We start from the raw sequence: 144179 nt of genomic DNA on the forward strand, positions 1-144179 counted from the left end.
ATAGTACTCACTCAGAACCTCAGCTAGTGCTTCCGCAGTACCTCAGAAAGTGATCCCTCAATACCTCAGAGTGTGCTCCCTCATTACCTCGGATAGTTCTCCCTCAGTCCCTCAGATAGCTCTCACCCTGTACATCAGAAAGTGCTCCCTAAATACCTCAGAAAATACTCCCTCACTATCTCAGATATTGCTCCCTCAATGCCTCAGATAGTGCTCCCTTAATACCTCAGAAAGCGCTCCCTTAGTACCTCAGATAGTTCTCCCTCAGTACCTCAGATAGTTCTCCCTCAGTACCTCAGAGAGTGCTTCCTGAATACCTCAGAACTTGTTCACTCATTACCTCAGATAGTGCTCCCTCAATACCTCAGAAAGTGCTCCCTCAGTACCTCAGAAAGTGCTTCCTCAATACTTCAGCAAGTGCTCCATCAAGACCACAGAAAGTGCTTCCTCAATACCTCAGAAAGTGCTCACTCAGTATCTCAGATAGTGCTCCCTCAATACCTCAGAAAGTGCTCCATCAATACCTCAGATAGTTCTCCCTCAGTACCTCAGAGTGTGCTTCCTCAATACCTCAGAACTTGCACCCTCAGTACCTCAGATAGTGCTGTCTCAATACCTCAGAAAGTGCTCGCTCAATACCTCAGATAGTTCTCCCTCAATACCTCAGATAGTGGTCCTCAATACCTCAGATAGTTCTCACTCAATAGCTCAGCTAGTGCTCCCTCAATACCTCAGATATTTCTCCTTCAATACATCAGAAAGTGCTCCCTCAATACCTCAGAAAGTGCACCATCAATACCTGAAATACTTCTCCATCGGTACCTCTGATAGTCCTTCCTCAGTACGTCAGATAGTGCTCCCTCAATACCTCAGAGAGTCCTACCTCAATACCTCAGAAAGTGATCCATGAATACCTCAGAGAGGGCTCCCTCAATACCTCAGATAGTTCTCCCTCAGTCCCTCAGAAAGTGCTCCCTCAAAATCTCAGAAAGTGCTCCCTCAGTACCTCAGATAGTACTCACTCAGAACCTCAGCTAGTGCTTCCTCAGTACCTCAGAAAGTGCTCCCTCAATACCTCAGAGAGTGCTTCCTGAATACCTCAGAACTTGTTCCCTCATTACCTCAGATAGTGCTCCCTCAATACCTCAGAAAGTGCTCCCTCAGTACCTCAGAAAGTGCTTCCTCAATACCTCAGCAAGTGCTCCATCAATACCACAGAAAGTGCTTCCTCAATACATCAGATTGTGTTCTCTCAATACCTCAGAAAGTGCTTCCTCAATACCTCAGAAAGTGCTCACTCAGTATCTCAGATAGTGCTCCCTCAATACCTCAGAAAGTGCTCCATCAATACCTCAGATAGTTCTCCCTCAGTACCTCAGAGTGTGCTTCCTCAATACCTCAGAACTTGCTCCCTCAGTACCTCAGATAGTGCTCTCTCAATACCTCAGAAAGTGCTCCCTCAATACCTCAGCAAGTGCTCCATCAATACCACAGAAAGTGCTCCCTCAATACCTCAGAAAATGCTCCCTCAGTACCTCAGAAAGTGCTTCCTCAATACCTCAGCAAGTGCTCCATCAATACCACAGATAGTTCTGCCTCAGTACCTCAGATAATGCTCCCTCAATACCTCAGAATGTGCTCCCTCAATACCTCAGAAAGTGCTTCCTCAATACATCAGTTTGTGTTCTCTCAATACCTCAGAAAGTGCTTCCTCAATACCTCAGAAAGTGCTCACACAGTAACTCAGATAGTGCTCCCTCATTACCTCAGAAAGTGCTCCATCAATACCTCAGATAGTTCTCCCTCAGTACCTCAGAGTGTGCATCCTCAATACCTCAGAACCTGCTCCCACAGTACCTCAGATAGTGCTCCCTCAATACTCAGAAAGTGTTCCTTAGTACCTCAGAAAGTGTTTCCTCAATACCTGAGAAAGTGCTTCTTCAATACCTCAGATAGTGCTCCCTCAAAACCTCAGAAAGTGTTTCCTTAATACCTGAGAAAGTGCTCCCTCAATACCTCAGAAAGTGCTCCCTCAATACCTCAGAAAGTGCTCCCACAATACCTCAGAAAGTGCTTCCTCAATACCTCAGATAGTGGTCCCTCAATACCTCAGAAAGTGCTCCATCAATACCTCAGATAGTTCTCTCTCAGTACCTCAGAGTGTGCTTCCTCAATACCTCAGAACTTGCTCCCTCAGTACCTCAGATAGTGCTCTCTCAATACCTCAGAAAGTGCTCCCTCAATACCTCAGCAAGTGCTCCATCAATACCACAGAAAGTGCTTCCTCAATACATCAGAATGTGTTCTCTCAATACCTCAGAAAGTGCTTCCTCAATACGTCAGAAAGTGCTCACTCAGTATCTCAGATAGTGTTCCCTCAATACCTCAGAAAGTGCTCCATCAATACCTCAGATAGTTCTCCCTCAGTACCTCAGAGTGTGCTTCCTCAATACCTCAGAAAGTGCTTCCCAAATACCTCAGCAAGTGCTCCATCCATACCACAGATAGTTCTGCCTCAGTACCTCAGATCGTACTCCCTCAGTATCTCAGAAAGTGCTCACTCAATACCTCAGAAAGTGCTTCCTTAATACATCAGATTGTGTTCCCTCAAGACCTCAGAAAGTGCTCACTCAGTACCTCAGATAGTGTTCCCTTCGTTCCTCAGATAGTTCTCCCTCAGTACCTCAGAGAGTGCTTTCTGAATACCTCAGAACTTGCTCCCTCAGTACCTCAGATAGTGCTCCCACAATATCTCAGAAAGTGCTTCCTCAATACCTCAGAAATTGCTTCCTCAATACCTCAGAAAGTGCTTCCTCAATACCTCAGATAGTGCTCCCTCAATACCTCAGAAAGTGCTTCCTCAATGCCTCAGAAAGTGCTTACTCAATACCTCAGGTAGTGCTTCCTCAATACCTCAGAATGCGCTCCCTCAATACCTCAGAAAGTGCTCCCTCAGTACCTCAGAAGTTGCTCCCTCAATACCTCAGATAGTGCTCCCTCAGTGCCTCAGAAAGTGCTCCCTCAATACCTCAGATAGTGCTCCCTCAATACCTCAGAAAGCGCTTCCTCAATACCTCAGAAAGTGCTCCCTCAGTACCTCAGAAAGTGCTTCCTCAATGCCTGAGAAAGTGCTTTCTCAATACCTCAGATAGTGCTCCCTCAATACCTCAGAATGTGCTCCCTCAATACCTCAGAAAGTGCTCCCTCAGTACCTCAGAAGTTGCTCCCTCAATACCTCAGATAGTGCTCCCTCAGTACCTCAGAAAGTGCTCCCCTAATACCTCAGAAAGTGCTTCCTTAATACCTCAGAAAGTGCTTCGTCAATACCTCAGATAGTGGTCCCTCAATACCTCAGATAGTGCTCCCTCAATACCTCAGAAAGTGCTTCCTTAATGCCTCAGAAAGTTTTTTCTCAATACCTCAGAAAGTGCTCCCTCAGTACCTCAGAACGTTCTCCCTCAGTACCTCAGAAAGTGCTTCCTCAATACCTCAGATAGTGCTCCCTCAGTACCTCAGAAAGTGCTCCCCCAATACCTCAGAAAGTGCTTCCTCAATACCTCAGAAAGTGCTTCCTCAATACCTCAGATAGTGGTCTCTCAATACCTCAGAAAGTGCTCCCTCAATACTTCAGAAAGTGCTCCCTCAGTACCTCACATAGTTCTCCATCAGTACCGCTGATAGTGCTTCCTCAATATGTCAGATACTGCTCCCTGAATATCTCAGAAAGTGTCTCCTCAGTACCTCAGAAAGTGCTACCTCAATACCTCAGAAAATGATCCAACAATACCTCAGAGAGGGCTCCCTCACTATCTAAGATAGTTCTCCGTCAATACCTCAGATAGTTCTCCCTCAAAATCTCTGAAAGTGCTCGCTCAATACCTCAGATAGTTCTCCCTCAATACCTCAGATAGTGGTCCTCATACCTCAGATAGTTCTCACTCAATAGCTCAGCTAATGCTCCCTCAATACCTCAGATATTTCTCCCACAGTACTTCAGAAAGTGCTCCCTCAATACCTCAGAAAGTGCACCATCAATACCTGAAATAGTTCTCCATCGGTACCTCTGATAGTCCTTCCTCAGTACGTCAGATAGTGCTCCCTCAATACCTCAGAAAGTCCTACCTCAATACCTCAGAAAGTGATCCATGAATACCTCAGAGAGGGCTCCCTCAATACCTCAGATAGTTCTCCCTCAGTCCCTCAGAAAGTGCTCCCTCAGAACCTCAGAAAGTGCTCCCTCAGTACCTCAGATAGTACTCACTCAGAACCTCAGCTAGTGCTTCCTCAGTACCTCAGACGTTGCTCCCTCAATACCTCAGATAGTGCTCCCTCAGTACCTCAGAACGTTCTCCCTCAGTACCTCAGAAAGTGCTTCCTCAATACCTCAGAAAGTGCTCCCTCAGTACCTCAGAAAGTGCTCTCTCTGTACCTCAAAAAGTGCTCCCTCAATACCTCAGAAAGTGCTTCCTCAATACCTCAGATAGTGGTCCCTCAATACCTCAGAATGTGCTCCCTTCAAACCTCAGAAAGTGCTTCCTCAATACATCAGTTTGTGTTCTCTCAATACCTCAGAAGGTGCTTCCTCAATACCTCAGAAAGTGCTCACACAGTAACTCAGATAGTGCTCCCTCAATACCCCAGAAAGTGCTCCATCAATACCTCAGATAGTTCTCCCTCAGTACCTCAGAGTGTGCGTCCTCAATACCTCAGAACCTGCTCCCCCAGTACCTCAGATAGTGCTCCCTCAATACTCAGAAAGTGTTCCTTAGTACCTCAGAAAGTGTTTCCTCAATACCTGAGAAAGTGCTTCTTCAATAACTCAGATAGTGCTCCCTCAAAACCTCAGAAAGTGTTCCCTCAATACCTCAGAACGTGCTCCCACAATACCTCAGAAAGTGCTTCCTCAATACCTCAGATAGTGGTCCCTCAATACCTCAGAATGTGCTCCCTCAATACTTCAGAAAGTGCACCCTCAGTACCTCAGAATGTGCTCCCTCAATACTTCAGAAAGTGCTCTCTCAGTACCTCAGATAATTCTACCTCAGTACCTCAGAAAGTGCTCCCTCAGTATCTCAGATCGTGCTTCCTCAGTACCTCAGAAGGTGCTCGCTCAATACCTCAGTGCTTCCTCAGTACCTCAGAAAGTGCTCCCTCAATACCTCAGAAAGTGCACCATCAATACCTGAGATAGTTCTCCATCAGTACCTCTGATAGTGCTTCCTCAGTACGTCAGACAGTGCTCCCTTAAGACCTCAGAAAGTGCTACCTCAATACCTCAGAAAGTGATCCATGAATACCTCAGAGAGGGCTCCCGCAATACCTCAGATAGTTCTCCCTCAGTACCTCAGAACGTGCTCCCTCAATACCTCAGAAAATGCTCCCTCAGTACCTCAGATAGTACTCACTCAGAACCTCAGCTAGTGCTTCCGCAGTACCTCAGAAAGTGCTCCCTCAATACCTCAGAGTGTGCTCCCTCAGTACCTCGGATAGTTCTCCCTCAGTACCTCAGATAGTTCTCACTCAGTACATCAGAAAGTGCTCCCTAAATATCTCAGAAAATGCTCCCTCACTATCTCAGATATTGCTCCCTCAATGCCTCAGATAGTGCTCCCTTAGTACCTCACATAGTTCTCCCTCAGTACCTCAGATAGTTCTCCCTCAGTACCTCAGCGATTGCTTCCTGAATACCTCAGAACTTGTTCACTCATTACCTCAGATAGTGCTCCCTCAATACCTCAGAAATTGCTCCCTCAGTACCTCAGAAAGTGCTTCCTCAATACTTCAGCAAGTGCTCCATCAATACCACAGAAAGTGCTTCCTCAATACCTCAGAAAGTGCTCACTCAGTATCTCAGATAGTGCTCCCTCAATACCTCAGAAAGTGCTCCATCAATACCTCAGATAGTTCTCCCTCAGTACCTCAGAGTGTGCTTCGTCAATACCTCAGAACTTGCACCCTCAGTACCTCAGATAGTGCTCTCTCAATACCTCAGAAAGTGCTCGCTCAATACCTCAGATAGTTCTCCCTCAATACCTCAGATAGTGGTCCTCAATACCTCAGATAGTTCTCACTCAATAGCTCAGCTAGTGCTCCCTCAATACCTCAGATATTTCTCCTTCAATATATCAGAAAGTGCTCCCTCAATACCTCAGAAAGTGCACCATCAATACCTGAAATACTTCTCCATCGGTACCTCTGATCGTCCTTCCTCAGTACGTCAGATAGTGCTCCCTCAATACCTCAGAGAGTCCTACCTCAATACCTCAGAAAGTGATCCATGAATACCTCAGAGAGGGCTCCCTCAATACCTCAGATAGTTCTCACTCAGTCCCTCAGAAAGTGCTCCCTCAAAATCTCAGAAAGTGCTCCCTCAGTACCTCAGATAGTACTCACTCAGAACCTCAGCTAGTGCTTCCTCAGTACCTCAGAAAGTGCTCCCTCAATACCTCAGAGAGTGCTTCCTGAATACCTCAGAACTTGTTCCCTCATTACCTCAGATAGTGCTCCCTCAATACCTCAGAAAGTGCTCCCTCAGTACCTCAGAAAGTGCTTCCTCAATACCTCAGCAAGTGCTCAATCAATACCACAGAAAGTGCTTCCTCAATACATCAGATTGTGTTCTCTCAATACCTCAGAAAGTGCTTCCTCAATACCTCAGAAAGTGCTCACTCAGTATCTCAGAAAGTGCTCCCTCAATACCTCAGAAAGTGCTCCATCAATACCTCAGATAGTTCTCCCTCAGTACCTCAGAGTGTGCTTCCTCAATACCTCTGAACTTGCTCCCTCAGTGCCTCAGATAGTGCTCTCTCAATACATCAGAAAGTGCTCCCTCAATACCTCAGCAAGTGCTCCATCAATACCACAGAAAGTGCTTCCTCAATACATCAGAATGTGTTATCTCAATACCTCAGAAAGTGCTTCCTCAATACCTCAGAAAGTGCTCACTCAGTATCTCAGATAGTGCTCCCTCAATACCTCAGAAAGTGCTCCATCAATACCTCAGATAGTTCTCCCTCAGTACCTCATAGTGTGCTTCCTCAATACCTCAGAACTTGCTCCCTCAGTACCTCAGATAGTGCTCTCTCAATACCTCAGAAAGTGCTCCATCAATACCTCAGATAGTTCTCCCTCAGTACCTCAGAGTGTGCTTCCTCAATACCTCAGAACTTGCTCCCTCAGTACCTCAGATAGTGCTCTCTCAGTATCTCAGAAAGTGCTCCCTCAATACCTCAGAAAGTGCTTCCTCAATACATCAGATTGTGTTCCCTCAAGACCTCAGAAAGTGCTCACTCAGTACCTCAGATAGTGTTCCCTTCGTTCCTCAGATAGTTCTCCCTCAGTACCTCAGAGAGTGCTTACTGAATACCTCAGAACTTGCTCCCTCAGTACCTCAGATAGTGCTCCCACAATATCTCAGAAAGTGCTTCCTCAATACCTCAGAAAGTGCTTCCTCAATACCTCAGAAAGTGCTTACTCAATACCTCAGATAGTGCTCCCTCAATACCTCAGAAAGTGCTTCCTATCTGAGGTATTGAGGGAGCAACTTCTGAGGTACTGAGGGAGCACTTTCTGAGGTATTGAGGGAGCACATTCTGAGGTATTGAGGGAGCACTTTCTGAGGTACTGAGGGAGCACTATCTGAGGTAATGAGGGAGCAACGTCTGAGGTACTGAGGGAGCACTTTCTGAGGTATTGAGGGAGCACATTCTGAGGTATTGAGGGACGTTGCTCCCTCAATACCTCAGATAGTGCTCCCTCAGTGCCTCAGAAAGTGCTCCCTCAATACCTCAGATAGTGCTCCCTCAATACCTCAGAAAGTGCTTCCTCAATACCTCAGAAAGTGCTCCCTCAGTACCTCAGAAAGTGCTTCCTCAATGCCTGAGAAAGTGCTTTCTCAATACCTCAGATAGTGCTCCCTCAATACCTCAGAATGTGCTCCCTCAATACCTCAGAAAGTGCTCCCTCAGTACCTCAGAAGTTGCTCCCTCAATACCTCTGATAGTGCTCCCTCAGTACCTCAGAAAGTGCTCCCTCAATACCTCAGAAAGTGCTTCCTCAATACCTCAGATAGTGGTCCCTCAATACCTCAGATAGTGCTCCCTCAATACCTCAGAAAGTGCTTCCTCAATGCCTCAGAAAGTTTTTTCTCAATACCTCAGAAAGTGCTCCCTCAGTACCTCAGAAAGTTCTCCCTCAGTACCTCAGAAAGTGCTTCCTCAATACCTCAGAAAGTGCTTCCTCAATACCTCAGATAGTGGTCTCTCAATACCTCAGAAAGTGCTCCCTCAATACTTCAGAAAGTGCTCCCTCAGTACCTCACATAGTTCTCCATCAGTACCGCTGATACTGCTCCCTCAATATCTCAGAAAGTGTCTCCTCAGTACCTCAGAAAGTGCTACCTCAATACCTCAGACAATGATCCAACAATACCTCAGAGAGGGCTCCCTCACTATCTAAGATAGTTCTCCGTCAATACCTCAGATAGTTCTCCCTCAAAATCTCTGAAAGTGCTCGCTCAGTACCTCAGATAGTTCTCCCTCAATACCTCAGATAGTGGTCCTCATACCTCAGATAGTTCTCACTCAATAGCTCAGCTAATGCTCCCTCAATACCTCAGATATTTCTCCCTCAGTACTTCAGAAAGTGCTCCCTCAATACCTCAAAAAGTGCACCATCAGTACCTGAAATAGTTCTCCATCGGTACCTCTGATAGTCCTTCCTCAGTACGTCAGATCGTGCTCCCTCAATACCTCAGAAAGTCCTACCTCAATACCTCAGAAAGTGATCCATGAATACCTCAGAGAGGGCTCCCTCAATACCTCAGATAGTTCTCCCTCAGTCCCTCAGAAAGTGCTCCCTCAGAACCTCAGAAAGTGCTCCCTCAGTACCTCAGATAGTACTCACTCAGAACCTCAGCTAGTGCTTCCTCAGTACCTCAGAAAGTGCTCCCTCAATACCTCAGAAACAGCTCCCTCAGTACCTCAGATATGTCTCCCTCAGTACCTCAGATAGTTCTCACTCAGTACATCAGAAAGTGCTCCCTAAATACCTCAGAAAGTGCTCCCTCACTATCTCAGATATTGCTCCCTCAATGCCTCAGATAGTGCTCCCTTAATACCTCAGAAAGCGCCCCCTCCGTACCTCAGATAGTTCTCCCTCAGTACCTAAGATAGTTCTCCCTCAGTACCTCAGTGAGTGCTTCCTGAATACCTCAGAACTTGTTCCCTCATTACCTCAGAAAGTGCTCCCTCAATACCTCAGAAAGTGCTCCCTCAGTACCTCAGAAAGTGCTTCCTCAATACCTCAGAAAGTGCTCACTCAGTACCTCAGATAGTGCTCCCTCAATACCTCAGAAAGTGCTCCATCAATACCTCAGATAGTTCTCCCTCAGTACCTCAGAGTGTGCTTCCTCAATACCTCAGAACTTGCTCCCTCAGTACCTCAGATTGTGCTCCCTCAATACCTCAGGAAGTGCTCCCTCAAAACCTCAGAAAGTGCTTCCTGAATACCTCAGCAAGTGCTCCATCAATACCACAGATAGTTCTGCCTCAGTACCTCAGATCGTGCTCCCTCAATATCTCATAAAGTGCCCCCTCAATACCTCCGAAAGTGCTTCCTCAATACATCAGATAGTGTTATCTCAAGACCTCAGAAAGTGCTCACTCAGTACCTCAGATAGTGTTCCCTTAGTTCCTCAGATAGTTCTCACTCAGTACCTCAGAGAGTGCTTTCTGAAAACCTCAGAACTTGCTCCCTCAGTACCTCAGATAGTGCTCCCTCAATACCTCAGAAAGTGCTCCATCAGTACCTCAGATAATTCTCCCTCAGTACCTCAGATAGTTCTCCCTGAGTACCTCAGTGAGTGCTTCCTGAATACCTCAGAACTTGTTCCCTCATTACCTCAGAATGTGCTCCCTCAGTACCTCAGAAAGTGCTTCCTCAATACATCAACAAGTGCTCCATCAATACCACAGAAAGTGATTCCTCAATACATCAGATTGTGTTCTCTCAATACCTCAGAAAGTGCTTCCTCAATACCTCAGAAAGTGCTCACTCAGTACCTCAGATAGTGCTCCCACAATACCTCAGAAAGTGCTCCATGAATACCTCAGATAGTTCTCCCTCAGTACCTCTGAGTGTGCTTCCTCAATACCTCAGAACTTGCTCCCTCAGTACCTCAGTTAGTGCTCCCTCAATACCTCCGGAAGTGCTCCCTCAATACCTCAGAAAGTGCTTCCTGAATACCTCAGCAAGTGCTCCATCAATACCACAGATAGTTCTGCCTCAGTACCTCAGATCGTGCTACCTCAATATCTCAGAAAGTGCCCCCTCAATACCACAGAAAGTGCTTCCTCAATACATCAGATTGTGTTCCCTCAAGACCTCAGAAAGTGCTCACTCAGTACTTCAGATAGTGTTCCCTTAGTTCCTCAGATAGTTCTCCCTCAGTACCTCAGAGAGTGCTTTCTGAATACCTCAGAACTTGCTCCCTCAGAACCTCAGATAGTGCTCCCTCAATACCTCAGAAAGTGCTCCCTCAGTACCTCAGAAAGTGCTTCCTCAATACCTCAGAAAGTGCTTCCTCAATACCTCAGACAGTGCTTCCTCAATACCTCAGATAGTGCTCCCTCAATACCTCAGATAGTGCTCCCTAAATACCTCAGAAAGTGCTCCCTCAATACCTCAGAAAGTGCTCCCTCAGTACCTCAGAAGTTGCTCCCTCAATACCTCAGATAGTGCTCCCTCAGTACCTCAGAATGTGCTCCCTCAATACCTCAGATAGTGCTCCCTCAATAGCTCAGAAAGTGCTCCCTCAATACCTCAGAAAGTGCTCCCTCAGTACCTCAGAAGTTGCTCCCTCAATACCTCAGTTAGTGCTCCCTCAGTACCTCAGGAAGTGCTCCCCCAATACCTCAGAAAGTGCTTCCTCAATACCTCAGATACTGGTCCCACAATATCTCAGATAGTGCTTCCTCAATGCCTCAGAAAGTGCTTTCTCAATACCTCAGCAAGTGCTCCCTCAGTATCTCAGAAAGTGCTCTCTCAGTACCTCAGAAAGTGATCCCTCAATACCTCACAAAGTGCTTCCTCAATACCTCAGATAGTGGTCTCTCAATACCTCAGAAAGTGCTCCCTCAATACTTCAGAAAGTGCTCCCTCAGTACCTCAGACAGTACTCAATCAGTAGCGCTGATAGTGCTTCCTCAATACGTCAGATACTGCTCCTTCAATATCTCAGAAAGTGTCTCCTCAGTGCCTCAGAAATTGCTACCTCAATACCTCAGAAAATGATCCATCAATACCTCAGAGAGGGCTCCCTCACTACCTAAGATAGTTCTCCTTCAATACCTCAGATAGCTCTCCATCAAAATCTCTGAAAGTGCTCGCTCAATACCTCAGATAGTTCTCCCTCAAAACCTCAGATAGTGCTCCTCAATACCTCAGATAGTTCTCCCTCAATAGCTCAAATAGTGCTCCCTCAATACCTCAGATAGTTCTCCCTCAATACCTCTGACAGTGCTCCCTCAATACCTCAGATAGTGCTCCCGCAGTACCTCAGAAAGTGCTCACTCAGTACCTCAGATAGTACTCACTCAGAACCTCAGCTAGTGCTTCGTCAGTACATCAGAAAGTGCTCCCTCAATACCTCAGAAACTGCTCCCTCAGTATCTCAGATAGTTATCCCTCAGTACCTCAGATAGTTCTCACTCAGTACCTCCGAAAGTGCTCCCTAAATACCTCAGAAAATGCTCCCTCAGTACCTCAGATAGTTATCCCTCAGTACCTGAGATAGTTCTCCCTCAGTACCTCAGATAGTGCTCCCTCAATACCTCAGAAAGTGCTCCCTCAGTACCTCAGAAAGTGCTTCCTCAATACCTCAGAAAGAGCACCCTCAGTACTTCAGAAAGTGCTCCCTCAATACCTCAGAAAGTGCTTCCACAATACCTCAGAAAGTGCTCCCTCAGTACCTCAGAAAGTGCTCCCTCAATACCTCACAAAGTGCTTCCTCAATACCTCAGAAAGTGCCCCCTCAATTCCTCAGAAAGTGCTTCCTCAATACCTCAGATAGTGCTCCCTCAATACCTCAGAAAATGCTGCCTCTGTACCTCAGAAAGAGCTCCCTCACTACCTCAGATATTGCTCCCTCAATACCTCAGACAGTGCTCCCTTAATACCTCAGAAAGTGCTCCCTCAGTACCTCAGATAGTTCTCCCTCAGTAACTCAGATAGTTCTCCCTCAGTACCTCAGACAGTTCTCCCTCAATACCTCAGATAGTTCTCCCTCAGTACCACAGAAAGTGCTTCCTCAATATCTCAGAAAGTGCTCCCTCACTACCTCAGATAGTTCGTCCTCAATACCTCAGAAACTGCTCCCTCAGTACCTCAGATAGTTCTCCCTCAGTACCTCAGATAGTTCTCACTCAGTACCTCAGAAAGCACTCCCTCAGTACCTCAGATATTGCTCCCTCAATAGCTCAGATAGTGCTCCTTTAATACCTCAGAAAGTGCTCCCTCAGTACCTCAGATAGTTCTCCTTCAGTACCTCAGATAGTTCTCCCTCAGGACCTCAGATAGAGCTTCCTCAGTTCGTCAGAAAGTGCTCCCTCAATACCTCAGAAACTGCTCCCTCAGAACCTCAGATAGTTCTCACTCAGTACCTCAGATAGTTCTTCCTCAGTATCTCAGATAGTTCTCACTCAGTACCTCAGAATGTGCTCCCTAAATACCTCAGAAAGTGCTCTATCAGTACCTCAGACATTGCTCACTCAATGCCTCAGATAGTGCTCCCGAAATACCTCAGAAAATGCTCCCTCAGTACCTCAGATAGACCTCCCTAAATACATCAGTTAGTTCTCCCTCAGTACCTCAGATAGTTCTAGATCAGAACCTCAGCAAGTGCTCCCTAAATACCTCAGAAAGTGGTCGCTCAGTACCTCAGATATTGCTCCCTCAATGCCTCAGTTAGTGCTCCCTTAATACCTCAGAAAGAGCTCACTCAGTACCTCAGATAGTTCTCCCTCAGTACCTCAGAAAGTGCTCCCTCAGTACCTCAGATAGTGCTCCCTCAGTACTTCAGAAAGTGCTCCATCAATACCACAGATTGTTCTCCCTCAGTACCTCAGAGAGTGCTTCCTCAATACCTCAGATAGTGCTCCCTCAGTACTTCAGATAGTGCTCCCTCAATACCTCTAAAAGTGCTCCCTCAGTACCTCAGATAGTGTTCCCTCAATACGTCAGATATTTCTCCATCCGTACATCAGATAGTGCATTCTCAATACCTCAGAACTTGCTCCCTCAGAACCTCAGATAGTTCGTCCTCAATACCACAGAAAGTGCTTCCTCAATACCTCAGAAAGTGCTCCGTCACTACCTCAGATAGTTCGTCCTCAATACCTCAGAAAGTGCTCCCTTAGTACCTCAGATAGTTCTCCCTCAGTACCTCAGAGAGTGCTTCCTGAATACCTCAGAACTTGTTCCCTCAGTACCTCAGATAGTGCTCCCTCAATACCTCAGAAAGTGCTCCCTCAGTACCTCAGAAAGTGCTTCCTCAGTACCTCAGAAAGTGCTCGATCAATACCACAGATAGTTCTCCCTCAGTATCTCAGAGGTTGCTTCCCCAATACCTCAGAAAGAGCTCCCTCAGTACTTCAGATAGTGCTCCCTCAATACCTCAGAAAGTGCTCCCTCAGTACCTCAGAAAGTGCTCCCTCAATACCTCAGAAAGTGCTTCCTCAATACCTCAGAAAGTGCTCCCACAGTACCTCAGAACGTGCTCCCTCAATACCTCACAAAGTGCTTCCTCAATACCTCAGAAAGTGCTCCCTCAATACCTCAGAAAGTGCTTAATCATTACCTCAGATAGTGCTCCTCAATACCTCAGAAAGTGCTTCCTCTGTACCTCAGAAAGTGCTCCCTCAGTACCGCAGATATTGCTCCCTCAATACCTCAGATAATGCTCACTTAATACCTCAGAAAGTGCTCCCTCATTAGCTCAGATAGTTCTCCCTCAGTACCTCAGATAGTTCTCCCTCAGTACCTCAGATAGTTCTCCCTCAATAACTCAGAGAGTGCTCCCGCAGTACCTCAGATAATACTCACTCAGAACCTCAGCTAGTGCTTCCTCAGTACGTCAGAAAGTGCTCCCTCAATACCTCAGAAACTGCTCCCTCAGTACCTCAGATAGTTCTCCCTCAGTACCTCAGATAGTTCTCACTTAATATCTCAGGAAATGCTACCTCACTACCTCAGATAGTTCGTCCTCAATACCTCTGAAAGTGCTTCCTCAATACCTCAGACATTTCTCCCTCAATGCCTCAGATAGTGCTCCCTCAATACCTCAGAAACTGCTCCCTCAGTACCTCAGATAGTTCTCCCTCAGTAACTCAGATAGTTCTCCCTCAGTACCTCAGATAGTTCTCCCTGAGTACCTCAGATAGTTCTCCCTCAATACCTCAGAGAGTGCTCCCGCAGTACCTCAGATAATACTCACTCAGAACCACAGCTAGTGCTTCCTCAGTACGTCAGAAAGTGCTCCCTCAATACCTCAGAAACTGCTCCCTCAGTACCTCAGATAGTTCTCCCTCAGTACCTCAGATAGTTCTCACTTAATATCTCAGGAAATGCTACCTCACTACCTCAGATAGTTCGTCCTCAATACCTCTGAAAGTGCTTCCTCAATACCTCAGACATTTCTCCCTCAATGCCTCAGATAGTGCTCCCTCAATACCTCAGAAACTGCTCCCTCAGTACCTCAGATAGTTCTCCCTCAGTAACTCAGATAGTTCTCCCTCAGTACCTCAGATTGTTCTCACTCAGTACCTCAGAAAGTGCTCCCTAAATACCTCAGAAAGTGCTCCCTCAGTACCTCAGATATTGCTCCCTCAATGCCTCAGATAGTGCTCCCTCAGTACCTCAGAGAGTGCTTCCTCAATACCTCAGAACTTGTTCCCACTGTACTTCAGATAGTGCTCCCTCAATACCTCAGAAGGTGCTCCCTCAGTACCTCAGATAGTTCTCAATCAGTACCTCAGAAAGTGCTCCCTCAATACCTCAGAAAGTGCTCCCTCAGTACCTCAGAAAGTGCTTTCTCAATACCTCAGAAAGTGCTCCATCAATACCACAGATAGTTCTCCCTCAGTACCTCAGAAAGTGCTCCCTCAGTACCTCAGAAAGTGCACCCTCAATACCTCAACAACTGCTCCCTCAGTACCTCAGATATTTCTCCCTCAGTACCTCAGATAGTTCTCACTCAGTACCTCAGAAAGTGCTCCCGAAATACCTCAGAAAGTGCTCACTTAATACCTCAGAAAGTGCTCCCTCAGTACCTCAGATAGTTCTCCCTCACTACCTCAGAGAGTGCTTCTTCAATACCTCAGAACGTGTTCCCTCATTACCTCAGATAGTGCTCCCTCAATACATCAGAAAGATCTCCCTCAGTACCTCAGAAAGTGCCCCTAAATACCTCAGAATGTGCTCCCTCAGGACCTCAGATAGTTCTCCCTCAGTACCTCAGATAGTTCTCCCTCAGTACCGCAAAAAGTGCTCCCTCAATACCTCAGAACTTGTTCCCTCAGGACCTCAGATAGTGCTCCCTCAATACCTCAGAAAGTGCTCCCTCAAAATCTCTGAAAGTGTTCGCTCAATACCTCAGATAGTGCTCCATCAATACCACAAATAGTTCTCCCTCAGTACCTCAGAGAGTGCTTCACCAATACTTCAGAAAGAGCTCCCTCAGTACTTCAGATCGTGCTTCCTCAATACCTCAGAAAGTGCTCCCTCAATAGCTCAGAAAGTGCTTCCTCGATACCTCAGATAGTGCTCCCTCAAGACCTCAGAAAGTGCTTCCTCTGTACCTCAGGAAGTGCTCCCTCAGTACCTCAGATATTGCTCCCTCAATACCTCAGATAGTGCTCCCTTAATACCTCAGAAAGTGCTACCTCAGTACCTCAGATAGTTCTCCCTCACTACCTCAGATAGTTCTCCCTCAGGTCCTCAGATAGTTCTCACTCAGAACCTCAGCTAGTGCTCCCTAAACACCTCAGAAATTGCTCCCTCAGTCCCTCAGATATTGCTCCCTCAATACCTCAGATAGTGCTCCCTTAATACCTCAGAAAGTGCTCCCTCAGGACCTCAGATAGTCCTCCCTAAATACCTCAGATAGTTCTCCCTCAGTACCTCACATAGTTCTCATTCAGAACCTCAGCTAGTGCTCCCTAAACACCTCAGAAAATGCTCCCTCAGTACCTCAGATATTGCTCCCTCAATGCCTCAGTTAGTGCTCCCTTAATACCTCAGAAAGAGCTCCCTCAGTACCTCAGCTAATTCTCCCTCAGTACCTCAGAAAGTGCTTCCTCAATACCTCAGAAAGTGCTCCATCAATACCACAGATTGTTCTCCGTCAGTACCTCAGAAAGTGCTTCCTCAATACCTCAGAAAGTGCTCCCTCAGTACATCAGAAAGTGCTCCCGTAATACCTCAGAAATTGCTTCCTAAATACCTCAGCAAGTGCATCCTCAATACCTCAGAAAGTGCTCCCTCAGTACCTCAGATAGTGCTCCCTCAGTACCTCAGAAAATGCTCCCTCAGTACCTAAGAAGGTGCTCCCTCAATACCACAGAAAGTGTTTCCTCAATACCTCTGAAAGTGCTCCCTCAGTACCTGAGATAGTGTTCCCTCAATACCTCAGATATTTCTACATCAGTACATCAGATAGTGCACCCTCAATACCTCAGAACTTGCTCCCTCAGAACCTCAGATAGTTCTCCCTCAGTACCGCAGAAAGTGCTTCCTCAATACCTCAGACAGTGCTCCCTCAATACCTCAGAAAGTGCTCCCTCAGTACCTCAGAAAGTGCTTCCCCAATACCTCAAAAAGAGCTCCCTCAGTACTTCACATAGTGCTCCCTCAATACCTCAGAAAATGCTCTCTCAGTACCTCAGAAAGTGCTTCCTCAATAGCTCAGAAAGTGCTCCCACAGTACCTCAGAACGTGCTCTCTCAATACCTCACAAAGTGCTTCCTCAATACCTCAGAAAGTGCTCCCTCAATACCTCAGAAAGTGCTTACTCATTACCTCAGATAGTGCTCCCTCAATACCTCAGAAAGTGCTTCCTCTGTACCTCAGGAAGTGCTCCCTCAGTACCCCAGAAATTGCTGCCTCAATGCCTCAGATAGTGCTCCCTTAATATCTCAGAAAATGCTCCCTCAGTACCTCAGATAGTACTCCCTCAGTACCTCAGATAGTTCTCCCTCAGTACCTCAGAGAGTGCTTCCTGAATACCTCAGAACTTGTTCCCTCAATACCTCAGATAGTTCTCCCTCAGTACCTCAGAAACTTCTCCCTCAGTACCTCAGATAGTTCTCCCTCAGTACCTCAGATAGTTCTCACTCAGTACATCAGATAGTGCTCACTAAATACTTCAGAAAGTGCTCCCTCAGAACCTCAGATATTGCTCCCTCAATGCCTCAGATAGTGCTCCCTTAATACCTCAGAGAGTTCTCCCTCAGTACCTCAGAAAGTGCTCCCTAAATACCTCAGATAGTTCTACCTCAGTACCTCAGATAGTTCTCACTCAGAACCTCAGCTCGTGCTCCCTAAATACCTCAGAAAGTGCTCCCTCAGTACCTCAGATATTGCTCCCTCAATGCCTCAGGTAGTGCGCCCTTAATACCTCAGAAAGTGCTCCCTCAGTACCTCAGATAGTTCTCCCTCAGTACCGCAAAAAGTGCTCCCTCAATACCTCAGAAAGTGCTCCATCAATACCACAGATTGTTCTCCCTCAGTACCTCAGAGAGTGCTTCCTCAATACCACAGATAGTGCTCCCTCAGTACTTCCGATAGTGCTCCCGCAATACCTCAGAAAGTGCTCCCTCAGTACCTCAGATAGTGCTCCCTCAATACCTCAGATAGTTCTCCCTCAGTACATCAGATAGTGCACCCTCAATACCTCAGAACTTGCTCCCTCAGTACCTCAGATAGTTCTCCTGCAGTCCCGCAGAATGTGCATCTTCAAAACCTCAGAAAGAGCTCCCTCACTACCTCAGATAGTTCGTCCTCAATACCTCTGAAAGTGGTTCCTCAATACCTCAGACAGTTCTCCCTCAATGCCTCAGATAGTGCTCCCACAATACCTCTGATAATTCTCCCTCAGTACCTCAGATAGTTCTCACTCAGTACCTCAGATAGTACTCACTCAGAACCTCAGCTAGTGCTTCCTCAGTACGTTAGAAAGTGCTCCCTCAATACATCAGAAACTGCTCCCTCAGTACCTCAGATATTTCTCCCTCAGTAACTCAGATACTTCTCCCTCAGTACATCAGATAGTTCCCACTCAGTACCTCAGAAAGTGCTCCCTAAATACCTCAGAATGTGCTCCCTCAGTACCTCAGATATTGCTCCCTCAATGCCTCAGATAGTGCTCCCTCAGTACCTCAGAGAGTGCTTCCTCAATACCTCAGAACTTGTTCCCACAGTACTTCAGATAGTGCTCCCTCAATACCTCAGAAGGTGCTTCCTCAGTACCTCAGATAGTTCTCAATCAGTACCTCAGAAAGTGCTCCCTCAATACCTCAGAAAGTGCTCCCTCATTATCTCAGATAGTGCTCCCTCAATACCTCAGAAAGTGCTCCATCAATACCTCAGATAGTTCTCCCTCAGTACCTCAGATAGTGCCTCCTCAATACCTCAGATAGTTCTCCCTCAGTACCTCAGATAGTGCTCCCTCAATACCTCAGATAGTTCTCCCTCTATGCCACAGATAGTACTCCCACAATACCTCATAAAGTGCTCCCTCAATACCTCAGAAAGTGCTTCCTCAATACCTCAGATAGTGCTCACTCAATACCTCAGAAAGTGCTTCCTCAATACCTCAGAAAGTGCTTTCTCAATACCTCAGAAAGTGCTCCCTCAGTACCTCAGATAGTGCTCCCTCAATACCTCAGAAACTGATCCCTCAATTCCTCAGAAAGTCCTTCCTCAATTCCTCAGATAGTGGTCCCTCAATTCCTCAGATAGTTCTCCCTCTATACTTCAGTAAGTGGTCCCTCAGTACCTCAGATAGTTCTCCGTCAGTACCTCAGAAGGTGCTCCCTCAGTACCTCAGATAGTGCTTCCTCAGTACCTCAGAAGGTGCTCCCTCAATACCTCAGATAGTACCTCCTCAGTACCTCAGAAAGTGCTCCCTCAATACCTCAGGTAGTTCTCCCTCAATACCTCGAAAGTGCTCCCTCAATACCTCAGAGAGTGTTCCATCAGTACCTCTGAAAGTGCTCCCTAAATACCTCAGAAAGTGCTCCCTCAATACCTGAGAAAATGTCCCATCAGTACCTCAGAAAGTGCTACCTCAATACCTCAGAAAGTGCTCCATCAATACCTCAGAGAGTGCTCCCTCAATACCTAAGATAGTTCTCCTTCAATACCTCACGTAGTTCTCCCTCAAAACCTCTGAAAGTGCTCCCTCAATACCTCAGATAGTTCTCCCGCAATGCATCAGATAGTGCTCCTGAAATACCTCAGATAGTTCTCCCTCAATACCTCAGATAGTGCTCCCGCAGTACGTCAGAAAGTGCTCCCTCAATACTTCAGAAAGTGCTCCCTCAGTACCTCAGATAGTACTCACTCAGAAACTCAGCTAGTGCTTCCTCAGTACGTCAGAAAGTGCTCCCTCAATACCTCAGAAAGTGCTCCATCAATACCTCAGATAGTTCTCCCTCAATACCTCTGAATGTGCTCCCTCCATACCTCAGTTAGTTCTCCCTCTATGCCTCAGATAGTACTCCCACAATACCTCAGAAAGTGCTCCCTCAATACCTCAGATAGTTCACCCTCAATACCTCAGTTAGTTCTCCCTCTATGCCTCAGATAGTACTCCCACAATACCTCAGATAGTGCTCCCACAATACCTCAGATAGTTCTCCCTCAATACCTCAGATAGTTCTCCCTCAGTACCTCAGAAAATGGTCCTTCAAGACCTCAGAAAATGCTCCCTCAGTACCTCAGATAGCACTCACTCAGAACCTCAGCTAGTACTTCCTCAGTACGTCAGAAAATGCTCCCTCAATACCTCTGAAAGTGCTCCATCAATACCTCAGATAGTTCTCCCTCAGTACCTCAGATAGTTCTCACTCAGTACCTCTGAAAGTGCTCCCTCAGTACCTCAGATAGTTCTCCCTCAGTACCTCAGAAAGTGCTTCCTCAACCCCTCAGAAAGTGCTTCCTCAATACCTCAGATAGTTCTCCCTCAATGCCTCAGATAGTGCACCCACAATACCTCAGATAGTTCTCCCTCAATACCTAAGATAGTTCTCCCTCAGAACCTCAGAAAATGGTCCTTCAAGACCTCAGAAAATGCACCCTCAGTACCTCAGATAGTACTCTCTCAGAACCTCAGCTAGTGCTTCCTCAGTACGTCAGAAAATGCTCCCTCAATACCTCAGAAACTGCTCCGTCAATACCTCAGATAGTTCTCCCTCAGTACCTCACATAGTTCTCACTCAGTACCTCAGAAAGTGCTTCCTCAACCGCTCAGAATGTGCTCCCTCAATACCTCAGATAGTGCTCCCTCAATACCTCTGAAAGTGCTCCCTCAATACCTCAGGAAGTTCTCCCTCAATACCTCAGATAGTTCTCCCACAATTCCTCAGATAGTTCTCCCTCAATACCTCAGATAGTTCTCCCGCAGTACCTCAGAAAGTGCTCCCTCAATACCTCAGAAACTGCTCGCTCAGTAACTCAGATAGTACTCACTCAGAACCTCAGTTCGTGCTTCCTCAGTACGTCACAAAGTGCTCCCTCAATACCTCAGAAACTGCTCCCTCAGTACCTCAGATACTTTTCCCTCAGTACATATGAAAGTGCTCCCTCAATACCTCAGAAAGTGCTTCCTCAATACCTCAGAAAGTGCACCCTCATTACCTCAGATAGTGCTCCCTCAATACCTCAGAAAGTGCCCCTCAATACCTCATAAAGTGCTTCCTCAATACATCAGATTGTGTTTCCTCAATACCTCAGAAAGTGCTTCCTCAATACCTCAGATAGTGCTCCCTCATTTCCTCAGATAGTGCTCCCAGAATACCTCAGAGTGTGCTTCATCAATACCTCAGAAAGTGCTCCCTCAGTACCTCAGAAAGTGCACCCACATTACCTCAGATAGTGCTTCCTCAAAACCCAGATAGTGCTCCCTCAAACCTCAGTTAGTACTCCCTCAATACCTCAGATAGTGCTCCCTCAGTACCTCAGAAAGTGCTCCCTCAGTACCTCAGAAAGTGCTCACTCAATACCTCAGATAGTGTTTCCTCATTACATCAGATAGTACTCCCTCTCTACCTCAGATAGTGCTCCCTCAGTACCTCAGACAGTGCTCACTCAATAGCTCAGAAAGTGGTCTCTCATGTACCTCAGAAAGTACTCCCTCAGTACCATCGAACGTGTTCCCTGAGTACCTCAGAAAGTGCTCCCTCAATAGCTCAGATAGTGCTCCCTCAATACCTCAGAAAGTGCTCCATCTTTACCTCAGAAATTGCTCCCTCAATACTTCAGATAGTGCTCCCACAATACCTCAGATATTGCTTCCACAGTACAACAGATAGTGCTTTCTCAGTACCTCAGATAGTTCTCCCTCAATGCCTCACATAGTGCTTCCTCAATACCTCAGAAAGTGCTCCCTCAATATGTCAAAAAGTGCTTCCTCAGTACCTCACTTAGATCTCCCTGAGTTCCTCAGATAGTGCTCCCTCAGTACCTCAGAATGTGCTCCCCCAATATCTCAAACAGTGTTTCCTCAGTACCTCAGATAATGCTCCCTCAGTAACTCAGAAGATGCTCCCTCAATATCTCAAAACGTGCTCCCTCAGTACCTCAGATAGTGGTCCCTCAATACCTCAGATAGTGCTTCCTCAGTACCTCACATATTTCTCCCTGAGTTCCTCAGATAGTACTCCCTTAATATCTCAGAAAGTGCTCCATCAATACCTCAGATAGTGGTCCCTCAGTACCTCAGAAAATGCTCCCTCAATATCTCAAAAAGTGCTCTCTCAGCCCCTCAGATAGAGCTCCCTCAATACTTCAGAAAGTGCTCCCTCTGTACCCCAGAAAGTGCTCCAATAATACCACAGATAGTGTTTCCTCAAAACACAGAAAGTGCTCCCTCAAGACCTCACTAAGTACTCCCTCAATACCTCAGATAGTGCTTCCTCAGTGCATCAGATTGTGCACCCTCAATAGCTCAGGTAGTGCTCCCTCAGTACCTCAGATAGTACTCCCTTAATACCTCAGGTAGTGCTCCCTCAATACCTCAGATAGTGCTTCCTCATTACATCAGATAGTGCACCCTCAATACCTCTGAAAGTGCTCCCTCAGTAACTCAGAAAGTGCTCCCTCTGTACCTCAGAAAGTGCTCCATCAGTACCTCAGAAAGTGCTCCCTCAATGCCTCTGAAAGTGCTCTCTCAATACCTCAGAAATTGCTCCCTCAATACCTCAGATATTTCTCCCTCCATACCTCAGAAAGTGCTCCCTCAATACGTCAGATCGTTCTCCCTCAATATCTCAGATAGTTCTCCCTCAATACCTCAGAAAGTGCTCCCTCAATACCACGGAATGTGCTCCCATAATACCTTAGAATGTGCTCATTCAATAGATCAGATATTTCTCCCTCAGTACATCAGATAATGTGCTCTCAATTCCTCAGATAGTTTTCCCTCAATACCTCAGAAAGTGCTCCCTCAGTACCTCAGATAGTGTTTCCACAGTACATCTGATAGTGCTCCCTCAATAACTCAGATAGTGCTCCCTCAGTCCCTCAGATAGTTCTCACTCAATGCCTCAGGTAGTGCTTCCTCAATACCTCTGAAAGTGCTCCCTCAATATCTCAAAAAGTGCTCTCTCAGTACCTCAGATAGTGCTCTCTCAATACCTCTGAATGTGCTCCCTCAGTACTTCAGAAAGTGCTCCCTCAATACCTAAGATAGTGCTTCCTCAGTGCATCAGATAGTGCTCCCTCAATAACTCAGATAGTGCTCCCTCAGTACCTCAGATAGTTCTCCCTCAGTACCTCAGATGGTACTCTCTTAATACCTCGGAAAGTGCTCCCTCAATGCCTCAGATAGTGCTCCCGCAGTACCTCAGAAAGTGCTCCCTCAATATCTCAAAAAGTGCTCCCTCAGTACATCAGATAGTGATCACTCAGTACCTCGGGAAATGCTCCCACAATACCTAAGAAAGTGCTCCCTCAATATCTCAAACTGTGCTCCCTCAATACCTCAGATAGTGCTCCCACTATACCATCGAAAGTGCTCCCTCTGTACCTCAGAAAGTGCTTCCTCAATATCTCAGATAGTGCTCCCTCAATACCTCAGATCGTGCTCCCTCAATACCTCAGATAGTGCTTCCTCAGTACATCAGATAGTGCTCCCTCAATAACTCAGATAGTGCTCACTCAATACCTCAGATAGTGCTCCCGCAGTACCTCAGAAAGTACTCCCTCAGTACCATCGAACGTGTTCCCTGAGTACCTCAGAAAGTGCTCCCTCAATAGCTCAGATGGTGCTCCCTCAATACCTCAGAAAGTGCTCCATCTTTACCTCAGAAATTGCTCCCTCAATACTTCAGAAAGTGCTCCCACAATACCTCAGATATTGCTTCCACAGTACAACAGATAGTGCTTTCTCAGTACCTCAGATAGTTCTCCCTCAATGCCTCACATAATGCTTCCTCAATACCTCAGAAAGTGCTCCCTCAATATGTCAAAAAGTTCTTCCTCAGTACCTCACTTAGTTCTCCCTGAGTTCCTCAGATAGTGCTCCCTCAGTACCTCAGAATGTTCTCCCCCAATATCTCAAACAGTGTTTCCTCAGTACCTCAGATAGTGCTCCCTCAGTACCTCAGAAAATGCTCCCTCAATATCTCGAAAAGTGCTCCCTCAGTACGTCAGATAGTGGTCCCTCAATACCTCAGATAGTGCTTCCTCAGTACCTCACATATTTCTCCCTGAGTTCCTCAGATAGTGCTCCCTTAATACCGCAGAAAGTGCTCCCTCAATACCTCAGATAGTGGTCCCTCAGTACCTCAGAAAATGCTCCCTCAATATCTCAAAAAGTGCTCCCTCTGGACCTCAGATAGTGCTCCCTCAATACCTCAGAAAGTGCTCCCTCAATATATCAAAAAGTGCTCTCTCAACCCCTCAGATAGTGCTCCCTCAATACTTCAGAAAGTGCTCCCTCTGTACCTCAGAAAGTGCTCCAATAATACCACAGATAGTGTTTCCTCAAAACACAGAAAGTGCTCCCTCAAGACCTCACTTAGTACTCCCTCAATACCTCAGATAGTGCTTCCTCAGTGCATCAGATTGTACACCCTCAAAAGCTCAGGTAGTGCTCCCTCAGTACCTCAGATAATACTCCCTTAATACCTCAGATTGTGCTCCCGCAGTACCTCAGAATGTGCTCCCTCAATATCTCAAAAAGTGCTCCCTCAGTACCTCAGATAGTGATCACTCAGTACCTCGGGAAATGCTCCCTCAATACCTCAGAAAGTGGTCCCTCAATATCTCAAAATGTGCTCCCTCAGTACCTCAGATAGTGATCACTCAGTACCTCGGAAAATGCTCCCTCAATATCTCAAAAAGCGCTCCCTCAGCACCTCAGATAGTGGTCCCTCAATACCTCAGAAAGTGCTCCCTCAGTACCTCAGAAAGTGCTCCCTCAATACCTCAGAAAGTGCTTTCTAAAACCCAGAAAGTGCCCCCTCAAGACCTCACTTAGTACTCCCTCAATACCTCAGATAGTGCTTCCTCATTACTTCAGATAGTATTCACTCAATACCTCAGATAGTGCTCCCTCAGTACCTCAGAAAGTGTCCCTCAGTACCTCAGGTATTTCTCCCTCATTACCTCAGATAGTGCTCCCGCAGTACCTCAGAAAGTACTCCCTCAGTACCATCGAACGTGTTCCTTGAGTACCTCAGAAAGTGCTCCCTCAATAGCTCAGATGGTGCTCCCTCAATACCTCAGAAAGTGCTCCATCATTACCTCAGAAATTGCTCCCTCAATACTTCAGAAAGTGCTCCCACAATACCTCAGATATTGCTTCCACAGTACAACAGATAGTGCTTTCTCAGTACCTCAGATAGTTCTCCCTCAATGCCTCACATAGTGCTTCCTCAATACCTCAGAAAGTGCTCCCTCAATATGTCAAAAGGTTCTTCCTCAGTACCTCACTTAGTTCTCCCTGAGTTCCTCAGATAGTGCTCCCTCAGTACCTCAGAATGTGCTCCCCCAATATCTCAAACAGTGTTTCCTCAGTACCTCAGATAGTGCTCCCTCAGTACCTCAGAAAATGCTCCCTCAATATCTCGAAAAGTGCTCCCTCAGTACGTCAGATAGTGGTCCCTCAATACCTCAGATAGTGCTTCCTCAGTACCTCACATATTTCTCCCTGAGTTCCTCACTTAGTACTCCCTCAATACCTCAGATAGTGCTTCCTCATTACTTCAGATAGTATTCACTCAATACCTCAGATAGTGCTCCCTCAATACCTCAGATAGTGGTCCCTCAGTACCTCAGAAAATGCTCCCTCAATATCTCAAAAAGTGCTCCCTCTGGACCTCAGATAGTGCTCCCTCCATACCTCAGGAAGTGCTCCCTCAATATATCAAAAAGTGCTCTCTCAGCCCCTCAGATAGTGCTCCCTCAATACTTCAGAAAGTGCTCCCTCTGTACCTCAGAAAGTGCTCCAATAATACCACAGATAGTGTTTCCTCAAAACACAGAAAGTGCTCCCTCAAGACCTCACTTAGTACTCCCTCAATACCTCAGATAGTGCTTCCTCAGTGCATCAGATTGTACACCCTCAATAGCTCAGGTAGTGCTCCCTCAGTACCTCAGAAAGTGTCCCTCAGTACCTCAGGTATTTCTCCCTCAATACCTCAGATAGTGCTCCCTCAATACCTCAGATAGTGCTTCCTCAGTACCTCAGAAAGTGCTCCCTCAATAGCTCAGATAGTGCTTCCTCAATGCCTCAGATAGTGCTTCCTGAGTACCTCAGATAGTGCTCCCTCAATACCTCAGATAGTGCATCCTCAGTACCTCAGATAGTTCTCCATCAGTACCTCTGATAGTGCTTCCTCAGTACGTCAGATAGTGCTCCCTCAATACCCCAGACAGTGCTTCCTCAGTACCTCAGATAGTGCTCACTCAGTACCTCAGATAGTGCTCCCTCAATACCTCAGATACTGCTTCCTCAGTACCTCAGATAGTGCTCCCTCAGTACCTCAGACAGTGCTCCCTCAGTACCTCAGACAGTGCTCCCTCAATACCTCAGATAGTGCTTCCTCAGTACCTCAGATAGTGCTCCCTCAGTACCTCAGACAGTGCTCCCTCAATACCTCAGATTGTGCTTCCTCAGTACCTCAGATAGTGCTCCCTCAGTACATCAGACAGTGCTCCCTCAATACCTCAGACAGTGCTTCCTCAGTATCTCAGATAGTGCTTCCTCAGTACCTCAGACAGTGCTCCCTCAATACCGCAGATAGAGCTTCCTCAGTGCCTCAGATAGTGCTTCCTCAGTACCTCACATAGTTCTCCTTGAGTTCCTCAGATAGTATTCCCTTAATACCTCAGAAAGTGCTCCCTCAATACTTCAGATAGTGCTTCCTCAGTACATCAGATAGTGCTCCCTCAATAACTCAGACAGTGCTTCCGCAGTACCTCAGATAGTGCTTCGTCAGTACCTCAGATAGTGCTCCCTCAGTACCTCAGGAAGTGCTCCCTCAGTACCTCAGAAAGTGCTCCCTCAATACCTCAGATAGTGCTTCCTCATTACATCAGATAGTACTCCCTCAATACCTCAGATAGTGCACCCTCAGTACCTCAGAAACTGCTGCCTCAGTACCTCAGAAAGTGCTCCCTCAATGCCTTTAATAGTGCTCCCTCAATACCTCAGATATTTCTCCCTCAATTCCTCAGAAATTGCTCCCTCAATACGTCAGATCGTTCTTCCTCAATATCTCAGATAGTGCTCCCTCAATGCCTCTGATAGTGCTTCCTCAGTACCTCAGAAAGTGCTCCCTCAATTCCTCAGATAGTGCTTCCTCAGTACATCAGATAGTGTTCCCTCAATAACTCAGATAGTGCTTCCTCAGTACCTCAGATAATTCTCCCTCAGTACCTCAGATAGTACTCTCTTAATACCTCGGAAAGTGCTCCCTCAATACCTCAGATAGCGCTCCCTTCGTACCTCAGAAAGTGCTTCCTCAATATCTAAAAATGTGCTCCCTCAGTACCTCAGATAGTGATCACTCCGTACCTTGGAAAATGCTCCTCCAATATCTCAAAAAGTGCTCCCTCAGCACCTCAGATAGTGCTCCCTCAATACCTCAGAAAGTGCTCCCTCAGTACCTCAGAAAGTGCTCCCTCAATACCTCAGACAGTGCTTTCTCAAACCCAGAAAGTGCCCCCTCAACACCTCACTTAGTACTCCCTCAATACCTCAGATAGTGCTTCCTCATTACATCAGATAGTATTCCCTCAATACCTCAGATAGTGCTCCCTCAGTACCTCAGAAAGTGCTCCCTCAGTACCTCAGGTATTGCTCCCTCAATACCTCAGACAGTGCTCCCTCAATACCTCAGATAGTGCTTCCTCAGTACCTCAGAAAGTGCTCCCTCAATAGCTCAGATAGTGCTTCCTCAATGCCTCAGATAGTGCTTCCTGAGTACCTCAGATAGTGTTCTCTCAATACCTCAGAAAGTGCTCCTTCAGTACCTCAGAAAATGTTTCCTCAATACCTCAGATAGTGCTTCCTCAGTACCTCAGATAGTGCTCCCTCAATACCTCAGATAGTGATTCCTCAGTTCATCAGATAGTGCACCCTCAATAACTCAAATAGTGCTCCCACAGTACCTCAGATACTACTCCCTTAATACCTCAGAAAGTGCCCACTCAATACCTCAGATAGTACTCCCTCAGTACCTCAGAAAATGCTCCCTCAATATCTCCAAAAGTGCTCCCTCAGCACATCAGATAGTGCTCCCTCAATACCTCACATATTTCTCACTGAGTTACTCAGATAGTACTCCCTTAATACCTCAGAAAATGCTCCCTCAATACCTCAGATAGCGCTCCCTCAGTACCTCAGAAAATGCTACCTCAATATCTCTAAAAGTGCTCCCTCAGTACCACAGATAGTGCTCCCTTAATACCACAGAAAGCGCTCCCTCACTACCTCAGATAGTGGTCCCTCAGTACCTCAGAAAGTGCACCCACAATACCTCAGATGGTGCTTCCTCAAAACCCAGAAAGTTCTCCCTCAATACCTCAGTGAGTACTCCCTCAATACCTCAGATAGTGCTCCCTCAGTACCTCAGAAAGTGCAGCACTCGCTCCGTACAGACCGTCTGGCAGTGCAGCACTCCCTCAGTACTGACCCTCTGACAGTGTCTTGCTCCCTCAGTGCTGACCCATCTGACAGTGCAGCACTCCCTCAGTACTGACTCTCTGACAGTGCAGCACTCCCTCAGTACTGACCCTCTGACAGTGCAGCAATCCCTCAGTACTGACCCTCTGACAGTGCAGCACTCCCTCAGTACTACTCTCTGACAGTGCAGCACTCCCTCAGTACTGACCCTCTGACATTGCAGCATTCTCTCAGTACTGACCCTCTCACAGAACAGCATTCCCTCAGTACTGACCATCTGACAGTGCAGCACTCCCTCAGTACTGACCCTCTGACAGTGCAGCACTCCCTCAGTACTGACCATCTGACAGTGCAGCACTCTCTCAGTACTGTCCCTCTGACAGTGCAGCACTCCCTCATTAGTGACCCTCTGACAGTGCATCACTCCCTCAGTACAGACCCTCTGACAGTGCAGCATTCCCTCAGTACTGACCATCTGACAGTGCAGCACTCCCTCAGTACTGACTCTCTGACAGTGCAGCATTCCCTCAGTAGTGACCCTCTGACAGAACAGCATTCCCTCAGTACTGACCCTCTGACTCTGCAGCTCTCTTTTTGTACTGACATTTCTACAGTGCAGCATTCCCTCAGTACTGATACTCATACAGTGCGGCATTCCCTCAGAACTGCCCCTTCGACAATGTGGCACTTCCTCAATCCAGATGCTCTCACAGTGCATCACTCCATCGGTACCGACCCTCCGATAACGTGGAATTTTCTCAGTACTCACCCACCGACATTGCAGAACTCCCTCAGTACTGACCCTCTGAAACAACACTCCCTCAGAACTGACACACTGACCGTGCAGCACTCCCTCAGAATGACCCTTTGAGTGTGCATCACTCTCTCAGTACTGACCCTCTGGCAATGCAGCAATCATTCAGTACTGACGGTGCGACACATAGCGTGACGATCCCTCAGGACTGAACCTCTCACAGCGCGGTGATCCGTCAGAACTAATCGCCTCAGAGTGCCATGCTCCCTCAGTTCTAAACCTTTCACAGCGTGGTGATCCCTCAGTCGTAAAATTCTCACAGTGCGACACTCTGATGGCATGGCCATCCATTAGCACTGACCCTCAGAGAGTTTGCACTTCATCATGACTGACCCTCTCACTGCACACCAATCTCTCAGTCCGGGCCCTCTCACAATGCTGCACTCCCTCCACACTGACCCTCTGACAATGCTGCACTCCCTCCACACTGATCCTATGACAATGCTGCACTCGCTCCACACTGATCCTCTGACAATCCTGTACACCCTCCATACTGATCCTCTGACAATGCTGCACTCCCTCCAAACTGATCCTCTGACAATGCTGCACTCCCTCCACACTGACCCTCTGACAATGCTGCACTCCGTCCATACTGACACTCTGACAATGCTGCACTCCCTCCACACTGACCCTCTGACAATGCTGACCTCCCTCCACAATGATCCTCTGACAATGCTGCTCTCCCTCAACACTGATCCTCTGACAATGCTGCACTCCTCCACACTGACCCTCTGACAATGCTGCACACCCTCCACAGTGATCCTCTGATAATGCTGCACTCTCTTCACACTGACCCTCTGACAATGCTGCACTCCTTCCACACTGATCCTCTGACAATGCTGCACTCCCTCCACACTGACCCTCTGACAATACTGCACTCCCTCCACACTGACCCTCTGACATTGCTGCACTCCCTCCACACTGACCCTCTGACAATACTGCACTCCCTCCACACTGACCCTCTGACAATTCTGCACTCCCTCCACACTGACCCTCTGATAATGCTGCATTCCTTCCACACTGATCCTCTGACAATGCTGCACTCCCTCCACACTGACCCTCTGACAATTCTGCACTCCCTCCACACTGACCCTCTGATAATGCTGCATTCCCTCCACACTGACCCTCTGACAATACTGCACTCCCTCCATACTGATCCTCTGACAATGTTGCACTCCCTCCACACTGACCCTCTGACAATTCTGCACTCCCTCCACACTGACCCTCTGATAATGCTGCATTCCCTCCACACTGACCCTCTGACAATGCTGCACTCCCTCCACACTGACCCTCTGACAATACTGCACTCCCTCCACACTGACCCTCTGACAATTCTGCACTCCCTCCACACTGACCCTCTGATAATGCTGCATTCCTTCCACACTGATCCTCTGACAATGCTGCACTCCCTCCACACTGACCCTCTGACAATTCTGCACTCCCTCCACACTGACCCTCTGATAATGCTGCATTCCCTCCACACTGACCCTCTGACAATACTGCACTCCCTCCATACTGATCCTCTGACAATGTTGCACTCCCTCCACACTGATCCTCTGACAATGCTACATTCCCTCCACACTGACCCTCTGACAATGCTGCACTCCCTCCACACTGACCCTCTGACAATGCTGCTCTCTCTCCACACTGATCCACTGACAATGCTGCTCTCCCTCCACACTGATCCTCTGACAATGCTGCACTCCCTCCACACTGACCCTCTGACAATGCTGCACTCCCTCCACACTGATCCTCTGATAGCGATCCACTTCCTCAGTACTGACTCTCTGACAGTGCAGCACTCCCTCAAAACTGACCCTGTGACAGTGCGGCACTCCCTCAGTACTGACCCTCTGACAGTGCAGCACTCCCTCAGAACTGACCCTCTGACAGTGCAGCACTCTCTCAGTACTGACCATCTGATAGTGCTGCACTCTCTCAGTACTGACCATCTGACTGTGCAGCACTCTCTCTGTACTGACTCTCTGAAATTGCACTCACTCAGAATTGACACTCTCACTGTGTAGCGCTCCCTCAGTCGTGACCTTTTGATAATGCATGCTCCCTCAGTACTGACCCTCTGACAGTGTAGTGCTCGTTCAGTACTGACCCTCTGATGGTGCAGTGCTCTCAGAGTACAGAGCCTCAGGCAGTGCGGCATTCCCTCTGGACTAAACCTCTGACAGTGCAGTGCTCCCTCAGTACTGACCCTTTGACAGTGTAATCCTCCTCAGAAATGGCTGTCTGGTAATGCAGCAGTCCCTCACTACTGACTGTCCGACAGTGCAGTGATCCCTCAGTACTCATCCTCTGGCAGTGCAGCAGTACCTCATTACTGACCCTCTGACAGTGCAGCACTCCCTCAGTACTGACCCTCTGACAGTGCGGCACTCCCTCAGCACTGACCCTCTGACAGTGCGGCACTCCCTCAGTACTGACGCTCACAAAGTGCAGAACCTCCTCAGTACTGACCATGTGTCAGAGTGGCACTGCCCCCATACCGACCGTGTGACAGTGCGGTACACCCTCAGTACTGACCCTCTGGCAGTGCAGATCTTTGACAGTGCAGCGCTCCTTTAGTTCTGACATTCTGACAGTGTAGCGCTCGCTCAGTACGAGCCCTCAGTGAATGCACCGCTCCCTCAGTACTGACTCTATGACAGTGCAGCACTCCCTCAGTGCTGACCCTCTGACAGTGCAGCACTCCTGCAGTACTGATCTTCTGACAGTGCAGCACTCCCTCAGCACTGACCCTCTGACAGTGCGGCACTCCCTCAATACTGACTATCTCACAGTGCAGCATTCCCTCAGTACTGACCCTCTGACAGTGCAGCATTCCCTAAGTCCTGACCCTCTGAGAGTGCAACACTCCCTCATTACTGTCCCTCTGACATTACTGCACTCCCTCAGTACTGACCCACGGACAGTTCAGCACTCCCTCAGTACTGACCCTCTGACAGTGCAGCACTCCCTCAGTACTGACCATCTAACAGTGCAGCGCTACCTCAGTACTCACCCTCTGACAGTGCAACACTCCCTCATTACTGTCCCGCTGACAGTGCAGCACTACCACATTACTGACCCTCTGACAGTGCAGCACTCCCTCAGTACTGACCCTCTGACAGTGCAGCACTCCCTCAATCCTGACCATCTAACAGTGCAGCGCTACCTCAGTACTCACCCTCTGACAGTGCAGCATTCCCTCAGTACTGACCATCTGACAGTGCAGCATTCCCTCAGTACTGACCCTCTGACAGTGCAGCATTCCCTCAGTCCTGACCCTCTGAGAGTGCAACACTCCCTCATTACTGTCCCTCTGACATTTCTGCACTCCCTCAGTACTGACCCTCGGACAGTTCAGCACTCCCTCAGTCCTGACCCTCTGACAGTGCAGCACTCCCTCAGTACTGACCATCTAACAGTGCAGCGCTACCTCAGTACTCACCCTCTGACAGTGCAACACTCCCTCATTACTGACCCTCTGACAGTGCAGCACTACCACATTACTGACCCTCTGACAGTGCAGCACTCCCTCAGTACTGACCCTCTGACAGTGCAGCACTCCCTCAATCCTGACCATCTAACAGTGCAGCGCTACCTCAGTACTCACCCTCTGACAGTGCAGCATTCCCTCAGTACTGACCATCTGACAGTGCAGCATTCCCTCAGTACTGACCCTCTGACAGTGCAGCATTCCCTCAGTACTGACCCTCTGACAGTGCAACACTCCCTCATTACTGACCCTCTGACAATGCATCACTCCCTCAGTACTGACCCTCTGACGGTGCAGCACTCCCTCAGTCCTGACCATCAAACAGTGCAGCGCTACCTCAGTACTGACCTTCTGACAGTGCAGCATTCCCTCAGTACTGACCATCTGACAGTGCAGCACTCCCTCAGTACTGACCATCTGACAGTGCAGCACTCCCACAGTACTAACCCTCTGACATTACTGCACTCCCTCAGTGTTGACCCTCTGACAGTGCAGCACTCCCTCAGTACTGACCCTCTAACAGTGCAGCATTCCCGCAGAACTGACCCTATGACCTTGCAGCTCTTTGCTAGTGCAGCGATCCTTTAGTTCTGACAATCTAACAGCGTAGTGCTCCCTCAGCACTGACCCTCTGAGAATGCACCGCTCCCTCAGTACAGACCCTCTGACAGTGCAGCACTCCCTCAGTACTGACCCTCTGACAGTGCAGCACTCCCTCAGTACTGACCCTCTGACAGTGCAGCACTCCCTCAATCCTGACCATCTAACAGTGCAGCGCTACCTCAGTACTCACCCTCTGACAGTGCAGCATTCCCTCAGTAATGACCATCTGACAGTGCAGCATTCCCTCAGTACTGACCCTCTGACAGTGCAGCATTCCCTCAGTCCTGACCCTCTGAGAGTGCAACACTCCCTCATTACTGTCCCTCTGACATTTCTGCACTCCCTCAGTACTGACCCTCGGACAGTTCAGCACTCCCTCAGTCCTGACCCTCTGACAGTGCAGCACTCCCTCAGTACTGACCATCTAACAGTGCAGCGCTACCTCAGTACTCACCCTCTGACAGTGCAACACTCCCTCATTACTGACCCTCTGACAGTGCAGCACTACCACATTACTGACCCTCTGACAGTGCAGCACTCCCTCAGTACTGACCCTCTGACAGTGCAGCACTCCCTCAATCCTGACCATCTAACAGTGCAGCGCTACCTCAGTACTCACCCTCTGACAGTGCAGCATTCCCTCAGTACTGACCATCTGACAGTGCAGCATTCCCTCAGTACTGACCCTCTGACAGTGCAGCATTCCCTCAGTACTGACCCTCTGACAGTGCAACACTCCATCATTACTGACCCTCTGACAATGCATCACTCCCTCAGTACTGACCCTCTGACGGTGCAGCACTCCCTCAGTCCTGACCATCAAACAGTGCAGCGCTACCTCAGTACTGACCTTCTGACAGTGCAGCATTCCCTCAGTACTGACCATCTGACAGTGCAGCACTCCCTCAGTACTGACCATCTGACAGTGCAGCACTCCCACAGTACTAACCCTCTGACATTACTGCACTCCCTCAGTGTTGACCCTCTGACAGTGCAGCACTCCCTCAGTACTGACCCTCTAACAGTGCAGCATTCCCGCAGAACTGACCCTATGACCTTGCAGCTCTTTGCTAGTGCAGCGATCCTTTAGTTCTGACAATCTAACAGCGTAGTGCTCCCTCAGCACTGACCCTCTGAGAATGCACCGCTCCCTCAGTACAGACCCTCTGACAGTGCAGCACTCCCTCAGTACTGACCCTCTGACAGTGCAGCACGCCCTCAGTACTGACCCTCTGACAGTGCAGCACTCCCTCAGTACTGACCATCTGAAAGTGAAGCACTCTCTCAGTACTGACCATCTAACAGTGCAGCGCTACCTCAGTACTCAACCTCTGACAGTGCGGCACTCCCTCAGTACTGACCCTCTCGCAGTGCAGCACTTCCTCAGTACTGACCCTCTGACAGTGCAGCATGCCCACAGTACTGACCCTCTGACAGTGCAGCATTCCCTCATTACTGTCTTTCTGACAGTGCAGCACTCCCACATGACTGACCATCTGACAGTGCAGCTCTCCCACAGTACTAACCCTCTGACATTACTGCACTCCCTCAGTACTGACCCTCTGACAGTGCAGCACTCCCTCAGTGCTGACCCTCTGACAGTGCAGCACTCCCTCAGTACTGACCCTCTGACTCTGCAGCATTCCCTCAGTGTTGACCCTCCGATAGTGCAGCTCTCCCTCAGTGTTGACCCTCCGACAGTGCAGCACTCCCTCAGTACTGACCCTCCGACAGTGCAACACTCCCTCACTACTGACCCTCCGACAGTGCAGCACTCCCTCAGTGTTGACCCTCCGACAGTGCAGCACTCCCTCAGTACTGACCATCTGACAGTACAACACTCCCTCAGTACTGACCCTCTGACATTGCAGCACTCCCTCAGTACTGACCCTCTGACAGTGCAGCACTCCCTCAGTTCTGACACTCTGACAGTGCAGCACTCCCGCAGCACTGACCCTCTGACAGTGCAGCACTCCCTCAGTACTGACCATCTGACATTGCAGCACTACCTCATTACTGACCCTCTGATAGTGCAGCACTCCCTCAGCCCTGACCCTTTGACAGTGCAGCACTCCCTCAGTACTGACCCTCTGACAGTGCAGCACTCCCTCAGTACTGACCCTCTGACAGTGCGGCACTCCCTCAGTACTGACCCTCTGACAGTGCAGCACTCCCTCAGTACTGACCCTCTGACAGTGCAGTACTCCCTCAGTACTGACCCTCTGACAGTGCAGCACTCCCTCAGTACTGACCCTCTTTTTTTCTGTTTCATGGAGTCTTGTGGAAATTTGGAGACATAGGGTTTGCAGATTCTGAGGAAGCATGAGAGAGACACACAAACCAAACCCTGTCTGAAACTCTCTGTTATAGACTATTCAGAGGCACAGAGTCACAGAGGTGCACAGCTTGGAAATGGACCCTCCTGTCCAACTCGTCCATACCAACCAGATATTCTCATCTCATTTCATTCCATTAGCTAGCACTTGGCTGATATCCCTCTAAACCCTTCCTATTCACATACTCATCCTGATGCCTTTTAAATGTCACAATTGTAGCAGCCCCCATCACTTCCTCTGGCAGAGACCTGCATGCCCTTGAATAAGTGCTCAAACATTCATACTGTCGATACAAACTCTAATAAACACCAACCTACGAAATCTATCATTGTCATTTTCAACCCACCCTTAGCTTCTTCATTACGCTGATTTGAACAGAGGTAAAGAAACAGAGTTAGTGACCATCCACCGTGACCCTGTTATAAAACTTATTTTCACATGTGGCTTGTATGTGATTCCCACACCCTCTAATAGTTGTCTGGAAGGTGTGGATGAGCTGTACTCTCCTGCTGCAGTCCTTGGGTGTCCCACAGTGATGTTAGGGAGGGAGCTCCAGGATTTTGACCTGAACCATGTAAAGAGCTCTCTTACTGGAGTGCCCTTTTTAGTTGGGAAGTTATTATAGACCAGGAGGACCCGAGAGCTGCTGTCTTGTCAGAGAGAGAGGCCTGGAGGGTCACACTCCTCAGGTGAGGGGTGAGGTTGAGAATCTGGGACCTTCATTTTAATTTCAGACATGATAGAGATTGAGCCAACAATGTTGGCATCACGAACCTGTTAGCTCTGGTAACTGACCCCCTTTGTAGCAGAGGGTTTCAATCCCTTTAATAGAGTAAGCATGAGAATTCAACACTAAAATTAATCTGTACGGACGCGCTGGAGACCTGAACCATCAATACAGAGATTGCTGAAGAAACTCAGCATGTCCGGTAGCATCTCTGAAGGGGGAGGGAGAAAGAGACAGAGAGAGTGTTCACCTTTCAATCCAGTGATTTCTGCAGGAAAGTTCCTTCAGAACAGACCGTTTTGAGGAAGGGTCACTTGAAATGCGAATTGTACCTCTCTCTCTTCACCGTTGCTACCTGCTGAATTCTGCTGAATTTCCCCACCATCTGTTTGCTTGAGAATTTGACCTGATCCAAGCGTCACTGAGTAATTCAGTCTGTGTGCAATGCCCTGAGGCTGCTCCTGTTGAAAGTTGACAAACAGGTTTAAGGCTTTGTAAGGTATTGTATTCGGAGGGCGGGGTACATGGGAGAACAGATACAGAGCACGGGCACTTCACAAAGATCCTTCTCAATGTAACTTTGTGATGTTAATTCAGAAGGAACAGCTCAGGGCTAACAGTTCAGTTAATCAGCCAAGGGGAGTATATATGTCATGACAATGACTTGTTGTAAAGACTGTACCGAACCGAACTTCAGTGACTATGTTTGTACGTAAAGTTTTTTTGTGAATAAAGCATCTTTTTGAAATTGATATAAATATTTTTTCGAGGGGGACCAAGCATCTTGAGGTTGTGGAGGCATTGCCCTTGTCCCTAATCTTTCTTAAATAAGCGCTAGACAAGTTCGATACTCCCCGGGTATAGACATCAAACGGTTATCAACGGGGAGGAGATGGTGGGATGGTCACGGGGGCTCAGTGTTGCCTCAGCCCACCCGGGGATCGATTCAAGCCTCGGTCTACTGTCTGTGTGGAGTTGGCACATTCTCCCCGTGTCAGCCTCCGGGTGCTCCAGTTCCCAACCACTGTCCAAAGATGTGCAGGCTGGGTGGGTTAGTCAGAGGAAATGAAGGGATCCGGGGATAGAGGGGGTAGGGGGGATGCTCTGCCGAGGGTCAGTGTGAACCTGATAGGCCGAATGACCTGCTTCCACATCTTAGGGTTTGTATGATCAATCCAGAGACTCAAATACTGTTCTGGGCCATGGGCTCCAATCTTGGGGGTGGCTGTGGGTCATCCCAGTGAGAACAGGTTTGGGGATGAACACGGTCCAAGGGGGCAACAGGTTTGCTTTCTGAGGTGTTGAAGGCATGAATGTTCTGTCGAGGTGCTTTGGGGATAAACGTACTGAGGGGATGGTTTCTAAGGTATTGAGGGAGCACTATCTGTCAGTACAGGGTGCGGATGGTCGAAAGGTACAGATACACTTCATAGAACATAGAACATAGAACATAGAACATAGGACATCGAACAGTACAGCACAGAACAGGCCCTTCAGCTCTTGATGTTGTGCCGACCATTGATCCTTATGTAAGGGAAACCTAATGTATGAACCCTCAAATATCTATTACTATATGCATGTCCAGCAGTCTCTTAAATATCCCCAATGACCTTGCTTCCACAACTGCTGCTTGCAACGCATTCCATGCTCTCACAACTCTCTGTGTAAAGAACCCGCCTCTGACATCCCCTCTATATTTTTCTCCAAACAGCTTAAAACTATGACCTCTCGTGTTAACAATTTCTGCCCTGGGAAAAAGTCTCTGGCTATCAACTCTATCTACGCCTCTCATTATCTTGTACACCTCAATTAGGTCCCCTGCCTTCCTTCTTTATTCCACTGAAAGAAGTCCGAGCTCAGTCAATCTCTCTTTGTTAGATAAGCCCTCCATTCCAGGCAGCATTCTGGTAAACCTCCCCTGAACCCTCTCCAAAGCATCCACATCTTTCCTATAATAGGGCGACCAGAACTGGACACAGTATTCCAAGTGCGTTCTAACCAAAGTTTTATAGAGCTGTATCAAGATCTCACGACTCTTAAACACAATCCTCCTGTTAATGAAAGCCAAAGCACCATATGCTTTCTTAACAACCCTGTCCACTTGGGTAGCCATTTTAAGGGATCTATGTACCTGCACACCAAGATCCCTCTGTTCCGTCACACTGCCAAGAATCCTGTCTTTAATCCTGTACTCAGATTTCAAGTTCGACCTTCCAAAATGCATCACCTCCATTAATTCAGGTTGAACTCCATCTGCCACCTCTCAGCCCATCGCTGCATCCTGTCAATGTCCCGCTGCAGCCAACAACAGCCCTCTATACTGTCAACGACACGCCAACCTTTGTGTCGTCTGCAAACTTGCTGACCCCTCCTTCAATCCCCTCATCCAAGTCATTAATAAAAATTACAAACAGTAGAGGCCCAAGGACAGAGCCCTGTGGAACACCACTCACCACAGACTTCCAGGCAGAATATTTTCCTTCTACTACCACTCGCTGTCTTCTGTAGGCCAGCCAATTCTGTATCCAGACAGCTAAGTTTCCCGGTATCCCATTCCTCCTGACCTTCTGAATGAACCTACCATGGGGAACCTTATCAAATGCCTTACTGAAGTCCATATACACCACATCCACAGCTCGACCCTCATCAACTTGCCTAGTAACATCCTCAAAGCACTCAGTAAGGTTTGTGAGGCATGACCTGCCCCTCACAAAGCCGTGTTGATTGCATTAAATCAAGCCATGCTCTTCCAGATGCTCATAAATCCTGTACCTCAGAATCCTTTCTAACTCCTTACAGACGACAGACGTGAGAGTTTCTGGTCTGTAATTGCTAGGGATTTCCCTATTTCCTTTCTTGAAGAGTGGAATTATATTTGCCTCCCTCCTGTCCTCAGGTACGACTTCAATGGAGACCGAGGATGTAAGGATCTTCGCAAGCAGCGAAGCAATCACATTTCTCACTTCCCAAAGCAGCCGAGGACAAATCTGGTCTGGCCCTGGTGACTTGTCAATCTTAATGTTTGTCAAAATGTTCAGCACATCAGCTTCCTCAATCCCTATCTGTTCCAGCAAGCTTACCTGCTCCTCAATGGTTTCATTCACTACAAGGTCCTTCTCTTTAGTAACGACAGAAGCAAAAAACTCATTTAGGGGGTTCCCCTGCCTCCTCAGACTCTACACACAAGTTCCCTATGCTATCCCTGAGCGGCCCTACTCTTTCTTTGATCATTGTCTTACTCCTCACATCCGTGTAAAATGTCTTTGGATTCTCCCTAATCCTTCCTGTCAAGCCTTTTTCCTGCCCCCTCCTGGCTCTCCTCAGGCCATTTTTGAGCTCCTTCCTCGCCTGCCTGTAATCCTCTAGAGCTGAGCAAGACCCTTCCTTCCTCCACCTTACGTAAGCTGCCTTCTTTCTTTCGAAAAGAAGCTCCTCCGCTCTCGACATCCAAGGTTCCTTTATCTTACCCCTTCTTGCCTGTCTCAGAGGAACACATTTATGCATCACTCGCAACAACTGTTCCTTAAACCGTCTCCACATGTTTATAGTGGCCTTTCCATGGAATAATTGCTCCCAGTCCATGGTTCCCAACTCACGTCTGATAGTATCATAGTTTCCTTTTCCCCAATTAAATATCCTCCCATTGTGCCAGCTTCTCTCCTTCTCCATGGCTATATACAATGTGAGGCAGTTGTGGTCACTGTCACCAAAATACTCTCCCACCGCAAGATCTGACACCTGCCCTGGTTCATTGCCGAGCACCAAAATCAAAATGGCCTCTCCCCTCATCTGCCGCTTCAATGTGCTGAGTTAGGAAACCCTCCTGAACACACCTTACAAAAATAGCTCCTTCCAAACCATCTGCTCGAAGGAGGTTTCCAATCAATATTGGGAAAGTTAAAGTCACCCATTACAACAACCCTATTACATTCACTCTTTACCAAAATCTGCTGACCTATGCTTTCTTCAATCTCCCTGCTGCTGTTGGGGCGGGTGGGGGGCGGGGGGGGGGGGTCTGTAGTAAACCCCTACTGAGGTGACTGCTCCCTTACTGATCCTAATTTCCACCCATACTGACTCAGTAGGCAGACCGTCCTCGACAATGGTAACTTCTGTAGCTGTGATAACCTCTCTGATTTCCTTTCTTTATTCATTGCAAGTGGTGTCCCTCAAGGGTTGGCCAGCACGGTGGCTCAATGGTGAGCACTGCTGCCTCACAGCATCAGGGACCCAGGTTCGTTTCCAGACTCGGGCGATTGTGTGGAGTTTGCACATTCTCCCAGTGTCTGCGTGGGTTTCCTCCGGGTGCTGCGGTTTCTTCCCACAGTCCAAAGATGTGCAGGTTAGGTGAAATGGCCATGCTAAAGTGCCTGTAGTGTTAGGTGCATCAATCAGTGGTAAACGTAGGGGAATGGGTCTGGATGGGTTCCTCTTCAGAGGTCGGTGTGGACTTTGCAGGCCGAAGGGACTGTTTCCACACTGTAGGGAATCTAAGGGTCTATCCTTGGACTCTCCTTTTTCTCACCTACATACTGCCAGGAGGTGACATTGTCCGAAAGCACTGTGTTAGGTTTCACATGTACACTGACACTGCCCAGTTCTCCCTCCCCATCATCCCTCTCCATTGCTCCACTGTTACTCAGTTATCAAACTGCTTACCACGCTCCCACTACTCGATTAGCTGCAATTTTCTCCAGTGAAACATTGTAATGGTTAGAACCATTGCCTTCAGTTGCTATTACAAATAACTTTCCCTTACTGCTGAGCCGCTCCCTCCCACTGGGACATATCTGAGGTAGAACTACATTCTTCACAATATTGCTGTTATATCTGACCCCAAGGTGACCTTCTGATCAGACATCCACACAATCACAAACACCAGGAATTCCATTCTGTTAAACGTTGCTTGTCTCCCTGTGAGAAACAAAGCTCACACACTTCAATCATTGCAGTCTGAGACAAGATCGGAATCAGTAGTGTCCTTTATTTTTACACTTGCAATTGGGTGTGATGTCCAGTGCCAGGCAAGGCAGAGGACATACACACACCAAATTCAACAAACTTTCGATATTTATATCATTAGGATTCTCTGGGAAGCAAGGGAGGAGATTGCAGAGCCATTGGCCTTGATTTTTATGTCCTCTTTGTCTACAGGAGTAGTCCCAGAAGACTGGAGGATAGCAAATGTGGTTCCCTTGTTCAAAAAGGGGAGTAGGGATAGCCCTAGTAACTATAGGCCGGTGAGTCTCACTTCTGTTGTGGGCAAAGTCTTAGAGAGAATTGTAAGGGATAGGATTTATGCACATCTGGATAGGAATAATGTGATCAAGGATAGTCAGCATGGTTTTGTGAAGGGCAGGTCGTGCCTCACAAACCTTATTGAATTCTTTGAAAAGGTGACGAAGGAGGTTGATGAGGGGAAAGCGGTAGATGTGGTATATATGGATTTTAGTAAGGCGTTTGATAAGGTTCCCCATGGTAGGCTACTGCAGAAAATACGGAGATATGGCATTGAGGGTGAGTTGGAGGTTTGGATTAGGAATTGGCTGGATGGAAGAAGACAGAGGGTAGTAGTTGATGGCAAAGTTTCTTCATGGAGTGCCGTCACTAGCGGTGTTCCGCAAGGATCTGTTTTGGGACCATTGCTGTTTGTCATTTTTATAAATGACCTGGAAGAGGGGTTAGAAGGTTGGGTGAGCAAGTTTGCGGATGATACGAAAGTCGGAGGAGTTGTTGACAGTGAGGAAGCATGTGGCAGGTTACAGCAGGATATAGAGAAGCTGCAGAGCTGGGCAGAAAGGTGGCAGATGGAATTCAATGTAGCTAAGTGCGAGGTGATTCACTTTGGGAAGAATAACAAAAAGATGGGGTACTGGGCTAATGGTCGGATACTTGGTAGCGTGGATGAGCAGAGGGATCTTGGTGTCCATGTACACAGATCTCTGAAAGTTGCCACCCAGGTAAATAGTGCGGTGAGGAAGGCATATGGCGTACTGGCTTTTATTGGTAGAGGAATTGAGTTCCGGAGTCCTGAGGTCATGATGCAGTTGTATAAGACTCTGGTACGGCCGCATCTGGAATATTGTGTGCAGTTTTGGTCGCCATACTATAGGAAGAATGTGGAGGCATTGGAACGGGTGCAGAGGAGGTTTACCAGGATGTTGCCTGGTATGGAAGGAAAATCGTATGAGGAAAGACTGAGGCACTTGGGGCTGTTTTCACTAGAGAAAAGAAGGTTTAGGGGTGACTTGATTGAGGTGTACAAGATGATTAGGGGGTTAGATAGGGTCGACAGTATGAACCTTTTCCCGCGTATTGAGTCGGGTATTACAAGGGGGCATAGCTTTAAATTAAGGGGGGGTAGATATAGGACTGATGTTAGGGGTAGGTTCTTCACTCAGCGAGTCGTTAGTTCATGGAATGCCCTGCCAGTAACAGTGGTGGACTCTCCATCTTTATGGGCATTTAAGAGGGCATTGGATAGGTATATGGAGGATAGTGGGTTAGTGTAGTTTAGGTGGGCTTGGATCGGCGCAACATCGAGGGCCCAAGGGCCTGTACTGCGCTGTATTCTTCTATGTTCTATGTTTTATGTTCTATGGTTCCTACATAGGGTTTCTTATTTCATTGTTTCCCCCCTCCCCCCCCCCCCCCCCCCCGTTTACATCCTCCACTTCCCGAAGACTGATCCCATCACTCCTGCTCATCCGGCCTTGTCTGTGAAAAAATGCTTAGTTCTGGCCTCACAAGGCCGTTTGACCTCATCCCACTGCAGGTCATTGTTAGGCATATTCTTTCTTCATCAGTATCTACTATTTCCATCTGGGCCTCTCCCGAGAACACTCTGATCTCTATGACCTCTTTAGTTAGGTTTTGTCCCTGTGTCTCTGTAAAAATGGAAAACCTACTGTTTATACAGGCTTTCGAACTTGACTGCATCCCCTCACAACATCTTATCTATTTGCCCATAAAATCTACCATTGTTCTGCAATCACGTTTCATGCTGACATACAATGCTAGCTAATACAAAAACAATTGTATATTTCCTCCACATAGTTTCCATTCTTGATGACTCAGCTCTTGGCTGAAACAATTACACACTGGTGTGAGTTCATTTACCTTGTATCAGAAATTATAATTGCAGAAATAACATTAATTTACCAATATCCCACATCCCCCTCACCCCAGCTCCATTGTTACTGAAACCCCTTCCCCGTGTCGGTGTTACCTTATCTTGACGAATCTGAAACAGAACCCTTGATTCCGTGACTGACCCAGAATCTGCTGCTTCCTGTGTTTCCTGCACAATTGCCTCCCGGTCCCTTTGTGGTGCAACTTTCTACAGTTTCCATCATTTAAATAGCACTCTGTTCTTTTATTATCCCCTCCAAAATGACCAACTTCCCATTTTCCCAAATTATACTCCATCTGGCAACTTGTTGCCCCCTTCTCCTGTGCATCTCTCTCACTTCACAATCCTCTTAGACCTTTACAGTTATGCCTTTTCTGACAGATATCCCCACCCCCCATTCTTCTAACCGTTTACTGGGAACCCTGGGCAGTGGGAAGCGTGCAGTGTTGCTCTGTTTTCCGTGAGACTCTATGGGATGACTGGGAGGAGCTTGCTGCCCATTGGTCAGAATGGAGACAACTTGTTCATCGAGCTGCATGAGCCTTTCACCACCGCCCCCCCATGTCTTATTGATGAGGCACAGTGGCAGCATGGAAGGAAAGAAAAGGAAGGAAATCCTGCTCTCCACATCTCACTGACTCTTGGATCATTCTGTCCCATCTATGAAAGATGTGCCCTGTTCAGTCACATGAAGTCCCAAGGTGGAAACTCCTAGAAACCCACATAGATTTCCCCCTGAACTAACTGCTGTCCTCCACAAGGTGTAATGTGTCCAGTCATCCTGGGCCAGGAGGAGGGGATGGTGTGAGTTTCTAACCTGAACTGACAGTGATGAATTTTATAAACTTGTATTACAGGATACTACAGGTGGGTATTCAGATGGTAATCTCAGCAACTGTAACGCCAAACTCTTACTCAATTCATCAGGACCTGGATATTCACATTGTGCGTGAACATTGTGTTCCAGCTCAATCCCATTTACTGCATAAAAGTTCTCCTTTAAATCATCCCATTCTCTCAATAGTTCTCCCCACACCTTCAATGTGTCCTGTACTCCTTGTATAATGAGCTGATGGGTGTAAGGTTTATTATTATAACGGGTAATGTTTGTAAACCCCTCTGTCACAGCTCCCCTCAATTTCCTTTGCTACAAGGAGAGCAATCTCAGTTTCTCCAAACCCCTGATTCCCCAATGTCTGTTTGCTCTCTATAAGGCACACATCAGGGTTGTGTTGGAACAGTGTCCACTCACCTACATCAGTGCCCCCCCCCCCCCCCCAGCAATGTTAAAGAACGTGAACATCCTCCAGGACAAAGCACTGTGCCTGAGTGGTGTCCCATCCACCACCCTCAGCATTCCCTCTCCCCACCCCCGCGGTACAGTGACATCACTGTGTAGAAGCAAAGTCAGTAATGTCCTACCAGACCATAGGGCTGCTCTCTCATTAGGGAGAGATGACTGGTGGTGGTTTAACCTGAAGGTTACCCCAGCCCAGGCAAGGGGAGAGGTTGGGAAGGAGAGTCCATCTATTGTATATCGATATTATCCACCCAAAGTATCAGCAACAACTATATCATGCCAATGAATAATGTAAAAGAATATCCAAAACATGCTACTACAATCCCCCATTCCTTGAACCATCCTGGTAAATACCCTGTGCCCCATCTCAGGGACCCTGCCATCCTTCCCAATGTGTGGGCGATCTCTGGTTTGCACAGACCCAGCTGCTCTGTGTTCCTGTGGGTGATGCCATCATCGAGCACCAGTTGCACTAAACCTCACTGTCTGGGAGGGTGGGAGACACAGAATTCCCAACAGCATTTAAGACACATTTCGGTGCACACTGTGATACCAAGACAGATGGTGCGAATGACAGTGTATTGGAAAATGGATCAGGATAGTTTGGTTATAGTTTTCTTTACTGGCACAGACTCAATGGCCCACAGAGCCTTTTTCTTTGCTGTAAACCTCGAGACACTTAATATAGGAATATGACCGGCCACCTTTGAAACCAGGTCAGAAAAAATGATAGTAGAATAGATGACACATGATTGGTCAATGTGTTTGGGAGGAAAGTGAGATGGAGCGGTTTAGGAGGAAATTCTGGAGCTCGATGCAGGAATCTGAAAGGGCCGTCATCAAGTGAGAAATAAAAATGGGATATCCTAAAGGCTGGAATCAAAGAAAGGCACATATAGCACAACTTTCAGAGACTGGAGGGGATTAGAGTTAGGGAGGTGTCGGAGGCTGGAGAGGAATTATTAGAGGTAAGGAAGATGTTCGCCGAGCTGGGAATTTGTCTTGCAGACGTTTCGTCCCCTGTCTAGGTGACATCCTCAGTGCTTCGGAGCCTACTGTGAAGCGCTTCTGTGATTTTTCCTCCTGTATTTATAGTGGCCTGTCTCTGCCGCTTCCGGTTGTCAGTTCCTGAACCACTATAAATGTCGGAGGAAACATCACAGAAGGGCTTCACAGGAAGCTCCCAAGCCCTGAGGATGTCACCTAGACAGGGGACAAAACATCTGCAACACAAATTCCCAGCTCGGCGAACAGAACCACAACAACGATCACCCGAGCTACAAATCTTCTCACAAACTTGGAAGATAAGGAAGAGTTGTGAGGCTGGGTGAGGTGACAGAGATAGGGAGAGATGTGAAGAGGGAGGAATGCAGAGATAGCAAGAATTAGAGCCGTAATGTTATGTAGCATGGAAACAGACCCTGTGATCCAATCAATCCATGTCAAACATAATTCCAAACTGAGGTAATCCCACCTGCCTCCCCTTGGTCCACATGGATCCAAACATTTCCTATGAGGTACCTGTCCAAATGGGTTTCCCGTAGAATCACTGTGGTGTGGAAACTGGCCATTTAGAGTCAGAGTCATTGAGATGTACAACAGGGAAACAGACCCTTCCATCCAACCCATCCATGCTGACCAGGTATCCCAACCCAATCTAGTCCCACCCGTCAGCACCCAGCCCATATCCCTCCAAACCCTTCCTATTCATATATCCATCCAAATGCCTCCTAAATGTTGCAATTGTACCTGCCTCTACCACTTCCTCTGGCAGCTCATTCCATGCACGTACCACCCTCTGTGTGAAACAGTTGCCCCTTCAGTCTCTTTTATATCTTTACCCTGTCACCCTAAACCTATGCCCTCTGGTTCTGGACTAGCCTCTGGAAGACTGGTGCCCTTATTTGAGAAAGGTCGTAAGGAAAATTCAGCAAACTATAGACCGGTGAGCCTGTAGTCAGTAGAAGGCAAGTTGTTGGAAGGGCGTATGAGGAGCAGGATGTACATGTAATTGGAAAGACAAGAATGATTAGGGATAGTCAGCATGGCTTTGTGCATGGAAATCACTAACTTGGACTTCAGAAAGATGTTCAGCAAGGTTCCACAAAATAGACGGGTTAGCAAGTTCATCACCATAGAATACAAGGAGATGGGGAGATTTGGATACAAAATTGGCTGGAAGGTCATAGAGTCATAGAGATATACAGCACCTAAACTGACCCTTCGGTCCAACCCGCCCATGCTGACCAGGTATCCCAACCCATTCTAGTCCCACCTGCCAACATCTGGCCCATATCCCTCTAAAACCTTCCAAATCATGTTCCCACCGACAGAGGAACCTCAATTATGTGAACGAGTTGGGTGGGCACTAATTCATTCGGACAATCAATGATTCGGTGAAGCGATTAAATGCCTTTCCTCTGGGGCTTGGAGTTTTCAAATTTGCTCTCCATTCAGGAGACTGCAGCAGCACACAGCACGAATGCCCACCCACACACGGCCCCCAGCCTGACCCCTACCGCAGTGCAACACCCTTCCCAGCCTGACCCTCACTGTCGTCCACACACCAACCCCAGCCTGACCCTCACTGCCGCCCACATACCACCACCAGCCTGACCCTCACCGTCGTCCAACACCGCTCCCAGCCTGACCTACATGGGAATCCACACACGACCCCCAGCCTGACCCTCACTGCGTCCCACACACTGTCCCCAGCCTGACCCTCACCCCGTCCCATACACCGCCACCAGCCTGACCCTCACTCCGTCCCACACACCATCCCCAGCCTGACCCTCACTCCGTCCCACACACCGTCCCCAGCCTGACCCTCAATGCGTCCCACACACCGTCCCCAGCCTGATCCTCACTCCGTCCCACACACCGTCCCCAGCCTGAACCTCACTCCATCCCACACACCGCCCCCAGCCTGACCCTCACTCCGTCGCACACACCGCCCCCAGCCTGACACTCACTCCGTCCCACACACCGTCCCCAGCCTGACCCTCACTCAGTCCCACACACCGTCCCCAGCCTGACCCTCACTCCGTCCCACACACCGTCCCCAGCCTGACCCTCACTGTGTCCCACACACCGTCCCCAGCCTGCCGCTCACTCCGTCCCACACACCGTCCCCAGCCTGACCCTCACTCCGTCCCACACACTGTCCCCAGCCTGACCCTCACCGTGTCCCACACACCGACCCCAGCCTGACCCTCACTGCGTCCCACACACCGTCACCAGCCTGACCCTCACTGCGTCCCACACACCGTCACCAGCCTGACCCTCACTGCCTCCCACACACCGTCCCCAGCCTGACCCTCACCGCGTCCCACACACCGACCCCAGCCTGACCCTCACTGCGTCCCACACACCGTCACCAGCCTGACCCTCACTCCGTCCCACACACCGTCCCCAGCCTGACCCTCACCGCGTCCCACACACCGTCCCCAGCCTGACCTTCACTGCCGCCCACACACCGTCCCCAGCCTGACCCTCACTCCGTCCCACACACCGTCCCCAGCCTGAACCTCACTCCGCACCACACACCGTCCACAGCCTTACCCTCACTGCATCCCACACACCGTCCCCAGCCTGACCCTCACTGCCTCCCACACACCGTCCCCAGCCTGACCCTCACTGCGACCCACACACCGCCCCCAGCCTGACCCTCACTCCGTCCCACACACCGTCCCCAGCCTGACCCTCACTCCGTCCCACACACCGACTCCAGCCTGACCCTCACTGCCTTCCACACACCGTCCCCAGCCTGACCCTCACTCCGTCCCACACACCGTCCCCAGCCTGACCCTCACTGTGTCCCACACACCGTCCCCAGCCTGACCTTCACTCCGTCCACACACCGTCCCCAGCCTGACCCTCACTCCGTCCCACACACCGTCCCCAGCCTGACCCTCACTGTGTCCCACACACCGTCCCCAGCCTGACCCTCACTGTGTCCCACACACCGTCCCCAGCCTGACCTTCACTCCGTCCCACACACCGTCCCCAGCCTGACCCTCACTCCGTCCCACACACCGTCACCAGCCTGACCCTCACTGTGTCCCACACACCGCCCCCAGCCTGACCCTCACTGCGTCCCACACACCGTCCCCAGCCTGACTCTCACTGCGTCCCAAACACCGTCCCCAGCCTGACCCTCACTGCATCCCACACACCGTCCCCAGCCTGACCCTCACTGCATCCCACACACCGTCCCCAGCCTGACCCTCACTGCGTCCCACACACCGTCCCCAGCCTGACCCTCACTGCGTCCCACACACCGTCCCCAGCCTGACCCTCACTCCGTCCCACACACCGTCCCCAGCCTGACCCTCACTGCGTCCCACACACCGTCCCCAGCCTGACTCTCACTGCGTCCCAAACACCGTCCCCAGCCTGACCCTCACTGCATCCCACACACCGTCCCCAGCCTGACCCTCACTGCGTCCCACACACAGTCCCCAGCCTGACCCTCACTCCGTCCCACACACCGTCCCCAGCCTGACCCTCACTCCGTCCCACACACCGCCCCCAGCCTGACCCTCACTGCGTCCCACAAACCGCCCCCAGCCTGACCCTCACTCCGTCCCACACACCGCCCCCAGCCAGACCCTTACTCCGTCCCACACACCGTCCTCAGCCTGACCCTCACTCCGTCTCACATACCGCCCCCAGCTTGACCCTCACCGTGTCCCACACACCGCCCCCAGCCTGACCCTCACTCCGTCCCACACACCGTCCCCTGCCTGACCCTCACTCCGTCCCACACACCGACCCCAGCCTGACCCTCACTCCGTCTCACACACCGTCCTCAGCCTGACCCTCACTGCCTCCCACACACCGTCCCCAGCCTGACCCTCACTCCGTCCCACACACCGTCCTCAGCCTGACCTTCACTGCCTCCCACACACCGCCCCCAGCCTTACCCTCACTGTGTCCCACACACCGCCCCCAGCCTGCCGCTCACTCCGTCCCACACACCGTCCCCAGCCTGACCCTCACTGCGACCCAAACACCGCCCCCAGCCTGACCCTCACTCCGTTCCACACACCATCCCCAGCCTGACCCTCACTCCGTCCCACACACCGACTCCAGCCTGACCCTCACTGCCTTCCACACACCGTCCCCAGCCTGACCCTCACCGCGTCCCACACACCGACCCCAGCCTGACCCTCACTGCGTCCCACACACCGTCACCAGCCTGACCCTCACTGCGTCCCACACACCGTCCCCAGCCTGACCCTCACTGTGTCCCACACACCGTCCCCAGCCTGACCCTCACTGCCTCCCACACACCGTCCCCAGCCTGACCCTCACTGCCTCCCACACACCGCCCCCAGCCTGACCCTCACTCCGTCCCACACACCGCCCCAGCCTGACCCTCACTCCGTCCCACACACCGTCCCCAGCCTGACCCTCACTCCGTCCCACACACCGTCCCCAGCCTGACCCTCACTCCGTCCCACACACTGTCCCCTACCTGACCCTCACTGTGTCCCACACACCATCCCCAGCCTGACCCTCACTGCGTCCCACACAACATCCCCAGCCTGACCCTCACTCCGTCCCACACTCCGCCCCCAGCCTGACCCTCACTGTGTCCCACACACCGTCCCCTGCCTGACCCTCACTCCGTCGCACACACCGTCCCCAGCCTGACCTTCACTCCGTCCCACACACCGTCCCCAGCCTGACCCTCACTCCGTCCCACACGCCGTCCCCAGCCTGACCCTCACTCCGTCCCACACACCGTCCCCAGCCTGACCCTCACTGCGTCCCACACGCCGTCCCCAGCCTGACCCTCACTGCGTCCCACACACCGTCCCCAGCCTGACCCTCACTGCGTCCCACACACCGTCCCCAGCCTGACCCTCACTGCGTCCCACACACTGTCCCCAGCCTGACCCTCACTGCGTCCCACACACCGTCCCCAGCCTGACCCTCACTCCGTCCCACACACCGTCCCCAGCCTGACCCTCACTGCGTCCCACACACCCTCCCCAGCCTGACCCTCACTGCGTCCCACACACCGTCCCCAGCCTGACCCTCACTGCGTCCCACACACCGTCACCAGCCTGACCCTCACTGCGTCCCACACACCGTCCCCAGCCTGACCCTCACTGCGACCCACACACCGCCCCCAGCCTGACCCTCACTCCGTCCCACACACCGTCCCCAGCCTGACCCTCACCGCGTCCCACACACCGACCCCAGCCTGACCCTCACTGCGTCCCACACACCGTCACCAGCCTGACCCTCACTGCGTCCCACACACCGTCCCCAGCCTGACCCTCACTGTGTCCCACACACCGTCCCCAGCCTGACCCTCACTGCCTCCCACACACCGTCCCCAGCCTGACCCTCACTGCCTGCCACACACCGCCCCCAGCCTGACCCTCACTCCGTCCCACACACAGTCCCCAGCCTGACCCTCACTCCGTCCCACACACCGTCCCCAGCCTGACCCTCACTCCGTCCCACACACCGCCCCCAGCCTGACCCTCACTGCGTCCCACAAAACGCCCCCAGCCTGACCCTCACTGCGTCCCACACACCGCCCCCAGCCAGACCCTCACTCTGTCCCACACACCGTCCTCAGCCTGACCCTCACTCCGTCTCACATACCGCCCCCAGCCTGACCCTCACTCCGTCCCACACACCGTCCCCAGCCTGACCCTCACTGTGTCCCACACACCACCCCCAGCCTGACCCTCACTGTGTCCCACACACCGCCCCCAGCCTGACCCTCACTCCGTCCCACACACCGTGCCCAGCCTGACCCTCACTGCCTCCCACACACAGTCCCCAGCCTGACCCTCACTCCGTCCCACACACCGTCCCCAGCCTGACCCTCACTCCGTCCCACACACCGCCCCCAGCCTGACCCTCACTGCGTCCCACAAAACGCCCCCAGCCTGACCCTCACTGCGTCCCACACACCGCCCCCAGCCAGACCCTCACTCTGTCCCACACACCGTCCTCAGCCTGACCCTCACTCCGTCTCACATACCGCCCCCAGCCTGACCCTCACTCCGTCCCACACACCGTCCCCAGCCTGACCCTCACTGTGTCCCACACACCACCCCCAGCCTGACCCTCACTGTGTCCCACACACCGCCCCCAGCCTGACCCTCACTCCGTCCCACACACCGTGCCCAGCCTGACCCTCACTGCCTCCCACACACCGCCCCCAGCCTGACCCTCACCGCGTCCCACACACCGCCCCAGGCTGACCCTCACTGCGTCCCACACACCGTCCCCAGCCTGACCCTCACTCCGTCCCACACACCGTCCCCAGCCTGACCCTCACTGTGTCCCACACACCGTCACCAGCCTGACCTTCACTCCGTCCCACACACCGTCCCCAGCCTGACCTTCACTCCGTCCCACACACCGTCCCCAGCCTGACCCTCACTCCGTCCCACACACCGTCCCCAGCCTGACCCTCACTGTGTCCCACACACCGCCCCCAGCCTGACCCTCACTCCGTCCCACACTCCGCCCCCAGCCTGACCCTCACTCCGTCCCACACACCGCCCCCAGCCTGACCCTCACTCCGTCCCACACACCGTCCCCAGCGTGACCTTCACTCCGTCCCACACACCGTCCCCAGCCTGACCCTCACTCCGTCCCACACACCGTCCCCAGCCTGATCCTCCCTCTGTCCCACACACCGTCCCCAGCCTGACCCTCACTGCGTCCCACACACCGTCCCCAGCCTGACCTTCACTCCGTCCCACACACCGTCCCCAGCCTGACCCTCACTCCGTCCCACACACCGTCACCAGCCTGACCCTCACTGTGTCCCACACACCGCACCCAGCCTGACCCTCACTGCGTCCCACACACCGTCCCCAGCCTGACTCTCACTGCGTCCCAAACACCGTCCCCAGCCTGACCCTCACTGCATCCCACACACCGTCCCCAGCCTGACCCTCACTGCATCCCACACACCGTCCCCAGCCTGACCCTCACTGCGTCCCACACACCGTCCCCAGCCTGACCCTCACTGCGTCCCACACACCGTCCCCAGCCTGACCCTCACTCCGTCCCACACACCGTCCCCAGCCTGACCCTCACTGCGTCCCACACACCGTCCCCAGCCTGACTCTCACTGCGTCCCAAACACCGTCCCCAGCCTGACCCTCACTGCATCCCACACACCGTCCCCAGCCTGACCCTCACTGCGTCCCACACACAGTCCCCAGCCTGACCCTCACTCCGTCCCACACACCGTCCCCAGCCTGACCCTCACTCCGTCCCACACACCGCCCCCAGCCTGACCCTCACTGCGTCCCACAAACCGCCCCCAGCCTGACCCTCACTCCGTCCCACACACCGCCCCCAGCCAGACCCTTACTCCGTCCCACACACCGTCCTCAGCCTGACCCTCACTCCGTCTCACATACCGCCCCCAGCTTGACCCTCACCGTGTCCCACACACCGCCCCCAGCCTGACCCTCACTCCGTCCCACACACCGTCCCCTGCCTGACCCTCACTCCGTCCCACACACCGACCCCAGCCTGACCCTCACTCCGTCTCACACACCGTCCTCAGCCTGACCCTCACTGCCTCCCACACACCGCCCCCAGCCTGACCCTCACTCCGTTCCACACACCATCCCCAGCCTGACCCTCACTCCGTCCCACACACCGACTCCAGCCTGACCCTCACTGCCTTCCACACACCGTCCCCAGCCTGACCCTCACCGCGTCCCACACACCGACCCCAGCCTGACCCTCACTGCGTCCCACACACCGTCACCAGCCTGACCCTCACTGCGTCCCACACACCGTCCCCAGCCTGACCCTCACTGTGTCCCACACACCGTCCCCTGCCTGACCCTCACTCCGTCGCACACACCGTCCCCAGCCTGACCTTCACTCCGTCCCACACACCGTCCCCAGCCTGACCCTCACTCCGTCCCACACGCCGTCCCCAGCCTGACCCTCACTCCGTCCCACACACCGTCCCCAGCCTGACCCTCACTGCGTCCCACACGCCGTCCCCAGCCTGACCCTCACTGCGTCCCACACACCGTCCCCAGCCTGACCCTCACTGCGTCCCACACACCGTCCCCAGCCTGACCCTCACTGCGTCCCACACACTGTCCCCAGCCTGACCCTCACTGCGTCCCACACACCGTCCCCAGCCTGACCCTCACTCCGTCCCACACACCGTCCCCAGCCTGACCCTCACTGCGTCCCACACACCCTCCCCAGCCTGACCCTCACTGCGTCCCACACACCGTCCCCAGCCTGACCCTCACTGCGTCCCACACACCGTCACCAGCCTGACCCTCACTGCGTCCCACACACCGTCCCCAGCCTGACCCTCACTGCGACCCACACACCGCCCCCAGCCTGACCCTCACTCCGTCCCACACACCGTCCCCAGCCTGACCCTCACCGCGTCCCACACACCGACCCCAGCCTGACCCTCACTGCGTCCCACACACCGTCACCAGCCTGACCCTCACTGCGTCCCACACACCGTCCCCAGCCTGACCCTCACTGTGTCCCACACACCGTCCCCAGCCTGACCCTCACTGCCTCCCACACACCGTCCCCAGCCTGACCCTCACTGCCTGCCACACACCGCCCCCAGCCTGACCCTCACTCCGTCCCACACACAGTCCCCAGCCTGACCCTCACTCCGTCCCACACACCGTCCCCAGCCTGACCCTCACTCCGTCCCACACACCGCCCCCAGCCTGACCCTCACTGCGTCCCACAAAACGCCCCCAGCCTGACCCTCACTGCGTCCCACACACCGCCCCCAGCCAGACCCTCACTCTGTCCCACACACCGTCCTCAGCCTGACCCTCACTCCGTCTCACATACCGCCCCCAGCCTGACCCTCACTCCGTCCCACACACCGTCCCCAGCCTGACCCTCACTGTGTCCCACACACCACCCCCAGCCTGACCCTCACTGTGTCCCACACACCGCCCCCAGCCTGACCCTCACTCCGTCCCACACACCGTGCCCAGCCTGACCCTCACTGCCTCCCACACACAGTCCCCAGCCTGACCCTCACTCCGTCCCACACACCGTCCCCAGCCTGACCCTCACTCCGTCCCACACACCGCCCCCAGCCTGACCCTCACTGCGTCCCACAAAACGCCCCCAGCCTGACCCTCACTGCGTCCCACACACCGCCCCCAGCCAGACCCTCACTCTGTCCCACACACCGTCCTCAGCCTGACCCTCACTCCGTCTCACATACCGCCCCCAGCCTGACCCTCACTCCGTCCCACACACCGTCCCCAGCCTGACCCTCACTGTGTCCCACACACCACCCCCAGCCTGACCCTCACTGTGTCCCACACACCGCCCCCAGCCTGACCCTCACTCCGTCCCACACACCGTGCCCAGCCTGACCCTCACTGCCTCCCACACACCGCCCCCAGCCTGACCCTCACCGCGTCCCACACACCGCCCCAGGCTGACCCTCACTGCGTCCCACACACCGTCCCCAGCCTGACCCTCACTCCGTCCCACACACCGTCCCCAGCCTGACCCTCACTGTGTCCCACACACCGTCACCAGCCTGACCTTCACTCCGTCCCACACACCGTCCCCAGCCTGACCTTCACTCCGTCCCACACACCGTCCCCAGCCTGACCCTCACTCCGTCCCACACACCGTCCCCAGCCTGACCCTCACTGTGTCCCACACACCGCCCCCAGCCTGACCCTCACTCCGTCCCACACTCCGCCCCCAGCCTGACCCTCACTCCGTCCCACACACCGCCCCCAGCCTGACCCTCACTCCGTCCCACACACCGTCCCCAGCGTGACCTTCACTCCGTCCCACACACCGTCCCCAGCCTGACCCTCACTCCGTCCCACACACCGTCCCCAGCCTGATCCTCCCTCTGTCCCACACACCGTCCCCAGCCTGACCCTCACTGCGTCCCACACACCGTCCCCAGCCTGACCCTCACTGCGTCCCACACACCGTCCCCAGCCTGACCCTCACTGCGTCCCACACACCGTCCCCAGCCTGACCCTCACTGCGTCCCACACACCGTCCCCAGCCTGACTCTCACTGCGTCCTACACACCGTCCCCAGCCTTACCCTCACTGCATCCCACACACCGTGCCCAGCCTGACCCTCACTGCGTCCCACACATCGTCCCCAGCCTGGCCCTCACTGCGTCCCACACACCGTCCCCAGCCTGACCCTCACTGCGTCCCACACACAGTCCCCAGCCTGACCCTCACTCCGTCCCACACACCGTCCCCAGCCTGACCCTCACTCCGTCCCACACACCGCCCCGAGCCTGACCCTCACTGCGCCACACAAACCGCCCCCAGCCTGACCCTCACTCCGTCCCACACACCGCCCCCAGCCAGACCCTTACTCCGTCCCACACACCGTCCTCAGCCTGACCCTCACACCGTCTGACATACCGCCCCCAGCTTGACCCTCACCGTGTCCCATACACCGCCCCCAGCCTGACCCTCACTCCGTCCCACACACCGACCCCAGCCTGACCCTCACTCCGTCCCACACACCGTCCTCAGCCTGACCCTCACTGCCTCCCACACACCGCCCCCAGCCTGACCCTCACTGCGTCCCACACACCGTCACCAGCCTGACCCTCACTGTGTCCCACACACCGCCCCCAGCCTGACCCTCACTCCGTCCCACACACCGCCCCCAGCCTGACCCTCACTGCGTCCCACACACCGTCACCAGCCTGACCCTCACTGTGTCCCACACACCGCCCCCAGCCTGACCCTCACTCCGTCCCACACACCGTCCACAGCCTGACCCTCACTGCCTCCCACACACCGCCCCCAGCCTGACCCTCACTGCCTCCCACACACCGTCCCCAGCCTGACCCTCACTGCGTCCCACACACCGTCACCAGCCTGACCCTCACTGCGTCCCACACACCGTCCCCAGCCTGACCCTCACTCCGTCCCACACACAGTCCCCAGCCTGACCCTCACTGCGACCCACACACCGCCCCCAGCCTGACCCTCACTCCGTCCCACACACCGTCCCCAGCCTGACCCTCACTCCGTCCCACACACCGTCCCCAGCCTGACCCTCACTGCCTTCCACACACCGTCCCCAGCCTGACCCTCACTCCGTCCCACACACCGTCCCCAGCCTGACTCTCACTGTGTCCCACACACCGTCCCCAGCCTGACCTTCACTCCGTCCCACACACCGTTCCCAGCCTGACCTTCACTCCGTCCCACACACCGTCCCCAGCCTGACCCTCACTCCGTCCCACACACCGTCCCCAGCCTGACCCTCACTGTGTCCCACACACCGCCCCCAGCCTGACCCTCACTCCGTCCCACACACCGTCCTCAGCTTGACCCTCACTGCCTCCCACACACCGTCCCCAGCCTGACCCTCACTCCGTCCCACACACCGTCCTCAGCCTGACCCTCACTGCCTCCCACACACCGCCCCCAGCCTGACCCTCACTGCGTCCCACACACCGTCACCAGCCTGACCCTCACTGTGTCCCACACACCGCCCACAGCCTGACCCTCACTCCGTCCCACACACCGCCCCCAGCCTGACCCTCACTGTGTCCCACACACCGTCCCCAGCCTGACCCTCACTCCGTCCCACACACCGTCCCCAGCGTGACCTTCACTCCGTCCCACACACCGTCCCCAGCCTGACCCTCACTCCGTCCCACACACCGTCCCCAGCCTGACCCTCACTGCGTCCCACACACCGTCCCCAGCCTGACCCTCACTGCGTCCCACACACCGTCCCCAGCCTGACCCTCACTGCGTCCCACACACCGTCCCCAGCCTGACCCTCACTGCGTCCCACACACCGTCCCCAGCCTGACCCTCACTGCGTCCCACACACCGTCCCCAGCCTGACCCTCACTGCGTCCCACACACCGTCCCCAGCCTGACTCTCACTGCGTCCCACACACCGTCCACAGCCTGACCCTCACTGCATCCCACACACCGTCCCCAGCCTGACCCTCACTGCGTCCCACACACCGTCCCCAGCCTGACGCTCACTGCGTCCCACACATCGTCCCCAGCCTGGCCCTCACTGCGTCCCACACACCGTCCCCAGCCTGACCCTCACTCCGTCCCACACAGCGTCCCCAGCCTGACCCTCACTCCGTCCAAGACACCGCCCCGAGCCTGACCCTCACTGCGTCCCACAAACCGCCCCCAGCCAGACCCTCACTCCGTCCCACACACCGCCCCCAGCCAGACCCTTACTCCGTCCCACACACCGTCCTCAGCCTGACCCTCACTCCGTCTCACATACCGCCCCCAGCTTGACCCTCACCGTGTCCCACACACCGCCCCCAGCCTGACCCTCCCTCCGTCCCACACACCGTCCCCAGCCTGACCCTCACTCCGTCCCACACACCGACCCCAGCCTGACCCTCACTCCGTCCCACACACCGTCCTCAGCCTGACCCTCACTGCCTCCCACACACCGTCACCAGCCTGACCCTCACTGCGTCCCACACACCGTCCCCAGCCTGACCCTCACTCCGTCCCACACACCGTCCTCAGCCTGACCCTCACTGCCTCCCACACACCGTCCCCAGCCTGACCCTCACTCCGTCCCACACACCGTCCTCAGCCTGACCCTCACTGCCTCCCACACACCGCCACCAGCCTGACCCTCACTGCGTCCCACACACCGTCACCAGCCTGACCCTCACTGTGTCCCACACACCGCCCACAGCCTGACCCTCACTCCGTCCCACACACCGTCCCCAGCCTGACCCTCACTCCGTCCCACACACCGTCCCCAGCCTGACCCTCACTCCGTCCCACACACCGTCCCCAGCCTGACCCTCACTGCCTCCCACACACCGTCACCAGCCTGACCTTCACTCCGTCCCTCACACCGTCCACAGCCTGACCCTCACTGCGTCCCACACACCGTCCCCAGCCTGACCCTCACTGCGTCCCACACACCGTCCCCAGCCTGACCCTCACTGCGACCCACACACCGCCCCCAGCCTGACCCTCACTCCGTCCCACACACCGACCCCAGCCTGACCCTCACTGCCTTCCACACACCGTCCCCAGCCTGACCCTCACCGCGTCCCACACACCGACCCCAGCCTGACCCTCACTGCGTCCCACACACCGTCCCCAGCCTGACCCTCACTGTGTCCCACACACCGTCCCCAGCCTGACCCTCACTGCCTCCCACACACCGTCCCCAGCCTGACCCTCACTGCCTCCCACAAACCGCCCCCAGCCTGACCCTCACTCCGTCCCACACACCGTCCCCAACCCGACCCTCACTTCCTCCCTCACACCGTCCCCAGCCAGACCCTCACTCCGTCCCACACACCGTCCCCAGCCTGACCCTCACTGCGTCCCACACACCGTTACCAGCCTGACCCTCACTGCGTCCCACACACCGCCCCCAGCCTGACCCTCACTCCGTACCACACACCGTCCCCAGCCTGACCCTCACTGCGTCCCACACAGCGTCCCCAGCCTGACCCTCACTGTGTCCCACACACCGTCCCCAGCCTGACCCTCACTCCGTCCCACAAACCGTCCCCAGCCTGACCCTCACTCCGTCCCACACACCGCCCCCAGCCTGAACCTCACTCCGTCCTACACACCGACCCCAGCCTGACCCTCACTGCGTCCCACGCACCGCCCCCAGCCTGACCCTCACTGTCTCCCAGGCACCGCCCCCAGCCTTACCCTCACTGCCTCCCACATACCGTCCCCAGCCTAAACCTCACTCCGTACCACACACCGTCCCCAGCCTGACCCTCACTGCCTCCCACACACCGTCCCCAGCTTGACCATCACTCCGTCCCACACACCGCCCCCAGCCTGACCCTCACTGCGTCCCACACACTGTCCCCAGCCTGACCCTCACTCCGTACCACACACCGTCCCCAGCCTGACCCTCACTGCGTCCCACACACCGTCCCCAGCCTGACCCTCACTCCGTACCACACACCGTCCCCAGCCTGACCCTCACTGCGTCCCACACACCGTCCCCAGCCTGACCCTCACTCCGTCCCACACACCGTCCCCAGCCTGAACCTCACTGTCTCCCACACACCGTCCCCAGCCTGACCCTCACTCCGTCCCACACACCGTCCCCAGCCTGACCCTCACTGTGTCCCACACACCGTCCCCAGCCTGAACCTCACTCCGTCCCACACACCGTCCCCATCCTGACCCTCACTGCCTCCCACACACCGTCCCCAGCCTGACCCTCACTCCGTCCCACACACCGCCCCCAGCCTGACCCTGACTGCCTCCCACGCACCGCCCCCAGTTTGACCCTCACTGCCTCCCAAGCACCGCCCCCAGCCTTACCCTCACTCCGTCCCACACACCGTCCCCAGCCTGACCCTCACTGCCTCCCACTCACCGCCCCCAGCCTGACCCTCACTCTGTCCCACACACCGTCCCCAGCCTGACCCTCACTGCGTCCCACACACCGTCCCCAGCCTGACCCTCACTGCCTCCCACACACCGTCCCCAGCCTGACCCTCACTCCGTCCCACACACCGTCCCCAGCCTGACCCTCACTCCGTCCCACACACCGCCCCCAGCCTGACCCTCACTGCCTCCCACGCACCGCCCCCAGCTTGACCCTCACTCCGTCCCACACACCGCCCCCAGCTTGACCCTCACTGCCTCCCAAGCACCGCCCCCAGCCTTACCCTCACTGCCTCCCACACACCGTCCCCAGCCAGACCCTCACTCCGTCCCACACACCGCCCCCAGCCTGACCCTCACTCTGTCCCACACACCGTCCCCAGCCTGACCCTCACTGCGTCCCACACACCGTCCCCAGCCTGACCCTCACTGCGTCCCACACACGTCCCCAGCCTGACCCTCACTCCGTCCCACACACCGCCCCCAGGCTGACCCTCACTCCGTCCCACACACCGCCCCCAGCCTGACCCTCACTCCGTCCCACACACCGCCCCCAGCCTGACCCTGACTGCCTCCCATGCACCGCCCCCAGCCTTACCCTCACTGCCTCCCACACACCGTCCCCAGCCTAACCCTCACTGCCTCCCACGCACCGCCCCCAGCCTGACCCTCACTGCCTCCCATGCACCGCCCCCAGCCTTACCCTCACTGCCTCCCACATACCGTCCCCAGCCTAACCCTCACTCCGTACCACACACCGTCCCCAGCCTGACCCTCACTGCCTCCCACACACCGTCCCCAGCCTGACCCTCACTGCCTCCCACACACCGTCCTCAGCCTGACCCTCACTGCCTCCCACACACCGTCCCCAGCCTGACCCTCACTCCGTCCCACACACCGTCCCCAGCCTGACCCTCACTGTGTCCCTCACACCGTCCCCAGCCTGACCCTCACTGCGTCCCACACACCGTCCCCAGCCTGACCCTCACTGTGTCCCACACACCGTCCCCAGCCTGACCCTCACTGTCTCCCACACACCGTCCCCAGCCTGACCCTCACTCCGTCCCACACACAGTCCCCAGCCTGACCTTCACTCCGTCCCACACATCGTCCCCAGCCTGACCCTCACTCCGTCCCACACACCGTCCCCAGCCTGACCCTCACTGCGTCCCACACACCGTCCCCAGCCTGACCCTCACTCCGTCCAACACACCGTCCCCAGCCTGACCCTCACTCCGTCCAACACACCGTCCCCAGCCTGACCCTCACTGTGTCCCACACAGCGCCCCCAGCCTGACCCTCACTGCGTCCCAAACACCGTCCCCAGCCTGACCCTCACTGCGTCCCACACACCGTCCCCAGCCTGACCCTCACTGCCTCCCACACACCATCCCCAGCCTGACCCTCACTGCCTCCCACACACCGTCCCCAGCCTGACCCTCACTCCGTCCCACACACTGTCCCCAGCCTGACCCTCACTGTCTCCCACACACCGTCCCCAGCCTGACCCTCACTGCGTCCCACACACCGTCCCCAGCCAGACCCTCACTGCGTCCCACACACCGTCCCCAGCCTGACCCTCACTGCGTCCCACACACCATCCCCAGCCTGACCCTCACTGCGTCCCACACACCGTCCACAGCCTGACCATCACTGCCTCCCACACACCGTCCCCAGCCTGACCCTCACTGCGTCCCACACACCGTCCCCAGCCTGACCCTCACTGCGTCCCACACACCGTCCCCAGCCTGACCCTCACTGCGTCCCACACACCGTCCCCAGCCTGACCCTCACTCCGTCCCTCACACCGTCCCCAGCCTGACCCTCACTCCGTCCCACACACCGTCCCCAGCCAGACCCTCACTCCGTCCCACACACCGCCCCCAGCCTGACCCTCACTTTGTCCCACACACCGTCCCCAGCCTGACCCTCACTGCGTCCCACACACCGTCCCCAGCCTGACCCTCACTGCCTCCCACACACCGTCCCCAGCCTGACCCTCACTCCGTCCCACACACCGTCCCCAGCCTGACCCTCACTCCGTCCCACACACCGCCCCCAGCCTGACCCTCACTGCCTCCCACACACCGCCCCCAGCTTGACCCTCACTCCGTCCCACACACCGTCCCCAGCCTGACCCTCACTGCCTCCCACGCACCGCCCCCAGCTTGACCCTCACTGCCTCGTAAGCACCGCCCCCAGCCTTACCCTCAATGCCTCCCACACACCGTCCCCAGCCTGACCCTCACTCTGTCCCACACACCGTCCCCAGCCTGACCCTCACTGCGTCCCACACACCGTCCCCAGCCTGACCCTCACTGCGTCCCACACAGGTCCCCAGCCTGACCCTCACTCCGTCCCACACACCGCCCCCAGGCTGACCCTCACTCCGTCCCACACACCGCCCCCAGCCTGACCCTCACTCCCTCCCACATACCGTCCCCAGCCTAACCCTCACTCCGTACCACACACCGTCCCCAGCCTGACCCTCATTGCCTCCCACACACCGTCCCCAGCCTGACCCTCACTGTGTCCCTCACACCGTCCCCAGCCTGACCCTCACTGCGTCCCACACACCGTCCCCAGCCTGACCCTCACTGTGTCCCACACACCGTCCCCAGCCTGACCCTCACTGTCTCCCACACACCGTCCCCAGCCTGACCCTCACTCCGTCCCACACACAGTCCCCAGCCTGACCTTCACTCCGTCCCACACATCGTCCCCAGCCTGACCCTCACTCCGTCCCACACACCGCCCCCAGCCTGACCCTCACTGCGTCCCACACACCGTCCCCAGCCTGACCCTCACTGCGTCCCACACACCGTCCCCAGCCTGACCCTCACTCCGTCCCACACACCGTCCCCAGCCTGACCCTCACTCCGTCCCACACACTGTCCCCAGCCTGACCCTCACTGCCTCCCACACACCGTCCCCAGCCTGACCCTCACTCTGTCCCACACACCGTCCCCAGCCTGACCCTCACTCCGTCCAACACACCGTCCCCAGCCTGACCCTCACTCCGTCCAACACACCGTCCCCAGCCTGACCCTCACTGTGTCCCACACACCGCCCCCAGCCTGACCCTCACTGCGTCCCACACACCGTCCCCAGCCTGACCCTCACTGCGTCCCACACACCGTCCCCAGCCTGACCCTCACTGCCTCCCACACACCATCCCCAGCCTGACCCTCACTGCCTCCCACACACCGTCCCCAGCCTGACCCTCACTCCGTCCCACACACTGTCCCCAGCCTGACCCTCACTGCGTCCCACACACCGTCCCCAGCCTGACCCTCACTGTGTCCCACACACCGTCCCCAGCCTGACCCTCACTGTCTCCCACACACCGTCCCCAGCCGCACCCTCACTGCGTCCCACACACCGTCCCCAGCCTGACCCTCACTGCGTCCCACACACCGTCCCCAGCCTTACCCTCACTGCGTCCCACACACCGTCCCCAGCCTGACCCTCACTCCGTCCCACACACCGTCCCCAGCCTGACCCTCACTGCCTCCCACACACCGTCCCCAGCCTGACCCTCACTGCCTCCCACACACCGTCCCCAGCCTGACCCTCATTCCGTCCCACACACCGTCCCCAGCCTGACCCTCACTGTGTCCCTCACACCGTCCCCAGCCTGACCCTCACTCCGTCCCACACACCGTCCCCAGCCTGACCCTCACTCCGTCCCACACACCGCCCCCAGCCTGACCCTCACTCCGTCCCACACACCGCCCCCAGGCTGACCCTCACTGCCTCCAACACACCGCCCCCAGCCTTACCCTCACTGCCTCCCACACACCGTCCCCAGCCTGACCCTCACTCCGTACCTCACACCGTCCCCAGCCTGACCCTCACTGCCTCCCACACACCGTCCCCAGCCTGACCCTCACTCCGGCCCACACACCGTCCCCAGCCTGACCCTCACTGCCTCCCACACACCGTCCCCAGCCTGACCCTCACTGCGTCCCACACAGCGTCCCCAGCCTGACCCTCACTCCGTCCCACGCACCGTCCCCAGCCTGACCCTCACTGCGTCCCACACACCGTCCCCAGCCTGACCCTCACTGCGTCCCACACACCGTCCCCAGCCTGACCCTCACTCCGTTCCACACACCGTCCCCAGCCTGACCCTCACTGCCTCCCACACACCGTCCCCAGCCTGACCCTCACTCCGTCCCACACACCTTCCCCAGCCTGACCCTCACTCCGTCCCACACACCGTCCCCAGCCTGACCCTCACTCCGTCCCACACACTGTCCCCAGCCTGACCCTCACTGTGTCCCTCACACCGTACCCAGCCTGACCCTCACTCCGTCCCACACATCGTCCCCAGCCTGACCCTCACTCCGTCCCACACACCGCCACCAGCCTGACCCTCACTGCATCCCACACACCGTCCCCAGCCTGACCCTCACTCCGTCCAACACACCGTCCCCAGCCTGACCCTCACTCCGTCCAACACACCGTCCCCAGCCTGACCCTCACTGTGTCCCACACACCGCCCCCAGCCTGACCCTCACTGCGTCCCACACACCGTCCCCAGCCTGACCCTCACTGCGTCCCACACACCGCCCCCAGCCTGACCCTCACTGCCTCCCACACACCGTCCCCAGCCTGACCCTCACTCCGTCCCACACACTGTCCCCAGCCTTACCCTCACTGCGTCCCACACACCGTCCCCAGCCTGACCCTCACTGTGTCCCACACACCGTCCCCAGCCTGACCCTCACTGTCTCCCACACACCGTCCCCAGCCTGACCCTCACTGCGTCCCACACACCGTCCCCAGCCTGACCCTCACTGTGTCCCACACACCGTCCCCAGCCTGACCCTCACTCCGTCCCACACACCGTCCCCAGCCTGACCCTCACTGCGTCCCACACACCGTCCCCAGCCTGACCCTCACTGCGTCCCACACACCACCCCCAGCCTGACCCTCACTCCGTCCCACACACCGTCCCCAGCCTGACCCTCACTGCGTCCCACACACCGTCCCCAGCCTGACCCTCACTGCCTCCCACACACCGTCCCCAGCCTGACCCTCACTCCGTCCCACACACCGTCCCCAGCCTGACCCTCACTGTGTCCCTCACACCGTCCCCAGCCTGACCTTCACTGCGTCCCACACACCGTCCCCAGCCTGACCCTCACTGCGTCCCACACACCGTCCCCAGCCTGACCCTCACTGCCTCCCACACACCATCCCCAGCCTGACCCTCACTGCCTCCCACACACCGTCCCCAGCCTGACCCTCACTCCGTCCCACACACTGTCCCCAGCCTGACCCTCACTGCGTCCCACACACCGTCCCCAGCCTGACCCTCACTGTGTCCCACACACCGTCCCCAGCCTGACCCTCACTGTCTCCCACACACCGTCCCCAGCCGCACCCTCACTGCGTCCCACACACCGTCCCCAGCCTGACCCTCACTGCGTCCCACACACCGTCCCCAGCCTTACCCTCACTGCATCCCACACACCGTCCCCAGCCTGACCCTCACTCCGTCCCACACACCGTCCCCAGCCTGACCCTCACTGTCTCCCACACACCGTCCCCAGCCTGACCCTCACTGCCTCCCACACACCGTCCCCAGCCTGACCCTCATTCCGTCCCACACACCGTCCCCAGCCTGACCCTCACTGTGTCCCTCACACCGTCCCCAGCCTGACCCTCACTCCGTCCCACACACCGTCCCCAGCCTGACCCTCACTCCGTCCCACACACCGCCCCCAGCCTGACCCTCACTCCGTCCCACACACCGCCCCCAGGCTGACCCTCACTGCCTCCAACACACTGCCCCCAGCCTTACCCTCACTGCCTCCCACACACCGTCCCCAGCCTGACCCTCACTCCGTACCTCACACCGTCCCCAGCCTGACCCTCACTGCCTCCCACACACCGTCCCCAGCCTGACCCTCACTCCGTCCCACACACCGTCCCCAGCCTGACCCTCACTGCCTCCCACACACCGTCCCCAGCCTGACCCTCACTGCGTCCCACACAGCGTCCCCAGCCTGACCCTCACTCCGTCCCACACACCGTCCCCAGCCTGACCCTCACTGCGTCCCACACACCGTCCCCAGCCTGACCCTCACTGCGTCCCACACACCGTCCCCAGCCTGACCCTCACTCCGTTCCACACACCGTCCCCAGCCTGACCCTCACTGCCTCCCACACACCGTCCCCAGCCTGACCCTCACTCCGTCCCACACACCTTCCCCAGCCTGACCCTCACTCCGTCCCACACATCGTCCCCAGCCTGACCCTCACTCCGTCCCACACACCGTCCCCAGCCTGACCCTCACTGTGTCCCTCACACCGTCCCCAGCCTGACCCTCACTCCGTCCCACACATCGTCCCCAGCCTGACCCTCACTCCGTCCCACACACCGCCACCAGCCTGACCCTCACTGCATCCCACACACCGTCCCCAGCCTGACCCTCACTCCGTCCAAGACACCGTCCCCAGCCTGACCCTCACTCCGTCCAACTCACCGTCCCCAGCCTGACCCTCACTGTGTCCCACACACCGCCCCCAGCCTGACCCTCACTGCGTCCCACACACCGTCCCCAGCCTGACCCTCACTGCGTCCCACACACCGCCCCCAGCCTGACCCTCACTGCCTCCCACACACCGTCCCCAGCCTGACCCTCACTCCGTCCCACACACTGTCCCCAGCCTGACCCTCACTGCGTCCCACACACCGTCCCCAGCCTGACCCTCACTGTGTCCCACACACCGTCCCCAGCCTGACCCTCACTGTCTCCCACACACCGTCCCCAGCCTGACCCTCACTGCGTCCCACACACCGTCCCCAGCCTGACCCTCACTGTGTCCCACACACCGTCCCCAGCCTGACCCTCACTCCGTCCCACACACCGTCCCCAGCCTGACCCTCACTGCGTCCCACACACCGTCCCCAGCCTGACCCTCACTGCGTCCCACACACCACCCCCAGCCTGACCCTCACTCCGTCCCACACACCGTCCCCAGCCTGACCCTCACTGCCTCCCACACACCGTCCCCAGCCTGACCCTCACTGCCTCCCACACACCGTCCCCAGCCTGACCCTCACTCCGTCCCACACACCGTCCCCAGCCTGACCCTCACTGTGTCCCTCACACCGTCCCCAGCCTGACCTTCACTGCGTCCCACACACCGTCCCCAGCCTGACCCTCACTCCGTCCCACACACCGTCCCCAGCCTGACCCTCACTCCGTCCCACACACCGTCCCCAGCCTGACCCTCACTCCGTCCCACACACCGCCCCCAGCCTGACCCCCACTGCCGCCCACACACTGCCCCCAGCCTGACCCTCACTGCTGTCCACACACCGTCCCCAGACTGACCCTCACTCCGTCCCACACACCGTCCACAGCCTGACCCTCACTGCCGCCCACACACCGTCCCCAGCCTGACCCTCACTGCTGTCCACACACCGTCCCCAGCCTGACCCTCACTCCGTCCCACACACCGCCCCCAGCCTGACCCTCACTGCTGTCCACACACCGTCCACAGCCTGACCCTCACTGCCTCCCACACTTTGCCCCCAGCCTGACCCTCACTCCGTCCCACACACCGTCCCCAGCCTGACCCTCACTGCTGTCCACACACCGTCCCCAGCCTGACCCTCACTCCGTCCCACACACCGTCCCCAGCCTGACCCTCACTGCCTCCCACACACCGCCCCCAGCCTGACCCTCACTGCCGCCCACACACCAGCACCAGCCTGACCCTCATCGCTGTCTAATAACGCCCCCAGCTTGTCGCTCACTGCCGGCCACACACCAACCCCAGCCTGACCCTCATCGTCGTCCAACACCGCTCCCAGGCTGACACTCACTGCCAACCACACATTGCCCCACAGCCTGACACTCACCGCCGTAGACTCACCCCCCCCCCGCCTGACCCTCACTGCCGCTCACACAACACCCCCAGCCTGACCCTCAGCATTGTCAAAAACTACTCCCAGCCTGACCCTCAACGCTGCCCACACATTGATCCACAGCCTGACACTCACCGCCCTCATCCTAACCATCACCAGCATCTACACACCACGCCCAGCCTGACCCTTACCACCGTCTGCACACCACCCCAGTCAGAATCCACACTGCCCCCAGCCTGACCCTAACCGCCGTCCACACACCGCTCCCAACCCGACCTTCTCTGCCATCCACACACCAACCCAGCCTGACCCTCACTGCCATCCACACATTGACCCAGCCTGACCCTTACCACCATCTGCACACCACCTCAGTCTGACTCTCACCAGAATCCACACTGCCCCAAGCCTGACCCTAACCGCCGTCCACACACCGCCCCCAACCCGACCTTCTCCACCATCCACACATCGCCCCAGCCTGGCCTTCACCGGCATCCACACACCACCCCCAGCCTGACCCTTACTGCCATCAACACAATGCCCCCAGACTGACCCTCAGCGCCATCTATACACCGCCCCCAGCCTGACCCTCACCACCTTCCAAAGACCGCCCCCAGGCTGGCCCTCACTGATGCCCACACACCGCCCTCAACCTGACCCTTACTGCTACCCACAAATCACCCCATCCTGACTCTTACTGCCATCCAACACTGCCCCCCGCCTGACCCTCACTGCCGCTCACACACAGCCAACAGCCTGACACACACCCCCGTCCACACACCGCCCCCAGCCTGAGCCTCACCACCGCCCACATAGTGCCCCCAGCCTGACACTCACCACTGCCGACACGCCGTCCCCAGGTAACCCTCAATGCTGTTCACACAGCACCCCCAGCCTGTCTCTCACTACTGTCCACACACCGCCCCCCAGCCTGACCCTCACCATCGTCCACACACTGCCCCCAGCCTAACCTTCACCACCTTCCAAAGACCGCCCCCAGGCTGGCCCTCACTGCCATCCACACACTGCCCTTAGCCTGACCCTCACCAATGTCCAACACCACCCCCAGCCTGACCCTCACCGCCGTCCAACAAAACCCCCAGCCTGACCCTCACTGCCACCCATACACCATCCCCAGCCTGACCCTCACCACCGTTCAATACCGCTCCCAGCCTGACACTCACTGCCACCCACACACCACCCCCAGCCTGACCCTCACCACCGTTCAATACCGCCCCCAGCCTGACCCTCACTGCCACCCACACACCACCCCCAGCCTGACCTTCACCGTCATCCAACCTCGCTCCCAACCTGACCCTCAATTTCGCCCACACATTGCCCCACAGCCTGACACTCACCGCCGTCCACTCACCACCCCCAGCCTGACCCTCAGTGCCATCCGCACACTGCCCCAGGCTGACCCTCACTGCCACCCACAAACCACCCCCAGACTGACCCTCAATGCCATTCACAACCGCCCCCAGCCTGACCCTCACTGCTGCCCAGACTACATCCCCAGTTTGACCCTCACCGCCATCCACACACCGCTCCTCACTGCCGCCCACACACCGCCCCAAACTAACCCTCACCATCGTCCACTCACCGCCCCCAGCCAGACCCTCAATGCTCCGCCACACACCACCCCACAGCCTGACCCTCACTGCCCCGGACGCACTGCCCCCAGCCGGACCCTCACCACACCCAGCCTGACCTTACCGCCCCCAGCCTGACCTTACCGCCACCAGCCTAACCCTCACCGCCATTCAACACCATCCAAGCCTGATCCTCACCGCCAACCACCAACCGCCCCCAGACTGGCCCTCTCTGCCGCCCACACACCACCCCCAAACTAACCCTCACCATCGTCCACACACCACCCCCAGCCAGAACCTCACTGCTCCACCACACCCCACCCCCTAGCCTGACCCTCACCACCCTGGACGCAGTGCCCCCAGCCGGACCCTCACTGCACCCAGCCTGACCTTTCCGCCCCAAGCCTGACCTTACCGCCCCCAGCCTGACCCTCACCGCCCCAGACGCACTGCCCCCAGCCGGACCCTCACCACACCCAGCCTGACCTTATGGCCCCCAGCCTGACCCTCACCGCTGTCCCTGTGAGGGACCCTGTGAGGGTCAGGCTGGGCATGGAGTGTAGACGGCGGCGAGGGTCAGGCTGGGGGTGATGTGTGGATGGCAGAAAGGATCAGACTGGAGACGGCATTTGCGTGGTGGTGAGGGTCAGACTGAGAACCGTGTGTGGGCGGCAGCGAGGGTCAGACTGGGGGTGGTGTATGGATGGCACTGAGGGTCAGTCTAGGGGTGGTGTGTGGGTGGCAGCGATGGTAATGCTTGGGTAGTGTGTAGACTGTGGTGAGGGTCAAGCTGGGGCTGTGTGTAGACGGCGCTGAGGGTCAGGCTGAGGGCGGTGTGTGGGCGGCAGTGAGGACCAGGCTGGGGGCGGAGTGTGGATGGTGCTGAGGATCAGGCTGGTGGCGGTATGTGGATGGCGCTGAGGGTCGGGCTGGGGGTGGTGTGTGGGCGGTAGTGGGGGTCAGGCTGGGGGCGGTGTGTGGGCGACAGTGGGGGTCAGGCTGGGGTGGTGTTGAATGGTGGTGAGGGACAGGTTGATGGCAATGTTGGACAGTGGTGAGGGTCAGGCTGGGGGCGGTAAGGTCAGGCTGGGTGCGTTAGGGTCCGGCTGGGGGCAGTGCGTCCAGGGCGGTGAGGGTCAGGCTGTGGGGTGGGGTGTGGCCGATATAGAGGGTAGTTTGGGGGCGGTGTGTGGGCGGCAGTGAGGGTCAGGCTGGGGGCGATGTGTGAATGACATTCAGGGTCAGTCTGGGGGTGGTGTGTGGGCGGCAGTGAGGGTCAGGCTGGGGGCGGTGTGTGAATGACATTCAGGGTCAGTCTGGGGGTGGTGTGTGGGTGGCAGTGAGGGTCAGGCTGGGGGCGGTGTGTGAATGAAATTCAGGGTCAGTCTGGGGGTGGTGTGTGGGCGGCAGTGAGGGTCAGGCTGGGGGCGGTGTGTGAATGACATTCAGGGTCAGTCTGGGGGTGGTGTGTGGGTGGCAGTGAGGGTCAGCCTGGGGGCAGTGTGTGGATGGTACTGAGGGTGAGGCTTGGGGCAGTGTGTGAATGGGATTGAGGGTCAGTCTGGGGGTGGTATGAGGGCAGCAGTGAGGGCCAGGCTGGGGGTGGTATGTGGGCAGCAGTGAGGGCCAGGCTGAGGGCAGTGTTGGACAGCAGTGAGGGTCAGGCTGAGGGCAGTGTTGGACAGCAGTGAGGGTCAGGACGGGGGCGGTGTGTGGTCGTCAGTGAGGGCATGGTTGGGGGCTGTGTGTGGATGGTGCTGAGGGTCAGGCTAGGGGCGGTGAGTGGGCGGCAGTGAGGGTCAGGCGGGGGCGGTGTTGGACGGCGCTGAGGGTCAGGCTGGGGGCGGTGTGTGGGCGGCAGTGAGGGTCAGGCTGGGGGTGGTGTTGAACGGCGGTGAGGGTCAGGCTGGGGGCAAAGTTGGACGGCGGTGAGGGACAGTCTGGGGGCAGTAAGGTCAGGCTTGGGGCGGTAAGGTCAGGCTGGGGGCGGTGAGGGTCCAGCTGGGGGCAGTGAGTCGAGGGCGGTGAGGGCCAGGCTGGGGGTAGCGTGTGGATGGTGGTGAGGGTCAGGCTGGGGGCGGTGTGTGGACGGTGGTGAGGGTCGGGCAGGGGGCGGTGTGTGGACGGTGGTAAGGGTCAGGCTGGGGGCGGTGTGTGCACGGCAGTGAGGGACAGGCTGCAGTGGTGTGTGGACGGCAGTGAGGTTCAGACTGGGGGTGGAGTGTCAGCGGTGGTGAGTGTCAGGCTGGGGGCAGGGTGTGGACGGTGGTGAGGGTCAGGCTGTGGCTAGTGTGTGGAGGGTGGTGAGTGTCAGGTTAGGGCGGTGTGTGGACGGCGCTGAGAGTCAGGCTGAGGGCAGTGTGTGGATGGTGGTGAGGGTCAGGTTGTTGGCAGTGTGTGGATGGCGCTTAGGGTCAGGATGGGGTGGTTTGTGGGTAGCAGTAAGGGTCAGGCTGAGTGCGGTGTGTGGGCATCAGTGAGGGCCAGCCTGGGGGCGGTCTTTGGAAGGTGGTGAGAGTCAGGCTGGGGGCGGTGTATGGATGGCGCTGAGGGTCAGTCTTGGGGGCATTGTTTGGGTGGCAGTGAAGATCAGTCTGGGTCGGTGTGTGGATGGCAGTAAGGGTCAGGCTGGGTCGGTGTGTGGATGGCAGTGAGGGTGAGGCTGGGGGTGGTGTGTGGATGCCGGTGAAGGTCAGGCTGGGGCGATGTGTGGATGGCGGCGAAGGTCAGGTTGGGGGCGGTGTGTGGACGGCAGTGAGGGTCAGTCTGGGGGCAATGTGGATTCTGGTGAGAGTCAGACTGGGGTGGTATGCAGACAGTGGACGGTGGTAAGGGTCAGGCTGGGTCGGTGTGTGGATGGCAGCGAGGGTCAGGCTGGGGGTGGTGTGTGGATGCCGGTGAAGGTCAGACTGGGGACGATGTGTGGACAGCGGAGAAGGTCAGGTTGAGGGTGGTGTGTGGATGGCAGTGAGGGTCAGGCTGGGGGCAATGTGGATTCCGGTGAGAGTGAGACTGGGGTGGTGTGCGAATGCTGGTGATGGCTAGGCGGGGGGGTGGTGAGTGTCAGGGTGTGGCACAATGTGTGGGCAGCATTGAGGGTGAGGCTGGGAGCGGTGTTGGATGATGGTGAGGGTCAGGCTGAGGGCGAAGAGTGGACGGTGGTGAGTGTCAGGCTGTGGGACAATGTGTGGGCAGCGTTGAGGTTCAGGCTGGGAGCGGTGTTCGACAATGCTGAGGGTCAGGCTGGGGGGGTTGTGTGAGCAGCAGTGAGGATCAGGCTGGGGGTGGTGAGTGGACGGCGGTGAGTGTCAGGCTGTGGGGCAATGTGTGGGTGGCAGCGAGGGTCAGGCTGGAGGCGGAATGTCGTTAGCAGTGAGTGTCAGCCTGGGAGCAGTGTTGGACGACGATGAGGGTCAGGCTGGGATTGGTGTGTGGGCGGCAGTGATGGTCAGGCTGGGGGCGGTGTGTGAATGACATTCAGGGTCAGTCTGGGGGTGGTGTGTGGATGGCAGTGAGGGTCAGCCTGGGGGCAGTGTGTGGATGGTACTGAGGGTGAGGCTGGGAGCGGTGTGTGAATGGCATTGAGGGTCAGTCTGGGGATGGTATGAGGGCAGCAGTGAGGGCCAGGCTTGGGGTGGTATGTGGGCAGCAGTGAGGGCCAGGCTGAGGGCAGTGTTGGACAGCAGTGAGGGTCAGGACGGGGGCGGTGTGTGGGCGTCAGTGAGGGCATGGTTGGGGGCTGTGTGTGGACGGTGCTGAGGGTCAGGCTAGGGGCGTTGAGTGGTTCGCGGTGAGGGTCAGGCTGGGGGCGGTGTGTGGATGGCAGTGAGGGTCAGGCGGGGGCGGTGTTGGACGGCAGTGAGGGTCAGGCTGGGGGCGGTGTGTGGAGGGCAGTGAGAGTCAGGCTGGCGGTGAGGGTCAGGCTGGGGGCAATGTTGGACGGCGGTGAGGGACAGGCTGGGGGCAGTAAGGTCAGGCAGGGTGCGGTGAGGGTCCAGCTGGGGGTAGTGAGTCGAGGGCGGTGAGGGTCAGGCTGGGGGCAATGTTGGACGGCAGTGAGGGTCAGTCTGGGGGCAGTGTGGATTCTGGTGAGAGTCAGACTGGGGTGGTGTGCGGACAGTGGACGGTGGTAAGGGTCAGGCTGGGTCGGTGTGTGGATGGCACTGAGGGTCAGGCTGGGGGTGGTGTGTGGATGCCGGTGAAGGTCAGGCTGGGGGCGATGTGTGGACAGCGGAGAAGGTCAGGTTGAGGGTGGTGTGTGGATGGCAGTGAGGATCAGGCTGGGGGCAATGTGGATTCCGGTGAGAGTGAGACTGGGGTGGTGTGCGGATGCTGGTGATGGTTAGGCGGGGGGTGGTGATGGTTAGGGTGTGGCACAATGTGTGGGCAGCATTGAGGGTCAGGCTGGGAGCGGTGGTGGATGATGGTGAGGGTCAGGCTGAGGGCGAAGAGTGGACGGTAGTGAGTGTCAGGCTGTGGGACAATGTGTGGGCAGTGTTGAGGTTCAGGCTGGGAGCGGTGTTCGACAATGCTGAGGGTCAGGCTGGGGGGGTTGTGTGAGCAGCAGTGAGGGTCAGGCTGGGGGTGGTGAGTGGACGGCGGTGAGTGTCAGGCTGTGGGGCAATGTGTGGGTGGCAGTAAGGGTCAGGCTGGAGGCGGAATCTTGTTAGCAGCGAGTGTCAGACTGGGAGCGGTGTTGGACGACGATGAGGGTCAGGCTGGTGTTGGTGTGTGGGCGGCAGTGAGGGTCAAGCTGGGGCGGTGTGTGGGCGGCAGTGTGGGTCAAGCTGGGGGAGGTATTGGACAGCAATGAGGGTCAGGCTGGGGTCGGTGTGTGGGCGGCAGTGAGGGTCAGGCTGGGGGCGGTGTGAGGATGGCAGTGAGGGTCAGGCTGGGGGCTGTGTGTGAGTGGGCAATCGTGCTGTGTGCTGCTGCAGTCTCCTGAATGGGGAGCAGACTTTGAAAACTCCGAGCCCCAGAGGAAAGGCATTTAATCAATTCACCGAATCATTGATTGTCCGAATGAATTAGTGCCCACCCAACTCGTTCACATAATTGAGGTTCCTCTGTCGGTGGGAACATGATTTGTAAGGGTTTAGAGGGATATGGGCCAGATGCTGGCAGGTGGGACTAGAATGGATTGGGATGCCTGGTCAGCATGGACGGGTTGGACCGAAGGGTCTATTTCTGTGCTGTATATCTCTATGACTCTATGACCTTCCAGCCAATTTTGTATCCAAGTCTCCCCATCTCCTAGTATTCTATGGTGATGAACTTGCTAACCCGTCTGTTATGTGGAACCTTGCTGACCATCTTTCTGAAATCCAAGTTAGTGATTTCCGTGCACAAAACCATGCTGACTATCCCTAATCATTCTTGTCTTTCCAATTACATGTACATCCTACCCCTTATAAGCCCTTCCAACAACTTGCCTTCTACTGACTACAGGCTCACCGGTCTATAGTTTGCTGACTTTTCCTTACCACCTTTCTCATAAGCTTCCCGAAGAAGGGCTTATGCCCGAAATGTTGATTCTCCTGTTCCCTGAATGCTGCCTGACCTGCTGCGCTTTTCCAACAACACATTTTCAGCTTAGGATATCTGGTCAGCATGGATGGGTTGGATGGAAGGGTCTGTTTCCATGTTGTACATCTCAATGGCTCTGACACTAAATGGCCAGTTTCCACACCACAGTGATTCTACGGGAAACCCAATTGGACAGGCACCTCATAGGAAATGTTTGGATCCATGTGGACCAAGGGGAGGCAGGTGAGATTACCTCAGTTTGGAATTATGTTTGACATGGATTGATTGGATCACAGGGTCTGTTTCCATGCTACATAACATTACGACTCGAATTCTTGCTATCTCTGCATCCCTCCCTCTTCACATCTCTCCCTATCTCTGTCACCTCACCCAGCCTCACAACTCTTCCTTATCTTCCAAGTTTGTGAGAAGATTTGTAGCTCGGGTGATCGTTGTTGTGGTTCTGTTCGCCGAGCTGGGAATTTGTGTTGCAGATGTTTTGTCCCCTGTCTAGGTGACATCCTCAGGGCTTGGGAGCTTCCTGTGAAGCCCTTCTGTGATATTTCCTCCGACATTTATAGTGGTTCAGGAACTGACAACCGGAAGCGGCAGGGACAGGCCACTATAAATGCCGGAGGAAAAATCATAGAAGCGCTTCACAGGAGGCTCCCAAGCCCTGACAATGTCACCTAGACAGGGGACGAAACGTCTGCAAGACAAATTTCCAGCTCGGCGAACATCTTCCTTATCTCTAATAATTCCTCTCCAGCCTCAGACCCCTCCCTAACTCTAATCCCCTCCAGTCTCTGAAAGTTGTGCTATATGTGCCTTTCTTTGATTCCAGCCTTGAGGATATCCCATTTTTATTTCTCACTTGATGACGGCCCTTTCAGATTCCTGCATCGAGCTCCAGAATTTCCTCCTAAACCGCTCCATCTTACTTTCCTCCCAAACACATTGACCAATCATGTGTCATCTATTCTACTATCATTTTTTCTGACCTGGTTTCAAAGGTGGCCGGTCATATTCCTATATTAAGTGTGTTGAGGTTTACAGCACAGAAAAAGGCTTTGTGGGCTATTGAGTCTGTGCCAGTAAAGAAAACTATAACCAAACTATCCTGATCCATTTTCCAATACACAGTCATTTGCACCATCGGTCTTGGTATCACAGTGTGCACCGAAATGTGTCTTAAATGCTGTTGGGAATTCTGTGTCTCCCACCCTCACAGACAGTGAGGTTTAGTGCAACTGGTGCTCGATGATGGCATCACCCACAGGAACACAGAGCAGCTGGGTCTGTGCAAACCAGAGATCGCCCACACATTGGGAAGGATGGCAGGGTCCCTGAGAGGGGGCACAGGGGATTTACCAGGATGGTTCAAGGAATGGGGGATTGTAGCAGCATGTTTTGGATATTCTTTTACATTATTCATTGGTCTGATATAGTTGTTGCTGATACAGTGGGTAGATAATATCGATCTACAATAGATGGACTCTCCTTCCCAACCTCTCCCCTTGCCTGGGCTGGGGTAACCTTCAGGTTAAACCACCACCAGTCATCTCTCCCTAATGAGAGAGCAGCCCTATGGTCTGGTAGGACAATACTGACTTTGCCTCTTACACAGTGATGTCACTGTACCGCGGGGGTGGAGAGAGGGAATGCTGAAGGTGGTGGATGGGACACCACTCAGGCACAGTGCTTTGTCCTGGAGGATTTTCCCTTTCTTTAACATTGCTGGGGGGGTGCACTGATGTAGGTGAGTGGACACTGTTCCAATACAACCCTGATGTGTACCTTATAGAGAGCAAACAGACATTGGGGAATCAGGGGTTTGGAGAAACTGAGATTGCTCTCCTTGTAGCAAAGGAAATTTGGGGAGCTGTGACAGAGTGGTTTACAACCATTACCCGTTATAATAATAAACCTGACACCCATCAGCTCATTATACAAGGATTACAGGACACATTGAAGGTGTGGGGAGAACTATTGAGAGAATGGGATGATTGAAAGGAGAACTTTTCTGCAGTAAATGGGATTGAGCTGGAACACAATGTTCGCGCACAATGTGAATATCCAGGTCCTGATGAATTGAGTAAGAGTTTGGCGTTACAGTTACTGAGATTACCAGCTGAATACCTACCTGTAGTATCCTGTAATACAAGTTTATAAAATCCGTCACTGTCAGTTCAGGTTAGAAACTCACACCATCCCCTCCTCCTGGCCCAGGATGACTGGACACATTACCCCTTGTGGAGGTCAGCAGTTAGTTCAGGGGGAAATCTATGTGGGTTTCTAGGAGTTTCCACCTTGGGACTTCATGTGACTGAACAGGGCAGATCTTTCATAGATGGACAGAATGAGCCAAGAGTCAGTGAGATGTGGAGAGCAGGATTTCCTTCCTTTTCTTTCCTTCCGTGTTGCCGCTGTGCCTCATCAATAAGACCTGGGGAGTGAAAGGCTCATGCAGCTCGATGGGCAAGTTGTCTCCATCCTAACCAATGGACAGCAAGCTCCTCCCAGTCATCCCATAGAGTCTCACGAAAAACAGAGCAACACTGCATGCTTCCCACTGCCCAGGATTCCCAGTAAACGGTTAGAAGAATTGGGGGGTGGGGATATCTGTCAGAAAAGGCATAACTGTAAAGGTCTAAGAGGATTGTGAAGTGAGAGAGATGCACAGGAGAAGGGGGCAACAAGTTGCCAGATGGAGTATAATTTGGGAAAATGGGAAGTTGGTCATTTTGGAGGGGATAATAAAAGAACAGAGTGCTATTTAAATGATGGAAACTGTAGGAAGCTGCACCACAAAGGGACCAGGGGGTAATGGTGCAGGAAACACAGAAAGCAGCAGATTCTGGGTCAGTCACGGAATCAACGGTTCGGCTTCAGAATCGTCAAGTTTAAGGCAACACCGACACGGGTCAGGGGTTTCTGTAACAATGGAGCTGGGTTGAGGGGGAGACAAGGAACGTTTAACAGAATGGAATTCCTGGTGTTTGGGATTGTGTGGATGTCTGATCAGAAGGTCACCTTGGGGTCAGATATAACAGCAGTATTGTGAAGAATGTAGTGTACCTCAGATATTTCCCAGTGGGGGGGAGCGGCTCAGCAGGAAGGGAAAGGAATTTGTAATAGCAACTGAAGGCAATGGTTCTAACCATTACAATGTTTCACTGGAGAAAACTGCAGCTAATCGAGAAGTGGGAGTGTGGTAAGCAGTTTGATAACTGAGTAACAGTGGAGTAATGAAGACAGATGATGGGGAGAGGGACTTGGGCAGTGTCAGTTTACATGTGAAACCTAACACAGTGCTTTTGGACAATGTCACCTCCTGGCAGTATGTCGGTGAGAAAAAGGAGGGTCCAAGGATAGATCCTTAGATTCCCTACAGTGTGGAAACAGTCCCTTCGTCCTAACAAGTCTACACCGACCCTCCGAAGAGGAACCATCCAGACCCATTCTCCTACGTTTACCACTGATTGATGCACCTAACACTACAGGCACTTTAGTATGGCCATTTCACCTAACCTGCATATCTTTGGACTGTGGGAAGAAACCGCAGCACCCGGAGGAAACCCACGCAAACACTGGGAGAAAGTGCAAACTCCACACAGACAGTCGCCCGAGTCTGGAATCGAACCTGGGTCCCTGATGCTGTGAGGCAGCAGTGCTCACCATTGAGCCACCGTGCTGGCCAACCCTTGAGGGACACCACATGCAATGAATTCAGAAAGGAAATCAGAGAGGGTATCACAGCTACAGAAGTTACCATTGTCGAGGAGGGTCTGCCTACTGAGTCAGTATGGGTGGAAATTAGAAACAGTAAGGGAGCAGTCACCTCATTAGGGGTTTACTACAGACCCCCCAACAGCAGCAGGGAGATTGAAGAAAGCATAGGTCAGCAGATTTTGGTAAAGAGTGAATGTAATAGGGTTGTTGTAATGGATGACTTTAACTTTCTCAATATAGATTGGAACCTCCTTCGAGCAGATGGTTTTGTAAGGTGTGTTCAGGAGGGTTTCCTAACTCAGCACCTTGAAGCGGCCGATGAGGGGAGAGGCCATTTTGATTTTGGTGCTCGGCAATGAGCTGGGGCAGGTGTCAGATCTTGTGGTGGGAGAGCATTTTGGTGATAGTGACCACAACTGCCTCACATTCTATATAGCCATGGAGAAGGAGAGAAGCAGGCACAATGGGAGGACATTTAATTGGGGAAAAGGAAACTATGATGCTATCAGACGTGAGTTGGGAACCATGGACTGGGAGCAATTATTCCATGGAAAGGCCACGACAGACATGTGGAGACGGTTTAAAGAACAGTTGTTGCGAGTGATGCATAAATATGTCCCTCTGAGACAGGCAAGAAGGGGTAAGATAAAGGAACCTTGGATGTCGAGAGCGGAGGAGCTTCTTTTCGAAAGAAAGAAGGCAGCTTACGTAAGGTGGAGGAAGGAAGGGTCTTGCTCAGCTCTAGAGGATTACAGGCAGGCGAGGAAGGAGCTCAAAAATGGCCTGAGGAGAGCCAGGAGGGGGCAGGAAAAAGGCTTGACAGGAAGGATTAGGGAGAATCCAAAGACATTTTACACGGATGTGAGGAGTAAGACAATGATCAAAGAAAGAGTAGGTCTGCTCAGGGATAGCATAGGGAGCTTGTGTGTAGAATCTGAGGAGGCAGGGGAACCCCCTAAATGAGTTTTTTGCTTCTGTCGTTACTAAAGAAAAGGACCTTGTCGTGAATGAAACCATTGAGGAGCAGGTAAGCATGCTGGAACAGATAGAGATTGAGGAAGCTGATGTGCTGAACATTTTGACAAACATTAAGATTGACAAGTCGCCAGGGCCAGACCAGATTTGTCCTCAGCTGCTTTGGGAAGTGAGAAATGTGATTGCTTCGCTGCTTGCGAAGATCCTTACATCCTCGCTCTCCACTGGAGTCGTACCTGAGGACTGGAGGGAGGCAAATATAATTCCTCTCTTCAAGAAAGGAAATAGGGAAATCCCCGGCAATTACAGACCAGACACTCTCACGTCTGTCGTCTGTAAGGTGTTAGAAAGGATTCTAAGGGACAGGATTTATGAGCATCTGGAAGAGCATGGCTTGATTTAATGCAATCAATACGGCTTTGTGAGGGGCAGGTCATGCCTCACAAACCTTACTGAGTTCTTTGAGGATGTTACTAGGCAAGTTGATGAGGGTCGAGCTGTGGATGTGGTGTATATGGACTTCAGTAAGGCATTTGATAAGGTTCCCCATGATAGGCTCATTCAGAGGGTCAGGAGGAATGGGATACCGGGAAACTTAGCTGTCTGGATACAGAATTGGCTGGCCAACAGAAGACAGCGAGTGGTAGTAGAAGGAAAATATTCTGCCTGGAAGTCAGTGGTGAGTGGTGTTCCACAGGGCTCTGTCCTTGGGCCTCTACTGTTTGTAATTTTTATTAATGACTTGGATGAGGGGATTGAAGGAGGGGTCAGCAAGTTTGCAAACGACACAAAGGTTGGAGGTGTCGTTGACAGTATAGAGGGTTATTGTATGCTGCAGCGGGACATTGACAGGATGCAGCGATGGGCTGAGAGGTGGCAGATGGAGTTCAACCTGGATAAATGGAGGTGATGCATTTTGGAAGGTCAAATTTGAAATCTGAGTACAGGATTAAAGACAGGATTCTTGGCAGTGTGACGGAACAGAGGGATCTTGGTGTGCAGGTACATAGATCCCTTAAAATGGCTACCCAAGTGGACAGGGTTGTTAAGAAAGCATATGGTGTTTTGGCTTTCATTAACAGGAGGATTGTGTTTAAGAGCCGTGAGATCTTGATACAGCTCTATAAAACTTTGGTTAGAACGCACTTGGAATACTGTGTCCAGTTCTGGTCGCCCTATTATAGGAAAGATGTGGATGCTTTGGAGAGGGTTCAGAGGAGGTTTACCAGAATGCTGCCTGGAATGGTGGGCTTATCTAACAAAGAGAGATTGACTGAGCTCTGACTTCTTTCAGTGGAAAAAAGAAGGAAGACAGGGGACCTAATTGAGGTATACAAGATAATGAGAGGCATAGATAGAGTTGTTAGCCAGACACTTTTTTTCCCAGGGCAGAAATTGCTAACACGAGAGGTCATAGTTTTAAGCTGTTTGGAGGAAAGTGTAGAGGGGATGTCAGAGGCGGGTTCTTTAAGCAGAGAGTTGCGAGAGCATGGAATGCGTTGCCAGCAGCAGTTGTGGAAGCGAGGTCATTGGGGATATTTAAGTGACTGCTGGACATGCATATGGTCATAGAAATTTGAGAGTTCATACTTTAGGTTTCCCTTACATGAGGATCGATGGTCGGCACAGCATCAAGGGCTGAAGGGCCTGTTCTGTGCTGTACTGTTCGATGTCCTATGTTCTATGTTCTATGTTCTATGTTCTATGTTCTATGAAGTGTACCTGTACCTTTCGACCATCTGCACCCTGTACTGACAGATAGTGCTCCCTCAATACCTTAGAAACCATCCCCTCAGTATGTTTATCCCCAAAGCACCTCGACAGAACATTCATGCCCTCAACACCTCCGAAAGCAAACCTGTTGCCCCCTTGGACCGTGTTCATCCCCAAACCTGTTCTCACTGTGATGACCCACAGCCACCCCTAAGATTGGAGCCCAGGGCACAGAACATCATTTGAGTCTCTGGATTGATCATACAATCCCTAAGATGTGGAAGCAGGTCATTCGGCCTATCAGGTTCACACTGACCCTCGGCAGAGCATCCCACCCTACCCCCTCTATCCCCGGATCCCTTCATTTCCTCTGGCTAACCCACCCAGCCTGCACATCTTTGGACAGTGGGTGGGAACTGGAGCACCCGGAGGCTGACACGGAGAGAATGTGCCAACTCCACACAGACACTCGCCCGAGGATGGAATCGAACCCGGGTGGGGTGAGGCAACACTGAGCCCCCTGTGACCATCCCACCATCTCCTCCCCGTTGATGACCGTTTGATGTCTGTACCCGGGGAGTATCGAACTTGTCTAGCGTTTATTTAAGAAAGACTAGGGACAAGGGCAATGCCTCCACAAGCTCAAGATGCTTGGTCCCCCTCGAAAAAATATTTATATCAATTTCAAAAAGATACTTTATTCACAAAAAACTTTACGTACAAACATAGTCACTAAAGTTCGGTTCTGTTCAGTCTTTACAAGAAGTCTTTGCAATGACATATATACTCCCCTTGGCTGATTAACTGAAATGTTAGGTCTGAGCTGTTTCTTCTGAATTAACATCACAAAGTTACATTGAGAAGGATCTTTGTGAAGTGCCTGTGTTCAGTATCTGTTCTCCCATGTACCCCGCCCTCCGAATACAATACCTTACAAAGCCTTAAACCTGTTTGTCAACTTTCAGCAGGAGCAGCCTCAGGGCATTGAACACAGACTGAATGACTCAGTGACGCTTGGATCAGGTCAAATTCTCAATCAAACAGATGGCTGGGGATATTCAGCAGAATTCACCAGGTAGCAACAGTGAAGAGAGAGAGGAACAATTCGCATTTCAAGTGACCCTTCCTCAAAACGGTCTGTTCTGATGGAACCTTCCTGCAGAAATCACTGGATTGAAAGGTGAACTCTCTCTCTGTCTCTTTCTCCCTCTCCCTTCAGAGATGCTGCCGGACATGCTAAGTTTCTTCAGCAATCTCTGTATTGATGGTTCAGGTCTCCAGCGCGTCCGTACAGATTGGTTTTAGTGTTGAATTCTCAAGCTTGCTCTATTAAAGGGATTGAATCCCTCTGCTACAAAGGGGGGTCAGTTACCACAGCTAACAGGTTCGTGATGCCAACATTGTTGGCTCAATCTCTATCATGTCTGAAATTACAATGAAGGCCCCAGCTTCTCAACCTCACCCCTCACCTGAGGTGTGTGACCCACTAGGCCTCTCTCTCTGACAAGACAGCAGCTCTCGGGTCCTCCTGGTCTATAATAACTTCCCAACTTTAAAAGGGCACTCCAGTAAGAGAGCTCTTTACATGGTTCAGGTCAAAATCCTGGAGCTCCCTCCCTAACATCACTGTGGGACATCTAAGGACTGCAGCAGGAGAGTACAGCTCACCCCCACCTTCCAGGCAACTATTAGAGGGTGTGGGAATCACATACAAGCCACATGTGAAAATAAGTTTTGTAACAGGGTCACGGTGGATGGTCACTAACTCTGTTTCTTCCCCTGTGTTGAAATCAGCGTAATGAAGGAGCTCAGGGTGGGTTGAAAATGACAATGATAGTCTTTCGTAGGTTGGTGTTCATTAGAGTATGGTATCGACAGTATGAATGTTTGAGCACTTATTCAAGGGCATGCAGGTCTCTGCCAGAGGAAGTGATGGGGGCTGGTACAATTGTGACATTTAAAAGGCATCAGGATGAGTATGTGAATAGGAAGGGTTTAGAGGGATATCAGCCAAGTGCTAGCTAATGGAATGAAATGCGATGGGAATATCTGGTTGGTATGGACGAGTTGGACAGGAGGGTCCATTTCCAAGCTGTGCATCTCTGTGACTCTGTGCCTCTGAATAGTCAATTACAGAGAGTTTCAGACAGGGTTTGTTTGTGTGTCTCTCTCAGGCTTCCTCAGAATTTGCAGACCCAATGTCTCCAAATTTCCACAAGACTCTATGAAAGAGAAGAAAAGAGGGTCAGTACTGAGGGAGTGCTGCACTGTCAGAGGGTCAGTACTGAGGGAATACTGCACTGTCAGAGGGTCAGTACTGAGGGAGTGCTGCACTGTCAGAGGGTCAGTACTGAGGGAGTGCTGCACTGTCAGAGGGTCAGGACTGAGGGAGTGCTGGACTGTCAGAGGGTCAGTACTGAGGGCGTGCTGCACTGTCAGATGGTCAGTACTGAGGGAGTGCTGCACTGTCAGATGGTCAGTACTGAGGGAGTGCTGCACTGTCAGAGGATCAACACTGAGGGAGTGCTGCACTGTCGGAGGGTCAGTACTGAGGGAGTGCTGTATTGTCAGAGGGTCAGTACGGAGGGAGTGCTGCACTGTCAGGGTCAGTACTGAGGAAGTGCTGCACTGTCAGAGGGTCAGTACTGAGGGAGTGCTGCACTGTCAGAGGGTCATTACTGAGGGGGTGTTCCACTGTCAGAGGGTCAGTACTGAGGGAGTACTGCACTGTCAGAGGGTCAGTACTGAGGGAGTGCTGCACTGTCAGAGGGTCAGTACTGAGGGAGTACTGCACTGTCAGAGGGTCAGTACTGAGGGAGTGCTGAACTGTCAGAGGGTCAGTACTGAGGGAGTGCTGCACTGTCAGAGGGTCAGTACTGAGGGAGTACTGCACTGTCAGAGGGTCAGTACTGAGGGAGTGCTGCACTGTCAGAGGGTCAGTACTGAGGGAGTACTGCACTGTCAGAGGGTCAGTACTGAGGGAGTGCTACACTGTCAGCGGGTCAGTACTGAGGGAGTGCTGCACTGTCGGAGGGTCATTACTGAGGGAGCGCTGCACTGCAAGAATTTCAGAACTAAAGGTGCGCTGCTCAGTCAAAGAGCAGCACTGCCAGAGGGTCAGTACTGAGGGTGTACCGCACTGTCACACGGTCGGTATGGGGGCACTGCCACAGTGTCAGATGGTCAGTACTGAGGAAGTTCTGCACTGTGTGAGCGTCAGTACTGAGTGAGTGCCGCACTGTCAGAGGGTCAGCACTGAGGGATCACTGCGCTGTCAGAGGGTCAGTACTGAGGGGCTGCTGCATTGCCAGAGGGTGAGCACTGAGGGATCACCGCACTGTCGGACAGTCAGTAGTGAGGGAGCACCTCACTGTCAGACGTTCAGTCCAGAGGGAATGCCGCACTGTCTGAAGCTCTGTAGTCTGAGAGCACTGCACCATCAGAGGGTCAGTACTGAACGAGCACTACACTGTCATAGGGTAGGAACTGAGGGAGCATGTACTATCAAAAGGTCAGTACTGAGGGAGTGCTACACAGCGAGAGTGTCAGTTCTGAGTGAGTGCTATTTCAGAGGGTCGGGACAGAGAGAGTGCTGCACTGTCAGAGGGTCAGTACCGAGCGGGTGCTGAACTATCAGCGGGTCAGTACTGAGGGCGTTCCGCACAGTCAGATGGTCAGTATTGAGAGAGTGCTGCACAGTCAGATGGTCAGTACTGAGAGAGTGCTGCACAGTCAGATGGTCAGTGCCGAGCGGGTGCTGAACTGTCAGCGGGTCAGTACTGAGGGAGTGCTGCACTGTCAGAGGGTTAGTACAGAGAGAGTGCTACACTGTCAGATAGACAGTACTGAGGCACTGCTGGACTGTCAGAGGTGCAGGACCGAGGCAGAGGGTCAGTACTGAGGGAGTGATACACTGTCAATGGGTCAGTACTGAGGGAGTGCTACACTGTCAATGAGTCAGTACTGAGGCAGTGCTGTACTGTCAGAGTGTCATTTGTGATGGAGTGCTGTACTGTCGGAGGTTTTGTCCTGAGATTGGTCCACAATGTCGGAGGGTCAGTATAGGGCCACTTCCACTCTGCCAGAGAGTCAGTACTGAGGGAGCGCATCACTATCAGAGGATCAGTGTGGAGGGAGTGCAGCATTGTCAGAGGGTCAGTGTGGAGGGAGTGCAGCATTGTCAGAGGGTCAGTGTGGAGGTAGTGCTGCATTGTCAGAGGGTCAGTGTGGAGGGAGTGCAGCTTTGCCAGAGGGTCAGTGTGGCGGGAGTGCAGCATTGTCAGAGGGTCAGTGTGGAGGGAGTGCAGCATTGTCAGAGTATCAGTGTGGAGGGAGTGCAGCATTGTCAGAGGGTCAGTGTGGAGGGAGTGCAGCATTGTCAGAGGGTCAGTGTGGAGGGAGTGCAGCATTGTCAGAGTGTCAGTGTGGAGGGAGTGCAGCATTGTCAGAGGGTCAGTGTGGAGGGAGTGCAGCATTGTCAGAGGGTCAGTGTGGAGGGAGTGCAGCATTGTCAGAGGGTCAGTGTGGAGGGAGTGCTGCATTGTCAGAGGGTCAGTGTGGAGGGAGTGCAGCATTGTCAGAGGATCAGTGTGGAGGGAATGCTGCATTGTCAGAGGGTCAGTGTGGAGGGAGTGCAGCATTGTCAGAGGGTCAGTGTGGAGGGAGTGCAGCATTGTCAGAGGGTCAGTGTGGAGGGAGTGCTGCATTGTCAGAGGGTCAGTGTGGAGGGAGTGCAGCATTGTCAGAGGATCAGTGTGGAGGGGGTGCAGCATTGTCAGAGGATCAGTGTGGAGGGAGTGCAGCATTGTCAGAGGGTCAGTGTGGAGGGAATGCTGCATTGTCAGAACGTCAGGATGGAGGGAGTGCAGCATTGTCAGAGGGTCAGTGTGGAGGGAATGCTGCATTGTCAGAACGTCAGGATGGAGGGAGTGCAGCATTGTCAGAGGGTCAGTGTAGAGGGAATGCTGCATTGTCAGAACGTCAGGATGGAGGGAGTGCAGCATTGTGAGAGGGTCAGTGTGGAGGGAGTGCAGCATTGTCAGAGGATCAGAATGGAGGGAGTGCAGCATTGTCAGAGGGTCAGTGTGGAGGGAGTGCAGCATTGTCAGAGGATCAGTGTGGAGGTAGTGCAGCATTGTCAGAGAGTCAGTGTGGATGGAATGCTGCATTGTCAGAACGTCAGGATGGAGGGATTGCTGTGCAGGGAGAAGGTCAGTAATGATGAAGTGCGCATTCTCTGAGGGTCAGTACTAATGGATCGCCATGCTGTCAGAATGTCGCACTGTGAGAGGGTTACTACTGAGGGAGCGCTGCATTGTGAAAGGGTTAGAACTGAGGGAGCAACGCACTCTGAGGGGATGAGTACTGAGGGATCACCGCGCTGTGAGGGGTCAGTACTGAGGGATGCCATGCTATCTGTCGGACAGTCTGTACTGAGTGATTGCTGCATTGCCAGTGGGTCAGTACTGAGAGAGTGATGCACACTCAAAGGGACATTACTGAGGGAGAGCTACACGGTCAGTGTGTCAGTTCTGAGGGAGTGTTGTTTCAGGGGGTCAGTACTGAGGGAGTGCTGCACTGTCAGAGGATCTGTACTGAGGGAGTGCTGCAGGGTCAAAGGTGCAGTGCTGAGGGAGAGCTGCATTGTCAGAGGGTCAGTACTGAGGGAGTGCTGCACTGTCAGAGGGTCAGTACTGAGGGAGTGTTGTTTCAGAGGGTCAGTACTGAGGGAGTGCTGCACTGCCAAAGGGTCAGTGCTGAGGCATTGCTGGACTATCAGAAGTGCAGGAATGAGGCAGTGCCGCACTGTCTGATTGTCAGTACTGAGGGAGTTCTGCTCTGCCGGAGGGTTGGTACTGAGAAAATGCCACGTTATCGGAGGGTCAGTACCGAGGGAGTGCTGCACTGTAAGAGCAGCTGTATTGAGGGAGTGCCACATTATCGGAGGGTCAGTACTGAGGGGATGCCACACTGTATGAGTGTCAGTACTGAGGGAATGCTGCACTGTGGAAATGTCAGTACAAAGAGAGTGCTGCAGAGTCAGAGTGTCAGTACTGAGGGAAAGCTGTTGTGTCAGAGCGTCATTTCTTAGGGTGTGCTGCAGGATCAAAGGAGCAGTGCTGAGGGAGAGCTGCATTGTCAGAGGGTCAGTACTGAGGGAGCGCTGCACTGTCAGAGGATATGGAACATAGAACATAGAACAATACATCACAGAACAGGCCCTTCGGCCCACGATGTTGTGCTGAACATTTGTCCTAGCTTAAGCACCCATCCATGTACCTATCCAAATGCCGCTTAAAGGTCACCAAAGATTCTGACTCTACCACTCCCACAGGCAGCGCATTCCATGGCCCCACCACTCTCTGGGTAAAGAACCCACCCCTGACATCTCCCCTATACCTTCCACCCTTCACCTTAAATTTATGTCCCCTTGTAACACTCTGTTGTACCTGGGGAAAAAATTTCTGACTGTGTACTCTATCTATTCCCCTGCTCATCTTATAAACCTCTATCAAGTCACCCCTCATCCTTCGCCGTTCCAACTAGAAAAGGCCAAGCACTCTCAACCTATCTTTGTACGACCTATTCTCCATTCCAGGCAACATCCTGGTAAATCTTCTCTGCACCCTCTCCAAAGCTTCCACATCTTTCCTAAAGTGAGGCGACCAGAACTGTACACAGTACTCCAAATGTGGCCTAACCAAGGTCCTGTACAGTTGCAACATCACTTCACGACTCTTGAATTCAATCCCTCTGCTAATGAACGCTAATACACCATAGGCCTTCTTACAAGCTCTAAGAACGTGAATGGCAACTTTCAAAGATCTATGAACATAGACCCCAAGATCCCTCTGTTCCTCCACCTTACTAAGAACCCTATCGTTAACCCTGTATTCCGCATTCTTATTTGTCTTTCCAAAATGGACAACCTCACACTTGGCAGGGTAGAACTCCATCTGCCACTCCTCAGCCCAGCTCTGCAACATATCTAAGTCCCTTTGCAGCCGACAGGGCTGAGGTTTATTCCTCAGCTTCCGTCTGCTCATCCCAAATGAATCCCACTGCCCCACACTCAGCACAGTCGTGTGTTCCTTATTTCTGAGCTTCCCAATGCTATTCCACATCCAGAATGACATCCCACACTCCTCCAAATCGTATTGCAGGCTATTTGTCTGGGAGCGAGGAGTGCTAAGAGAGGAAATAAAAATCTGAAAGGACTTTACAGTGACATTAAGGGTGAATTGATAATGAGAGAAAGAGTTGGTTGTGGAACACAGTGAGAATGTGTGCATGGACCCAGAGGCTACAGTGAATGGATGCATTGTGTCAATGCTCATTGGGACAGGGACGGTATGAAATCGTGGAGATGCTCTGTGATACAATTAAATGAATTAGCATATATAGGGAGAGAGGTGGTTCTGAGTGGCCTTCTTACAACCCAATAAATCTCCAAAGACCGTGGAAATGTATCTCGGTTTACCGAATGAGGTGATGGAGGAAGTAACAGGGACACTTGCAAACATTTTCAATTCCCCTCTGGCCACAGGAGAGGTGCCGTCGGACTGACCATGTGGTCCTGTTATTCAAGAAGGAACATGGGATATACCAGGCAGCTACAGGCCAGTCAGGCTAATATCGTGGGTGGGATGTCTGTTGGAAGCAATTTTGGGAGATAGAATTAATCAGCATTTACAGGGACTGGAGTTCATGATGAACAGTCAGAATGGTTGTGTTAAGGGGAGCTCAGGTCTGACCAATGGGAGTGCACTTTTTAAGGAGGTGACCAGCTGTGTAAATAAGGGCAATGCTTTCCTGTCGTCTGCTTGGAGGTCAGTCAGGCTTTTATCAGGATCCATACTGAAAACTGATAGTGAACATAAAAACTCAAGATCCAAGGAATTTGGCGCAGAATGCTGAGTGGCAGGAAGCAGACAGTGATGGCCCAGTTAGAAATCTCTGTCTGTTCATGTCTCACTGCTGGGGTCTTGCTGATGTGGTTGATAGAAAAGATTTAGATTTGAATGGTGGATGGTTAATCAGTGGGGTCATGAATGATATGGGGATTGGTGGGGTGATAAATACTGAGGAGGATAGCCTTAGGTTACAGAAGGATGGAGATGGCCTTGTCAGATGGACCGATCAGTGACAACAAGTGAGGTGCCTGAAGATTGGAGGGTGATTAATGATGGACCATTATTGAAGTAAGGCTGCAAGGAACAGCCATTGAACTATGGAGCTGTGAGCCTGGTAGCAGTGGTGGGTAAGCTGTTGGAGGGCATTCTGAGAGACAACTTACATGTATTTGGAAAAGCAAGAATTGATTAGGGATGGTCAGCTTGGCTTTGTTTGTGGAAATAATGTGTCCAACTTGATAGAGCTTTTGAAGGGATGACCAAGGAGACAGATGAGAAAGTTTCACATGGGAGATTGCTTAGTAAAAGGTTAGATGAGATAGCATCCAAGGAGAGATGACAGCACGGTGCCTCAGTGATTTGATTCTAACTCCCGGTGACTGTCTGTGTGGAGTTTACACATTCTCTCTGTATCTGTGCGGGTTCCCTCCGGGTGATCCAGTTTCCTCCCAACGCCCAAAGATGCCATGGGAAATGCAGCATTACAGGGATAGAGGAGAGGATGTGAGTCTGGGTGCGATGCTGTTCAGACAGTCAGTGTGGACCCAATGGATGGAATGGCTTGCTTCTACACTGTAGGAAATCTAAAATTAATCCAGAGAGACAAGTACTGTTCTGGGGACCTGGGTTCCAATCTTGGACAGGGGTGGATGTGGGTCCTTACAGTCTGGGGGGGGGGGGGGGGGGGGTGGCAGGGGGGGGGGGGTGGTGGGGTGGGGGGGGGTGGGGAGTGAGCCCTGAGCCCTGATGTGTTGAGGATGTGAATGTTTTGTGGAGCTACTGTCTAAGGGGCTTTGGGGTTAAACACAACAAAGTGATGAATTCTTCGGTATTGAGGGAGCAATTTCTGAGTTATTGAGGGAGCACTTTCTCAGGTATTGAGGAAGCACTTTCTGAGTTATTGAGGGAGCACTTTCTGAGTATTGAGGGAGCACTATCTGAGGCATTTTGGGAGCACAATCTGAGGTCATGAGGGAGCAATTTCTGAGGTACTGAGGGAGCACTTTCTGAGGTATTGAGGCAGAACTATCTGAGGCATTGAGGGAAAAATATCTGAGGTATTGAGGGAGCAATTTCAGAGGTATTGAGGGAGCACTATCTGAGGTATTGAGGGAGCACTATCTGAGGTATTGAGGGAGCACTATCTGAGGCATTGAGGGAAAAATATCTGAGGTATTGAGGGAGCAATTTCAGAGGTATTGAGGGAGCACTATCTGAGTTATTGAGGGAGAACTATCTGGGGTATTTAGGGAGCACTTTCAGAGGTATTGAGGGAGTACTATCTGAGGTATTGATAGAGCACAATCTGAGGTATTGATGGAGGACTTTCTGAATTACTGAGGAAGCACTACCTGAGGTATTGAGGGAGCACTATCTGAGGTACTGAGGGAGCACTTTCAGAGGTATTGAGGGAGCACTTTCTGAGGTACTGAGGAAGGACTATCTGAGGTACTGAGGGAGCACTATCTGAGGTACTGAGGGAGCACTTTCTGAGGTATTGAGGGAACACTTCCAGAGGTATTGAGGGAGCACTTTCTGAGGTACTGAGGAAACACTATCTGAGGTACTGAGGCAGCACTATCTGAGGTATTGAGGGAGAACTATCTGAGGTACTGAGGGACCATTTTTCTGAAGTATTGAGGGAGCACTTTCTGAGGTACTGAGGGAGAACTATCTGAGGAAATAAGGGAGAACTATCTGAGGTACTGAGTGAGCACTTTCTGAGGTATTGAGGAAGCACTTTCTGAGGTATTGAGGGAGCACGTTCTGAGGTACTGAGGGAGAATTATCTGAGGTACTGAGGGAGCACTTTTTGAGGTATTGAGAGAGCACTATCTGAGGTATTGATGGAGCACATTCTGAGGTATTGAGGAAGCACTTTCTGAGGTATTGAGGAAGCACTTTCTGAGTATTGAGGGAGTACTTTCTGAGGTATTGTGGGAGCACTTTCTGAGGTATTGATGGAGCACATTCTGAGGTATTGAGAGAGCACTATCTGAGGCATTGAGCACGATCTGAGGCACTGAGGGAGCACTTTCAGAGGTATTGAGGGAGCACTTTCAGAGGTACTGAGGGAGACGTATCTGAGGTACTGTGGGAGAACTATCTGAGGTATTGAGCGAGCACTTTCTGAGGTATTGAGGGAGCATTATCTGAGGTATTGAGGGAGCACTTTCTGAGGTACTGAGGGATCACTTTCTGAGGTATTGAGGGAGCACTTTCTGAGGTATTGATGGAGCAAATTCTGAGGTAATGACGGAGCACTATCTGAGGTAGTGAGGGAGCAATTTCTGAGGTATTCAGGAAGCACTTTCTGAGGTACTGGGGGAGCACTTTCTGAGGTATTGAGGGAGCACTATCTGAAGTACTCAGGGAGAACTATCTCAGGTATTGAGGGAGCACTTTCTGAGGTATTGAGGGAGCACTATCTGAGGTACTGAGAGAGCAAGTTCTGAGGTATTGAGGGAAGCACACTCTGAGGTACTGAGGGAGAACTGTCTGTGGTATTGATGGAGCATTTTCTGAGGTATTGTGGGAGCATTTTCTGAGGTACTGAGGGAGCAAGTTCTGAGGAATTGAGGGAGCACTATCTGAGGTACTGAGGGAACAAGTTCTGAGGTATTGAGGAAGTACTCTCTGAGTTACTGAGGGAGAACTATCTGCGGTACTGAGGAAGAACTATCTGAGGTACAGAGGGAGCACTTTCTGAGGTATTAAGGGAGTACTATCTCAGGCATTGAGGGAGCAATATCTGAGGTCCTGAGGGAACACTTTCTGAGGTATTTTGGGAGCACTGTCTGACGTACTGAGGAAGCACTATCTGAGGTTCTGAGCGTGTACCATCTGAGGTACTGAGGGAGAACTATCTGAGGTACTGAGGGAGCAGTTTCTGACGTACTGAGGGAGCACTTTCTGACGTACTGAGGAAACACTATCTGAGGTTCTGAGCGAGTACCATCTGAGGTACTGAGGGAGAACTATTTGAGGTACTGAGGGACCGTTTGCTGAAGTATTGAGGGAGCACTTTCTGAGGTATTGAGTAAGCACTTTCTGAGGTACTGAGGGAGAACTATCTGAGGTACTGAGCGAGCAAGTTCTGAGGTATTGAGGGAGCACTATCTGAGGTACTGAGGGAGAACTATCTGAGGTATTGATGGACCACTTTCTGAGGTATTGAGGGAGCACTATCTGAGGTATTGAGGAAGCACTTTCTGAGGCATTGAGGGAGCACTTTCTGAGGTATAGAGGGAGCACTATCTGAGGTAATGAGGGAGCAATTTCTGAGGGTCAGAGGAAGCACTTTCTGAGGTGTTGAGGATGCACTTTCGTAGGTATCGAGGGATCACTTTCTGAGGTACTGAGGGAGCACTTTCTGAGGTATTGAGGAAGCACTTTCTGAGGTATTGAGGGAGCACTTTATGAGGTACTGAGGGAGCACTTTCTGAGTTTTTGAGGGAGCACTCTCTGAGGTACTGAGGGAGAACTATCTGTGGTATTGATGGAGAACTTTCTGAGGTATTGAGGAAGCACTTTCCGAGGTACTGAGGGAGCACTTTCTGAGGTATTGAGGGAGCACTATCTGAGGTACTGAGGGAACAAGTTCAGAGGTATTGAGGAAGCACTCTCTGAGGTACTGAGGGAGAACTATCTGAGGTACTGAGGGAGCACTATCTGAGGTACAGAGGGAGCAGTTTCTGAGGTATTGAGGGAGCACTTTCTGACGTACTGAGGAAGCACTAGCTGAGACTCTGAGTGAGTACTATCTGAGGTATTGAGGGAGCACTTTCTGAGGTTCTGCGGGAGCACTATCTGAGGTATTGAGGGAGAACTATCTGAGGTATTGTGGGAGCACTATCTGAGATATTGAGGGAGCACTTTCAGAGGTTTTGAGGGAGCACTTTCAGAGGTATTGAGGGAGCACTATCTGAGGTATTGAGGGAGCACTATCTGAGGTATTGAGGAGCACTATCTGAGGTATTGACGGAGAACTATCTGAGGTATTGAGCGAGCACTTTCAGAGGTTTTGAGGGAGAACTATCTGAGGTATTGAAGAAGAACTATCTGAGGTACTGTATCACTTTCTGAGGTACTGAGCGGACACTCTCTGAGGTATTGATGGAGCACTTTCGAGGTATTGAGGGAGAACTACCTGAGGTATTGATGGAACACTTTCTGAGGTATTGTGGGAGAACTTTCTGAGTTACTGATGGAACACTCTCTGAGGTACTGAGGAAGCACTTTCTGAGGGTCAGAGGAAGCACTTTCTGAGGTATTGAGGGAGCACTGTCTGAGGTATTGAGGAAGCACTTTCTGAGGCATTGAGGGAGCTCTTTCTGAGTTATAGAGGGAGCACTATCTGAGGTACTGAGGGAGCGATTTCTGAGGGTCAGAGGAAGCACTTTCTGAGGTATTGAGGAAGCACTTTCTGAGGTATTGAGGAATCACTTTCTGAGGTACTGAGTGAGCACTTTCTGAGGTATTGAGGAAGCACTTTCTGAGGTATTGAGGGAACACACTCTGATGTATTCTGGAAGCACTTTATGAGGTACTGAGGGTGCACTTTCTGAGGTGTTGAGGAAGCACGTTCTGACGTATTGATGAAGCACTTTCTGAGGTACTGAGGGAGAACTATCTGAGGTACTGAGGGAACCAGTTCTGAGGTATTGAGGGAGCACTTTATGAGGTACTGAGGGAGCACTTTCTGAGGTATTGAGGGAGCACTATCTGAAGTACTGAGCGAGCACTTTCTGAGGTATTGAGGAAGCACTTTCTGACGTACTGAGGAAGCACTATCTGAGGTTCTGAGCGAGTACCATCTGAGGTACTGAGGGAGAACTATCTGAGGTACTGAGGGACCACTTGCTGAAGTATTGAGGGAGCGCTTTCTGAGGTATTGAGGGAGAACTATCTGAGGTACTGAGGGAGCACTTTCTGAGGTATTGAGGGAGCACTATCTGAGGTACTGAGGGAACAAGTTCTGAGGTATTGAGGAAGCACTCTCTGAGGTACTGAGCGAGAACTATCTGAGGTACTGAGGGAGCACTTTCTGAGGTATTAAGGGAGCAATATCTGAGGTACTGAGGGAGCGGTTTCTGAGGTATTTAGGGAGCACTTTCTGAGGTACTGAGTGAAAACTATCGAAGGTACTGAGGGAGAACTCTCTGAGGTACTGAGTGAGCAGTTTCTGAAGTATTGAGGGAGCACTTTCTGACGTACTGAGGAAGCACTAGCTGAGGTTCTGAGTGAGTACTATCTGAGGTACTGAGGGAGCACTTTCTGAGGTATTGAGGGAGCACTTTCTGAGGTATTGAGGGAGCACTTTCTGAGGTACTGAGGGCGCACTTTCTGAGGTACTGAGGGCGCACTATCTGAGGTTCTGAGCGAGTATCATCTGAGGTACTGAGGGACCACTTGCTGAAGTATTGAGTAAGCACTTTCTGAGGTACTGAGGGAGAACTATCTGAGGTACTGAGCGAGCAGTTCTGAGGTATTGAGGGAGCACTATCTAAGGTACTGAGGGAGAACTATCTGAGGTATTGATGGACCACTTTCTGAGGTATTGAGGAAGCACTTTCTGAGGGTCAGGGGAAGCATTTTCTGAGGTTTTGAGGGAGCAGGATCTGAGGTATTGAGGAGGCACATTCTGAGGCATCGAGGGAGCACTTTCTGAGGTATAGAGGGAGCACTATCTGAGGTACTGAGGGAGCAATTTCTGAGGGTCAGAGGAAGCACTTTCTGAGGTATTGAGGAAGAACTTTCTGAGGTATTGAGGGATCACTTTCTGAGGTACTGAGGAAGCACTTTCTGAGGTATTGAGGGATCACTTTCTGAGGTATTGAGGAAGCACTTTCTGAGGTATTGAGGAAGCACTTTCTGAGGTATTGAGGGATCACTTTCTGAGGTATTGAGGAAGCACTTTATGAGGTACTGAGGGAGCACTTTATGAGGTACTGAGGGAGCACTATCTGAAGTACTGAGGGAGCACTTTCTGAGGTATTGAGGAAGCACTCTCTGAAGTACTGAGGGAGAACTATCTGTGGTATTGATGGAGCACTTTCTGAGGTATTGAGGAAGCACTTTCCGAGGTACTGAGGGAGCACTTTCTGAGGTATTGAGGGAGCACTATCTGAGGTACTAAGGGAACAAGTTCTGAGGTATAGAGGAAGCACTCTCTGAGGTACTGAGGGAGAACTATCTGAGGTACTGAGGGAGAACTATCTGAGGTACTGAGGGAGCACTTTGAGGTATTAAGGGAGCACTATCTGAGGCATTCAGGGAGCAATATCTGAGGTACTGAGGGAGCACTTTCTGAGGTATTTAGGGAGCACTTTCTGAGGTACTGAGTGAGAACTATCTGAGGTACTGAGGGAGAACTATCTGAGATATTGAGGGAGCAGTTTCTGAGGTATTGAGGGAGCACTTTCTGACGTACTGAGGAAGCACTAGCTGAGGTTCTGAGTGAGTACTATCTGAGGTACTGAGGGATCACTTTCTGAGGTATTGAGGGAGCACTTTCTGAGGTACTGCGGGAGCACGATCTGAGGTATTGAGGGAGAACTATCTGAGGTATTGTGGGAGCACTATCTGAGGCATTGAGGGAGAACTATCTGAGGTATTGAGGGAGCACTTTGAGAGGTACTGAGGGAGAACTATCTGAGGTATTGAGGGAGCACTATCTGAGGTATTGAGGGAGAACTATCTGAGGTATTGAGGAGCACTATCTGAGGTATTGAGGGAGAACTATCTGAGGTATTGAGCGAGCACTTTTAGAGGTTTTGAGGGAGAACTTTCTGAGGTATTGATGTAGCACTTTCTGAGGTGCTGAGGGGACACTTTCTGAGGTATTGATGGAGCACTTTCTGAGGTATTGAGTGAGCACTTTCAGAGGTATTGAGGGAGCACTATCTGAGGTATTGAGGGAGCACTTTCTGAGGTATTGAGGGAGGACTATCTGAGGTACTGAGGGTGCACTTTCTGAGGTATTGAGGGAGCAGTTTCTGAGGTATTGAGGGAGGACTATCTGAAGTACTGAGGGAGCACTTTCTGAGGTATTGAGGAAGCACTTTCTGAGGTATTGAGGGAGCACTTTCTGAGGTATTGAGGAAGCACTTTCTGAGGTAATGAGGGAGTATTTTCTGAAGTATTGAGGAAGCACTTTCTGAGGTATTGAGGGAGCACTTTCTGAGGTATTGAGGAAGCACTTTCTGAGGTATTGAGGGAGCACTTTCTGAGGTATTGAGGGAGCACTATCTGAGGTACTGAGGGAGAAATATCTGAGGTATTGAAGGAACACTTTCTGAGGTATTGAGGGCGCACTATCTGAGGTACTGAGGGAGCATTTTCTGAGGTATTGAGGAAGCACATTCTGAGGTAGTGAGGGAGAACTATCTGAGGTATTGAGCGAGCACGTTCAGAGGTTTTGAGGGAGTACTATCTGAAGTATTGAAGGAGAACTATCTTAGATATTGAGGGAGCACTCTCTGAGGTACTGAGGGGACACTTTCTGAGGTATTGAGGGAGCACTTTCTGAGGTACTGAGGGAGAAACATCTGAGGTATTGAAGGAACACTTTCTGAGGTATTGAGGGCGCACTATCTGAGGTACTGAGGGAGCATTTTCTGAGGTATTGAGGAAGCACATTCTGAGGTACTGAGGGAACTCAATCTGATGTATTGAGGAAGCACTTTATGACGTATTGAGCGAGCACTTTCTGAGGTATTGAGGGAGCACTATCTAAGGTACTGAGGGTGCATTTTCTGAGGTGTTGAGGAAGCAATTTCTGAGGTATTGATGAAGCACATTCTGAGGTACTGAGGGAGAACTATTTGAGGTACTGAGGGAGAACGATCTGAGGTATTGATGGAGCACTTTCTGAGGTATTGAGGGAGCACTATCTGAGGTATTGAGGAAGCACTTTCTGAGGTATTGATGGAGCACTATCTGAGGTATTGAGGAAGCACTTTCTGAGGTATTGAGGAAGCACTTTCTGAAGTATTGAGGGAGCACTTTCTGAGGTATTGAAGGAGGACTATCTGAGGTACTGAGGGAGCATTTTCTGAGGTATTGAGGGAGCACTCTCTGAGGTACTGCTGGAACACTCTCTGTGGTATTGAGGGCGCACTTTCTGAGGTATTGAGGGAGAATTACCTGAGGTATTGAGGGAGCACTTTCTGAGGTACTGAGGAAGCACTATTTGAGGTATTGAGGGAGCACCTTCAGAGGTACTGAGAAAGCACGATCTGAGGTACTGAGGGAGCACTTTCTGAGGTACTGAGGGAGAACTATCAGAGGTACTGAGGGACCAATTTCTGAAGTATTGAGGGAGCACTTTCTGAGGTATTGAGGGACCACTATCTGAGGTACTGAGGGAGCACTTTCTGAGCTATTGAGGAAGCACTTTCTGAGGTATTGAGGGAACACACTCTGATGTATTCTGGAAGCATTTTATGAGGTATCGAGGGAGCACTTTCTGAGGTATTGAGGGAGAACTATCTGAGGTACTGAGGGTGCACTTTCTGAGGTGTTGAGGAAGCAATTTCTGACGTATTGATGAAGCACTTTGAGGTACTGAGGGAGAACTATCTGAGGTACTGAGGGAGAACTATCTGAGGTATTCATGGAGCACTTTCTGAGGTATTGAGGGAGCACTTTCTGAGGTGTTGAGGGAGCACTTTCTGAGGTACTGATGGAACACTCTCTGAGGTATTGAGGGAGCACTTTCGAGGTTTTGAGAGATAACTACCTGTGGTATTGACGGAACACTTTCTGAGGTATTGAGGGAGCACTTTCTGAGGTACTGAGGGAGAACTACCTGAGGTATTGAGGGAGCACTTTCTGAGGTACTGATGGAAAACTCTCTGAGGTATTGAGGGAGCACTTTCGAGGTTTTGAGAGATATCTACCTGTGGTATTGACGAAACACTTTCTGAGGTACTGAGGGAACACTCTCTGAGGTATTGAGGGACCACTTTCGAGGGACTGAGGGAGAACTACCTGAGGTATTGAGGGAGCACTTTCTGAGGTACTGAGGAAGCACTATCTGAGGTATTGAGGGAGCACCTTCTGAGGTACTGAGGAAGCATTATCTGAGGTACTGAGGGAGCACTTTCTGAGGTACTGAGGGAGAACGATCTGAGGTACTGAGGGACCACTTTCTGAAGTACTGAGGGAGCATTTTCTGAGGTACTGAGGGAGCACGTTCTGAGGTATTGAGGGAAGCACACTCTGAGGTACTGAGGGAGAACTATCTGTGGTATTGATGGAGCATTTTCTGAGGTATTGAGGGAGCATTTTCTGAGGTACTGAGGGAGCAAGTTCTGTGGAATTTAGGGAGCACTATCTGAGGTACTGAGGGAACAAGTTCTGAGGTATTAAGGAAGCACTTTCTGAGGTACTGAGGGAGAACTATCTGCGGTACTGAGGGAGAACTATCTGAGGTACTGAGGGAGCACTTTCTGAGGTATTAAGGGAGCACTATCTGAGGCATTGAGGGAGCAATATCTGGGGTACTGAGGGAGCACTTTCTGAGGTATTTAGGGAGCACTTTCTGAGGTACTGAGTGAAAACTATCTGAGGTACTGAGGGAGAACTATCTGAGGTACTGAGGGAGCATTTTCTGAGGTATTGAGGGAGCACTTTCTGACGTACTGAGGAAGCACTAGCTGAGGTTCTGAGTGAGTACTATCTGAGGTACTGAGCGAGCACTTTCTGAGGTATTGAGGGAGCACTTTCAGAAGTACTGCGGGAGCACGATCTGAGGTATCGAGGGAGAACTATCTGAGGTATTGTGGGAGCACGATCTGAGGCATTGAGGGAGAACTATCTGAGGTATTGAGGAACACTATCTGAGGTAGTGAGGGAGAACTATCTGAGGTATTGAGGGAGCACGTTCAGAGGTTTTGAGGGAGAACTATCTGAAGTATTGAAGGAGAACTATCTTAGATATTGAGGGAGCACTCTCTGAGGTACTGAGGGGACACTTTCTGAGGTATTGAGGGAGCACTATCTGACTTACTGAGGAAGCACTATCAGAGGTACTAATGGAGAACTATCTGAGGTATTGATGGAGCACTTTCTGAGTTATTGAGAGGCCACTTTCTGAGGTACTGATGGAACACTCTTTGAGGTATTGAGGGAGCACTTTCTCGGTATTGAGGGAGAACTACCTGAGGTATTGAGGGAGCACTTTCTGAGGTACTGAGGAAGCACTATCTGAGGTATTGAGGGAGCACCTTCGGAGGTACTGAGGAAGCACGATCTGACGTACTGAGGGAGCACTTTCTGAGGTACTGAGGGAGAACTATCTGAGGTACTGAGGGACCACTTTCTGAAGTATTGAGGGAGCACCTTCTGAGGTATTGAGGGACCACTATCTGAGGTATACTTTCTGAGGTATTGATGGAGCACTTTCTGAGGTAGCACTTTCTGAGGTACTGAGGGGACACTTTCTGAGGTATTGAGGTACCACTTTCTGACATACTGAGGAAACACTATCAGAGGTACTGATGGTGAACTGAGGTATTGATGGAGCACTTTCTGAGGTATTGAGGGGGCACTTTCTGAGGTATTGAGGAAGCACTTTCTGAGGTATTGAGGGAGCACTTTCTGAGGTACTGATGGAACACTCTCTGAGGTATTGAGGGACCACTTTCGAGGTATTGAGGGAGAACTACCTGAGGTATTGAGGGAGCACTTTCTGAGGTACTGAGGGAGCACTTTCTGAGGTACTGAGGGAGCACTTTCGAGGTTTTGAGAGATAACTACCTGTGGTATTGAGGAAGCACTTTCTGAGGTATTGACGGAACACTTTCTGAGGTACTGATGGAACACTCTCTGAGGTATTGAGGGAGCACTTTCGAGGTTTTGAGAGATAACTACCTGTGGTATTGACGGAACACTTTCTGAGGTATTGAGGGAGCACTTTCTGAGGTACTGATGGAACACTCTCTGAGGTATTGAGGGACCACTTTCGAGGGACTGAGGGAGAACTACCTGAGGTACTGAGGGAGCACTTTCTGAGGTACTGAGGGAGAACTATCTGTGGTATTGATGGAGCATTTTCTGAGGTATTGAGGGAGCATTTTCTGAGGTACTGAGGGAGCAAGTTCTGTGGAATTGAGGGAGCACTATCTGAGGTACTGAGGGAACACCTTCTGAGGTATTGAGGAAGCACTATCTGAGGTTCTGAGGGAGCACTATCTGAGGTACTGAGGGAGAACTATCTGGGGTACTGAGGGAGAACTATCTGGGGTACTGAGGGAGAACTATCTGAGGTACTGAGGGTGCACTATCTGGGGTACTGAGGGAGAACTATCTGGGGTACTGAGGGAGAACTATCTGGGGTACTGAGGGAGAACTATCTGGGGTACTGAGGGAGCACGCTCTGAGGTACTGAGGGAGAACTATCTGGGGTACTGAGGGAGAACTATCTGAGGTACTGAGGGAGCACTATCTGAGGTACTGAGGGAGAACTATCTGAGGTACTGAGGGAGCACTATCTGAGGTACTGAGGGTGCACTATCTGAGGTACTGAGGGAGAACTATCTGAGGTACTGAGGGAGCACTATCTGAGGTACTGAGGGAGAACTATCTGGGGTACTGAGGGAGAACTATCTGAGGTACTGAGGGAGAACTATCTGGGGTATTGAGGGAGAACTATCTGAGGTACTGAGGGAGCACTATCTGAGGTACTGAGGGAGCACTATCTGAGGTACTGAGGGAGCACTATCTGATCTACTGAGGGAGCACTATCTGATCTACTGAGGGAGAACTATCTGGGGTACTGAGGGAGAACTATCTGAGGTAGTGAGGGAGCACTATCTGAGATATTGATGGAGCACTTTCTGAGGTACTGAGGGTGCACTATCTGAGGTACTGAGGGTGCACTGTCTGGTGGTACAGAGTGCAGAGGGTAGAAAGGAACAGATGCAATTCCCTGATCATTTCCTCAGGGTCCTCGGGGCACTCTGGTATCGTAATTTGAAATGGAAGCCACTTCCCATTTCAGCAGATCCAGATCATTTTACACAATCAGTGAAAAATAACAGCAGCATGTGTCTGAAACATGGTTTGGGGGAAAACTTTCATCAATCTATTGTTACTTGTTGCTTAGAGACATTTTAGAAAAGCAGCACCCAAACAGACTAATGCTGTCGATGCAAGAGGTGGTGCACAGGAAGATCCAACAAGTCTCTGCAGCTGCTGTCTGTCCCCCTGGAGCAGTCATCATGTGAGATCATGGCTCAGTCCTCGGAGATATCATTTCTCCAGCAACACCCCGACAATGCCTTTACAGCTGTGTGTGTGTGTGTGTGTGTGTGTGAGAGAGAGAGACTGCCAGTGTTTGTGTGTGTGAATGAGTGGATGCATGTGTATCTCTGTGTGTCTGTATATGTGTGCGTGAGAGAGGAAGTGCATGTTCATGTGAGAGTGTGTGGCTGTGTGTGTGTTTGACGGTGTGTGTGTCTCTGTGTGCATGTGTGTGAGTGAGGGCCTGTGTGAGAGAGTGTGTATGTGTGTGTGAGAGTGTGTCTGTGTGTATGTGTGTGTGTGTGGCTGTGTGTGTGTTTGACGGTGTGTGTGTCTCTGTGTGCATGTGTGTGAGTGAGGGCCTGTGTGAGAGAGTGTGTATGTGTGTGTATGTGTGTGAGAGAGTGTGTCTGTGTGTGAGAGAATGTATCTGTGTGTCAATGTGTGTGTGTCTGTGTGTGCATGTGTCTGTGTGTCTATGTGTGTGTATGACAGTTTGTCTTGTGTGCTAGAGAGTGTGTATGTGTGTGTGTGTCTGTGTGTGCATGTGTGTGTGTCTATGTGTGTGTATGACAGTTTGTCTTGTGTGCTAGAGAGTGTGTATGTGTGTGTGAGAGAGTGTGTGTCTGTGTGCATGTGTGTGAGAGTGTGTCTATGTGTATTTGATGGAGTGTCTGTCTGCGTGTGTATGTGTGTGTGAGAGAGAGTGTAACTGTGTGTTTTTGTGTGTGTGAGAAAGAGTGTCTGTGTGTGTTTGAGGGATCGTGTGTCTGTCTGTGTGTATGAGTGTGAGAGAGAGTGTGTGTGAGAGAGACAGAGAGTGTGTGAGAGAGAGAGAGTGTGTCTATGTGCGTGAGAGTGAGTAGGTGTGTGAGAGAATAAGAATGTGTGTGTGAGAGTGTGTGTGTAAATGAGAGAGCGTGTGTATATGTGTGTGTGAGAGAGAGAGTGTGTGTCTGTGTGAGAGAGAGTGTGTGTCTGTGTGTGCATGAGAGAGTGTCTGTGTGTGTGAGAGAGAGTGTTTCTGTGAGAGAGAGAGTGTGTCTGCATGTATGTGTGAGAGAGCGTGTCCATGTGTGTATTTGAGGGAGCGTATGTCTGTGCGTGTATGTGTGTGAAATCAGGCTGGTTCCCTCCGAGACTCACAGAAGAGGGCAGCCCTCTACAGATCAGGCCCTTGTGTCGTCCTAACCTCCAGTGTGGGGGCCAAGAGCTGGGAGGTAGTGTTAAGAACATAAGGCCATCCGAAATAGGAACAGGAGGAGACCATTCAGCCCTCGAGCCTGCTCTGGTATTCAATAGGATAGTGGATGATTCAACATTCGATTTGGGAGCTGAAACTAGGACAATACAGAGACAGAGAATCAAATTATTCTGCCATGAGGAATCATCAGACGAAAGCACACACACAAACGGACACACCCACACACACACAGACACACACACACACACACACACACACGGACACACACACACACGGACACGGACACGCACACACAGACACACACACACACGGACACACACACACACGGACACACACACACGGACACACACACACGGACACACACACGGACACACACACACACGGACACACACACACACGGACACACACACACACACCCACACACACAGACACACACACACACGGACACACACACACATGGACACACACAAACACGGACACACACAAACACGGACACACACAAACACGGACACACACACACGGACACGGACACGGACACACACACACACAGACACACACACACACAGACACACCCACACACACACACAGACACACACACACGGACGGATGCACACACACACAGACACACACACGGACACAGACACACACGGACACACACACAGACACACACGGACACACACACACACGGACACACACACACACACAGACACACACACACACAAAGACACACACACACGGACACACACACACACACAGACACACACACACACACAGACACACACAAACACGGACACACACACACGGACACGGACACACACACACACAGACACACACACACACAGACACACACACACGGACGGATGCACACACACACAGACACACACACGGACACGGACACACACGGACACACACACAGACACACACGGACACACACACACACGGACACACACACACACACAGACACACACACACACAAAGACACACACACACGGACACACACACACACACAGACACACACACACACACACAGACACACACACACAGAGACACACACACACACACCCACACACACACCCACACACACACCCACACACATACACACCCACACACACACACCCACACACACACACACGGACACACACCCACACACACGGACACACACACACACGGACACACGCACACACACACACACACAGACACGGACACACACACACACAGACACACCCACACACACACACAGACACACACACGGACACGGACACACACACACACAGACACAGACACACACACACAGACACACACACACAGACACAGACAGACACAGACACACACAGACAGACACAGACACACACACACACGGACACACACACACACGGACACACACACACACACCCACACACACACACACACGGACACACACACACACGGACACACACACACACGGACACACACACACACACACACAGGCACACACACACACAGACACACACACACACACGCAGACACACAGACACAAACACAGACACACACACACACAGACACACACACAGACACAGACACACACACACAGACACACACACGCACATACACACACACACACAGAGACATACACGCACATATACACACACACACATATTCACACACACACACAAACACACACAGTGGGATTCAGGCTGTCTGTGGGAACGGGGAGAGACAAAGGAGCAAAATGCTAGAGAGGGATCTGATCCCACAGATTTCACTGCTTCTCTCTCTCTCTGCGGCTCTCATGTCTATTTCTGTGTTCCCAGTTCCCTCTCACACATCTTTCCTTCAATCCCTATCTCTCAACATCCTTCACATCTCTGTCCAATGTACATTTCCCAGTGTTCTGCAAATCTCTCTCTGCATCTGTCTGACAGCTCTGTGGGATCTTGCTATTCCTGTCTGTACATCACTCTAGCCACATCACAGCCCCCACCACCACCCCACTCTCTCAGCTCTATCTCTCTGCTGCTGCAGCTCCTCTCTCTCTGTCCTATCTCTCTCCCTGGGATTTCCGTCTTGCTGTCTGCCTGAACTTCTCTCCCTGCCTTTCTCTCCCCATTTTCACCTTGTATCTGTCTGACATTGTATTTCTCTTCCTGGAGTTTCACTCTCTCTCTCTCTGTCCTGCTCTCTCTCAGTTCTTCTCACTTCCTCTCCCCTTTCCCCCCCCCCGCGCCTGTCTTTGTCTTGTTCTCTCCCTCCCTCACGCTGTCTGTCCGTCCATCTCTCTTTCTCTCCGGTAGTTTCTCTCCCTCTTTCTCCCTGGACCCCTCTGCTCTGTCCCAGTGACTGGGGAAGGGGCATTGGGAAGAGTTTGCCTCAGTGCCTGGTCTCTCCCAGGATTTAACCCGACTGTGGGGAGGGGGTGAATGGAAGGAATATTAAATACTTTTCTGAGTGCGTCTGAAAAAGAGAAAGAGAAAGGGAGAGTGACAAAAAGAGAGAGACATGGAGAGAGTGGAGATGGAGAAAGTGGAGAGAGAGAAATGGGCAGTAAGAGTCAGGGAGGTGGAGTGAGAAAAGGACAGAGTGAGAGAGACAGGGAGAGAGAGAGAGAGTGAGAAGGACATATATGGAGGGAGAAGGACAGTGTGTGTACTTGGCGATGGTTTTAGAGTGGGATCTTGCTGTGCATTACAGCACTCAGTGTCAAAAGGCGAGTTAGTCTCTGCACTATATCCTCCAGCCCAGGGGCTGTAAGTCTGCATGGGAAGGGGGAGAGTGGGAGACACGGAGGGAATGGGACAGCCAGAGACGGGGGGAGGGTTTGATGGGGTTTTGGGGTTGGTGGAGAAAGGAGGGACTGTGGTCATAGAGAGATGAAGGGAGGGATAGCATGTGATGCAAAGTCTGAGACAGGGTGGAGAAGAGGTCTCCACACGAAGGATAGTCAATGAGGCCATTCAGGGGCCAATCCTGAGGATCCTGAAGAGGACCAGGATCATTTAATGGGGCAGGGTGATGATGGGCAGAAAGGACTCCATCTGTGATGCAAACCTTCTGTAATTCTCGGGCTGGGATCTTGCTGTACATTAAAATAAGTCACAGACCAGTCAGTCAACCCAGACTCATTTACCGGTGTGAGAAAGTGAGGACTGCAGATGCTGGAGAGTCAGAGTTACAAAGTGAGGAGCTGGAGAAGCCCAGCAGGTCAGCCAGGAGAGTCAATGGTTCAGGCCTGACCTGCTGGGCTTTTCCAGCTCCTCACTTTTCCACTCAACTCCCTCTGCCCCAGGGAATGGGGCTCACAGCAATGTTGGGGGGCAGGAAAATATTTGAGGGGGGCACAGTTGGTGAGGTGGGTATTTTGGAGGGAAGGTATTTGGGGAAGGGAATAAATTTGGGAGGAGAGTGAAAATGATGGGCAATTGTTTTTAGGGGGTTCAAATTTAGGTGAGCACTTTCAGGTCTGAAATAAAGAAAAAGAGAAAGGGAGGGTGAGAAAAAGGGAGAGAGGGAGAGAGAGTGGGGATGGAGAAGGGGATGAGAGAAAGATGGGGCAGAGACAGACAGTGAGACGGAGGGTGTGAGAGAAAGGCAGATTGAGAGAAAGAGACAGACAGGGAGAGAGAAGGACAAAGAGAGAAGAGGAAGTCAGACTGAGAGAAACAGGCGTTGAAGCATGGACAGACTGAAGGGGTGACACTCAGTATTCCAGGTGGTTCCAGATCCCTCTCTCTCAATGGGTTTTCACACTCCCTCTCTCCCATGCTCCTGGGGTTTCCTTCAGCTTGTCTCTCTCCCTCTCTCGCTCCCTCTCTCTGGATGGTGAGCTGGTCTCTGTCCCTTGCCATGTTGGTCACCTCAGAAAGCCTCCAGAAAATTCAAGTGATCAGTCTGCAGGTGATCCCTGGTTTTGTTCATTTCTGGATGGTTAACCAGAACTTTCTATACTTCTGGCCAGTCGGGAGATTCAGTTAATAGTTTGAAGTGTTGCTGATCATTTGGATGTTAGTTTCTTTGTGTAGCAGGACCCGGTGCCTTCCTATCTGGGCCCTCCTTTGTTTGGTGGAGACGTTGTTAGGGATATGTCTGCCCAGGGGACCTGTTGCCTTTTACATTATGCTGATGGGATAACCATCTGGCTGGTGTCTGGCTTTTGTGATTTGGGAGTATAACTTGTCCAATATACCCAGCATCTCTTGGCTGTCTATCTGTGTTTTAGCAAGGAGGCCGCAATACTTCACCCATTCCCCCTCCCCCACCCAGTCTTTAGAATGGAAAGAAGCTTATACAATGAATTACAAACCTAATTTTAAAAGCTGGTTATGTTTGTTGTCAGAGTAGCCTGCTGTTTGAGCGAAAGCCATTTTGTACATTGGTCAAACCGATTGTCATATGGCTGATAGGTGATATCATAGAATCCCTACAGAGCAGAAACAGGCCCTTCAGCCCATCGAGTCCACAATGACCCTCTGAAGAGAATCCAACTCAGATCCATCCCCTGATGATATCCCTGAAACCCTGCATTTCCCATGGCTATTCCAGCTAACCTGAATATCCCTCGGCACTATGGGCAATCTGTCAAAAATGTGCAGATGCAGGGAGAATGTACAAACACCACACAGACAGTTGCTCAGGAGTGGAATCAAACCCAGGTCTCTGGCGCTGTGAGGTAACAGTGCTCACCACTGAGCGACTGTGGCTCTCCCAACTGTTTCGACAAAACATATTCCGTTCTGAGAATCCATACAGAATTATGATGCATAGCCAACATCCAATGAGCAGAATAAATGCAAGGGAATGAGACCTGCTGGCTCACACTCCTGGAATTCCCTCCCTGAGGACCTTGTGGGTCCACCACCTGCAACAGTTCAAGGAGGCAGCTCACCACCAAAACCAGCTCCCGAGCAGCTACGGACAGGCCATCAATACTGGGCCCAGTCAGGAACACTCAAACGCTGCAAATGAATGAAACTAAGGTGATCACCCGGGGAGTTCCATCTACCTTCCAGCCCCTGGGGGTGTGTCCAGGTATTATTCACCATGATCGTACCCATCTGTTGTAGCCTGCAATCCTAACCACCGGTATCCCGAGATATATCATGGTGAGTGCGGTTAGGACCACAGCTTGATGTGAGAGGAACCGAATTCGTTAATGACAGGCGGTGGGAATGCTGTGGTATGGCCTGTTCCTTCACATTTACGTAAGTGTGGTCCCTGTCAATGTCCCCTCTACCTCCACTGCATGTGGGATTGAATCATGATACCCCATCCAAATACCTTTTTTAATATAATTCCGATACTTTCGACTTCAAAGATCCCCATCCTAACTTTGTCACTTGGGATAATTGGAATCCCTCGCACCAAGCCCAGTGTCCCACCGAAAGTGTCCTTCCAGCTGTTACTAACCCAGCCTTTGGTGAGCTGCTGTCCTTCACAGTGAGACATGTTAGTGTGGGTGTTCTCCTGGAACAAATATTTCCGCTGTTTGTCACTAATCCGGGATGGGACTTTTCTCGAGCAGTGAGGACCGCTGCCTTCATTTCATCATGGTTGCCCCTCCCTCACTGTTGTCCCTCAGGGAGGGCTGAATGGCCTGGTGGACAAAGTCACATGGTGATTAATTTAATTTGTTTGTCAGCATCCAGTCCGTGTGTGACAGACTGTCGGTCTATCTCATTAAAAATATATCTGGGTTTGAGACAGGATCAAACAGAGTGCCCACCAGCTGGGTGGTTGGAATGGCTGTTGTGTACGGAGTGAGACCATCAGCTGTCTGACACTGGGTAACCAGAGGGTTCATGGAATCTGGGTCCGTCTGTGGGTCAGTGCTGGGGGCAAAAGGTGCAGTTACCTGGGAGAAAGGCAGTGGGAGTTTCCATCTGTGGGCAGGTGTGGATGTGTCAGTGTGGAGCCTGTCATTACCTCCCTGGGGAGGTAGAATCCCAAAGGCACACATTATCCCACTCTGGAAGGAGCCCTGGTTCCCTAGGGATTGTATTTGCTCCTGGTACCTCCTGCTGGGGCCTGATGTGTGTTGCTCAGTATTGCAGGTGTACAGGACCCATGCAGCTGCTCGGAGCTCATACACTGTCCTTCCAGATTGTCCATGTAACCTGAGGCTGCCTCCCCATCCGCAGAGAACCCCCTTTCACTGCAATGGGCTCTTCCCAATTGTAACTGGAGTAGTCCCATGTGGGTGAGATTTTCCTGCAACCTTCTGTCCTGCTCATTGTGTCGGAGAACTAGCTCTGTCACAGCCTGTAGGTTTCCCTGGGGTGACTGGATCCCAGCTGCCTTATCCCAGCCGGGGATCCTCCAGGCTATCAGCAGTAGAGTGAGCTTTCCAGCTTCCTTCCCCAGTTCTCTATGGGCTTCTCACCACAGCTCCTGTGCCAGTAATCCTTCGCTGCAAGGCCAGGCTGGCTTCCTGCCCAATTCTGCCGGACTGTTTCACATTTGTACCGGCTCGTGTTCCTATTGCTTTGGCTGCTTCTGTATTATGGGCCACCTGGGTCTACTCATAGAGTCATAGAGTTCTACAGCATGGAGACAGGCTCTTTGGCCCAAACTGGTCCATCCACACGAACCCCGTTTCCCTGCACTTGACCCATATCCTTCCAATATTTTCCTCTCCATGTATTTGTCCAAGTGCCTTTTAAATGTTATTAAATGTATACTCCGTGACCAGTTGCGCAGGTAGTTCATTCCGTATGTATATACACTCTGGATAAAAACATTGTCCGCCAGGTTCCCTTTTCATCTTTCCTCTTTCACCTTAAACTGATGCCTTTTCATCCTCGATTCCCCAAGCCTTGGATAAAGACTGAGTGCATTCACCCTATCCATGCCTCCCATGATCTTATACACCTCTATAAGGACACCCCTCAGTCTCCTACACACGAAAGACAATGCCCTAGCTTGTCCAACCTCTCTCTATAACCGTCTCGTTGAATTCTGGCAATATCCTTGTAAATTCCTTCTGCACTCTTTTCAGTTTATTAACATCCTTTGTATAGCAAGGTGGCCAAAACTGAACACAATATTCCAAGTGCGGCCTCACCAACATCCTGCACAACGACAACATAACTTTCCAACTTCGATATTCCATGCCCTGACTGATGAAGGGCTCATTGTGCCAAAAGCCTTCTTCACTGCCCAGTCTACCTGTGACTCCCCTCTCAGAGAACCGTGCACCTGGAATCCAAAGTCCCCCTGTTCCACCACACTCCTTCAGGCCCTACCTACCACCACGAAACCCCTGTCTGATGTGACTTTCCAAAATGCTCAATCTCGCCCTTGTCTGTATTAAACTCCATTTGCCATTTCTCAGCCCAATTCCCCAGCTGATCAAAGCCCTGTTGCAATTGCTGAGAACCTTCCTCACTTATTTTAGTGTAATCTGCAAACTTTCTAATCATGCCTTAAACATCCTCGTCCAAATCATTGATATCGATAACAAACAGCAATGGGCCTAGCACTGACCAGCTCAGTGGCTCAGTGGTTAGCACTGCTACCCCACAGCACTGTGGATCTGGGTTCAATTCCAACCTCACAGAATGGTCTGCGTGGGTTAGATCCTGTTAGGGTTAGATTTCCTACAGTATGGAAAGAGGCCATTTGGCCCAACAAGTCCACACTGACCTGCTGAAGAGTAACCCACCCAGAGCCATTCTCCCTACCTAATACCTTGGAAGAAGGCACCTAGCACTATGGACAATTTAGCCTGGCCAATTCATCTGACCTGCGCATTTTTGGATTGTTGGAGGAAACTGGAGCACCCGGAGAAAACCCACGCAGACAGAGGGAGAATGTGTAAACTCCACACAGACAGTCACCCGAGGCCGGGGTCGAACCCGGGTCCCTGGCACTGTGATGCAGCAGTACCAACCACTGAGCAACCATGCCACCCCAACTGAGTTTCTATGTTCTCCCCGTGTCTGTGTGGGTTCCCTCTCGGTGCTCCGGTTTCCTCCCACAATCCAAAGATGTGCAGGTCAGGTAAATTGGCCATGCTCAATTGCCAATGGTGTTCATGGATGTGTAAGTAAGTTGCATTAGTCAGGGGTAAATGTAGAGTAACAGGGTAGGGGAATGGGTTTGGGTGGAATAATCTTCAGAGGGCCAGAGAAACTGTTGGGCCAAAGGGCCTGTTTCCACAGAGGAGGGATTCTATGATTCTATGACCGCTGATGCACACCACTAGTCCCAGGACTCCAGTCTGACTGTTACCCTCTGCTTCCGACCATCAAGCCAATTGTGTATCCAGTTTACCAATGCCCCCTGGATTCCATGCGATCAAACCTTTCGTGGGGGAGTGGTGAGTGCAGAGTTGAGTCAGTATCACGAAGGAAGGGGGAGATTGCAGTGCTAGGCAGTGATCAGTCAGGAAGGGGGTGATTAGTTTATTATGTCCACATCAGTCACGGAGCGTTTGATTCAGTGATGGATCGGGATCAGTCAGTGAGGGGGTGAATTTAGTGTGGGGTAGGGTTCAGTCAGGGAGGGGGTGAGTGCAGTGTTGGGTCGGGATCAGTCAGGGAGGGGGTGAGTGCAGTGTTGTGTAGGGGTCAGTCAGGGAGGGGGGTGAGTACAGTGTTGTGTAGGGATCAGTCAGGGAGGGGGTGATTGCAGTGTTGGGTAGGGATCAGTCAGGGAGGGGGAGATTGCAGTGTTGGGTAGGGATCAGTCAGGGAGGGGGAGATTGCAGTGTTGGGTAGGGATCAGTCAGGGAGGGGGTGAGTGCAGTGTTGGGTAGGGATCAGTCAGGGAGGGGGAGAGTGCAGTGTTGGGTAGGGATCAGTCAGGGAGGGGGAGATTGCAGTGTTGGGTAGGGATCAGTCAGGGAGGGGGAGAGTGCAGTGTTGGGTAGGGATCAGTCAGGGAGGGGGTGAGTGCAGTGTTGGGTAGGGATCAGACAGGGAGGGGGAGATTGCAGTGTTGGGTAGGGATCAGTCAGGGAGGGGGTGAGTGCAGTGTTGGGTAGGGATCAGACAGGGAGGGGGAGATTGCAGTGTTGGGTAGGGATCAGACAGGGAGGGGGAGATTGCAGTGTTGGGTAGGGATCAGTCAGGGAGGGGGAGAGTGCAGTGTTGGGTAGGGGTCAGTCAGGGAGGGGGTGAGTGCAGTGTTGGGTAGGGATCAGTCAGGGAGGGGGAGAGTGCAGTGTTGGGTAGGGATCAGTCAGGGAGGGGGTGAGTGCAGTGTTGGGTAGGGATCAGTCAGGGAGGGGGAGAGTGCAGTGTTGGGTAGGGATCAGTCAGGGAGGGGGTGAGTGCAGTGTTGGGTAGGGATCAGTCAGGGAGGGGGGTGAGTGCAGTGTTGGGTAGGGATCAGTCAGGGAGGGGGAGAGTGCAGTGTTGGGTAGGGGTCAGTCAGGGAGGGGGAGAGTGCAGTGTTGGGTAGGGGTCAGTCAGGGAGGGGGTGAGTGCAGTGTTGGGTAGGGATCAGTCAGGGAGGGGGAGAGTGCAGTGTTGGGTAGGGATCAGTCAGGGAGGGGGTGAGTGCAGTGTTGGGTAGGGATCAGTCAGGGAGGGGGAGAGTGCAGTGTTGGGTAGGGATCAGTCAGGGAGGGGGTGAGTGCAGTGTTGGGTAGGGATCAGTCAGGGAGGGGGGTGAGTGCAGTGTTGGGTAGGGATCAGTCAGGGAGGGGGTGAGTGCAGTGTTGGGTAGGGATCAGTCAGGGAGGGGGAGAGTGCAGTGTTGGGTAGGGGTCAGTCAGGGACGGTTGAAACTTTATTGCTGGAACAGCACAGCAGGTCAGGCAGCATCCAGGGAACAGGAGATTCGACGTTTCGGGCACAGGCCCTTCTTCAGGAATGAGCAGAAAGTGTTCAGCAGGAGAAGGTAAAAGGTCGGGAGGAGGGACTTGGAGGAGGGGCGTTGGAAATGTGATAGGTGGAAAGAGGTCAAGGTGAGGGTGATAGGTCGGAGTAGGATGGAGGCGGAGAGGTCAAGAAGAAGACTGCAGGTCAGGAAGGCGGTGCCGGGCTGGAGGGATCCGGCTGAGACAAGTTGGGAGGAGGGGGGATGAAGAAACTGGTGAAGTCCAAGTTCATCCCCTGCGGTTGGAGGGTTCCCAATCGGAAGATAAGACGCTCCTCCTCCGACCGTCGGGTTGTTGTGGTTTGGCGGTGGATGAGTCCAATGACCTGCATATCCTCGGTGGAGTGGGAGGGGGAGTTGAAATGCTGTGCTACAGGGTGGTTGGGTTGGTTCGTCCGGGTGGCCCAGAGGTGCTCTCTGAATCGCTCCGCAAGTAGGCGGCCTGTCTCCCCAATATAGAGGAGGACACACCGGCTGCAGCGGATGCAGTAGATGATGTGGGTGGAGGTGCAGGTGAATCTGTGGCGGATATGGAAGTTTCCTTTGGGGCCTTGGAGAGAAGTGAGGGGGGAGGTGTGGGCGCAAGTGTTGCACCTCCTGCGGTTGCAAGGGAAGGTGCCGGGAGTGGAGGTTGGGTCGGTGGGGGGTGTGGATCTGACAAGGGAGTCGCGGAGGGAGTGGTCTCGACCTCTTCATAGCAAACTGCCGCCGCGATATTAACCGCTACCTGAACTCCCCCACCCCTCCCACCCACTCCAACCTCTCACCCTCGAACGCGCAGCCCTCCACTCCCTCCGTTCCAACCCCAACCTCACCATCAAACCAGCTGACAAGGGAGGCGCAGTAGTAGTTTGGCGCACTGACCTTTACACCGCTGAGGCCAAACGCCAGCTCGCAGATACCTCCTCCTACTGCCCCCTTGACCATGACCCCACCCCCCACCACCAAACCATCATCTCCCAGACCGTCCATAACCTCATCACCTCAGGGGACCTCCCATCCACCGCCTCCAACCTCATAGTCCCACAACCCCGCACCGCCCGCTTCTACCTCCTGCCCAAAATCCACAAACCTGACTGCCCCGGACGACCCATCGTCTCAGCCTGCTCCTGCCCAACCGAACTCATCTCGGCATACCTCGACACGGTCCTGTCCCCATTAGTCCAAGAACTCCCCACCTACGTTCGTGACACCACCCACGCCCTCCACCTCCTCCAGGATTTCCGCTTCCCTGGTCCCCAACGCCTCATCTTCACCATGGACATCCAGTCCCTGTACACCTCCATCCCCCATCACGAAGGACTCAAAGCACTCCACTTCTTCCTTTCCCGCCGTACCACCCAGTACCCTTCCACCGACACCCTCCTTCGACTGACCGAACTGGTCCTCACCCTGAACAACTTTTCTTTCCAATCCTCCCACTTTCTCCAAACAAAAGGAGTAGCCATGGGCACCCGCATGGGCCCCAGCTATGCCTGCCTCTTCGTAGGGTATGTGGAACAATCCATCTTCCGCAACTACACTGGCCCCACCCCCCATCTTTTCCTTCGCTACATTGATGACTGTATCGGCGCTACCTCGTGCTCCCACGAGGAGGTTGAACAGTTCATCCACTACACTAACACCTTCCACCCCGACCTCAAATTCACCTGGACAGTCTCGGACTCCTCCCTCCCCTTCCTAGACCTTTCTGTTTCTATCTCAGGCAACCGAATCAACACGGACATCTTCTACAAACCAACCGACTCCCACAGCTACCTGGACTACACCTCCTCCCATCCTGCCCCCTGTAAAAATGCCATCCCATTCTCCCAATTCCTTCGTCTCCGCCGCATCTGCTCCCAGGAGGACCAGTTCAAAATACGTACAACACAGATGGCCTCCTTCTTCAAGGACCGCAATTTCCCCCCCGACGTGGTCGACGGTGCCCTCCACCGCATCTCCTCCACTTCCCGCTCCTCCGCCCTTGAGCCCCGCCCCTCCATCCGCCACCAGGACAGAACCCCACTGGTCCTCACCTACCACCCCACCAATCTCCATGTACAGCGCATCATCCGCCGTCACTTCCGCCACCTCCAAACAGACCCCAGCACCAAGGATATATTTCCCTCCCCTCCCCTATCAGCTTTCCGTAGAGACCACTCCCTCCGCGACTCCCTTGTCAGATCCACACCCCCCACCGACCCAACCTCCACTCCCGGCACCTTCCCTTGCAACCGCAGGAGGTGCAACACTTGCGCCCACACCTCCCCCCTCACTTCTCTCCAAGGCCCCAAAGGAAACTTCCATATCCGCCACAGATTCACCTGCACCTCCACCCACATCATCTACTGCATCCGCTGCAGCCGGTGTGTCCTCCTCTATATTGGGGAGACAGGCCGCCTACTTGCGGAGCGATTCAGAGAGCACCTCTGGACCACCCGGACGAACCAACCCAACCACCCTGTAGCACAGCATTTCAACTCCCCCTCCCACTCCACCGAGGATATGCAGGTCATTGGACTCATCCACCGCCAAACCACAACAACCCGACGGTCGGAGGAGGAGCGTCTTATCTTCCGACTGGGAACCCTCCAACCGCAGGGGATGAACTTGGACTTCACCAGTTTCTTCATCCCCCCTCCCCCCACCTTGTCTCAGCCGGATCCCTCCAGCCCAGCACCGCCTTCCTGACCTGCAGTCTTCTTCTTGACCTCTCCGCCTCCATCCTACTCCGACCTATCACCCTCACCTTGACCTCTTTCCACCTATCACATTTCCAACGCCCCTCCTCCAAGTCCCTCCTCCCTACCTTTTATCTTCTCCTGCTGAACACTCTCTGCTCATTTCTGAAGAAGGGCCTGTGCCCGAAACGTCGAATCTCCTGTTCCCTGGATGCTGCCTGACCTGCTGTGCTGTTCCAGCAATAAAGTTTCAGCAAGAAAGAAATCCCAGGGAGAGAGATAGGACAGAGAGAGAGAGAGAGAGAGGAGCTGCAGCAGCAGAGAGATAGAGCTGAGAGAGTGGGGTGGTGGTGGGGGCTGTGATGTGGCTAGAGTGATGTACAGACAGGAATAGCAAGATCCCACAGAGCTGTCAGACAGATGCAGAGAGAGATTTGCAGAACACTGGGAAATGTACATTGGACAGAGATGTGAAGGATGTTGAGAGATAGGGATTGAAGGAAAGATGTGGGAGAGAGAACTGGGAACACAGAAATAGACATGAGAGCCGCAGAGAGAGAGGGAAGCAGTGAAATCTGTGGGATCAGATCCCTCTCTAGCATTTTGCTCCTTTGTCTCTCCCCGTTCCCACAGACAGCCTGAATCCCACTGTGCGTGTTTGTGTGTGAGTGTGTGTGTGCACGCGCGTGTGTGTGTGTGCGTGCGTGGTATGTGTGTGTGTGTGTGTCTGTGTGTGTGTGTAAGTGAGTGTGTGTGTCTGTGTGTGAGTCTGTGTGTGTGTGTGCGTGCGTGGTATGTGTGTGTGTGTGTGTCTGTGTGTGTGTAAGTGAGTGTGTGTGTGTGTGTGTCTGTGTGTGTGTGTGTCTGCGTGTGTGTGTCTTTGTGTGTGTGTGTGTGTGAGTCTGTGTGTGTGTCTGTGTGTGTGTCTGTGTGTGTGTGTGTCTGTGTGTCTGTGTGTGTGTGTGTCTTTGTGTGTGTCTGTGTGTGTGTGTGTGTGTGTGTGTCTGTGTGTGTGTGTGTCTGTGTCTGTGTGTGTGTGTGGGTGTGTCCGTGTGTGTGTGTGCTTTCGTCTGATGATTCCTCATGGCAGAATAATTTGATTCTCTGTCTCTGTATTGTCCTAGTTTCAGCTCCCAAATCGAATGTTGAATCATCCACGATCCTATTGAATCCCAGAGCAGGCTCGAGGGGCTGGATGGTCTCCTGTTCCTATTTCGGATGGTCTTATGTTGTTAACACTACCTCCTAGCTCTTGGCCCCCACACTGGAGGTTAGGACGACACAAGGGCCTGATCTGTAGAGGGCTGCCCTCTTCTGTGAGTCTCGAAGGGAACCAGCCTGATTTGGATTGGAGTTGTAGCCTCTCAGTGAGAAGTGAAATCTCCTTGAGGTTCCCCTCAGTCTCTCACTGTAAGGTGGAGCAGGCCAGTCTCGGGGAAGCAAACAGCAGGCCAGATGTGCTCTGTCCTCCACCTCCATTTCAGACGGCCAGATGGGAGGGGCTTGTTTCCTTCATCAGCTTCCCGTGCTCTCCCTTCTGGGTTAGGGTGGGGCCGAATGGCCTTGCTCCTGGCTCCTATTGAGGTGCAGGCTGGCTATGAGTGGGTTATACAGGGCATGTCCCTGGAGTGAGGTTGGTTAGCTCAGTTGGCTGGGCAGTTAGCTTAACACACTAGCTAGAGTTACTCTGAAGGACTCTCCTTCCAAACCTCTCCCCTCAGCCGGACCATGGTGACCCTCTGTTTACATCCCCACCAGACACCGCTCTGTAATGAGGAGCTGTCCCATGCTCTGGTAAGGCTATGGTGACATTACATTGGTTTGTACCTGGGGCACTGTGTGCAGGACTAGTCACTGCATTGCCAGAGGGATGTTAGTGTGTGGGGAAGGTTTACTGGATGAATCCCCACTGGAATGAACAGCACTCTCTTTCCCCCAGTTAATTCACTCTTACAGCTTTTGTGTCTTTGGAGACACAAGGACCAATTCATCTGAAACAGCAGCTGGATTTTATATTCACGGGCACCCAATAAGATTGGCTCGTTTACATACATACACACACACATACACACACACACACACACTCACTCAAACACAAACACAGACACACTCTCACAAACACATACACACAGGCACAACTCTCTCTCTCACACACACACAAGCACACACTTTCTCTCTCACACACATACACGCACAGACATACGTTCCCTCAAATACACACATGGACACGCTCTCTCACACATACATGCAGACACACTCTCTCTCTCACAGAAACACTCTCTCTCACACACACAGACACTCTCTCTCATGCACACAGACACACACTCTCTCTCACACAGACACACACTCTCTCTCTCACACACACATACACACACGCTCTCTCATTTATAGACACACTCTCACACACACATTCTTATTCTCTCACACACCTACTCACTCTCACGCACATAGACACACTCTCTCTCTCACACACACTCTCTGTCTCTCACACACACACTCTCTCTCACACTCATACACACACACAGACACACGATCCCTCAAACACACACAGACACTCTTTCTCACACACACAAAAACACACAGTTACACTCTCTCTCACACACACATACACACGCAGACACACACTCCATCAAATACACATAGACACACTCTCACACACATGCAAACAGACACACACTCTCTCACACACACATACACACTCTCTAGCACACAAGACAAACTGTCATACACACACATAGACACACAGACACATGCACACACAGACACACACACACATACACACTCTCTAGCACACAAGACAAACTGTCATACACACACATAGACACACAGACACATGCACACACAGACACACACACACATACACACTCTCTAGCACACAAGACAAACTGTCATACACACACATAGACACACAGACACATGCACACACAGACACACACACACATACACACTCTCTAGCACACAAGACAAACTGTCATACACACACATAGACACACAGACACATGCACACACAGACACACACACACATACACACTCTCTAGCACACAAGACAAACTGTCATACACACACATAGACACACAGACACATGCACACACAGACACACACACACATACACACTCTCTAGCACACAAGACAAACTGTCATACACACACATAGACACACAGACACATGCACACACAGACACACACACATTGACACACAGATACATTCTCTCACACACAGACACACTCTCTCACACACATACACAGACAGACACACACACACACATACACACAGACACACTCTCACACACACATACACACTCTCTCACACAGGCCCTCACTCACACACATGCACACAGAGACACACACACCGTCAAACACACACACAGCCACACACTCTCACATGAACATGCACTTCCTCTCTCACGCACACATATACAGACACACAGAGATACACATGCATCCACTCATTCACACACACAAACACTGGCAGTCTCTCTCTCTCACACACACACACACACACACACACAGCTGTAAAGGCATTGTCGGGGTGTTGCTGGAGAAATGATATCTCCGAGGACTGAGCCATGATCTCACATGATGACTGCTCCAGGGGGACAGACAGCAGCTGCAGAGACTTGTTGGATCTTCCTGTGCACCACCTCTTGCATCGACAGCATTAGTCTGTTTGGGTGCCTGATTTTCTAAAATGTCTCCAAGCAACAAGTAACAATAGATTGATGAAAGTTTTCCCCCAAACCATGTTTCAGACACATGCTGCTGTTATTTTTCACTGATTGTGTAAAATGATCTGGATCTGCTGAAATGGGGAGTGGCTTCCATTTCAAATTACGATACCAGAGTGCACAGGGGACCCTGAGGAAATGATCAGGGAATTGCATCTGTTCCTTTCTACCCTCTGCACTCTGTACCACCAGACAGTGCACCCTCAGTACCTCAGATAGTGCACCCTCAGTACCTCAGAAAGTGCTCCATCAATATCTCAGATAGTGCTCCCTCACTACCTCAGATAGTGCTCCCTCAGTACCTCAGATAGTGCTCCCTCAGTAGATCAGATAGTGCTCCCTCAGTACCTCAGATAGTGCTCCCTCAGTACCTCAGATAGTGCTCCCTCAGTACCTCAGATAGTGCTCCCTCAGTAGATCAGATAGTGCTCCCTCAGTACCTCAGATAGTGCTCCATCAGTACCTCAGATAGTGCTCCATCAGTACCTCAGATAGTGCTCCCTCAGTACCTCAGATAGTGCTCCCTCAGTACCTCAGATAGTGCTCCCTCAGTAGATCAGATAGTGCTCCCTCAGTACCTCAGATAGTGCTCCCTCAGTACCTCAGATAGTGCTCCCTCAGTACCTCAGATAGTTCACCCTCACTACCTCAGATAGTGCTCCCTCAATACCTCAGGAAGTGCTCCCTCAATACCTCAGAAAGTGCTTCCTCAATACATCAGATAGTGCTCCCTGAATACCTCAGATAGTGCTCACTCAATACCTCAGATAGTGTCCCCTCAATACTTCAGGAAGTGCTCCCTCAATACCTCAGATAATGCTCCCTCAATAACTCGGAACATGCTCCCCCAAAACCTCAGATACTTCTCCCTCAATACCTCAGAAAGTGCTTCCTCAATACCTCAGATAGTGCTCCAGCAATATCTAAGAAAGTGCTCCCTCAGGACCGCAGATAGTTCTCCCTCAGAACCTCAGAAAGTGATCCCTCAATACCTCAGAAAGTGCTCCCTCAGTACCTCAGGGAGTGCTTCCTCAATACTCAGAAATGCTCCCTCAGTACCTCAGAGAGTGCTCCCTCAATACCCCAGAAAGTGCTCCCTGAATACCTCAGAAAGTGCTTCCTCAATACCTCAGATAGTGCTCCCTCAATAACTCAAAGTGCTTCCTCAATACCTCAGAAAGTGCTCCCTCACTACCTCAGATAGTTCTCCCTCTGTGCCTCAGATAGTGCTCCCTCAATAACTCAGAACGTGCTCCCTCAGTACCTCAGAAAGTGCTCCCTCAATACTTCAGAAAGTGATCACTCAGTACCTCAGATAGTTCTCCCTCAGTACCTCAGGTAGTGCTCCCTCAATACCTCAGATAGTGCTCACTCAATACCTCAGAAAGTGTCCCCTCAATACATCAGGAAGTGCTCCCTCAGTAGCTCAGAAAGTTCTCCCTCCATACCTCAGAAAGTGCTCCCTCAATACCTCTGATAGTTCTCCCTCAATACCTCTGAAAGTGCTCCCTTAATACCTCAGAAAGTGCTCCATCAATACCTCAGACAGTGCTCCCTCAATACCTCTGAAACTGCTCCCTAAATACCTAAGATAGTTATCCCACAATACTTCAGATAGTTCTCCCTCAAAACCTCTGAAAGGACTCCCCCAATACCTCAGATAGTTCTCCGTCAATGCCTCAGATAGTGCTCCCTCAATACCTCAGATAGTTCTCCTCAGAACCTCAGATAGTGCTCCCTCAATACCTCAGATAGTTCTCCGTCAATGCCTCAGATAGGGCTCCCTCAATACCTCAGATAGTTCTCCCTCAGTACCTCAGATAGTGCTCCCTCAATACCTCAGATCGTTCTCCGTCAATACCTAAGATAGTGCTCCCTCAATACCTCAGATAGTTCTCCCTCAATACCTCTGAAAGTGCTCCCGCAGTACCTCAGAAAGTGCTCCCTCAATACCTCAGAAAGTGCTCCCTCAATATCTCAGATAGTTCTCCCTCAGTACCTCAGATAGTGCTTCCTCAGTACGTCAGAATGTGCATCCTCAATACCTCAGAAAGTGCTCCCACAGTACCTCAGATAGTTCTCCCTCAATACCTCAGATAGTGCTTCCTCAGTACCTCAGAAAGTGCTCCCTCAATACCTCAGGTAGTTCTCCCTCAATACTTCAGAAAGTGCTCCATTAATACCTAAGAAAGTGCTCCCTCAGTACATCAGATAGTTCTCCCTCAGTACCTCAGATAGTTCTTCCTCAGAACCACAGAGAGTGCTTCCTCAATACCTCAGAACTTGTTCCCTCAGTCCCTCAGATAGTGCTCCCTCAATACCTCAGAAAGTGCTTCCTTAATACCTCAGATAGTGAACATAGAACATAGAACATAGAAGAATACAGCGCAGTACAGGCCCTTCGGCCCTCGATGTTGCGCCGATCCAAGCCCACCTAACCTACACTAGCCCACTATCCTCCATATGCCTATCCAACGCCCGCTTAAATGCCCATAATGAGGGAGAGTCCACTACTGCTACTGGCAGGGCATTCCATGAACTCACGACTCGCTGAGTAAAATACCTACCCCTAACATCTGTTCTATACCTACCCCCCTTAATTTAAAGCGATGCCCCCTTGTAATATCTGACTCCATACGTGGAAAAAGATTCTCACTGTCGACCCTATCTAAACCCCTAATCATCTTGTACACCTCTATCAAGTCACCCCTAAACCTTCTTTTCTCCAATGAAAACAGCCCCAAGTGCCTCAGCCTTTCCTCATACGATCTTCCTACCATACCAGGAAACATCCTGGTAAACCTCCTCTGCACCCGTTCCAGTGCCTCCACATCCTTCCTATAGTATGGCGACCAAAACTGCACACAATACTCCAGATGCGGCCGCACCAGAGTCTTATACAACTGCAACATGACCTCAGTACTCCGGAACTCAATTCCTCTACCAATAAAAGCCAGTACGCTATATGCCTTCTTCACCACACTATTTACCTGGGTGGCAACTTTCAAAGATTTGTGTACAGATAGTGCAACCTCAATACCTCAGAAAGTGCTTCCTCAATACCTCAGAAAGTGCTTCCTCAGTACCTCAGATAGTGCTCCCTCAATACCTATGATAGTTCTCCTTCAATACTTCAGATAGTTCTCCTTCAAAACCTCTGAAAGTGCTCGCTCAATTCCTCAGATAGTTCTCCCTCAATACCTCAGATAGTGCTCCTCAATACCTCAGATAGTTCTCCCTCAATACCTCTGAAAGTGCTCGCTCAATTCCTCAGATAGTTCTCCCTCAATACCTCAGATAGTGCTCCCTCAATACCTCAGATAGTTCTCCCTCAATACCTCTGAAAGTGCTCCTTCAATACCTCAGGTAGTTCTCCCTCAATGCCTCAGATAGTGCTCCCACAATACCTCAGATAGTTCTCCCCCAGTACCTCAGGAAGTGCTCCCTCAATACCTCAGAAAGTGCTCCCTCAATATCTCAGAAAGTGCTCCCTCAGTACCTCAGAAAGTGCTTCCTCAATACCTCAGATAGTGAACATAGAACATAGAACATAGAAGAATACAGGGCGGTACAGGCCCTTCGGCCCTCGATGTTGCGCCGATCCAAGCCCACCTAACCTACACTAGCCCACTATCCTCCATATGCCTATCCAATGCCCACTTAAATGCCCATAATGAGGGAGAGTCCACCACTGCTACTGGCAGGGCATTCCATGAACTCACGACTCGCTGAGTAAAGAACCTACCCCTAACATCTGTCCTATACCTACCCCCTTTAATTTAAAGCTATGCCCCCTTGTAATAGCTGACTCCATACGTGGAAAAAGATTCTCACTGTCGACCCTATCTAAACCCCTAATCATCTTGTACACCTCTATCAAGTCACCCCTAAACCTTCTTTTCTCCAATGAAAACAGCCGCAAGTGTCTCAGCCTTTCCTCATACGATCTTCCTACCATACCAGGCAACATTCTGGTAAACCTCCTCTGCACCCGTTCCAGTGCCTCCACATCCTTCCTATAGGATGGCGACCAAAACTGCACACAATACTCCAGATGCGGCCGCACCAGAGTCTTATACAACTGCAACATGACCTCAGTACTCCGGAACTCAATTCCTCTACCAATAAAAGCCAGTACGCTATATGCCTTCTTCACCGCACTATTTACCTGGGTGGCAACTTTCAAAGATTTGTGTACAGATAGTGCTACCTCAATACCTCAGAAAGTGCTTCCTCAATACCTCAGATAGTGCTCCCTCAATACCTCAGATAGTGCACCCTCAATACCTCAGAATGTGGTCCCTCAATACTTCAGAAAGTGCTTCCTCAGTACCACAGAAGGTGCTCCCTCAATACCTCAGATAGTGCTCCCTCAATACCTCAGAATGTGGTCCCTCAATACTTCAGAAAGTGCTTCCTCAGTACCACAGAAGGTGCTCCCTCATTACCTCAGATAGTTCTCCCTCAGTAGCTCAGAAAGTGCTCCCTCAATACCTCAGATATATCTCCATCAGTACCTTTGATAGTGCTTCCTCAGTACCTAAGAAAGTCTCCCCTCAGTACCTCAGAAAGTGCTTCCTCAATACCTCAGATAGTGCTCCCTCAATACCTCAGATAGTTCTCCCTCAGTACCTCAGAAAGTGCTCCCTCAATACCTCAGAAAGTGCTCCCTCAATACCTCAGAAAGTGGTCCATCAATACCTCAGAAAGTGCTCCCTCAGTACCTCAGAAAGTGCGACCTCAATAACTCAGAAAGTGCTCCATCAATACCTCAGATAGTGCTTCCTCAATACCTCAGATAATTCTCCCTCAATACCTCAGATAGCGCTCCCTCAATACCTCAGATAGTTCTCCCTCAGTACCTCAGATAGTTCTCCCTCAGTACCTCAGAAAGTGCTCCCTCAATACCTCAGAAAGTGCTCCCTCAATACCTCAGAAAGTGGTCCATCAATACCTCAGAAAGTGCTCCCTCAGTACCTCAGAAAGTGCGACCTCAATACCTCAGAAAGTGCTCCATCAATACCTCAGATAGTGCTTCCTCAATACCTCAGATAATTCTCCCTCAATACCTCAGATAGTGCTCCCTCAATACCTCAGATAGTTATCCCTCAATACCTCAGAAAGTGCTCCCTCAGTACCTCAGAAAGTGCGACCTCAATACCTCAGAAAGTGCTCCATCAATACCTAAGATAGTGCTTCCTCAATACCTCAGATAATTCTCCCTCAATACCTCAGATAGTGCTCCCTCAATACCTCAGATAGTTCTCCCTCAGTACCTCAGATAGTTCTCCCTCAGTATCTCAGAAAGTGCTCCCTCAATACCTCAGAAAGTGCTCCCTCAATACCTCAGAAAGTGGTCCATCAATACCTCAGAAAGTGCTCCCTCAGTACCTCAGAAAGTGCGACCTCAATACCTCAGAAAGTGCTCCATCAATACCTCAGATAGTGCTTCCTCAATACCTCAGATAATTCTCCCTCAATACCTCAGATAGTGCTCCCTCAATACCTCAGATAGTTCTCCCTCAGTACCTCAGATAGTTCTCCCTCAGTATCTCAGAAAGTGCTCCCTCAATACCTCAGAAAGTGCTCCCTCAATACCTCAGAAAGTGGTCCATCAATACCTCAGAAAGTGCTCCCTCAGTACCTCAGAAAGTGCGACCTCAATACCTCAGAAAGTGCTCCATCAATACCTCAGATAGTGCTTCCTCAATACCTCAGATAATTCTCCCTCAATACCTCAGATAGTGCTCCCTCAATACCTCAGATAGTTCTCCCTCAGTACCTCAGATAGTTCTCCCTCAGTATCTCAGAAAGTGCTCCCTCAATACCTCAGAAAGTGCTCCCTCAATACCTCAGAAAGTGGTCCATCAATACCTCAGAAAGTGCTCCCTCAGTACCTCAGAAAGTGCGACCTCAATACCTCAGAAAGTGCTCCATCAATACCTCAGATAGTGCTTCCTCAATACCTCAGATAATTCTCCCTCAATACCTCAGATAGTGCTCCCTCAATACCTCAGATAGTTCTCCCTCAGTACCTCAGATAGTTCTCCCTCAGTATCTCAGAAAGTGCTCCCTCAATACCTCAGAAAGTGCTCCCTCAATACCTCAGAAAGTGGTCCATCAATACCTCAGAAAGTGCTCCCTCAGTACCTCAGAAAGTGCGACTTCAATACCTCAGAAAGTGCTCCATCAATATCTCAGATAGTGCTTCCTCAATACCTCAGATAATTCTCCCTCAATACCTCTGAAAGTGCTCCCTCAATACCTCATATAGTACTCACGCAGAACCTCAGCTAGTGCTTCCTCAGTACGTCAGAAAGTGCTCCCTCAATACCTCAGAAACTGCTCACTCAGTACCTCAGAGAGTTCTCCCTCAGTACCTCAGATATTTCTCACTCAGTACCTCAGATAGTGCTCCCTAAATACCTCAGAAAGTGCTCCCTCAGTACGTCAGATATTGCTCCCTCAATGCCTCAGATAGTGCTCCCTTAATACCTCAGAAAGTTCTCCCTCATTACCTCAGATAGTTCTCCCTCAGTACCTCTGATAGTTCTCCCTCAGTACCTCAGATAGTGCTTCCTTAATACCTCAGAACTTGTTCCCTCAATACCTCAGAAAGTGATTCCTCAATGCCTCAGATAGTGCTCCATCAGTACCTCAGAAAGTGCTTCCTCAATACCTCAGAAAGTGCTCCATCAATACCACAGATAGTTCTCCCTCAGTACCTCAGATAGTGCTCCCTCAATATCTCAGAACATGCTCCCTCAATAACTCATAAGGTGCTTCCTCAATACATCAGATTGTGTTCCCTCAATACCTCAGAAAGTGATTCCTCAATGCCTCAGATAGTGCTCCCTTAATACCTCAGATAGTTCTCCCTCAGTACCTCAGAGTCTGCTTCCTCAATACCTCTGAAGGTGCTCCATCAATACCACAGATACTTCTCCCTCAGTACCACAGATAGTTCTCCCTCAATACCTCAGAAAGTGCTCCCTCAATACCTCATAAAGTGCTTCTTCAATACCTCAGAAAGTGCTCCCTCAATATCTCAGAAAGTGTTCCCTCAATATCTCAGAAAGTGCTCCTTCAATATCTCATAAAGTGCTACCTCAATACATTAGATTGTGTTCCCTCAATACCTCAGAAAGTGATTCCTCAATACCTCAGAAAGTGCTCCCTTAGTACCTCAGATGGTGCTCCCTCAATACCTCAGAAAGTGCTCCATCAATACCTCAGAGAGTGCTCCCTCAATACCTAAGATAGTTCTCTTCAATACCTCAGATAGTTCTCCCTCAAAACCTCTGAAAGTGCTCGATCAATACCTCAATAGTTCTCCCACAATACCTCAGATAGTGCTCCTCAATACCTCAAATAGTTCTCCCTCAATACGTCAGATAGTTCTCCCTCAATACCTCAGATAGTGCTCCCACAATACCTCAGATAGTTTTCCCTCAGTACCTCAGAAAGTGTTCACTCAATACCTCAGATAGTGCTCCCTCAATGCCTCAGATAGTGCTCCCACAAGACCTCAGATAGTTCTCCCTCAATACCTCAGATAGTTCTCCCTCAGTACCTCAGCAAGTGTTCACTCAATACCTCAGATAGTGCTCCCTTAATACATCAGAAAGTGCTCCCTCAGTACCTCAGATAGTTTTCACTCAGTACCTCAGATAGTTCTCCCTCAGTACCTCAGAAAGTGCTCCCTCAATGCCTCAGATAGTGCTCCCTTAATACATCAGAAAGTGCTCCCTCAGTACCTCAGATAGTTTTCACTCAGTACCTCAGATAGTTCTCCCTCAGTACCTCAGATAGTGCTCCCTCAATAACTCAGAAAGTGCTCCCTCAGTACATCAGATCTTGCTCCCTCAATGCCTCAGATAGTGCTCCCTTAATACCTCAGATAGTTCTCCCTCAGTACCTCAGAGTCTGCTTCCTCAATACCTCTGAAGGTGCTCCATCAATACCACAGATACTTCTCCCTCAGTACCACAGATAGTTCTCCCTCAATACCTCAGAAAGTGCTCCCTCAATACCTCATAAAGTGCTTCTTCAATACCTCAGAAAGTGCTCCCTCAATATCTCAGAAAGTGTTCCCTCAATATCTCAGAAAGTGCTCCTTCAATATCTCATAAAGTGCTACCTCAATACATTAGATTGTGTTCCCTCAATACCTCAGAAAGTGATTCCTCAATACCTCAGAAAGTGCTCCCTTAGTACCTCAGATGGTGCTCCCTCAATACCTCAGAAAGTGCTCCATCAATACCTCAGAGAGTGCTCCCTCAATACCTAAGATAGTTCTCTTCAATACCTCAGATAGTTCTCCCTCAAAACCTCTGAAAGTGCTCGATCAATACCTCAATAGTTCTCCCTCAATACCTCAGATAGTGCTCCTCAATACCTCAAATAGTTCTCCCTCAATACGTCAGATAGTTCTCCCTCAATACCTCAGATAGTGCTCCCACAATACCTCAGATAGTTTTCCCTCAGTACCTCAGAAAGTGTTCACTCAATACCTCAGATAGTGCTCCCTCAATGCCTCAGATAGTGCTCCCACAAGACCTCAGATAGTTCTCCCTCAATACCTCAGATAGTTCTCCCTCAGTACCTCAGCAAGTGTTCACTCAATACCTCAGATAGTGCTCCCTTAATACATCAGAAAGTGCTCCCTCAGTACCTCAGATAGTTTTCACTCAGTACCTCAGATAGTTCTCCCTCAGTACCTCAGAAAGTGCTCCCTCAATGCCTCAGATAGTGCTCCCTTAATACATCAGAAAGTGCTCCCTCAGTACCTCAGATAGTTTTCACTCAGTACCTCAGATAGTTCTCCCTCAGTACCTCAGATAGTGCTCCCTCAATAACTCAGAAAGTGCTCCCTCAGTACATCAGATCTTGCTCCCTCAATGCCTCAGATAGTGCTCCCTTAATACATCAGAAAGTGCTCCCTCAGTACCTCAGATAGTTTTCACTCAGTACCTCAGATAGTTCTCCCTCAGTACCTCAGATAGTTCTCCCTCAATACCTCAGAAAGTGCTCCCTCAATACCTCAGAAAGTGCTCCCTCAATACCTCATAAAGTGCTTCCTCAATACATCAGATTGTGTTCCCTCAATACCTCAGAAAGTGCTTCCTCAATACATCAGAAAGTGCTTCCTCAGTACCTCAGATAGTGCTCCCTCAATACCTCAGAAAGTGCATCCTCAATACCTCAGAAAGTGCTCCCTCAATACCTCAGAAAGTGCTTCCTCAATACCTCAGATAGTGCTCCCTCAATACCTCAGAAAGTGCTCCCTCAATACCTCAGAAAGTGCTTCCTCAATACCTCAGATAGTGGTGCCTCAATACCTCAGAAAGTGCTCCCTCAATACTTCAGAAAGTGCTTCCTCAATACCTCAGAAATTGGTCCCTCAGTACCTCAGATAGTTCTCACTCAGTATCTCAGATAATGCTTCCTCAGTACCTCAGTAAGTGCACCCCCAATACCTCAGTTAGTTCTCCCTCAATACCTCGAAAGTGCTCCCTCAATACCTCAGAGAGTGTTCCATCAGTACCTCAGAAAGTGCTCCATCAATACCTCAGATAGTTCTCCATCAGTACCTCTGATAGTGCTTCCTCAGTACGTCAGATAGTGCTACCTCAATACCTCAGAAAGTGCTCCCTCAATACCTAAGATAATTCTCCTTCAATACCTCAGATAGTGTTCCCTCAATACCTCAGAAAGTGCTCCCTCAATACCTCAGAAAGTGCTGCCTCAATACTTCAGAAAGTGGTCCCTCAGTACCTCAGATAGTTCTCCCTTAGTACCTCAGATAGTGCTCCCTCAGTACCTCAGAAAGTGCTCCATCAACACCTCAGAAAGTGCTCCCTCAATACCTCAGTGGGTGCTCCCTCAATACCTCAGAAAGTGCTCCCTCAATACCTAAGATAGTTCTCCTTCAATACCTCAGATAGTTCTCCCTCAGAACCTCTGAAAGTGCTCCCTCAATACCTCAGATAGTTCTCCCTCAATACCTCAGATCGTGCTCCTCAATACCGCAGATAGTTCTCCCTCAATACCTCAGATAGTTCTCCCTCAGTACCTCAGATAGTACTCACTCAGAACGTCAGCTAGTGCTTCCACAGTACGTCAGAAAGTGCTCCATCAATTCCTCAGAAACTGCTCGCTCAGTACCTCAGATAGTTCTCCCTCAGTACCTCAGATAGTTCTCACTCTGTACCTCAGATAGTGCTCCCTCAGTACCTCAGATAATGCTTCCTCAGTACCTCAGAAGGTGCCCCCTCAACACCTCAGATAGTGCTTCCTCAGTCCCTCAGAAAGTGCTCCCTCAATACCTCAGGTAGTGCTCCTCAATATCTCAGATAGTTCTACCTCAATATCTCAGATAGCTCTCCCTCAGTACCTCAGAAAGTGCTCCCTCAATACCTCATAAAGTTCTCCCTCAGTACCTCAGATAGTACTCACTCAGAACCTCTGCTAGTGCTTCCTCAGTACGTCAGATTGTGTTCCCTCAATACCTCAGAAAGTGCCTCCTCAATACCTCAGATAGTTCTCCCTCAATACCTCTGAAAGTGCTCCCTCATTACCTCAGATAATTCTCACTCAATACATCAGATTGTGTTCCCTAAATACCTCAGAAAGTGCTTCCTCAATACCTCAGATAGTTCTCCCTCAGTACCTCAGAGTGTGCTTCCTCAATACCTCAGAACTTGCTCCCTCAGGAACTCAGATGGTGCTCCCTCAATACCTCAAAGTGCTCCATCGTACCTCAGAAAGTGCATCCTCAATACCTCAGAATGTGCTTTCTCAATACCTCAGAAAGTGCTTCCTCAATACCTCAGAAAGTGCTCCCTCAGTCCCTCAGATAGTGCTCCCTCAATACCTCAGAAAGTGCTCCCTCAATACCTCAGAAAGTGCTTCCTCAATACCTCAGATAGTGGTGCCTCAATACCTCAGAAAGTGCTCCCTCAATACTTCAGAAAGTGGTCCCTCAGTACCTCAGATAATGGTTCCTCAGTACGTCAGATAGTGCTCCCTCAATACCTCAGAAAGTATCCCCTCAGTACCTCAGAAAGTGCTCCCTCAATACCTCAGGTAGTTCACCCTCATTACCTCGAAAGTGCTCCCTCAATACCTCAGAAAGTGCTCCCTCAATACCTCAGATAGTTCTCCTTCAATACCTCAGATAGTTCTCCCTCAGAACCTCTGAAAGTGCTTGCTCAATACCTCAGATAGTTCTCCCTCAATACCTCAGATAGTGCTCCTCAATACCTCAGATAGTTCTCCCTCAATACCTTAGATAGTGCTCCCACAATACCTCAGATAGTTCTCCCTCAATACCTCTGAAAGTGCTCCCTCAATACCTCAGATAGTTCTCACTCAATGCCTCAGATAGTTCTCCCTCATTGCCTCAGATAGTGCTCCGACAATACCTCAGATAGTTCTCCCTCAATACCTCTGAAAGTGCTCCCTCAATACCTCAGATAGTTCTCCCTCAATACCTCAGATAGTTCTCACTCTGTACCTCAGAAAGTGCTCCTTTAATACCTCAGAAAGTGCACCCTCAGTACCTCAGATATTTCTCACTCATTACCTCAGATAGTTCTCCCTCAGTACCTCAGAGAGTGCTTCCTGAATACCTCAGAACTCGTTCCCTCAGTACCTCAGATAGTGCTCCCTCAATGACTCAGATAGTGCTCCCTTAATACCTCAGAAAGTGCTCCCTCAGTACCTCAGATATTTTTCACTCAGTACCTCAGATAGTTCTCCCTCAGTACCTCAGAGAGTGCTTCCTGAATACCTCAGAACTCGTTCCCTCTGTACCTCAGATAGTGCTCCCTCAATACCTCAGATAGTGCTCCCTCAGTACCTCAGATAGTTCTCCCTCAGTACCTCAGAAAGTGCTCCCTCAGTACCTCAGTTATTTCTCTCTCAATGCCTCAGAAAGTGCTCCCTCAATACCTCAGAAAGTGCTTCCTCAATACCTCATATAGTGGTGCCTCAATAACTCAGAAATTGTTCCCTCAATACTTCAGAAAGTGGTCCCTCAGTACCTCAGATAGTTCTCCCTCAGTACCTCAGATAGTGCTACCTCAGTACCTCAGATAATGCTTCCTCAGTACCTCAGAAGGTGCTCCCTCAATACCTCAGTGCTTCCTCAGTACCTCAGAAAGTGCTCCCTCAATACCTCAAAAAGTTCTCCATCAATACCACAGATAGTTCTCCATCAGTACCTCTGAAAGTGCTTCCTCATTACGTCAGATAGTGCTCCCTCAATAGCTCAGAAAGTGTCCCCTCAGTACCTCAGAAAGTGCTATCTCAACACCTCAGAGTGTGCTCCCTCAATACCTAAGATAGTTCTCCTTCAATGCCTCAGATAGTTCCCCCTCAAAACCTCTGAAAGTGCTTGCTCAATACCTCAGATATTTCTCCCTCAATACCTCAGATAGTGCTCCTCAATACCTCAGATAGTTCTCCCTCAAAACCTCTGAAAGTGCTTGCTCAATACCTCAGATATTTCTCCCTCAATACCTCAGATAGTGCTTCCTTAATACCTCAGATAGTTCTCCCTCAATACCTCTGAATGTGCTCCCTCAATACCTCAGGTAGTGCCCCCACAATATCTCAGATATTACTCCCTCAATACCTCAGATAGTGCTCCCTCAGTACCTCAGCGAGTGCTTCCTCAGTACGTCAGAAAGTGCTCCCTCAATATCTCAGAAACTGCTCCCTCAGTACCTCAGATAGTTCTCACTCAGAACCTCAGAAAGTGTTCCCTAAATACCTCAGAGGGTTCTCCCTCAGTACCTCAGATACTGCTCCCTCAATACCTCAGATAGTTCTCCCTCAGTACCTCAGAGAGTGCTTCCTCAATACCTCTCAGAAAGTGCTTCTCTCTCTCTGTCACCCCCCTCTCTCTCTCTGTCGCCCCCCTCTCTCTCTCTGTCGCCCCCTCTCTCTCTCTCTGTCGCCCCCCTCTCTCTCTGTCGCCCCCCTTTCTCTCTCTGTCGCCCCCTCTCTCTCTCTGTCGCCCCCCTCTCTCTCTCTGTCGCCCCCCTCTCTCTCTCTGTCGCCCCCCTCTCTCTCTCTGTCGCCCCTTCTCTGCCCCCTCGCTCTCTGTTTCCCTCTCTCTGTCCCCCAGCTGTCTGTCTCCCCTGCTCTCTGTCCCCTCTCTCTCTCTCTTTCCCCCACTCTCTCTCTGTCCCCCTCTCTCTCTGTCCCCCTCTCTCTCTGCCCCCCTCTCTCTCTGTCTCCCCCCTTCTCTCTGTCCCCCCCTTCTCTCTGTCCCCCCCTTCTCTCTGTCCCCCCCTTCTCTCTGTCCCCCTCTCTCTCTGTTTCCCCCTCTCTCTGTCCCCCCCTTCTCTCTGTTCCCCCCCTTCTCTCTGTCCCCCCTCTCTCTGTCCCCCCCTCTCTCTGTCCCCCCCTCTCTCTGTCCCCCCCTCTCTCTGTCCCCCCCCTCTCTCTGTCCCCCTCTCTCTCTGTCCCCTCTCCCTCTGTACCCCCTCTCTCTGTCCCCCTCTCTCTGTCCCTCCTCTCTCTGTCCGCCTCTCTCTCTTTCGCCCTCTCTCTGTCCCTCCTCTCTCTGTCCCCCTCTCTCTGTCCCCCTCTCTCTGTCCCCCTCTCTCTGTCCCCCTCTCTGTCACCCCTCTCTCTGTCACCCCTCTCTCTGTCACCCCTCTCTCTGTCCCCCTCTCTCTCTGTCCCCCTCTCTCTCTGTCCCCCTCTCTTTCTGTCCCCCTCTCTCTGTTCTCCCTCTCTCTGTCCCTCCTCTCTCTGACGTCACCATCTCTCTGTCCCCTCTCCCTCTGTTCCCTCTCGCTCTGACCTCTCTCTCTGCACCCCCACCCTGGTGCCCCCCTCCCCCCTCTGTCCTCTCTCTCTCTGTCCCCTCTCTCTCTGTCCCCCTCTCTCTCTATCCCTCTCTCTCTCTGACCCCCTCTCTCTGCCCCCTCGCTCTGTTCCCCACTCCCTGTTCCCCCATCTCTATCGCCCTCTCTCTGTCCCCCCCCCCTGTCACCGTCTCTCTGCCCCCTCTCTGTCACAGTTTCTCTGTCCCCCCCTCTCTCTGTCCTGCTCGTCCCCCCCTCTCTCTGCCCCCTCTCTCTGTCACCGTCTCTCTATCCCCCCTTCTCTCTTCCCACCTTTCTCTGTTCCCCCTCTCTTTGTCCCTCCCTCTCTCTGCCCCCCTCTCTTTCTGTCCACCCCCCCCTGTCCCCCCCCTCTGTCCCCCCCTCTGCCCCCCCCCTCTTTCCCCCCCTGTCCCCCCCCCGTCCCCCCCCTGTCCCCCCCCCGTCTCCCCCCCCCCTCTGTCCCCCCTCTCTGTCCCCCCTCTCTGTCTCCCTCTCTCTGTCACCGTCTCTCTATCCCCCCTTCTCTCTGCCCCCCCTTTCTCTGTTCCCCCTCTTTGTCCCTCCCTCTCTCTGTCCCCCTCTCTCTCTGTCCCCCTCTCTCTGTTGCCTCTTTCTGCCCCCTCTCTCTCTGTCCCCCTCTCTCTCTGTCCCCCTCTCTCTGTTGCCTCTTTCTGCCCCCTCTCTCTCTGTCCCCCCCCCTCTCTGACCCCCTCTATCTCCCCTGCTCTATGTCCCCCTCTCTCTTTTGCCCGCCCTCGCTGTCGCCCGTCTCTCTGTCCCACTCTCTCTGTCCCACTCTCTCTGCCCCCCGACCCCTCTCTCTGTCCCCTCTCTCTGTTCCCCTCTCTCTGTCCCCCTCTCTCTGTCCCCTCTCTCTCTCCCCTGCTCTTTGACCCCCCTCTGTCTCCCTCTCTCTCTCTGTCCCCTCTCCCTGTCCACCTCTCTCTATCCCCATTTCACTGTCCCCCACTCTCTCTCCCGCTCTCTGACCCCCTCCCTGTCATCCTCTCTTTCTGCCCCCTGTCTCTGCCTCCTCTCTCTCTGACCCCCTCTCTCTGACCCCCGTCCCTCTCTCTGTGTCCTCTCTCTCTCCCCTCTCTCTACCCCCCTCTCTCACTGCCCCCCTCTCTCCGACCCCCGTCCCCCTCTCTCTGTGTCCTCTCTCTCTCCCCGCTCTCTGACCCTCTCTCTGTCGCCCGCTCTCTCTGACCCCTCTCTCTTTCTCTGTCCCCACTCTCTCCATCTCCCCACTCTCTGTCCCCCTCTGTCCCCTCTCTCTCCCACCCCCATCTCTCTATCCCTCCTCTTTGTCCCCCTCTCTCTCTGTCCCCCACTCTCTCAGTCCCGCTCTCTCTGTTCCCCCATCTCTGTCCCCCTCTCTCTCCCACCCGCCTCTCTCTGTCTCCCCCTCTCTCTGTCCTCCCTCTCTCTATCCACCCCCTCTCTGTCCCCCTCTCTCTCTGTCCCCCTCTCTCTCTGTCCCCCTCTCTCTCTGTCCCCCCCTCTCTCTGTCCCCCTCTCTCTCTGTCCCCCACTCTCTCTGTCCCCCTCTCTCTCTGTCCCCCTCTCTCTCCATCCCCCCACTCTCTGTACCCCTCTCTCTGTCCCCACTCTCTGACCCCCTCTATCTCCCCAACTCCCTGTCACCCTCTCTCTTTCCCCTCTCTCTTTCCCCCCTCTCTCTGTCCTCCTCTCTCTCTGTCCTCCTCTCTCTCTGTCCCCCTCTCTCTCTGCCCCCCTCTCTCTGTCCTCCTCTCTCTGTCCCTCTCTCTCTGCCCCCCTCACTCTGTCCCCCTCTGTCTGCCCCCCTCTGTCTGCCCCCATCGCTCTCTGCCCCTCTCTCTCTATCTCCCCTACTCTCTATTCCCCCTCTCTCTCTGCCCCTCTCTCTCTATCTCCCTCACTCTCTGTCGCCTCTTTCTGCCCCCTCTCTCTCTATCCCCCCCTCTCTCTCTCCCCTCTCTCTGTCCCCCTCTCTCTGTCTCCTCTATCTCTCCCTCTATCGGTCTGCCCCGTCTCTGTCCCCCTCTCTCTCTGTCCCCCACTCTCTCCATCCACCCACTCTCTGTCCCCCTCTCTCTGACACCCCCTCTCTGACCACCCCTGTCTCCCTCACTCTGTACCTCTCTCTCTGTTCTCACTCTCTGACCCACTCTATCTCCCCAACTCTCTGTCACTCTCTCTCTGCCCCTCTCTCTTTCCCCTCTCTCACTGCCCCCCTCTCTCTGTCCCCCTCTCCCTGTCCCCCTCTCCCTGTCCCCCTCTCTCTGTCCCTCTCTCCCTGCCCCCCTCACTCTGTCCCCCTCTGTCTGCCCCTATCACTCTGCCCCTATCACTCTGCCCCTCTCTCTCTGCCCCTCTCTCTCTGCCCCTCTCTCTCTGTCCCCCTCTCTCTGTCCCCCTCTCTCTCTGTCCCCCTCTCTCTCTGTCCCCCTCTCTCTCTATCCCCCTCTCTCTCTGTCCCCCCCTCTCTCTGTCCCCCCTCTCTCTGTCCCCCCTCTCTCTGTCCCCCCTCTCTCTGTCCCCCCTCTCTCTGTCCTCCCTCTCTCTCTGTCCCCCTCTCTCTCTGTCCCCCTCTCTCTGTCCCTCCTCTCTCTGCCCCCTCTCTATCACCATCTCTCTATCCCCTCTCCCTCTGTTCCCTCTCGCTCTGTCCCCCTCTCTCTGGTACCCCCCTCCCCCCTCTGTCCTCTCTCTCTCTGTCCCCGCTCTCTCTGTCACCCTCTCTCTCTATCCCTCTCTCTGTCTGACCGTCTCTCTCTGCCCCCTCGCTCTGTTCCCCGCTCTCTGTTCCCCCATCTCTATCGCCCTCTCTCTGCCCCCTCTCAGTCACCGTCTCTCTGTCCCCCTCTCTCTGTCCCCGTCTCTCTGCCCCCTCTCTGTCACAGTCTCTCTGTCCCCCCTCTCTCTGTCCCCCCCCTCTCTCTGTCCCCGTCTCTGTCGCCCTCTGTCTGCCCCCTCTCTCTCTGCCCACCTCTCTGTCCCCCTCTCTCTCTATCCCCCACTCTCTCCATCCGCCCACTCTCTGTCCCCCTCTCTCTGACCCACCCTCTCTCCCCCACACTGTACCCCTCTCTCTCTCTCTCCCTCTGCCCCCTCTCTCTGTCACCGTCTCTCTATCCCCCCTTCTCTCTGTCCCACCTTTCTCTGTTCCCCCTCTCTTTGATTCCCTCTCTCTGTCCCCCCTCTCTCTGTCCCCCCTTCTCTCTGACCCCTTCTCTCTCTGTCCTTCTCTCTCTTTGTCCCCCTCTCTCTGTCCCCCTCTTTCTGCCCCCTTCTCTCTCTGTCCCCCTCTCTCTCACTGACCCCCTCTCTCTCTGACCCCTTCTATCTCCCCCACTCTCTGTCCCCCACTCTCTGTTCCCCTCTCTCTGTCGCCGTCTCTCTGTCCCCCTCTCTCTCTGTCCCCTCTCTCTCTGTCCCCCTCTATCTGTCCCCTCTCTCTCCCACCCTCTCTGACCCCCTCTCTTCCCCGCTCTCTGACCCCCTCTCTGTTGCCCTCTCTCTGCCCCCGCTCTCTCTGCCCCCCCCGACCCCCCTCTCTGTCCCCCTCTCTCTGTCCCCCTCTCTCTTTTCCCCTCACTCCTGTCCCCCTCACTCTGTTCCCTCTCTCTCCCCCGCTCTTTGACCCCCTCTCTGTCGCCCTCTCTCTCTGCCCCCTCTCCCTCTGCCCCCCTCTCTCTCTGCCCCCCTCTCTCTGTCCCCCTCTCTCTATCCCGCACTCACTGCCCCCTCTCTCTCTGACCCGCTTTCTGTCACCATCTTTCTATCCCCCCTTTTCTCTGTTCCCCCTTTCTCTGTCCCCCCTCTCTCTCTGACCCCCTCTCTCTCTGACCCCCTCTCTCTGTCCCCCACTCTCTGTCCCCCACTCTCTGTCCCCCACTCTCTGCCCCCTGCTCTCTGTCACCCTCTCTCCGACCCCCACTCTCTCTGTCCCCTTCTCTCTCTCTGACCCCCTCTCTCTCTGACCCCCTCTATCTCCCCCGCTCCCTGTCCCCCTCTCTCTGTCCCCCCTCTCTCGCTGTCGCCCCTCTCTCTGTCCCACACTCTCTGTCCCACTCTCTCTGCCCCCCGACCCCTCTCTCTGTTCCCCTCTCTCTATCCCCCTCTCTCTGTCCCCTCTCTCTCTGCCTCGCTCTTTGACCCCCTCTCTGTCACCCTCTCTCCCTGCCCCCTCTCTCTCTGTCCCCCTCTCTCTATCCCCATCTCACTGCCCCCTCTCTCTATCTCCCGCTCTCTAACCCCTTCTCTGTCATCCTCTCTTTCTGCCCTCTCTCTGCCCCCTCTCTCTCTGCCCCCCTGTCTCTGTCCCCCTCTCTCTATCCCCCTCTCACTGCCCCCTCTCTCTCTCTCCCGCTCTCTGACACCCTCTCTCTCACCCTTTCTCTCTGCCCCCACTCTCTCTGCCCCCCTCTCTGTCCCCCCACTCTCTGTCCCCCTCTCTCTGACCCCCTCTCTCTCCCCCACTCTGTACCCCTCTCTCTGTCTCCCTCTCTCTGCCCCCCTCTCTGTCACCGTCTTTCTATCCCCCCTTCTCTCTGTTCCCCCTTTTGCTGTTCCCCCTCTCTCTGTACCCCTCTCTCTGTCCCCCCCTCTCTCTGTCCCCCCCTCTCTCTGTCCCCCCTCTCTCTGTCCCCCCTCTCTCTCTGACCCCCTCCATCTCCCCCACTCTCTGTCCCCTGCTCTCTGTCGCCCTCTCTCTGACCCCCACTCTCTCTGTCCACCTCTCTCTCTCTGACCCCCTCTCTCTCTGACCCCCTCTCTCTCTCTCCCGCTCTCTGACCTCCTCTCTGTCACCCTTTCTCTCTGCCCCCTCTCTCTCTGCCCCCACTCTCTCTGCCACCCTCTCTGCCCCCCCACTCTCTGTCCCCCTCTCTCTGACCCCCGCTCTCTCCCCCACTCTGTACCCCTCTCTCTGTCTCCCTCTCTCTGCCCCCCCTCTCTGTCACCGTCTTTCTATCCCCCTTCTCTCTGTTCCCCCTTCTCTCTGTTTCCCCTCTCTCTGTTCCCCCTCTCTCTTTCCCCCCCTCCCTCTGTCCCCCCTCTCTCTGTCCCCCCTCTCTCTTTCCCCCCTCTCTCTCTGACCCCCTCTATCTCCCCCACTCTCTGTCCCCCGCTCTCTGTTGCCCTCTCTCTGACCCCCACTCTCTCTGTCCCCCTCTCTCTCTCTGAACCCCTCTATCTCCCCCACTCCCTGTCCCCCCTCTCTCTGTTACCCTCTCTCGCTGTCGCCCTCTCTCTGTCGCCCTCTCTCTGACCCCCACTCTCTCACACCCGCCTCTCCCTGTACCACCTCACTGTCCCCCCCTCTCTCTCTCCCCTCTCTCTGTCCCCCTCTCTCTGTCCCCTCTCTCTCCCCCGCTCTCTGATCCCCTCTCTGTTGCCCTGTCTCTGCCCCCACTCTCTCTGCCCCCGACCCCTCTCTCTGTCCCCCTCTGCCTCTCTGTCCCACTCTCTCTGTCTCCCTCTCTCGGCCCCCCCCTCTGTCACCATCTCTCTATCCCCCCTTCTCTCTGTTCCCCCTTTCTCTGTTCCCCCTCTCTCTGTCCCCGTCTCTCTGTCCCCCACTCTCTCTGTCCCCCCCTCTGCCCCCCTCTCTCTCTCTGCCCTCTCTCTCTGTCCTCCTCTCTCTCTGTCCCCCTCTCTCTCTGCCCCTCTCTCTCTGACCCCCTCTGTCTCTGACCCCGTCTCTCTCTGCCCCCTCTCTCTGTACCCTCTCTTTCTGTCCCCCTCTCTCTCTGTAACCTCTCTCTGTCCCCCTCTCTCTCTGTCCCCCTCTCTCTCTGTCCCCCTCTCTCTCTGTCCCCCTCTCTCTTTGTCCCGCTCTCTCTGTTCCACCCCTCTCTGTCGCCCTCTCTCTGACCCCCCTCTCTCTGTCCCACTCTCTCTGTCCCCCTCTCTCTCTGTCCCCCTCTCTCTCTGTCCCCCTCTCTCTCTGTCCCCCCTCTCTCTCTGTCCCCTCTCTCTCTGTCCCCTCTCTCTCTGTCCCCTCTCTCTCTGTCTCCTTCTCTCTCTGTCTCCCCTCTCTCTGTCTCCCCGCTCTCTGTCTCCCCGTCTCCCTCGCTCTCTGTCTCCCTCTTTCTGCCCCCTCGCTCTCTGTCCCACTCACTCTCTGTCCCCCTCTCTCTATCCCCCTCTCACAGTCCCCTCTCTCTCCCGCTCTCTGACCACCTCTCTGCCCCCCTCTCACTGTCCCCCTCTCTCTGTCCCCTCTTTCTCCCCCGTTCTCTGACACCCTCTCTGTTGCCCTCTTTCTGCCCCCTATCTCTCTGCCCCCCTCTCTGTCCCCCCCCTCTCTGTCCCCCTCTCTCTCTCTGTCCCCCTCTCTCTCTCTGTCCCCCTCTCTCTGTCCCCCTCTCTCTGTCCCCCCCTCTCTCTGTTCCCCCCTCTCTCTCTGTCCCCCCTCTCTCTGTTCCCCCCTCTCCCTGTACCCCCTCTCTCTCTGTCCCCCCTCTCACTGTCCCCCTCTCTCTGTCCCCCTCTCTCTGTCCCCCTCTCTCTGTCCCCCTCTCTCTGTACCCCCCCTCTCTCTGTCCCCCTCTCTCTGTCCCCCCCTCTCTCTGTTCCCCCTCTCTCTGTCCCCCTCTCTCTGTCCCCCCTCTATCTGTCACCCCTCTCTCTCTCCCCCCTCTATCTGTCCCCCTCTATCTGTCACCCCTCTCTCTGTCCCCCTCTCTCTGTCCCCCTCTCTCTGTCCCCCCTCTCTCTGTCCCCCTCTCTCTGTCCCCCTCTCTCTGTCCCCCCTCTCTCTGTCCCCCTCTCTCTGTCCCCCTCTCTCTGTCCCCCTCTCTCTGTCCCCCCTCTCTCTGTCCCCCCTCTATTTGCCCCCCTCTATCTGTCACCCCTCTCTCTGTCCCCCTCTCTCTGTCCCCCTCTCTCTGTCCCCCTCTCTCTGTCCCCCCTCTCTCTGTCCCCCTCTCTCTGTCCCCCTCTCTCTGTCACCCCTCTCTCTGTCCCCCCTCTCTCTGTTCCCCCCTCTCTCTGTTCCCCCCTCTCTCTGTACCCCCTCTATCTGCCCCCCTCTCTGTCGCCCCTCTCTCTGCCCCCTCACTCTCTCTCCCCTCTCTCTCTCTGCCCCCTCTCTCTCTCTGCCCCCTCTCTCTCTGCCCCCTCTCTCGCTGTCGCCCCTCTCTCTGTCCCACTCTCTCTGCCCCCCCGACCCCTCTCTCTGTCCCTTCTCTCTCTCTGTTCCCCTCTCTCTGTCCCCTCTCTCTCTCTCTCCCGCTCTTTGACCCCCTCTCTGTCACCCTCTCTCCCTGCCCCCTCTCTCACTGCCCCCCCCTCTCTCTCCCACTCTCTGACCCTCTCTCAGTCACCCTTTCTCTCTGCCCCCTCTCTCTCTGCCCCCCCCACTCTCTGTCCCCTCTCTCTGACTCCCTCTCTCTCCCCCACTCTGTCCCCCTCTCTCTGTCTCCCTCTCTCTGCCCCCCCTCTCTGTCACCGTCTTACTATCCCGCCTTCTCTCTGTCCCCCCCCCTCTGTCCCCCCTCTATCTGCCCCCCTCTCTCTCCCCCCTCTCTCTGTCCCCCTCTCTCTGTCCCCCCTCTCTCTCTGACTCCCTCTATCTCCCCCACTCTCTGTCCCCCGCTCTCTGTTGCCCTCTCTCTGACCCCCTCTCTCTCTGACCCCCTCTATCTCCCCCGCTCCCTGTCCCCCCTCTCTCTGTTGCCCTCTCTTGCTGTCACCCTCTGTCGCCCTGTCTCTGACCCCCTCTCTCACACCTGCCTCTCCCTGTACCACCTCACTGTCCCCCTCTCTCTCTGTCCCCCTCTCTCTGTCCCCCTCTCTCTGTCCCCCTCTCTCTCTGTCCCCCTCTCTCTCTGTCCCCCTCTCTCTTTGTCCCGCTCTCTCTGTTCCACCCCTCTCTGTCGCCCTCTCTCTGACCCCCCCTCTCTCTGTCCCCCTCTCTCTCTGTCCCCCTCTCTCTCTGTCCCCCTCTCTCTCTGTCCCCTCTCTCTCTGTCCCCTCTGTCTCTGTCCCCTCTCTCTCTGTCCCCTCTCTCTCTGTCCCCTCTCTCTCTGTCTCCTTCTCTCTCTGTCTCCTTCTCTCTCTGTCTCCCCTCTCTCTGTCTCCCCGCTCTCTGTCTCCCTCTTTCTGCCCCCTCTCTCTCTGTCCCACTCACTCTCTGTCCCCCTCTCTCTATCCCCCTCTCACAGTCCCCTCTCTCTCCCGCTCTCTGACCACCTCTCTGTCACCCCCTCTCTCTGCCCCCTCTCTCTCTGCCCCCCTCTCACTGTCCCCCTCTCTCTGTCCCCTCTTTCTCCCTCGCTCTCTGACCCCCTCTCTGTTGCCCTCTTTCTGCCCCCCTCTCTGTCCCCCCTCTCTCTGTCCCCCTCTCTCTCTCTGTCCCCCTCTCTCTATCCCCTTCTCACTGTCCCCTCTCTCCCGCTCTCTGTCCCCCGCTCTCTGTCCCCCTCTCTCTGTTCCCCTCTCTCTGTCCCCCTCTCTCTGTCCCCCCTCTCTCTCTGTCCCTCCTCTCTCTGTTCCCCCCTCTCTCTGTACCCCCTCTATCTGCCCCCCTCTCTCTGTTCCCCCTCTCTCTGTCCCGCCTCTCTCTGCCCCCATCTCTGTCCCCCCCTCTCTCTCCCCCTCTCTCTGTCCTGCCTCCCTCTGCCCCCCATCTCTGTCCCCCCCCTCTCTGTCCCCCTCTCTCTGTACCCCCCCCTCTCTCTGTACCCCCTCTCTCTCTGTCCCCCTCTCTCTGTTCCCCCCTCTCTCTGTTCCCCCCTCTCTCTGTACCCCCTCTCTGTACCCCCTGTCTGTACCCCCTCTCTGTCCCCCCTCTATCTGTCCCCCCTCTATCTGTCCCCCCTCTCTCTGTCCCCCTCTCTCTGTACCCCTCTCTCTGCCCCCTCTCTCTCTCTGCCCCCCCTCTCTCTCTCTGCCCCCTCTCTCTCTGCCCCCTCTCTCTCTGCCCACCATCTCTCTGCCCCCTCTCTTGCTGTCGCCCCTCTCTCTGTCCCACTCTCTCTGCCCCCCCGACCCCTCTCTCTGTCCCTTCTCTCTCTCTGTTCCCCTCTCTCTGTCCCCTCTCTCTCTCTCCCGCTCTTTGTCCCCCTCTCTGTCACCCTCTCTCCCTGCCCCCTCTCTCACTGCCCCCCTCTCTCTCTCCCGCTCTCTGACCCCCTCTCAGTCACCCTTTCTCTCTGCCCCCTCTCTCTCTGCGCCCCCCCACTCTCTGTCCCCTCTCTCTGACTCCCACTCTGTCCCCCTCTCTCTGTCTCCCTCTCTCTGCCCCCCCTCTCTGTCACCGTCTTACTATCCCCCCTTCTCTCTGTTCCCCCTCTCTCTGTCCCGCTCTCTCTGTCCCCCCTCTCTCTCTGACTCCCTCTATCTCCCCCACTCTCTGTCCCCCGCTCTCTGTTGCCCTCTCTCTGACCCCCACTCTCTCTGTCCCCCTCTCTCTCTCTGACCCCCTCTATCTCCCCCGCTCCCTGTCCCCCCTCTCTCTGTTGCCCTCTCTCGCTGTCACCCTCTGTCGCCCTGTCTCTGACCCCCTCTCTCACACCTGCCTCTCCCTGTACCACCTCACTGTCCCCCTCTCTCGCTGTCGTCCCTCTCTCTGTCACCGTCTCTCGGTCCCCCCCTCTCTCTGTCCCCCTCTCTCTGTCCCCCTCTCTCTGTCCCCCTCTCTCTCTGTCCCCCTCTCTCTCTGTCCCCCTCTCTCTCTGTCCCCCTCTCTCTCTCCCCTCTCTCTCTCCCCTGATCTCTGACCCCCTCTATGTTGCCCTCTCTCTGCATCCTCTCTCTCTGTACCTCCCTCTCTCTGTCCCCTCTCTCTCTGCCTCCCTCTCTCTGTCCCCTCTCTCTCTCCCGCCCGCTGTCTGACCCCCTCTCTGTTGCCATCTCTCTGCCCCCACTCTCTCTGCCACCCGACCCCTCTCTCTGTCCCCCTCTCTCTCTCTCTCTGTCCCCCTCTCTCTGTCTCCCTCTCTCTGCCCCCCCTCTCTGTCACCGTCTCTCTATCCCCCCTTCTCTCTGTTCCTCCTTTCTCTGTTCCCCCTCTCTCTGTCCCCCTCTCTCTCTGTCCCCCTCTCTCTATTGCCTCTTTCTGCCCCCTCTCTCTCTGTCCCCCCTCTCTGTCCCCCACTCTCTCTGTTCCCCCCTCTCTCTCTCTGCCCCCTCTCTCTCTCTGCCCCCCTCTCTCTCTCTGCCCCCCTCTCTCTGCCCCTCTCTCTCTGCCCCTCTCTCTCTGCCCCTCTCTCTCTGACCCCCTCTCTCTCTGCCCCCCTCTCTCTCTGCCCCTCTCTTTCTGTCCCCCTCTCTCTCTGTACCCACTCTCTGTCCCCCTCTCTCTCTGTACCCTCTCTCTCTGTCCCCCTCTCTCTTTGTCCCGCTCTCTCTGTTCCACCCCTCTCTGTCGCCCTCTCTCTGACCCCCCTCTCTCTGTCCCACTCTCTCTCGCTGTCCCTCTCTCTCTACACCTCTCTCTCTCTGTCCCCTCTCTCTCTGTCCCCCTCTCTCTCTTTGTCCCCTCTCTCTCTGTCCCCTCTCTCTCTGTCTCCCGCTCTCTCTGTCTCCCCTCTCTCTGTCTCCCCTCTCTCTGTCTCCCTCGCTCTCTGTCTCCACCACTCTGTCCCCCTCTTTCTGTCACCCTCTTTCTGCCCCCTCTCTCTCTGTTCCCCTCTCTCTGACCCCCTCTCTCTCCCAACCGCCTCTCTCTCTCCCCCGCTCTCTGCCCCCTCTCTCTGTCGCCCTCTTTCTGTCCCCTCTTTCTGACCCCATCTCTCTCCCACCTGCCTCTCCCTCTGCCCCGCTCTCTGCCCCCTCTCTCTGTCGCCCTCTCTCTGTCCCCCTCTGTCTCCTACCCGCCTCTCTCTATCCCCCCTCTTTTTCACACTCTCTCTCTGTACCCCTCTCTCTGTTCCCTCTCTCTCTGTCCTTCTCTCTCTGCCATCCGCCTCTCTCTGACCCCCTCTTTCTCCCACCCACCTCTCTCTCTGTCCCCC

The sequence above is a fragment of the Chiloscyllium plagiosum genome, unplaced genomic scaffold (assembly GCF_037043375.1).
Source record: "Chiloscyllium plagiosum isolate Xiang-an unplaced genomic scaffold, Cpla_swu_hap1 HiC_scaffold_48, whole genome shotgun sequence".
Lineage (NCBI taxonomy): Eukaryota > Metazoa > Chordata > Chondrichthyes > Orectolobiformes > Hemiscylliidae > Chiloscyllium > Chiloscyllium plagiosum.